Consider the following 136,255-nt stretch of genomic DNA (forward strand, 5'->3'; position numbering starts at 1 on the left):
ATCTTAGTGTGCAAAATAGTTTCTCACACTAAGTATTTTTTGTTTTGGAAATATTTTTGTTTGTTTTTGTTTTTAGATGGAGTTTACTCTCGATGCCCTGGTTGGAGTGCAATGGCGCCATCTCGGCTCACTGCAACCTCCGCCTACCGAGTTCAAGCAATTCTCCTGCCTCAGCCTCCCGAGCAGCTGGGATTACAGGCATGCGTCACCACGCCCGTCTAATTTTGTAATTTTAGTAGAGATGAGGTTTCTCCATGTTGGTCAGGCTGGTCTTGAACTCCCGACCTCAGGTGATCTGCCTGCCTCGGCCGCCCAAACTGCTGGGATTACAGGCGTGAGCCACCGCGCCCGGCTGGAAAAAAGTTATTTTTAATAAAAAATATCAACTTATGTTAGCATTTAATGGGTTTATTATAGTTATTTGTAAAATAATTAATATGTAAACATTTAAAATGTTTATATGCTTTAATTTGTGAGATGGTTAACCACATAACAAAAATGCTTTTTAGGAATCTCAATTTTTTTTTTTTTTTTTTTGCAACAGGGTCTCACTCTGTTGCCCAGGCTGGAGTGCAGTGGTGCGATCATGGCTCACTGCGGCCTCATAGGCTCAAGTTATCCTCCCACCTCAGCCTCCCGAGTGGCTGTGACCACAGGCACTCGGCACTATACCTGGCTAACTTTCGTATTTTTTGTAGAGAAGAGGCTTTGCCATGTTGCCCAGCCCAGGATTGTCTATGAGCTTCCAGGCTCAAGTGATCCTTCCTCCATGACCTCCCAAAGTGCTGGGATTATAGGCGTGAGCCACCACATCAGCCAAACTGAGTAATTTTTAAGAGTGTAAAGGGATAAGATCAAAAAGTTTGAGAACTGCTGTTCTATAGCAAAGTGATAATGTGCATGAAAAGCCTTGGAAATGGAGCTGCCTTAAATTCAGGCTTTCCTCTTTTGAATAATTTGATTTTGTTCTTTTGTTTTTGAGACGGAGTCTCGCTCTGTCCCCCAGGCTGATGTGCAATGGTGCGATCTCGGCTCACTGCAACCTCTGCCTTCCGGGTTCAAGCGATTCTCCCACCTCAGCCTCCCCGATAGCTGGGACTACAGGCACCCGCCACCGCGCCCAGCTACTTTTTTGTATTTTTAGGAGAGACGGGGTTTCACCATGTTGGCCAGGCTGGTCTGGAACTTCTGACCTCAAGTGATCCGCCCACCTCGGCCTCCCAAAGTGCTGGGATTACTTACAGGTGTGAGCCACCGCGCCTGGCCTCCGTTGTCTGTTCTGGAGTTCCAGACCAGCCTGGCCAACATGAAGAAACCTCGTTTCTCCTAAAAATACAAAAATTACCTGAGCGCTGTGGCGGGTGCCTGTAGCCCCAGCTACCGGGGAGGCTGAGGCATAAGAATCACTTGAACTGAGCTGATATCGTGCCACTGCACTCCAGCCTGGGCGACAGAGCGAAACTCTGTCTCAAGAAAAAAAAAAAAAAGAGAAAGAAAGACAGCAAAATGTACAAACAAATGTACATTAAATAGGAGAGAGGTTAAAAAAATAACATATGGCTAAAAAAAACCGCACAAAATTGTAGTATTTATTGTAGTGAAAATGTTCACAATTTATTAAGGTAAAAAATAGGAAAAAATATAAAATAATGAAAGAATAGTCTTTTCAACAAATAATGTTGGAACAACTGGATATCCATATGCAACAGAACAAATCTGGAATCTTACACCATATACAAAAATTAACATAAAATGAGTCAAAGACCTAAATCCGAGGTCATGAAGATTTATATTTTTGTTTTCTTCTAAGAGTTTTATAGTTCTAGTTCTTACACTATAAAACTCATAGAAGAAAACATGAGTATAAATCTTCATGACCTTAGATTAGGCAATGGTTTCTTACATATGACAATAAAAGCACAAGCAACCACAACCAAAAAAACAGAAAGAAAAATTTGGTCTTCATCAAAATTAAAAACTTTTGTGCTTCAAAGGACATTATTAAGAAAGTTATGACAACTCACAGAATGGGAGAAAATATTTACAAATTATATATCTAATAAGGTTCTAGTATATAGAATATATATAGAACTCTTACAACGCAATAATAAAAAGACAACTTAATTTTTTAAATGGGCAAAGGATTTTATTTTATTTTGTTGTTTTGAGATGGATTCTCGCGCTGTCACCCAGGCTGGAATTGTGATAGCGTGATCTCGGCTCACTGAAACCTCCACTTCCCGGGTTCAAGCAATTCTCCTGCCTCAGCCTCCCGAGTAGCTGGGACCACAGGTGCACACCATGGCACCTGGCTAATTTTTTTTTAATTTTTAATTTTTTAATTTTTAATAGAGATGGGTTTTCACTATGTTGCCCAGGTTGGGGAGGATTTTAATAAATGTTTCTCCAAAGAAGATATATAAACAGCCAATAAGCAAATGGAAAGATACTCAATTAGGGAAATGCAGGTCAAAACCACAATGAGGTGTCACTTTACACCCACTAGGATGGCTACAGTAAAAAAAAGAAAAAATAAAAGTGGCCAGGTGCAGTGGCTCAAGCTTGTAATCCCAGCACTTTGGGAGACTAAGGCAGGCAGGCAGATCGTTTGAGACCAGCCTGGGCAACGTGGCAAAACCTTATCTTTACTAAAAATACAAAAAATTAGCCGGGTGTGGTGCCGCGTGCCTGTAGTCTCAGCTACTTGGGAGGCTGAGGTGGGAGGATCACCTGAGCTCGGGAAGTTGAGGCTGCAGTGAGCAGAGGTCGCACCACTGCACTCCAGCCTGAGCAACAGGAGTGAGACCCTATCCCAAAAAAAGAAAAAAAAGTGTTGGCAAGAATGTAGAAATATTAGAACCCTCATATACTGCTGGTGGGAATGTAAAATGATAGAGCCACTGTGAAAAAAATTTGGCAGTCCTCAAAAAGTTAGACATAGAGTTACCATATAACCCAATAATTCCACTGATAGGTATATACTCCAAAGAAATGAAAACATACGTCCATACAAAACTTGTACACAAATGTTCAATGTTCACCATAGCATTATTCATAATAGGAAGTGGAAACAATACAAATGTCCAGCAACTAATGAATGGCTAAATAAAATGTCATATGGTCATGTGATACCATATATTGTATGACCATATCACACTCGAATATGAATATATTCAACCAGTAAAAGAAAAGAAGGCTGGGCGCGGTGGCTCACACTTGTAATCCCAGCACTTTGGGAGGCCGAGGCGGGCGGATCACGAGGTCATGAGATCGAGACGATCCTGGTTAACACGGTGAAACCCCATCTCTACTAAAAAAAATAAATAAATACAAAACATTAGGCCAGGTATGGTGGCTGGCACCTGTAGTCCCAGCTACTCAGGAGGCTGAGGCAGGAGAATGGTGTGAACCTGGGAGGCGGAGGTTGCAGTGAGCTGAGATCGTGCCACTGCACTCCAGCCTTGGTGACAGAGTGAGACTCCGTGTCAAAAAAAAAAAGAGAAGAAAATAGGTACTGATACATGCTACAACATGGACAAACCTTGAAAACTTATATTAAATGAAAGCAGTCAGACGCAAAAGGCCACATATTATATAATTCTATTTATATGAAATGTGCAGAATAAACAAATCCATAGAGCCAGAAAGTAGATTAGTGCTTGCCAGGGACTCGGGGGTGGGGACTGGAGGTGAGGGAGGATGGAAATGACTGGTAATAGGTGCAAAGGTTACTTTTTGGGGTGATGAAAATGACTGGCATGAGAGAGTGATGATGATTACACAGTCTTGTGAATATACTAAAAACCACTAAATTGTACACTTTAAAATGGTGAATTTGGCTGGGCGCAGTGGCTCATGCCTGTAACCCCAGCACTTTGGGAGGTCAAGGTGGGCAGATCACTTGAGGTCAGGAGTTTGAGACCAGCCTGGCCAACATGGTGAAACCCTATCTCTTCTAAAAATACAAAAATTAGCCAGGCGGTGTGGTAGGCACCTGTAATCCCAGCTACTCAGGAGGCTGAGGCAGGAGAATCACCTGAACCCAGGAGATGGAGATTGGAGTGAGCCGAGATGGCACCACTACACTCCAGCCTGGGTGATGGAGCGAGACTCTGTCTTAAAAAAAAAAAGGGGATATTTATATACACACACACACACTTTCTCTCTCTATATATACATATATGTGCATATATATATATATACTGCATCTCTATATATTGAAAAGTATTATATTTATATATGCATACAACAAAGAATAGAGGATGTTAATAGCAATAAGGATTTTTATATGTGTTAGATATTCATGTATGCTCTATAAAGACATATATTGCTTTCTTTTTTTTTTTTTTTTTTTGAGACAGGGTCTCTGTCACCCAGGCTGGAGTGCAGTGACGTGGTCACAGATCACTACAGCCTGGACCTCCTGGACTCAGGTGATCCTCCCACCTCAGCCTTCCAAGTAGCTGGGACCATAGGTGTGCACTACCAAGACCAGCTATTTTTTTTTTTTTTTTTTGTATTTTTTGTAGAGACAGGGTTTTGCCATGTTGCCCAGGCTAGTCTCAAACTCATGGGCTCAAGCAATCTTCCCGAGCCTTGGCTTCCCAAAGTGCTGGAATTACAGGCATGAGCCACCATTTCTGGCCTTTAAATTTTTATTTATTTATTTATTTATTGAGGCGGAGTCTCGCTTCATCGCCCAGGCTGGAGTGCCGTGGCGCGATGCAAGCTCCGCCTCCCGGGTTCAGGCCATTCTGCCTCAGCCTTCGGAGTAGCTGGGACTACATGCGCCCGTCCCCACCCCCGGCTAATTTTTTGTACTTTTTTTTTTTTTTTTTTGAGACGGAGTCTCGCTCTGTAGCCCAGGCTGGAGTGCAGTAGCGCAATCTTGGCTCACTGCAAGCTCCGCCTCCCGGGTTCACGCCATTCTCATGCCTCAGCCTCCCGAGTAGCTGGGACTACAGGCACCCGCCACCACGCCCGGCTAATTTTTTGTATTTTTAGTAGAGACAGGGTTTCACCGTATTAGCCAGGATGGTCTTGATTTCCTGACCACGTGATCCGCCAGCCTCGGCCTCCCAAAGTGCTGAGATGACAGGCATGAGCCACCATGCCTGGTCCCTATATTTTTTAATATAATAGAGATGAGGTCTCACTATGTTGCCCAGACTGGTCTCGAACTCGTGGCCTCAACTGATCATCTCGCCTTGGCCTCCCAAAGTGCTGGGATTACAGGCATAAACCACCGTTCCTGGCCTTTACATTTTTATTTTTTTTAAACATAATAGTGACAAGGTTTCACTATGTTGCCCAGACTGGTCTCGAACTCCTGGCCTCAACTGATCCTCCTGCCTTGGCCTTCCAAAGTGTTGGGAGTATAGGTGTGAGCCACCGTGCCAGGCTTCATGTATGTTTTCTTGACTGAAAAATTGGGCAGGCTGGGCATGCCGGCTTACACCTGTAATCCTAGTACTTTGGGAGGCTGAGGCAGGTGGATCGCTTGGAGGAGTTCGAGACCACCCTGGGCAACACGGTAAAACCCTGTCTCTACTAAAAATACAAAAAAATAGCCAGTGTGGTGCCTTATGACTGTAGTCCCAACTACTTGGGAGGCTGAGGTGGGAGGATTGCTTAAACCTAGGAGGCGGAGGTTACAGTGAGCCTAGATCACACCACTGCACTCCAGCCTAGGTGATACAGTGACACCCTGCCTCAAAATAAATAAATAAATAAATAAAATTAAAAATAAATAAATAAATAAATAAAATAAAAATTAAAAACATAAAAAAAGAACAATTGAGCAATAAAAGTCATTACAGACAAGATGAAAAATGTGCAGACCGTCCACTTAGAGTCACCTTACTGTGACTGAACTGCTCAGGGAATAACCAATTTGGCATCTTGCACCATTCGAGTGGCTAGCTGACATGATATGAGTTTGCTGACGCTGAAGGACGGTGGTCTCAGCTCCCTACCAAGGCTCACTCAGCCCAGTGGCAGATGTTTGGAGGCACAATCCACCCCTGGGAGGAGAAGGAGGGCAGCACAGTTACTATCTCCCTACTTCAGTGGACACAAGGTATAGGGGACAATCAGGGCAGCCAAGCCCTCTCCCAAAGCCCTTGCTTTGAGGGCAGGAGGGCAGGGGAAAGGAGGGGCGAGGGCTTGGGCCTGCTTTTAGGGATTAACTTCTCCTCGTGTGTAACCTTCTCTGGAGTGTCTTGTCTTCTTCCCCTCTACTGTCCTTACATCTTCCCCTCAAAGTCTAAAGTGATAGCCTATAATCCCAGCTACTTGGGAGGCTGAAGCAGGAGGATTGGTTGAGCCCAGGAGTTTGAGGCTGCAGTGGGCTGTGATCATACCATTGTCCTCCAGCCCAGGCCACAGAGTGAATGACCCCGTCTTAAAAATAAATAAATAAATAAATAAATAAATAAAATAAGTAAGAAAAAGTCTAAAGCGACAAGCACAATAGATCAGGGATGTTCCGAGCAAATCTCACTGCAGTTCTTCCTTTCTACTTCCTCCTCAATCAAGTGCCCATGAATAGTTACCCAAAATGCCAAGCTGGGGCTTGTTGCTGCCAGTTTTTTGTCAACTTCCGCTTTTCTCTGTTAGAGTATTTACAGAAGGCCTGTGTGTCAGAAGTCAGCCCTGTGGCAGGAGGCAGAAGCTGGGATGGGTGCCCACAAAGGAAGCCTTATTTTCCAAGGCAGCCAGAGAATCATGGGTCTGAACTTATCCCGTCTTCTCAGATGGAGGACTAAGACCCAGAAAGTGGGAGGAATTTGTCCAAGCTCTCCCAGTGAGCTGATGCCAGAGCCAGGACTAGAACTCAGGTCTCCCAATTCTCAGCACAGTGTGATTTTCCTTGCAGAATGTTGATGCTCAAAGAACAGGAACCCCAGAACCCCAGGGAGGTAAGGAAGAAGAGCACAGCCAGGATCAGAAGAGTGAAGAAACAATGATGTCCCACAGGCAAGGATGCCCACACAGAATGACTCTGGGGGGACTGTCAGTTATTTTGTATGGAAGGCCGAAGGTAGCGGCAGGAGACTTGTTAGGCCTTGCACTGGTGAGGCTGGTGGGGAACAGATGTTCAAGGGCCTGGAAAACTGTGCTGAACAGTTTGGGTTTTCTTTCATAGACCATGGGGGTAAGGTGGGACTTGAAGGCCTTTGATCGGGGGACACATGTGTTTAGATCTGAATTTTAGGAAGGCCCCTCAGGTGGCCAGGTTAGGTGAGGTGAGCAGAGGACTTGGTAGTGGAAGGCTTCTCTTGCTGTGACTGCCTATTTGTATGTCTGACTGGGCGCTGTCTCACTGGCAGGAGGTGGCAGGCCCAGGGATGCTGGACAGTATGTGGTTCACCACTTGGGGTAGCCAAGAGTAGCAAGGGGTGAGGTGGGTTCAACTCACAAACCTGAAGCTCTTGGTAAATACTGCTTACTTTTCAGGTCACAGGGAGTAAGTAGCTGCTCTAGGGGTGAACCCAAGAGTGGTGATTCACTGTCCAAACTACTGGCTGGAGGAGAGCTCGTGGTGGTCATGTACGTGTGTGCATGTGTGTGTGTCTATATTTGAGTGGGGCAAGGGAGGGGATTGGGGACCGGGGGAGACCAGCCTTCTAAACACATGATACAAATACTATGGCTATGACACAACAGGTGTTTGTCAACCTGTTCCAGCTCTTCCCAACTATGGCAGTGGCTATGGCCTAACAGCTGGAGGCAGGAACAGGGCTGTGACAAGAATCAGCAACTGCATAGGGGCCTCATCAATTTCCAGTCCTCCATCCAGAAGAGGACAGGACATGCTCAAGCTGCCCCAAAGAGAAAGGACAAAGGAGAGGAATTCTGAGATGCAAGTCCCTATGAAAGAGGGGACAGAGTTAAATTCCAACAGTCCAACAGACTATGGCTAGAGCCATAGTCTTCTCTTACCTGTACCTTTAACGTTCAGCTTACTATTGGTTCCTTATTATCTCCTGTTAGTGAGGTTCCTTTCAAAAACAATAAAACAAAACAATATTTTCCCGCTCAACTGCTCAACTTTTTGACTTAATTTTTTTTTTTTTTTTTTTTTTTTTTTTTTTTTTTTTTTTTTGAGACGGAGTCTCGCTCTTTTGCCCAGGCCGGACTGCAGTGGCGCTATCTCGGCTCACTGCAAGCTCCGCCTCCCAGGTTCACGCCCTTCTCCTGCCTCAGCCTCCCAAGTAGCTGGGACTACAGGCGCCCGCCACAGCGCCCAGCTAATTTTTTGTATTTTTAGTAGAGACAGGGTTTCACCGTGTTAGCCAGGATGGTCTACGATCTCCTGACCTCATGATCCGCCCGCCTCGGCCTTCCAAAGTGCTGGGATTACAGGCGTGAGCCACCGTGCCCGGCCAACTTTTTGACTTATTTCTTTTCCTCCTTTGCACCATCAAGTATTTGAGCAGTGGACACCCTTGCCTCCATTTCCTCACCCACTATGCCCTCCTCTCCTCCTGCAAACTGGTTTCCCCGCATCACTCTTCTGAAATTCTGCTCCCCAAACATACTCATTCCAGTGAAATTGTCTTCCCCAGAATTCCTTTGGTGTCTGAAAGGACTGGGGAGAAAGGGTAAAAAACTATTAAGATTGGCTGGGCGTGGTGGTTCATGTCTGTAATCCCAGCACTTTGGGAGGCCGAGACAGGTGGATCACCTGAGGTCAGAAGTTCGAGACCAGCCTGGCCAACATGGTGAAACCCCATCTCTACTAAAAATACAAAAAATTAGCCAGGCGTGGTGGTGCGCACCTGTAATCACAGCTACTCAGGAGGCTGAGGCAGGAGAATCGCTTGAACCCAGGAGGCAGAGGTTGCAGTGAGCTGAGATCATGCCACTGCACTACAGCCTGGGAGACAGAGCGAGACTCAGTCTCAACAACAACAACAACAGCAACAACAAAAACTATTAAGATTTAGATTTTGGCCAGGGGCGGTGGCTCACACTTGTAATTCCAGCACTTTGGGAGGCTAAGAAGGGCGGATTGCTTGAGCCCAGGAGTTCAAGACCAGCCTGGGCAAATAGTGAGGCCCTGTTTCTACAAAAAAATACAAAAATTAGCCGGGCATGTTGGCACATGCCTGTAGTCCCAGCTACCCAGGAGGCTGAGATGGGAGGATCAGCTGAGTCGGGGAGGTTGAGGTTGCAGTGAGCCCTGACTGTGCCACTGCACTCCAACATGGATGACAGAGTTAGACCTTGTCTCAAAATAAATTAAATAATTTAGGCCGGGTGTGGTGGCTCACACCTGTAATCCCAGCACTTTGGGAGGCCAAGGTGGGTTGATCACCTGAGGTTGGGAGTTCGAGACCAGCCTGGCCAACATGGTGAAACCGTGTCTCTACTAAAAATACAAAAATTAGCTGGGTGTAGTGGTGGGCACCTGTAATCTCAGCTACTTGGGAGGTTGAGGCAGGAGAATTGTTTGAAGCCAGGAGGCAGAGATTGCAGTGAGCCAAGACTATGCCACTGCACTCCAGTCTGGGCAATAGAGACTTTGTCTCAAAAATAAATAAGTAAATAAATAGTTTAGATTTCAATTAAAAAAATTGTCTTTGATTCAGATTTCATTTGTTTTTAAACTGGTAATATTTAACTTTTGTGTTTATAATGTATATAATATTTAGGATTCTGCTTATATATAGCTTATAAACAAGCATAAGGATTAGCATACATATATAATTTATAAATAAACAAACAAGTTATAAAGACATATGCTAAAGACTTGCTATGGAAGGCCTATACTTTAAGAAAATGTTTGGAGACCACCGATTTTCAGTATGACGCTCAAAGCCTTTGTTAACGGCATTCAATGCTGGTGATAATTTAGCCCTAAGTAATTTTACGGCTTCCTCCACCTCCTCTTCCTCCCTTTACCACAGATCATACTCTTAACTATAATCAGCTACTAGACATCTTCCAAGCGCACCACAACAGCACGATGTAGTTCAGAGTACTTTGCCCACAGTAGCTGCTCAATCAAATCTGTTAAATAACCTCCTTACAGCATTATTGTCACTCCGTCAGCCCTGGACTGTTCCTCCTTGACTTCTCTCAAGGGCACTCTCCTGATTTCTCTCCTGCTGCTTCAACTATTCCTTCTGTCCTCACTGGCTGCCTCTTCCATATACACTTTACAAATATTTACTGAGTCCCTGCTATGTGTCAGGTATGGTGACAGGTACTAGGGTACCCAGTGAATAAGAAAACTAGGTCCTTCAACCCAACGAAATACCCCAAAACTCCATCTCTAGTCCCTTCCCCTCATTTACCTCTGTTCCTATGCAGCTTTGACTTCACCTCAGTCTTATTTCTAGCTACTTGTTGACTATTTCTGTCTGCATATACTTCTATCACCGTGCCTGAATTCATTGCTCCCCCTTTTTACATCTTCCTCTGGCCTCCACACCCAGTTTCAATCTCTGCCATTGCCTAGTTCCTTTCCTTGCATTCCTATTGATACCACTTGCCAGCCTATATTAGAACCTGCTTCTTCCTTGAGGTAGTTTGCCAACTGCTATTCTTGCTTTTCATCTCTCCAAGTAGCAATTCGTCCTATGCCTTGCTGCCTAAATCATTATTTTACAAATTATTGCCAGCTTTGCCCAGTATAAGATGCAGTGGGGAGGAGGTTCAGGAAAGTCTGAGGCCTACTTTTCTTTCTTTTTTCTTTTTTGAGACAGGGTTTTGCTCTGTCGCTCAGGCTGAGTGCATTGGTATGATCACAGGCCACTGCAGCCTCGACCTCCCAGGTGCAGGGCAATCCTCCCACTTTAGCCTCCCAAGTAGCTGGAACTACAGGTGCACACCACCACACTTGTCTAATTTTTCTATTTTTTTTTTTTTTTTTGTAGAGATGAGGTTTCACCATGTTGCCCAGGTTGGTCTCAAACTCCTGAGCTCAAGTGATCTGCCCACCTCGGCCTCCCAGTGTTGGTATTACAGGCATGAGCCACCGCACCTGGCCTAATTTTTGGTATTAAGACCTGCTTTTCATAGGGCATTCAAACTGCTTCACCCAGCGTTTCAGCGATTCTTCAAAGACTATTTGGCTTGGTGTTTGAGGGTTCAAGCTTATATCCACTCTTGCCTTGATTTGGATTTATGCTCATTGTTCCCAGAAGGCATGGTACCCACTTCTGGGTCTTCACTAGGTCCCCCTCCCTCCCCACCTGTCTTGGCCTCTCAGTCCAACTCATTTAATACACATTGCTTTGTTTCCTACCTTTTAATCATCTGTCTTCTCTGCCCAGATTTTGTGGCCAACCCTCAGCCCCCAGAAATGGGCCTTTTGGCTTTTTATAATCGAGTACACTGAAATTTACTGTGTTCTAAGCACTGTTCTGTTTTATATACATGCTTTCATTTTATTTTCACAAGCCCAGAAGGTGTTAATTTTAACATCTTCATTTATAGAGATTAATTTGTCCAAAGCCATGAATAGGAGGCAGAACTCAAATTTGAAAGCAAGTCTAACTCCAGAATTTGGGCTCCTTTCAGTGACTGCTTGCCTAACCCTGCGTGACCACATAATAAGCCTCAACGAATATCTACTGTGGATAATACTCCCCTCCCACAGGAACTTCTCTTTGCCATGAGTGATCTCCCATAGTGCCTGGGGTTTGAACTACCCACTTTGGCACCTACTGGTCTATTGTCTGATACTATTGTTTCTTCTTTCCCTCATCTCAGGCTCTATTTTCTCATACTATTGTTTCTAATGTTGCCTTTGCCTAGCAGTTTTCCTTCTCTCATCAGGTCAGGGATAGTCCTATTGGCTGATGTGGGCGTGAGGGTGCTACGGCCTTCACAGCGGGATTTTCCTCCTCCACTGAAGACAATCAGTGGCGTTCAAATCTAAGACTCCTTTGGGGTGTTTGTTAAAAATACAGCTGATTAGTTTTGGGGTGGGACAGAGGAATCTGCATCTTTAACACTCAGATCATTCTTAGGTTATAGTCAGTGCATCAGTCTACATTCCCGCCTTGTGAAGACTGACCCATTTAGGCAGGATTATTTCCTGGTATAGCGATTCTCTAAACATTGCACACAGGTGAAGAATTGGAAACTGGGCCTCTTTTGTTTCTGGATACACCACTTGGCAGGTGTAATAACATCCTCTGACAGGCTGCTTGCCACAGGTGCATGCTTGACACGTGCGTCTCGTTGGTACCGTCCCCTCCCCCCTTCCCACCCCTGCTGCCCAACCAAGACCCCTCTAGTCCCACCACCACCCGGCAGCTGTTGCCCTCCTCCAAGCCCCCAATCCTCCCCGGCCCACTGCCCTCCCTTCCTTTCCTTTCCCTCCCCCCCCCACCCCTTCCCCAGGCTCCTCCCACTCCAGAATATTTTTTTGTTCCTGGCTAAGTTTATCCTGTGAGGTGGGGGTGGGGGGAACTGGTTAGATGGAGAGGACGCTCTGCCATTTAGAGGTCCTACTGAGTGGGCACACCTTTTCCCCTCGTGAAAACCTTGTTTCTACCAGAGAAATGGGCAGAGGCCTCTCTCTGGAACTTGAACCCCTCTGTCCCTGGAAACATCCCAAAGCAGGCCCAGCCTGCCATGTTCCTTTGTTGGGGCACAGAGGGAATGGAATCTTACCGATAAGGTGAGAAGAGCTTGAGAGAATACCAAGGACGGGCCCACCCTTCTCCCTCCTCCCTCCAAACACCTCAGGCTAAAAGGGGAGGGAAAAAAAAGCACCAACAAAGAGTTTAAGACAGCAATTCCCAGCTTTTTCAAATATGAAGCATTTTTTAACCAATCCGTTTTTTAATTCTTAAATTCTTGACATTACAGAACTAAACTGAAATTTATTAACATTCCACTCTTACATTTCTTATCGACAAACAGAAATAAAATTCATGAGCCAAAAAACCCAAAACAAAACTAAAAACAGGGAAAAGCTTATAAAACTAAATATGGATCCCAGCATTAACAGCTGAACAGAGAATGTGATTTTTAAATTCTTAGCGGATGATAAAGTTGTGTAGAAACTGAACACTTACAAATTATTTAAAACCTGGAATCACTGACCAGAAATTACACAGTTGGATCATGGGAAAACAGCAGAAAGGGGTTATTGAGGGAACCTACACTGTTCTAGCTGCACCCCATGCCCTTCTCAGAGGAAAGCCTGGCATTGATTAGATACTGGGCCAGACTAATACTGGCAGCAGAGCCAGTGATAGTAACCTGCCTACCAGAGGAGCCTTCCACTGGGTTGGCAATTTTGATCTGGGCCCCGGACATCTGGCGGATCTCATTAATGTTGGCGCCTTGGCGCCCGATTATGCAGCCAATTAAGTTATTTGGAATGGTGAGTTCATGGGTGGTTTGAGTAGATGCATCCAAACTTGCCCAATAGCCTTTCACCTCTGGAGAGCTGGAGTCAATTCCGGCGAATCCGGTCCCGCCGTGCATCATGGCAAAGTGAGACTGTTGTCTTGCCACCTGGTTCAGCTTGGCCAGATCGAGCGGAGAAATGGTGTGTTGTCCTTGAATCGAGTAGGCATCTAGAGGTGGTCCCTCCAGGTCATGGGTGGCATGGGGGTAGCCCGCAGCGTCGCTGCACCGATCTTGGCCGCCCGCGCAGATGACTGGGGAGCTGGCCGGCATGGGCTGGTACGGAATGGTCATGACTCTCCCTTGCGGAGACTGGGAGAGCGTCTCCAGCATGACCAGGCAAATCTGCTTGACACACTCGGTGACAGACTGCGGCACGCCAGCGATGGTGATGGCCCGCTCGGTGGAGTTGGGCAGCATATCCCCCGCCACCTGGACCTGCGCCCCCGTACTCTCGCGGATCTCTTTGATCTTACACCCGCCTTTCCCAATCAGGGAGCCGCACTGGGTGGCCGGCACCACCAGCCTCAGGGTGACCGGGGGCCTGCTGGCCGCGGTGCTGTTGGTCATGGAGCTGTTGATATCTTCCTCCAGCTTGTCGATGATCATAGCGAAAGCCTTAAAGATGGCATTAGTGGGGCCGGTCAGAGTGATGATTCTCTCCGGACAATTCCCCTCCGAGATGTTGATCCGCGCGCCACTCTCCTCGCGGATCCTCTTAACCGACTCCCCTTTCTTCCCAATGATGCTTCCTACTTCCTTTCCGTGCATAAGAAGCCGAATGGTGAGAGTCACATTTAGTCCACTTTCAGTCACACCGGCATCCATGGCGAGCGGCGGGCGGCGTTCGGGGGAGTTGGGCTCGTTACGTGGTCAAGTCTTTGGCGGCTGGCGGGGGGAGGGGAGGTGTAGGCCCAAAACTGCCGGCGCGAGGCGAGCGAGGGCCGCGGGAGCGAGCGGGAGCGGGCGGGAGGCCGCAGCGTAGTCGCAGGGGCGGGCGGCGGCGGCGGAGGGGGCGAGCGGGGCCGGGAGCGGCGGGCGGGCGGGTGGGCGAGGGCGCGGCGGTGGCGACTCCGGCGGCAGCCTCGGCGGTCTGGGCGGGGCGGGAAGCCCGCTTTCAACCCCGCGTACCCTCTGACCCCGGAAGTGCTTACTGCGCAGGACCCCTTGAAAAAAAATGAGGACCCGTCTTTTTTAGGTCACAAGATTGCGCCAACCCTCACATGGTCCTTAAAAAAAAAACCTTCTGACACTGCAGTAGTGAAAATGAAGCGCACGATGGGCGGAAGCTGTGGGTCCGGCAAAGTTTTAAAATGATTACGTATTTTATTGACTCTAACGGCACTGGCAGGTGACTGAAAATACTAGTGCTGTGTATGCGGGATAGACATTATTTTCCTGCCCTACATAACGGGCTCGTGCGCGGAACGACACGGGCAGCCCCGGCGGAAACTGCAGGCACAAGCCGGGACGCCGCGGGTTTAAAACGTGCGCGTGAGGTGACCAGGGCGCGTGCGCGAGGGTGTGGGGGGATGGGAGGGACAGCAGCCCTCTTCCGGGGGGGAGGGGCGGCGAGGCGAGGCCTGCGGAGCGGGTGCGCGCGGGCGGGCACGTGGGCCCCTTTCGTCCCCGGCGTCCGGGCGCCCTGCATGGATTCCCCACCCCAGGTCCTGCTCCCCGGCGGCGGCCGGTGGGCAGAAAGACCGAAACCCACTCACGGCCGCCTGCCGAATCGCGGCTCTGCTGTTTGTGGGGCGTGCTAGAAACGTGGTCCTAAAAAGAATGGCGCCATTTACATAATGCTTTGTTTGCGTTTCGCAAGTTTCTTTCGGTTAAAGCCACAGAAACCCCACCTCCTGCCCTTGTGTCGTTTCCACCGCGGCACCCTTTTCCGACATTAGAAACAATAGTGTACGCCTGTGGAGGCCTCGTTTGTTCAGGGGCTGCCGGCCAGGGCTTCAGGACGTTTCTGCGGCTTTCTCCGCGCGGCCTGGGCTCCCGCGGCTGCTTTTCGGGCCCATGGGCGCAGCCACCGCGCCAGGCTCAAGGGGGGCGGCCCCGTCAGGGCCCGCCATCTTGGAAGGCCTTTTCTGCCGGTTCCTCCCGCTGAGGAAGTGTGGCTCAAGACGCTGGCCTACGAGTTGTGATTTCTGCCCTTTTCCCTTCCTCCTTGGGCTAAGCCAGACCAGAAAGGGCCCCGTGCGCAACGTGCTTCACAATCCCTCAGGGAAAGCGGCTAACGTGGCGCTACTCCGCCTCCCCTGTTCCTTACTCTTGGGGCGGCCGCCATGTTTCCTGAACACAAAATGGCGACACGTGGTTAGCATTCTTTGCCAACGAGAAATTGGGGTCGGCCCGAAAGCTCTAGAATGCACCCCCCTTCCTCCCCGGGGCCTTCCCGCTCCGCGAGTTTTATGACTTAAAAAACCCCACAGGCTGGTCTGAAGGTCGGAGGCCTAATTTTAACGCGTTTTCCTCCCCTTAATTTGAAACGGGAACGCGAATAACTGTAAAATGTGGGCACAATATTTAATCTCTCTTCCCTTTTTAAAGCTTAATAGTAGATAATAGGGGGCAGTATCAAGGGATAATTTGGGTCTCCACAGTACCAAAGCATTTAGAAACCTGTTTAATTTAAGGAATGAGATAAATTACTGCTTTTCTAGACTTCCTAGCATGGGCTGTTGTGCTGGAGAGAACGAGAGCTACGAGGAGACTACAATGCCTCTGACTTTTTCATAGGACAGTTGGCCGGTGAATCTTATTAATAGTTTACCACAATTAAGTGTTCACTTTTAGTCTAGAAGGGACAGGCGTTTATTGTGCATTGGCCAGTGCCAGCACATCCGATGCAAGGCATTTCACCGTATTCTATCTTTAATTTTTACTATGGTCCTCTGAGGTAGGTGTTTTTATCTCTCTCTCTCTCTCTCTTTTAAACAGAGGAAGACAAACATAAAGATGAAGTGCTTAATTCAAGGTCACACAATGTCGGGGATGGACCTCCAGATTTCCTTACTGGTGAGCACATTTTCCAGATTTTTCTGTAAATCAGGGTTTTGGAATTTAAATACCATTTAAAACGTTTAGGTGAGCTTGTCATTTAAATGAGCCCTTCAGGTAATCTTTTGTTTTGCAGTCAGCCCCTTTTTGTATCAGGCAGCTCCCAGCTTTTCCTGGTAAGAGCTACACCTGTAACGGGCGGGCGGGCTGAAATGCTGTCTTATGCAGTGTCTGGTGAAGATAGGGAGGGGGAAGTGATTCAGCCTGCCCAGAGGCTCAGGTGTCTGTCGGTCTGGCCTTGTCTGTGGCACATTTAAGCCTACCTGCCTCTGGGGGAGCAAATGGTTTTTTGTATGACTCACTTGCTTCCGTCAGCTCCCCATGGGCTTGACTCTTGCCTCCCCCACCCCAGCACCCCAACCAGGTAAAAATAAATTCGCTCTGGCACCAAGCCTCCATTTCTCTGCAGAGATTGACAGAGCATGACAGAGTGTTAGGTCAGTCTGTGGACTCTTCAGTTCAGTGCAACACGTAGCTAGTGGGCCAAGCAACAAACTGGTGCCTGAGCAGGGCTCTGATTGTGTGTGGATATGAGAGACAAAGAGAAGGGCTTTTTGCCTTTAACTTACGTTACTATCAGATATATTTTCCAAAGTGGTTTCATGTTAGTTTATATAACTACAAACATTTAATAGGTACATAACAGCAACGATGACAGTTACAGCACTAGGTGCTTACTGTGTGCTGGGCATTGTTCTAAGCCTTTTTTATGTATTCAGTGTCTCACATTTTTAAAAAAACCACTGTAAGAAACAAATTTTACATTATGACAAGACATTTATGCACACATATATAACAAAATTTTTGCAAAACAATACTTGTTACTACATGCAGTATATATACTTGGGTAATTTTTATTCTTTATATATAAAAAGGACACATTATAAAGTGATTAAAAACCCATTAATAAGTTGTGACCGCTTATACACATTTAATCCTCACAAAACCTCCTGAAATGGGTGGTGATAGTAGGTCAGTTTTACAGAGGTACAGATTAGTGAAGGAATTTATCCAAGGTCACACAGCCATTAAGTGGTAAAGCAAGGATTTGAATTTAGGCAATCTGAGTCCAGAGACTCCATTCTTAACCACTAAACTGGATGTGGTCTCTGCAGAGTCCTGTCTCATAGGGAGACAGAATAGATGAGGGAATTAAAAATATTACAAAGTGTTAGAAACTCAGGTGACAACAAAAGGACTAAATTGCATATAATCAAGGAATGTTCAAACAAAGCCTTCTTCGGGTCTTGTAAGTCTAACTTATTTCTCTTCCCTAGAGAAAATTTTATCTGTCAGGTCTTTCTTTCCAAGACTACCTACTGAAATATTTCCATAATTTCCTGTTGTGTACTCCTGGGACTTAGTGCACCTCCTCAGTGAAGCCTTCCCTTTCCCAGCTTCCCCAGCTCTTAGCCTCCCTCCTTCCCCCAGAGTCTTAACAGTTTCTCCCTTCGGTAGCCTACGTTTGGACGTTGGTTAAATTGTAATGTGTCTTGGGGTTGGTAACATGTCATACAGACACCTTGGGTGATGCTGTGGTCTGGCAAAGAGGTCATTGGACCTTGGAATCTGAGGCTCTGGGCCCTAGTCCTAGCTCTGCCCCTGTCTAGCTCTGAGACTTCTACAACTCATCTGTCAGGGTTTCAGTTCTCCCTTTTATAAAGCAAGAGATTAAATGATCTCTAAGGGTCCTTCTACTTATGTCCAGGGAGTGATGATATTTGATGACTTCGGTTATTTTTCTTTGGGGGGGCGGGAGGTTTATGTAAATGTTTTCTGCACTTTTGGTAAAATCTCCACTCCCTTCCTCAGACCTGCATTATCTTGTGGATACCTGAGTGAATTCCACACCACCCATTTTATAGATGAAACCACTGAGACATGGAGCAACTGACTGAGTAGTCACTGCCCCACCCCTGCCTGGAGCCTTACACATGACTCGTCTCCTCTCAGTGACCACAGGTTGGTTGAGGGGTTTAACAAGGCTAAGAAGGTGAGTCAGGTTTAGACTTTGGAAGTTGAACCACAGGATTTATGCTACATACAGAGGAATGATTGTTGCTTCCTCTTACGTTAAGTTGGTATGTCACGTAAAACCTTTCAAAGTGCTTTCACGTTACTTGTTTAATCATCACAGACAACTTTGCCAGTAGGGTCCTATGCCCATTTTACAGAAGAGCCATTTTTGGATTAGAGGAGTGAAGTGACTTGCCCAACGTTACACAGCCTGTTAGAAGCTGAGCTGAACCTCTTGACTCTTAGTTATGGATTACCTTTCCATGGCTTTTGATGCTTGTGATATGGACTTTGATGTGTGGGATAGCTTTACCTTAAACTCAAAAGGCTTTCTAGCCAGTTACTATTTTTCTGTCCCCAAACAGCCAATGCATTTACCTTAAGTTCCTAACTCTTGTTTTAGAAAATCTCTTCCCTCTTTTCCCTGATGTTTACATTTATGGGTTTGGAAGGGGTGGGAAGGATTCCTCAATAAGACTCTTATGTTCTCTGGGGGCAGGGACCACATTTATTTTCTCTAACCTACCTGGTTCAGCAAGCATACTATGGTTATTTAATTTTTTTATTTTTAATTTTTATTTATTTTTTGAGAGAAGGTCTTGCTCTGTCACCCATGCTGGAGTGTAGTGGCTCCATCGTAGCTCACTGCCACCTCTATCCCCCAGGCTCAAGCAATCCTCCCACCTCAGCCTCCTCAATAACTGGGACTACAGGTGTGTGCCCACCATGCCGGCTGATTTTTAAATTAAATTAATTTATGTATTTATTTTTGAGACAGAGTTTCGCTCTTGTTGCCCAGGATGGAGTGCAGTGGCGTGATCCTGGCTCACCACAACCACTGCCTCCCAGGTTCAAGCGATTCTCCTGCCTCAGCCTCTTGAGTAGCTGGGATTACAGGCATGTGCTGCCACGCCCGGCTGATTGTGTATTTTTAGTAGAGACGGAGTTTCTCCATGTTGGTCAGGCTGGCCTTGAACTCCTGACCTCAGGTGATCTGCCTGCCCCGGCCTCCCAAAGTTCTGGGATTATAGGTGTGAGCCACCGCACCCGGCCTAATTTTTTTGTTTTTATTTTTAGTAGAGATGAGGTCTTGCTGTGTTGCTCAGGTTGGTTTTGAATTCCTGAGCTCAAGTGATTCTTCTGCCTCAGCCTCCCAAAGTCCTGGGATTTCCGGTGTGAGTCACCATGCCTGGCCTATAGCTATTTAAAGTTGCCGTACTGGCCAAGTACTGTGGATGAGGTGGTGAGGCGAGTAGACCATCTGAGGTCAGGAGTTCGAGACCAGCCTGACCAACATGGCAAAACTGTGTCTGTACTAAAAATACACACACACACACACAAATTAGCTGGGCATGATGGTGCGTGCCTGTAATCCCAGCTACTCGGGAGGCTGAGGTATGTGAATGTGAACCTGGGAGGCAGAGGTTGCAGTGAGCTGAGATGGTGCCACTGTACTCCAGCCTGGGCGACAGAGTGAGACTCTGTCTCAAAAAATAAAAATAAAAAATTGCCCTACTAACGTAGCTTTTTTTTTTTTTTTAAGTGGTTTTTCTCTCTCTCTTAAGATTTATCTTTCTATTTCTCTTTTATTTAAAGTAATAGTAGTCTGGGCACGGTGGTTCACACCTGTAATCCCAGCATTTTGGGAGACTGAGGCAGGAGGATCACTTGAGTCCAGGTGTTGGAGACCTGTCTGGGCAACATGGTGAGACCCTGTCTCTACAAAAAAATAAAAACATTAACTGGGTGTGGTGGCGTGCACCTGTAGTCCCAGCTACTTGCAAGGCTGAGGTGGGAGAATCACTTGAGCCCAGGAGTCAGAGGCTGTATTGAGCCATGATCGCATCACTGCACTCCAGTCCGGACAACAGAGTGAGACCCTATCTAAAAAAAGAAAATAAAAAATAAAGTAAGAGTAAATTGAGAGAGCCTTTCCCCTGTTACTTTCTAGGTTACTACAGTTGGAAATATATCTGTTGAATTTTTTTTTTTTTTTTTTTTTTAAGATGGAGTCTCGCTGTGTCACCAGGATGGAGTGCAGTGGCGCAATCTCCGCTCACTGCAACCTCTGCTTCCCGGGTTCAAGTGATTCTCCTGCCTCAGCCACCCGAGTAGCTGGCACTACAGGCGTGTGCCACCATGCCTGGCTAATTTTTCAGTATTTTTAGTAGCGATGGGGTTTCACTGTGTTAGCCAGGATGGCAAATTTTTTTATTTGGAAAGGAGAGCTTTATTTCTCATAAATAAATGCCAGGCTGGGAAGTGAGCCTCCAGCCAGAAGCCAGAAACAGGCACTTCCAAGCAATGTATCTTACCCATATTGTAGATAGTAACAATTTGACCTCATATGCTGGTGACCCTGCACTGCTGTTAGGAGATCACTTCTTGGTTCTCTGAGAAATGTAAGAAATGTGTTGGGGTTGGTATAGCTGGGTGTGGTGGCTCACACCTGTAATCCCTGCACTTTGGGCGCCAAGGCAGGAGGATTGTTTGAGCCTACGAATTCAAGACCAGCCCGGGCAACATAGGGAGACCCTGTCTCTACCAAAACAGTTAGCCCAGCTGCTGGGCAGGTTGAGGTAAGGAGTTTCAAACTAGCAGACTGTAAAGTGGAGGACAGGGAAGGGTATTCCAGGCAGAGGAAGCAAAGGCCTGAAGTCAAAGAAAGCATAGTCAATTGAGAAGTTGTAGTCATTTCAGAAAGATATGAATGAAGGATGTTTACATTATCCAGTTTTTGGTGACCATTGTTTTGCTACTTCACTAGTGTATATTATTGAGATTTGACTATACTTGCTAGAGCACAGAAAGTTAAAGGCTTTATTTTATAGCAATAATTCTCTTTTAAGGTGAAGACATCAGAAATTATACTTCCTGTCCAGAGATTCTAAGGAGAAAATGTAAATTAAACCTGACCTTTGAGTTAGCAAATGATTGATAACTCTCTGTCCCATAAAAGAAAGAAGGGGTGGCCGGGCACAGTGGCTCACGCCTATAATCCCAGCACTGGGTGGCCGAGGCGGGCGGATCACCTGAGGTCAGGAGTTCGAGACCAGCCTGGCCAACGTGGTGAAACCCCGTCTCTACTAAAAATACAAAAATTAGCTGAGTGTGGTGGCACATGCCTGTAATCCCAGCTACTTGGGTGGCTGAGGTAGGAGAATCGCTTGAACCCGGGAGGCGGAGGTTGCAGTGACCCAAGATCGTGCCACTGCACTTCAGCCCAGGCAACAAGAGTAAAACTGTCTCAAAAAAAACAGAAGGGGCAGGGCACAGCCTACTCCTTTCTCTCTAACTTTTGAATCTTACCATGTTTTGCTTTGTTTTTGAGGAGGGGTATGTATGGAAATTTAGGGTCTTTGTTAAGCTGGTTAGGAGGTTTGAGTTAGAGGGGAGAGAAAGGAGTTCAAGAATGATTGCTACTTTATGCAGAACAAAAAAAATACATTTAAATAACTTGTTTCTCTGATCCCACTTACTAAGCACAAGCAAGACTTAACGGATTTTGTTTCAGAGAGACAGTTACTTCAACCAGACAAAGCATTTGTTCAACATTATTCACTGTGTAATTGTTGTGTCCCGATTAAGAGCATTGATTTTTGCTTTTTGTATTTCTGAGACACAGATATAGCTGAATTAAATAGAAACCTTCTGTGTGTTCATTGGATAGTACTGGGATTTTTATGTGGATTAAAAGAGAAGAAAAGTGTTATGCGTGGAATAGGAAAGAACAGGTTTAGAAAATGTATGTAGAGTCAGTGGTCATTTCTTACCCATTTTTATTCTTGATATCTCAGTAGCATTTGATACTCTGTTGCACCCTAGCTTCACTTGTCTTCGGGATGTCACTCCCTTGATGCTGTTCCTACCTCACTGGTTCCTCCTTCTCAACTTTTTTTTTCTTATTCTTCATCTCCTCACTCTCCATTGGTGGAGTACTCAGAGCAGTCCTTGGATCCCTTCTCTGTCTACACTCTTTTCCTAGGTGCTCTCTTTCAAGACTTTATTTTTTAGAGACAGATTCTCACTCTGTTGTCCAGGCCGGACTGCAGTGGCATGATAATAGTTGACTGTAGCCTTGAATTCCTGGTCTCAAGAAATCCTCCCTCCCCTCCTCAGTAGCTAGTACTACAGGTACCCACCACCATGCCTGGCTAATTTATTATTTTTTTTTGTAGAGACAGGGTCTCACTATGTTGCTGAGGCTGGATTCGATCAAGACTTTAAATGCCGTTATTCCCTGACAATTCATGAGTTTACATTATTAGCTTGAATGTCTTTCCCTGAACTCAAGACTTATATCCAACTATTCACTGGATATCTCCACTTGGGTGTCTAATAATAGTCTGTTGAACTTATTAAAAAACTTCAGAACATCTCCTCTCAAATCTGCATCTCTGGAAGGTCCTCCCCATTTCAGAGTTGCTATTCATCTTTGTATTGAATATATAGAGAGTCTCCCTTAAATCTGTTTTTTCATTCTCTTCATCCAATCTACCAGCAGGTCCTGTCAACTTCACCTTAAAATATATCCAGTATTTAAACACTTCCCACCACCTGCCCTGCAGCTACTGGAATAGCTTTCTAAGTGGTCTTCCTCCTTTTGCTCTTTGCCCCCTCAATCTAATTTTAACAGTGACCAGAATAATCGTTTTAAGTAGATATCAGATCAAGTCACTGCTTTGCTGAAAACTGTCACCTGGGTGCCCAGATTAAAATCCCACCTGGATTAGAAGGTAGTGTCCCTACCATGGTCTATAAGACCATGTAGGATTCACACCACTGTCTCCCAGCTGCTCTGACTTCATTTCCTACCACTTCCCCTTGTGCTGTAGCCACACTGGTCTCTCTTGCAGTTGCTCCAGCATGCCAGGCGTTGGGGCCTTTGTAGTTGCTTTTTCCGCCAGGAACATCATTTTTCCAGATGTCAGTATGGCCTTCTCCCTTATCTCCTCCAGGTTTCTGCTCAACTGTCACTTAATCCGTGAAATATACCTTAACTGCCTTGTTTAAAATTAAAGCTATCTCTCTGCCTTCTGCTTTCTCTGCTTCTCTTCCCTGTTTTATTTTTCTGCATAGCACTTGCTATTTGACATATTGTTTATTCATTCATTGTTCATTATTTAGCAAGTATTTATTGAGTGCTGTCTGCTGGTGCCAGGCATTGTGTTCTAGGGACTCTCTACCATAGTTTATTACATGTCACCACCCACTAGAATGTAAATTTCATGATGGTTAGGACTTTGTTTTGCTCATTGCTATAGCCCCACTGCTAGAACAGTGCCTGTAACATAGGAGCTGAATGAATAAATTTATTTAATTATTATTTTTTTTGAGACAGAGTCTTGCTCTGTCGCCCAGGCTGGAGTGATCTCGGCTCAGTGCAACTTCCGCCTCCCAGGTCTCCTGCCTCAGCCTCCTGAGTAGCTGGGATTACAGGCGTGTGCCACCACGCCTGGCTAATTTTTGTATTTTTAGTAGAGACGGGGTTTCATCATGTTGGACAGGCTGGTCTCAAACTCCTGACCTCATGATCCGCCCCATCTCCGCCTCCCAGAGTGCTGGGATTATAGGTGTGAGCCTCCACGCCCGGCTAATTTATTTAATTTTTATTTTATTTTTTTTGAGACAGAGTTTCGCTCTTGTTGCCCAGGCTGGAGTGCAATGGCGTCGTCTCAGCTCACTGCAACCTCTGCCTCCCGTATTCAAGTGATTCTCCTGCCTCAGCCTCCTGTGTAGCTGGGACAGCAGGCGGACGCCACCACGCCCAGATAATATTTTGTGTTTATATTAGAGGCGGGGTTTCACCACGTTGGCCAGGCTGGTCTCGAACTCCTGACATCGGGTGATCTGCCCACCTCGGCCTCCCAAAGTGCTGGGATTACAGGTGTGAGCCACTGTGCCTGGCTGACAGTTTCTGTTTAAAGTAAATACTATTTATCTCTGCTTTATTTTGAAAAAAAAAAGTTTTATAATAAGTGTATGGGTTTTTTTCCTAATGAGGGTAATAAAGGTTTTATTTTTAAAAACAAAGACTTTAGAATATTGCTTTTTATAGAGTAACATGTTTCCAATAAATATTTACCTTTTTCTCCACCCAGGTACTTATCCTGTATGACATGAAGGAAATGAAATAAAAATACTGCAACCCCACTCCCAGCTACTCAGTGAGGTGGTAGCTAGGTAAGAAAACAACCCTTTCCTTTTAGATGAAATTGGAACTTAGGAGGTAGTAATCTTTGGGAGAGGCTTAAAGGGATTGATAATGATGATAACAAAAATAATAGTAATGGCCAGCTTTGATGAACCGGGCACTGTGCTAAGAACTTTATGTTGGTTGCCATCTTCTGACAACCATATGATTCCGGTACTATGAGAAGTAGAGCCAGTGTAGTAGGAGTGAGGAGCATAGACTCGGGTCGGACCTCCTGCTTTGACACCCAAGTTTTGCCGGTAACTGACTGTGTGGCCTTGAACAAGAAAACTGTGCCTCATTTGTACAGATAGTCCCTGACTTACAGTGGTTTGACTTACAATTTTCAACTTTACGATGATGCAAAAGCCATATATGTTAATTAGAAACTGCACTTGAAATTCTTAATTTTGATACTTTCCTGGCCTACTGACATGTTCTCATGATGTTGGGCTGCAGCAACAAGCTGCAGCTCCCACTCAGCCATGCAGTCATGAAGGCAAACAACCAATACTGCACAGTGTACTGTGTTTAATAAATTACATGAGATATTCAAGTTTATAATAGGCATTGTATTAGATGATTTTGCCAAGCTAGAGGCTAATGTAAGTGTTCTGAGCATATTTAAGATAGTCTAGGCTAAGCTATGATGTTTGGTAGGCTAAGTGTATTAAATATGTTTTTGACTTACGGTATTCGGGATGTAACCTCATCATAAGTCAAGAAACATCTGTATTTGTACAATGAGGATAATGATAATACCTGCCTCCTAAGATGGTGGTGACGGTTAAATGACATCAGCTATGTAAAGTGCTTAGCATAGTGCTTGGCACATAGAAAGTGCTTACCAAATATCAGCTATTATCATAAAAATTAAAATAGTTGTTATTCTCATTTAAAAGATGGATAAACAAAGGCTTAGAGAAATAAGGTAAATAAAGTAATTTGCGTAAGTCACACAGCATATAAATGACGGAACTAGTTTGCACCCAGGCAGTCAAACTCCAGAGCTTTTGCTAACCATTACGCTGCATCACCTTAGTAGGTTGAGAGGAAGACTGGGCAAAAACTGCATCTTGTCAAACTTGAGTGTAGGGGTAAAGGTCAGGCTTGAGTTCTGACTTACCTAACATTCATTGTGATCTTAAGCATCTTAGTGTAGCATGTGCCTTGATTATTCTCTGAATTGATTCTTCCCTAGATCCAAAGACATGAATGATAGGTTAGTTATTTTCTTCTCCTGCTGAGGGATTGGGTGTTCCCTGGACCAGGAAATGGAGCTAAACAAACACCTATGTCTCAGTGCTTTTTGGACCATAAGTAAGAGCTTGTCCGGCCTCTCTTGTTATTATGCTTGTTTATTTTTTCACATGACTGGTAATGATGAGAAGCAGAACAGCATACACATTGAGAATTTTCTTTTTTTTTTTTCTTTCTTTGAGACGGAGTTTCGCTCTTGTTGCCCAGGCTGGAATGCAATGGCGTGATCTCACCTCACCGCAACCTCCGCCTCCCGGGTTCAGGCAATTCTCCTGCCTCAGCCTCCCAAGTAGTAGCTGGGATTATGGGCATGTGACACCAAGCCCGGCTAATTTTGTATTTTTAGTAGAGACGGGGTTTCTCGATGTTCCTCAGGCTGGTCTTGAACTCCCAGCCTCAGGTGATGTGCCTGCCTCAGCCTCCCTAAGTGCTGGGATTACAGGCGTGAGCCACTGTGCCCGGCCACGCGTTGAGAATTTTCTACATGCTATGTACTCTACATGGATTATCTCATTTAATCCTTAAAAATAACTTCATGGTGACTCTTATCCCCGTTTTATAGAGTTGAAGAGAGGTTAGAAAACTTGCTTCAAGTTGCACAGTTAATAAGTAGTAGAGCAGGATTTAAATAAGGCAGTCCATCCTGAGTTTATGCTTGCTTTTTTTTTTTTTTTTTTTTTTGAGATGTTGTCTTGCTCTGACCATTCTGGCTAACACGGTGGAACTGTGTCTCTACTAAAAATACAAAAAAAATCAGCTGGGCATGGTGGCAGGCGCCTGTAGTCCCAGCTACTCGGGAGGCTGAGGCAGGAGAATGGCGTGAACCTGGGAGGCGGAGATTGCAGTGAGCCGAGATCGCGCCACTGCATTCCAGCCTGGGCGACAGAGCGAGACTGTGTTTCAAAAAAAAAAAAAAGAGATGTTATCCTGCTCTGTGGCCAGGCTGGAGTGCAGGGGCGCAATCTTGGCTCACTGCAACCACCTCCATCTCCTGGGTTCAAGCGATTCTCCTGCCTCAGCCTCCCATGTAGCTGGGACTACAGGCGCATGCCAGCATGCCCAGCTAATTTTTCTATTTTTTAGTAGAGACAGGGTTTCACCATGTTGGCCAGGATGCTCGATCTCTTGACCTCGTGATCCGCCTGCCTCGGCCTCCCAAAGTGCTGGGATTACAGGCGTGAGCCGCTGCGCCTGGCCCCGAGTTCATGCTCTTAACCTCTGCACTCTACTGCTTGTAGTCTTTTCTTACCTCTGTTAAGTAGGTAGTATGGACTGTGTGGTATAAGAGTAGTAGGGCCAGCTCTGTTTTTCTCATATGAAAAATGGGAAGATTTTGACCACTGGACTAGGAATAAAGAGGACTGTGATCTTGACTTGACCCTGCCACCAACTTGCCATATTTAGGACTTCACTTTTTTTAGTTTTATGGTCCTTATTCATTAAACAAAGGGGTTGGGGCCAGGCGCGGTGGCTCATGCCTGTAATCCCAGTACTTTGGGAGGTCGAGGTGGGCGGATTACGAGGTCAGGAGCCTGGCCAATATGGTGAAACTCTGTCTCTACTAAAAATACAAAAAAAGGCCAGGTGTGGTGGCGTGTGCCTGTAGTCCCAGCTACTCGGGAGGCTGAGGCAGGAGAATCGCGTGAACCCAGGAGGCAGAGGTTGCAGTGAGCCAAGATTGTGCCACTGCACTCCAGCCTGGGCGACAGAGCAAGACTCTGTCTCCAAAAAAAAAAAAACAAAGCGGTTGCTCTAGACGGCCTCTGAAGTCTCTTTGAACTCTGATGTTCTGTAATTGATCATAGGAAGTAAGAGTAACACCTGCTTAACACCTGCTTAGCTCCTTGAGTTTGGGGCAATGGTATTTGTGATTTCTTTTTTTTTTTTTTGAGACGGAGTTTTGCTCCATCGCCCGGGCTGGAGTGCAGTGGCGAGATCTCGGCTCACTGCAAGCTCCGCCTCCTGGGTTCACGCCATTCTCCTGCCTCACCCTCCCGAGTAGCTGGGACTACAGGCGCCCGCCACCATGCCCGGCTAATTTTTTTCTGTTTTTAGTAGAGATGGGATTTCACCGTGTTAGCCAGGATGGTCTCCATCTCCTGACCTCGTGATCTGCCCATCTCGGCCTCCCAAAGTGCTGGGATTACAGGTGTGAGTCACCACACCCAGCTGTGAGTTCTTAGAGAGTCTGCCTTGTGCAGGGAAGATGCCAGATTCTAGGGCAAGGGATGAGCCGTCTCCCTGAAGAAGGTAGATCTAGGTTCTTTTTTGAGGCTGGTTGCCAAGGGAACCCAGCCTCTGGCCAGCAACAGCCAGGAATGCTTTGGTTGAGGCTTGGGTACACATAATGAAAGCAAGCCGCACATTTAGGTTTCATTCCTTGCCTTTCTCCCATCTCCACCTTTCCTTTTTCTTTCCTTGTTAAGCTGCTAGTTTTAAACACATTCCTGTGTCAGACACTGTTTTAAATACTTAACAAAGTATCGTATCATTTAATCTTCACAGTAATCTTACAAAATAGGTACTCTTATTCTAAACAGAGGCAAGTAGAGTTAAGTAATTTGTCCAGATTTACTCAAGAGAAAGTAGTATCAAGCCCGTACTTTTAGCTACTAAGTTGTACTGCCTGGTTGGATCTTTAAAAAAATAGAAGAGGGACTTCTTAGTTATTTATTAGTGGTTTTTGTTTGTTTTGTTTTTATTTAGAATAAAAACTCTTGGAGCTGAAAAGAGCCTTTGAAGTAATTTAATGCAGTCTCCTTGTCTCCAGCCTGCCATCCAATTACAGGAATATTTTCTATCATTCTCCTGACAAATGATCTTTCAAGTTCTCTTTGAATACCTCCATTAATAGGGGAGCTCATCACTTCTTGAGGACATTGTTGTTGAAAAGCTCTCATCGGTAGAAATGTAATCATAATTTTTTGAGACAGGGTCTTGCTCTGTCACACAGGCTGGAGTACAGTGTTGGATTACAGCTCACTGCAGCCTCAACCTCCCTGGCACAAGCGGTCCTCCCCCTCAGCTTCTCCCTTCTCCCGAGTAGCTGGGACTACAGGCACATGCCATCATGCCTGGCTGTTTTTTTTTGTTTTTTTTTTTTTTAGTTTTTTATAGAGACAAGGTTTCACTATATTGTTCAGACTGGTCTCGAATTCCTGGGGTCAAGTGATCCTTCTGCCTTGACCTCCTGAAGTGCTGGGATTACAGGCATGAGCCACCATGCCCTGCAAAAAATTATTATTTTTTGTTTTTATTTTATTTTATTTCATTTTATTTTTGAGACGAAATCTTGCTCTGTCGCCCAGGACAGAGTGCAGTGGCACAATATTGGCTTACTGCAACCTCTGCCTCCTGAGTTCAAGTGATTCTCCTGCCTCAGCCTCCCCAGTAGCTGGGAGTACAGGCGCTCGCCATCATGCCTGGCTAATTTTTTTATTTTTAGTAGAGACAGGTTTCACCATGTTGGCTAGGCTGGTCTCAAACCCCTGACCTCAAGTGATCCTCCCGCCTCGGCCTCCCAAAGTGCTGGGATTACAGGCGTGAGCCACCGCGCCCGGCCACCTGGCCTTTTTTTATTTTTAAGAGACAGGGTCTTGCTCTGTCACCCAGGCTAGAGTGCAGTGGTGTGATCATAGCTTACTGTAGTCTTGAACTCCTGGGCTCAAGTGATCCCCCTGCCTCAGTCTTCTGAGTAGCTGGGACTACTGTGTGCCACCACACCAGGCTAATTCTAAAAATTTTCTGTAGAGGCTGGGTGCAGTGTCTCACACCTGTAATCCCAGCACTTTGGGAGGCCGAGGTGGGTGGATCACTTGAGGCCAGGAGTTTGAGACCAGACTGGCCAATGTGGCAAAACCCCATCTCTAATAAAAATACAAAAATTAGCTGGGCATGGTGGTTCACATCTGTGATCCTACCTACTCGGGAGGCTGAGGCATGAGAATTACTTGAACCCAGGAGGCAGAGGTAGCAGTGAGCTGAGATCGTGCCACTGCACTCCAGCCTGGGCAATAGAGCGAGACTCTTTCTCATAAAAAAAAAAAAAAGAAAAATTTTTGTGGAGACTGGGTCTCGCTATGTTGCCTGGGTTGGTCTTGGACTCCTGACCTCAATCAGTCCTCCCACATTGGCCTCCCAAAGTGCTGGGATTACAGGCATGAGCCACTGCGCCCTGCTGAAAATTATTTCTTGTTTTGAATTGAAATCTAATTGAGACTTCTCATTAATTTAATTTAATTTTTGTTTTTATTTATTTATATTTGAGACGGAGTCCCACTCTGTCACCTAGGCTGGAGTGCAGTGGCACGATACCGGCTCACTGCAACCTCCACCTCCTGGGTTCAAGTGATTCTTCTGCCTTGGCCTCCTGAGTAGCTGGGATTACAGGTGTGTGCCACTACGCCTGGCTAATTTTTGTATTTTTAGTAGAGATGGGGTTTCACCATGTTGGCCAAGCTGGTCTGGAACTCCTCACCTCAGGTGATCCTCCCACCTCAGCCTCCCAAAGTGCCGGGATTACAGGCGTGAGGCACTGTGCCCGGCCTAATTTTAGACCAGTACCCCGGAACTATACAGAATAAATATAATACATCTTCCACATGCCAACTCATGAACCTTTGAAGACAGTCTTCCTATGTGTAAGACATATTTGCAGTTTATCCTAATACCTAAACTTGCTTTCAGTTCAGATCATTCTGCACAGAAACAATTTCTACTTCTCCCTACTTTGTAAATGCAGCCTGACAAATCTGTGCTTCACTTAGGATTATTTAGTTACAAGGTGAGTATGCTTTCCTTTCCTCCTTGAAGAATGAATGGATGGTGAGCTAAGTCTTTACAATTGTCTATAAGTTTGGAGGGTTTGCAGTCTCCTACTCTTGTAATCATTAGGAGGTCAGGCTGCTGCCCTGCTGCATACGCCATCAGAGCTCACAAAATGGCTGGAAGTTTATCCGGGCACTTGACAAACTGCATTTACTTCATCAGGCCACTAGGTGATGAACAACTCACAAACCCAGACTGCCAGGGACTGTGGTGTACAGGGCAGTTTCTGTTTATACTTGGAAAGGCCATTCGAAGTCATCTGGTCCAAACTCATTAAAAGGTTTTTGTTGGGGAGGGGAAACATGTTTTTTATATAGCTTGTCTTTCCTGGCTTTGTTACAGTTAAATGTTAATTGCCTGGGACATTTCCTTTTTTTTGATACGGAGTCTCACTCTGTCACCCAGGCTGGAGTGCAATGGCACAATCTCGGCTCACTGCGGCCTCCGCCTCCCGGGTTCAAGTGATTCTCCTGCCTCAGCCTCCTACAGGCGTGCGCCACTGTGCCCAGCTAATTTTTGTATTTTGTTTTTTTAGTAGAGACAGGATTTTGCACTGTTAGGCTGGTCTTGACCTACTGACCTCATGATCGCCCGCCTTGACCTCCCAAAGTGGTGGGATTACAGGCGTGAGCCACCACTTCCAGCCAAGTAGGACATTTCTTTGAGTGATTTTCTTAGAAGGGGGGCATGAGTGGTACTTTCAAAGTCTTTTTATGTCCAATTTCTTTTTAACCTTCGTGTATGAATGATATTGTGGTTAGGTTTAGAATTCTTGGAATACTAGTCCTAGTCTCGACAAAGTCTAAGTAGCTTTCCAGTGTTTTGAGTTTCTGGTGATACAGATGAGAAGTCCAGTGGGATTTTTTTTCCTTGTAAATAATAATCTGTTCTCTTGTTCTGGAAGTTTGTGAATTTTTATTTATGCTTAGAGTTTCCTGTGGTATGCTTCTGGTATGTCTTTTTTTTTTTTGAGATGGAGTCTTGCTCATGTCACCCAGTCTGGAGTGCAGTGGCACGATCCCGGCTCACTGCAACTTCTGCCTCCTGGGTTCAAGCGATTCTTCTGCTTCAGCCTCTCGAGTAGCTGGGATTACAGATGCGTGCCACCACGCCTGGCTCATTTTTGTATTTTTAGTAGAGATGAGGTTTCGCCGTGTTGGCCAGGCTGAGGTGTATGCCTTTTAAAAATAACACTTGTTGGCACTTGATGAGCCTTTTAGACTTAAAAACTTAAAGTCTTTTTTCAGTTCAAGGTTGTTTTATTGCTTCCCTTTCTTTTTTTTCCAACCTCCTTACTTTATAGAACTCAGAAAGGTGAAGTGACTTGTCCAAGCTCATATAGCTAGTTACAGATGGACCTCAAGCAAATAACCTGACTCCTTTGATGAACTAGACTTTTGTGTATTGAATATTGCTCCATTGAGAGGGCCATTATGAACAACTTAGAAACTTTTTAGTGAGACAGGAATTTTGCCAAGCCTTTGTGGGGAGATGAAGAAGGAAGAAGAGAGAAAATTCATTATTTGTGGCCCATTTGAAGGGCTATTCGCCAGTTCCCTGGTATCCCAGTTATTGGCGCTACCCCGAAGCTCTAAAATGTAATAAAACCAGGAAGTTGCTTGAACACTTGGAGAATTAGATTTTTAGTAGTCAGGAGTTGGATAAATGTGGTCATGCCCTATTGTAAATATCAAAAACATATAAATGGCATCTGAAGGCTTGGAGACAGACATCATAAACCATGTCTTATCAGTGGTCTGGTTTCTGTTTTGAGTTCCAACCTGGGACGCTTCTGTGGGAACCACCTGTTCCTGGCTCTGTTGATCTTTGGATTTCCCCAGCCCTTCAGTCCCTTTCAGTTTTGAAATGAAACCTACCCCAGAGGGCGAGGTCAGGTTACCAAGAGGACTTTGACAGCTCACCTTGGGTTGTTTTTTTCCCCTAGAGCTGTCTAGTGTGTGACTGTGTGAGGTGTGAGGCTCAGCAGGCTGTGATACAGATTAATTGATGGTGAATCAGCTGTTGGGTAAGGCCTGGGCTGTGTCATTTTTTGGGTAACCAGGAAAACATGACCAAATACATTGTCTTTCATCTATAGAAAGTTGAAACTTAAGGGTACAATCACCGGAAAGCTGCCCATGATCTCTGCCTTTGGTTTACTGACGAAGGAAAGGCTTTTTTTTTTTTTTGAGACAAGAGTTTTGCTCTTGTTGCCCAGGATGGAGTGCAATGGCACAATCTCTGCTCACTGCAACCTCCGCCTCCTGGGTTCAAGTGATTCTCCTGCCTCAACCTCCTGAGTAGCTGGGATTATAGGCATGTGCCATCACAACTGGCTAATTTTGTTATTTTTTTTTTTTTAGTAGAGACGCATTTTCTCCATGTTGGTCAGGCTGGTCTCGAACTCCCGACCTGAGTCAGGTGATCCGCCCGCCTTGGCCTCCCAAAGTGTTGGGATTACAGGCGTGAGCCACTGTGCCTGGCTGAAGGAAAGGCTTTAACTTGCCTTCATCTTTCCTCATGTGTAGATCTTCCTTACCTCCTTTCTATTCACATCTCTAGCTTCCTGCTGCTGCTCTAGCTACTAAACCTTTACATAATGTGCCTTTTGGAATTGGTGCTTTGGAAGTGACTCCTCTAGATACCCCTAGAAACCCCCGTTCTCCAGCCAGACTCACAGAATGCAGCTTGCCGCCTCGTTTTTCTGTAAACCTGGTTTCCATAAGATTGCAGCACTTCACTTGGCATCTTTACAAGTGAAACTAGCTCTTTCTTCAACCCACTCCTTACCACTTCACCCCTGACTTTGCCTGACTGTACTTCAGCCCCATTCCTCAGCACTCCAGAGCTGCCTCCAAATGGCCAGATACTTTCAGATACCTTTTGCTCTTTGAAATTTCTGCTGGCCAGGAGGCCAGCAAGGCCACTTGATCACTGTCCTTGAAGCTGGCATCTATACCCATTTCCCCTGTGTGTGTTGAGATTTTGGTGTCTGATCTCTCCTCCTGGGGCTATAGCCCAGGCTCAGAGATTGGTGACCAGGGCTTGCCTGGAGCCAAGGATTTGGGATAGAGTGTGGACTTAGGGGGCTTGGTGTTAACATTTCAGAGGTAGACAGATGAGAAGCCAGAATATGTGAACCTCAAGGCCAGTGGAGGATGGGAAGGACAGAGAGAATTTAGTATCTGAAGCAAAAGATGACCTTTTTTGTAAGCTCCTCCTTCTGCCCATTCTTTTTGAAAAATTATTTAATTTACAGAGAATATAATAAATGATATCTTTAAAATACCAAAACATCGTAGATCATATTTTGGCTATTCCTGTCTCCCCATTTCAGTTATTTCTGTATTCACTAGAGGTAATGTATTGGTGGTTTGGAATGTACCTGCCATACTTCTTCCTGTGTGTTTACTTACACATGTATGAACCCAGAAAAAATTTAAAGTATTATTTTTTGTTTTATTTAATTCTGTATGCAAGTGATATAACATCTTATGTATCATTCTGGTATTTTCTTCTATGATTTAATAACATGCTTTGACAGTATTCCATGTTAGTACAAACAGGTATATCTCATTCTTTTTGGTGCTGGATAGTATTTCATAGAATGGATATGCTGTATTTTATTTGGCTATTTTTCTATCGAGACATTAAGGTATTTCCAGTTTTTGGGTGATCTCAACCTCTTTGGCAGCTTCAGTTACCATCTACACGTGGATGATTCCCAAATCTCCAGCCCAGATCTCTAGACCAGATTATCCAATTGCTTACAACCCCACTGGGATGTCTTGCAGCCCCCTGCTTTTTCTCACTTGCTCCTTCTCCAGTGCCCAATCATATACATTATAGACAGTATGCAGCGGCTAAAGCCCCAAATCCAGTAATGATTAATCATTCCTTCCTTCCCTTCCCACGTCTGACAACCAGTCACTAGGACTTGTCCTCCCTACCTCCTCAATATTTCTTGAATCTAATCATTTTCCCTCTCCATTGCTACTACCCTGTACCTTAGTTTTTAAATTTATAAAAGAGTACTTGTGAGGATTAAGTGAATTAATATATATAAGATGCTTAGAATAATAGATTGGTACCTACTAATTGCTATGTGAATCTTAGTAGTTATTATCATCATCTTAGTTTATATAATCCATTATCATCACTGCTTCCAGTCTTAATTTTATTCACCCCTACCTCCGTTCCAGTCTCCACACTGCAGCCAGAGTGATCTTCATAAAATGGAAGAATGGGCCAGGTGTGGTGGCTCATGCCTGTAATCCCAGCAATTTGGGAGGCCGAGGTGGGAGGATCGCTTGAGCCCAGGAGTTCAAGGCAACGTAGTGAGACCATGTCTCTACAAAAAATAACAAATAAGCCAAGTGTGGTGCTGGTGAACATCTGTGGTCCCAGATACTTGGGAGGCTGAAGTGGGAGGATCATTTGAGCTTGGGAGGTTGAAGCTGCAATGAACTGTAGTGATGCCACTGCACTCCAGCCTTGGTGACAGAGCGAGACCTTGTCTCAAAAAAAAATAAACTGTAAGAATGATTGCTTAAATGATAATTCTCCTGCTTAAAAAGATGTCAGTGAGGCCGGGCGCAGTGGCTCATGCATATAATCCTAGCACTTTAGGAGGGAGGCCAAGGCAGGTGGATCATCTGAGGTCAGGAGTTGGAGACCAGCCTGGCCAACATGGTGAAACCCCATCTCTATTAAAAATACAAAAATTAGCTGGGCGTGGTGGCAGGTACCTGTAATCCCAGCTACTCGGGAGGCTGAGGTAGGAGAATCACTTGAACCTGGGAGGTGGAGGTTGCAGTGAGCTGAGATTGCGCCATTGTACTCCAGCCTGGGCAACAAGAGCGAAACTCCATCTCAAAAAAAAATGATGTTAGATGTTAGTGATGTTTCCGTTGAACTGCTTTGTGTTTTGGAGACAGAGTCTCTGTCTCCTGGGCTTGAGTGCAGTAGCATGATTTCGGCTCATGCAACCTCTGCCTCCCAGTTTTAAGCGATTGTCCTGCCTCGGCCTCCCAAAGTGCTGGGATTATGGGTGTGCACCACCATGCCCAGCTAATTTTTGTTATTTTTAGTAGAGATGGGGTTTCACCATGTTGGTTAGGCTGGTCTCGACCTCCTGGCCTCAAGTGATCTGCCCACCTCAGCCTCCTGAAATTCTGAGAGTACAGGCGTGAGCCACTGCACCCAGCCTCCATTGAGCTTTTAATGACTTCATTTTATTGAGATACCTGATTGTTCTTTTCTTTCCTTCCTTCCTTCCTTTTCTTTTTCTTTCTTTCTTTTTTTTTTTTTTTTTTTTTTGAGTCAAAAGCCTCGTTCTGTCACCCAGGCTGTAGTGCAGTGGTGTGATCATAACTCAGACTGTACCCCTCTGGGCTCAAGGGATCTTCCTGCCTCGGCCTCCCCAGTAGCTGGGACTAAAGGCATGCGCCACCACACCTGGCTAATTTTTAAAAAAAATTTTTGTAGAAACGAGGTCTCACAGCTGGTCTCTGTGCCACTGCACCCTGCCCCTGCTTTTAAATGCTATCTCTTCAGACAGGTCTTTCCTTGACTATCTAATGATTCTAAAGTATCTACCCATATGCTTTTATTACATCACCTGATTTTAATTCTGTGATCGCACTTATCAATATATGATAATTTTCTGGTTTATTTACATATTTGTTTATAGTCTTCTCCAATTAAAAGAGAACAGGAATATTGTCTTTTTTTTTTTTTTTTTTTTGAGATGGTGTCTTGCACTGTTACCCAGGCTGGAGTGTAGTAGCGCCATCTCGGCTCATTGCAAGCTCCGCCTCCTGGGTTCATGCCATTCTCCTGCCTCAGTCTCCTGAGTAGCTGGGACTACAGGCGCTAATTTTTTGTACTTTTACTAAGAGACGGGGTTTCACCGTGTTAGCCAGGATGATCTCGATCTCCTGACCTCATGATCCACCCGCCTCAACCTCCCAAAGTGCTGGGATTACAGGCGTGAGCCACCCACCGCACCTGGCCTTTTTTTTTTTTTTTTGAGATGGAGTCTGGCTCTGTTGCCCAGGCTGGAGTGCAGTGGTTCGATCTCGGCTTACTGCAATGTCTGTCTCCCGGGTTCAAGCGATTCTTGTGCCTCAGCCTCCTCAGTAGCTGGGATTAGAGGCGGGTGCCACCATGCCTGGCTTAAGTTTTGTATTTTTAGTAGGAACAAGGTTTCACCATGTTAGCCAGGCTGATCTTGAGCTCCTGACCTCGAACGTTCCGCCTGCCTTGGCCTCCCAAAGTGCTGGGATTACAGGTGTGAGCCACTGTGCCTGGCTGATATTGTTTGTTTTATTCATTGTTGTATTCCTAGCACCTAGGACAATGTCTGACACATTATTGACAATACTTGTGAAGTGAATAGTAAAACAACTTTCTTTGTCCTATTAGGCCCTTTTGGCCTCTCCAGCATCATCTGCATCAGTTCCCTATCTTGACCTTCCCATCCTCCACCTCATGACATCTCTTTAGATGTGCTTTCTTGCTGCAAGACCTTTGCATGTGCTCTTCATTGTGCCTAGAACACCCTTCCTCCCATGCTCTGCCACTGCCTGGATATCTCCTATTCATCATCTAAGTTATAGCTTAGTATACGTGTAACTTCACCTGATTAGCCTTGATCCTACAACTCTGCATGCATTGCCATTAATTATCATATGTATTGTAATTATTTTGTTGTCTGTGTCCTTCACTAGACTGTAAGCTTATGTTGTGCTCACCATGAATTCCTAGTCAAAGCTTATCAGCAGTGGCTAGAAGGACTTTTGAGGTGGGGCACTAGGGAGGGGGATAGAGTATTGGGGGCAGCACCTGAGGTCTAGGAAGGTGTACTTTAGGATGTCAGGGTGAGTTTTAAACACTGGCCCTTGGTTCATTGTCGTTCTTCCTATTTCATCCATCTTTGGTAATTCCCTTGTTTGCCTGGATGAACCGTCTAAAATGATTAAGTCATATCCATGAAACCAGGGTAAGCCTGACACAAAACACTTGCTCATGAAGGGAGCATGTGTCCTGAGGATAAAGGTTGAGAATCTGGGTAGGCATATTATTAACTTCAGGTAGCTGAGGGCAGAATAACTGACAGTGGAGTAGAATTCTAAGCAAGGAAGGAAGCAAAAGGCCTGAAGGATAAGATGAGACAAGGCTGAAGCAGGATCATTAAATCATAAACCTGGAGCACCTGGATAGTGAGTAGAGTGTAAGAAGGAACAGGGCAAGCAATTCAGGATTAGAGTCATAAATAATCTTGGGGATTACTTAAATCATCTTTTAGCATTCTTACCTCTTTAGTTTGGAACCAGCTTTTGGATTATAGAGAGGATCAGATAGTTGACATACAAGGATTTGAGTGAGAGTGTATATTACTTTCTCTGTATTTTATGGGCTCTTTACTTTAAAATGAAATCCCCAGAAATCCTACCTTAGCTTTTCCCCCACCTAAATTTCTGCTGCCAAGAGCCTATCCATTCTTTTAAATATGTCAGGTTCAACTCCCTTATCTTTGAAACAAGTTGCATGTACAGAAGCCTGCAGTAGTCCTGGAGCTTCCTTCAGACAGGGTGAAGGGAGTGAGCTCTCTTCAGGCTACCTCCTCCCACTGAACCAGGCATAGGAGCTGGCCTCAGCAGCCTTAGGAGTTCAGGACTCTGTTCAACATGAATCTGTGGAATTTCTCTCTGAATTTTGGGGAGAGAGTATTCTGTAGAATATAGTACGGGACTCTGTCAGTGAGGCATAGCAAAAAGTACTGGAAGACTGGCTGGATGTGCGTGAATGGTGGGATCTGATGGTATGTAGGAGTGGGCATCAAGGTTTCTGACCTGGCTCTTAAATTTTGACAGCGTTAGGGGGCACTGATGTGCCAAGTAGAGAGTCTTGAGGGGTAGCGCTAGTCCCTGGTGTTCTGAATGTTTTTGTATGTAGCTCAGAGCTCTTTTGCAGGCTAATGGGGATTCATGAAGATAGAGTACTTACTGAGGAACGGTGTGTTCTGTTTTGAAGATTGAATGGAGTGGTTATGTGCACAGACTGGGCAGTCTATGGCCTGGTCATCTAGTCTCTGTGAGGTGAGGCACCTGCATTTCCTTCCTAGGGCCATGCTGGGAAAACCAACCTAAGAGAGCTGGAGATCATGACTGTTGTTAGTGATTTCCCCGAGACTGCTAACTGTCTTTGCTTGCTCCTTCTGTTCTCTTAAGTCCCATGGCTGTAATGTCCTGCCTTCTATTTTCTGCTTTGGGACCTTCAAATTCCATAATTCATTCAGACTTCTCTTTCTAGAGACAAGGTCTCGCTATGTTGCCCAAGCTGGAGTGTGGTGGCTGTTCACAGGCGTGATCATAGCACACTACAGCACTGAACTTGAGCTCAAATGACCCTTCTGCCTCAGCCACCCAAGTTGCCAGGATATAGGTGTGCACCATCACACTTAGCTCAGATTGATCTGTCTAGATTACTTAATAATGCCCAGCTTGACTCTGGCTTTACATAGTACTCTAATTATGACATTGACAGCCAGCTTCAAGTAAGGGCCTTTCTTCATTAGCCTTGTTCCTAGAGCTATGGTTTTGAAGCTTTAGTGCATCAGAATTACCCATGAGGGTGAGAGAGGGGGCGCTGGATACTTGTTTAAAATGCAGATTTCCTGGTATCAACTGCTAGATACTCTAATTGAGTAGGTTTGGGGCGGTGACCAGGAATCTGCAGCTTGATCAGCCTCCCAGGTGATTCTGACACCAGTCATCTGGTCTCCAGATCATATATATATGTATTTTTTTTAGATGGAGTTTCGCTCTTGTTGCCCAGGCTGGAGTGCAATGGCACGATCTTGGCTCACTGCAATCTCTGCCTCCCAGGTTCAAGCAGTTCTCCTGCCTCAACCTCCCAAGTAGCTGGGATTACAGGCACCCGCCACTATGCCCAGCTAATTTTTTTTTAAAAATTTTTTGTATTTTTAGTAGAGACGGGGTTTAACTATGTTGGCCAGGCTGGTCTCGAACTCATGACCTCAGGCAATCCACCCACCTCAGCCTCCCACAGTGCTGGGATTACAGGTGTGAGCCACCGTGCTCAGCCAAAGATATCTATGATATCTATTTTCTCCTTTTTTTTTTTTTTGAGACAGAGTTTTGCTCTTGTCGCCCAGGCTGCAGTGCAATGGAGTGATCTCAGCTTACTGCAGCCTCCATCTCCCAGGTTCAAGAGATTCTCCTGCCTCAGCCTCCAGAGTAGCTGGGAATGCAGGCGTCCACCACCACACCCAGCTAAATTTTTTATTTTTATTTTTGTATTTTTAGTAGAGACAGGGTTTCTCTATGTTGGCCAGGCTAGTCTTGAACTCCTGACCTCAGGTGATCCACTTGCCTCCCAAAGTGCTGGGATTACAGGTGTGAGCCACTGCACCCGGTCCTCCAGACCATATTTAGAGAAATTCTGACATAGAGGACTCTGCCACTTCTCTACCCTTAAAGGGGCAGGGAAAAGATTTGAGTTCTTTACTTGGATCCTGCAATATCTGGTCCCTGCATGTTTCTCAACTCTCATCCCAGGCCCCTTCTTCCCTACTGCTGGCACCTTCATCTGCTCACAGTTCGTTGATCCCTTCTCCAGCAGTTTCTGGCCTGAAGGCCTTTGCAGTGCTGTATAGCCTCTGCCTGGAACACTCTTTACTGTGCATAATGCCTCAATTAACTCTCCCTTGGTTTTTTTTTTTTTTTTTTTTGAGACAGAGTCTCACTCTGTCACCCAGGCTAGAGTGCAGTGGCATGATCTCAGCTCACTACAACCTCCGCCTCCCAGGTTCAAGCGATTCTCCTGTCTCAGCTTCTCGAGTAGCTGGGACTACAGGAGTGCGCCACCATGCCCGGCTAATTTTGTATTTTTCATAGAGACGGGGTTTCTCCATGTTAGCCAGGCTGGTCTTGAACTCCTGACCTCAAGTGATTCACCTGCCTCAGCCTCCCAAAGTGCTGGGATTACAGGCATGAGCCACCGCGCCCGGCCTGTCCTTTGCCTTTGATTGTCAAGTAAGCATTATCTCCTTTTGAAGGGCTTTCTGGCCACTCTATATAAAGAAACTGTTAGCACCCCATTTGTTTACATAAGACCACTTAACTGTTTGTCTTTCTCTCCTGGTGGGTTATAAGCTCTGTGAGGGCAGGGAACTTGTTCCTGGTTATGTATCTTCAGTGCCTAGTATGTAGAGGCACTCAATAACTACTTGTTGACTAATCCACATTTTTATTTTCATGTTAGTATCTGTGTTGTTGGATTGTGTGTCTGCACAACTTTTTTTAATTGAGACAGAGTTTCGCTCTTGTTGCCTGGGCTGGAGTGCAGTGGAGCGATCTCGGCTTACTGTAGCCTCTGCCTTGCAGGCAGTTTTCCTGCCTCAGCCTCCCAAGTAGCTGGGATTACAGGCATGTGCCACCACACCTGGTTAATTTTGTATTTTTTTTTAGTAGAGACGGGGTTTCACCGTGGTGGTCAGGCTGGTCTCAAACTCCTGACCTCAGGTGATCCACCTGCCTCGGCCTCCCAAAGTGCTGGGATTACAGGCGTAAGCCACTGTGCCTGGCGACTATGCCCAACTCTTGCCCTTTGTATGTATTGTTGCCTTTGCCAGAAACACCCTTTCTCATGTCAATTTGGCAGATTCCTTCTTGTCCTTTACTACTTCTTTAAGCATTTTTTTTGACTTCTGAGACAGTGCAGGTTCAACAGAGACAGCACTTTGTCCTCTTTAATAGGCTTTTTTTTTTTTTTTGAGTTGGAGTCTCACTCTGTTGCCCAGGCTGGAGCGTGGTGGTGTGATCTCGGCTTACTGCAACCTCCGCCTCCTGAGTTCAAGTAATTCTCATGCCTCAGCCTCCCGAGTAGCTGGAATTACAGATGTGCGCCACCACACCCAGCTAATTTTTGTATTTTTAGTGAACATGGGTTTTACCATGTTGGCCAGGCTGGTCTCAATTTCCTGAGCTCAGGTGATCCGCCTGCTTCAGTCTCTCAAAGTGCTGGGATTACAGGCATTAGCCACCACACCTAGCCTTCTAACAGGCTTTTCAACCATATGTTGTGATTTTACCTGTGTAGGAGATAGATGGTAGCGTCTGTCTTTTACAGTTGACAACCCAGAGGCTCTAAGACAGGTGTCCCCAACCCTAGTCTGTGGCTCATTAGGAACAGGTTGCACAGCAGAAGGTGAGTGAAGTGGTGGGCGAGTGAGCAAAGCTTCATCTGTGTTTTTACAACCATCACTCGCATTACTGCCCAAGCTGTGCCTCCTGTCAGATCAGCGCAGCGTTAGATTCTCATAGGAGTGGGAACTCTATTGTGAACTGAGCAAGTGAGGGATCTAGGTTGCATGCTTCTTATGAGAATCTAATGCCTGATGATCTGTCACTGTCTCCTATTTCATCTAATTGCAGGAAAACAAGCTCAGGGCTCCCACTGATTGTACATTATGGTGAGTTGTATAATTATTTCATTATATATTACAACATAATAATAATAGAAGTAACGTGCACAATAAATGTAATGTACTTGAATCATCCTGAGACCATTCCCTCCCCTTTGTCCATGGAAAAATTGTCTTTCATGAAACGGGTCCCTGATGCCAAAAAGGTTGGGGACGTCTGCTCTAAGAGATTAATTAACTTGGAAATGGCAGAACTGATACTTGAACCCTGATGTATCTAAGGAGCCCTCATTTCTACCTCACTATGCTCCCTCTAAGAAAACCAATCAGTGTGCATACCTATGTAACAAACCTGCATGTTCTGCACATGTAGCCCAGAACTTAAAGTATAATTGAAAAAAAAATTCAATTTACCATAAAAAAAAAGAAAAAACCAATCAGCAGACTGAGAGACACTGAAGTGAAAGAGGTGCTTTTAAAAAAATTAGTTGGTGGGCCGGGCATGGTGGCTCACGCCTGTAATCCCAGCACTTTGGGAGGCCGAGGTGGGCGGATCACGAGGTCAGGAGATCGAGACCATCCTGGCTAACGTGGTGAAAACCCTGTCTCTACTAAAAAAAATACAAAAAATTCGCCGGGCATAGTGGGGGGCGCCTGTAGTCCCAGCTACTCAGGAGGCTGGAGAATGGCGTGAACCCGGGAGGCGGAGCTTGCAGTGAGCCAGGATGGCGCCACTGCACTCCAGCCTGGGCGACAAAGCAAGACTCCGTCTCAAAAAAAAAAAAAAAAAAAAAAAAAGTTGGGTAATAAAACTTAAAAAAAAATTTCTGGCCAGGCGCATAATTTCTGCCTCTAATCCCAGCATTTTGGGAGGCTGAGGCGGGAGGATCACCTGAGGTCAGGAGTTCAAGACCAGCCTGGCCAACATGGTGAAACCCTGTCTCTACTAAAAATACAAAAATTAGCCAGGTGTGCTGGCAGGCGCCTGTAATCCCAGCTACTCAGGAGGCTGAGGCAGGAGAATTGCCTGAACCTGGGAGGTGGAGGTTGCAGTGAGCCGAGATCATACCGTTGCACTCTAGCCTGGGGGACAAGAGCGAGACTTTGTCTCAAAAAAAAAAAAAAAAAAAAAATTTCTTCAGAGTCCAGGCGCGGTGGTTTACACCTGTAATTGTAGCACTTTGGTAGGCTGATGCAGGCTATCACTTGAGGCCAGGAGTTCCAGGCCAGCCTGGCCCACATGGCAAAACACTGTCTCTATAAAAAATACAAAAATTAACTGAGTGCAGTGTCACATGCCTGTAGTCCCAGCTACTTGGGAGGCTGAGGCAGGAGAATCGCATGAACCCGGAGGTGAAGGTTGCTTGAACCCAAGACGTGGAGGTTAACTCCAGCCTGGGTGACAGAGTGAGACTCAGTTTCCTCAGAGTTAAACACGTAAAATGAATAATTTTGACAAGAAATTTATAAAGACAGCAGAGTGTAAAGGGTGACCATAGCATTGAGAAGATGATGTGTATTTCATGTATTTCCTTGATCATATCCATGATTCCTTGTGGTACTGATAAAGGCAACACATACAGCCTGGTAGAAATGAGCTTGGCCAGGAGTGTTGGCTCATGCCTGTAATCCCAGCACTTGGGGAGATTGAGGTGGGCGGATCACGATCAAGACCATCCTGGCCAACATGGTGAAACCCTGTCTCTACTAAAAATACAAAAAATTAGCTGGGCATGGTGGCGTGCGCCTGTAGTCCCAGCTACTCGGGAGGCTGAGGCAGGAGAATCGCTTGAAGCTGGGAGGCAGAGGTTGCAGTGAGCTGAGATTGTGCCACTGCATTTCAGCCTAGCGACAGAGCGAGACTCTGTCTAAAAAAAAAAAAAAAAACAAAAAAATCGTTTTACTGGCTGGGCGCAGTGGCTCATGCCTATAATCCCAGCACTTTGGGAGGCCGAGGTGGGTGAATCACTCGAGGTCAGGAGTTCAAGACCAGCCTGGCTAAAATGATGAAACCCCATCTTTACTAAAACTACAATAATTAGCTGGACGTGGTGGTGCATGCCTGTAATCCCAGCTATTTGGGAGGCTGAAGCAAGAGAATTGCTGGAACCTGGGAGGTGGAGGTTGCAGTGAGCCGAGATCACACCACTGCACTCCAGCCCGGGCAACAGAGCAAGATCCTGTCTCAAAAAAAAAAAAAAAAAAAAGATACATAATGGATGGTTGGTTGCAGGAAAAAGAAAAATGACACAGATAATACATAAACAAGCTGATGTGGAACAATCTCTAAGATCTGTCATTAAGAGAAAACTAAAGAAAAGTGCAAAATTGTATTTATGGTTAGTGTGCCAGTGTTAGCATTTATATGTAAAAAGAGGAGAAACTCTGTATACTTGTTATATACCCATACTGTTTCTGAAAATTTTCTTTTTCTTTCTTTCTTTCTTTTTTTTTTAATAGAGATGGGGTTTCCCTGTGTTGCCCAGGCTGGTCTAGAACACGTGGACTCAAGCAATCCACCTACCTTGGCCTCCCAAAGTGCTGGGATTACAGGCATGAGCCACCATGCCTGGCCTTTTTGTTTTTTAATATCCTTCTCTGTTGCCGAATTTTTTTTTTTCCCATATGAACATTACCTTTTTAAAAGGAGTAGTTGTGAGCTGGGCGCGGTGGCTCATGCCTATAATCCTAGCACTTTGGGAGGCTGAGGCGGGCAGATCACCTGAGGTCAGGAGTTTGAGACCAGCTTGCCTAACATGGCAAAACCCAGTCTCTACTAAAAATACAAAAAAATTAGCTGGGTGAGGTGGCGCATGCCTATAATCCCAGCTACTCGGGAGGCTGAGACGGGAGAATCACTTGAACCCAGGAGGTGAAGGTTGCAGTGACAGGGAGCCGAGATTGTGCCACTGCACTCCAGCCTGTGTGACAGAGCAAGACTCTGTCTAAAAAAAACAAAACAAAAAAAAGCAGTTGTGGTAAAAAAACACACATAAAATTTACCATCTTAACCATTTTTAAGGGTATGAGAAATTGTAAAAAACAAACGTAAAATTTGCCATTTTAACCACTTTTAAGTCTTTACGTTTTGGTAGTCTTAGGTATATTCACATTTTGTGCAACAGATCTCCAGAACTTTTTCATCTTGCAAAACTGAAACTCTGTACCCATTAAACAACAACTCTTCTTGCCCTACCCCTCCTTTCTCTCTGATACCACCATTCTACTTTCTGTTTCTATGAATTTGGATACTTTACTACCTCATATAAATAGAGTCATACAGTATTTTTGTGTGTGTGATGGGCTTATTTTACTTAGCATAATGTGTTAGGGTTCATTCATGCTGTAGCATGTGACAGGATTTCTTTCTGGTTTAAGGTTGAATAATAATCCATTTTATGTATGCATCATAGTTTAGCCATTCATTCATCAATACGTTGCCTTTTTAAAAATTTTAATTTTTAATTTTTTTGTAGAGACAGAGTCTCGCTATGTTGCCCAAGCTGGTCTTGAACTCCTCACCTCGAGCGATCCTCCCGTCTTGGCCTCCCAAGTGTCAGGATTACGGGCATGTGCTATCACACCCAACCTGATACATTGCCTTTATAAATTTTTTTTTCTTTATTCTAAAAACCAGAAAAAACAAAACTGGATACATGTGCAGAACATGCAGGTTTGTTACATAGCTGTACGTGTGCCATGGTGGTTTGCTGCACCTATTGACCTATCCTGTAAGTTCCCTCCCCTCACCCCCACCCTCCAACAGCCCTGATGTGTGTTATTCCCTTCTCTGTGTCCATGTGTTCTCAATGTTCAACTCCCACTTATGAGTGAGAATGTGTGGTGTTTGGTATTATGTTCCTGTGTTAGTTTGCTGAGGATGATGACTTCCAGCTTCATCCATGTCCCTGCAAAGTATATGATCTCATTGCTTTTTATGGCTGCATAGTATTCCATGGTTTATATGTACCATATTTTCTTTATCCAGTCTATCATTAATGGGCGTTTGGGTTGGTTCCATGTCTTTGTTATTGTAAATAGTGCTGTAATAAACATACGTGTGCATGTGTCTTTTTCTTTTTTTTGAGACGGAGTCTTGCTCTGTCGCCCAGTGGCATCAGAGTGCAGTGGCACCATCTCTGCTCACTGCAACCTCCACCTCCCAGGTTCCAGTGATTCTCCTGCCTCAGCCCTCCTGAGTAGCTGGGATTACAGGCGTGCGCCACCACGCCTGGCTAATTTTTGTATTTTTAATAGAGACAGGGTTTCACCACGTTGGCCAGACTGGTCTCAAACTCCTGACCTCAGGTAATCCACCTGTCTCGGCCTCCCAAAGTGCTGGGGTTATAGACGTGAGCCACCTCGCCTGTCCTGAATGTTTTTTAAAAGTACTTTGCTTCACCTTATAAATGTGATCCTGAAAAACTGGGTATAAACATTGTATGTATATATATGTATGTATGTATGTATGATGGATAGTTTGAGGGGTGGTTAAATAATATCTTAGTTAACTTTACAGCAAAAAGGAGACTCTTTTTTGTCTTGTGAATGATCCCCAACTTTATGTCTCAGATGTTTGTATTAGAGATTTTTCTTGAAGCAAAACATACCTCTACTAGGAATGGAACCAAAAAGGGGGAGATGTGGTTATTTGAAATTGCAGGTAGCTGTATATACCAGGACATCCCATCGTTTGTCTTCCTTTACCCACTTCTCCATTTGTTTTACCAGCATCTCTGTTTTCCTGTTCCATGCAGTAGAAATCCTGGAGCCCTCTTATTATTTTTTTATTTTTTATTTTTTTAAATTTTTATTTATTTATTTATTTATTTATTTATTTATTTATTTATTTATTGAGACGGAGTCTTGCTCTGTCGCCCAGGCTGGAGTGCAGTGGCGCGATCTCGGCTCACTGCAAACTCCGCCTCCCGGGTTCACGCAATTCTCTTGCCTCAGCCTCCTGAGTAGCTGGGACTACAGGCGCCTGCCACCGTGCCCGGCTAATTTTTTTTTTTTGTATTTTTAGCAGACACAGGGTTTCACCGTGGTCTTGATCTCCTGACCTTGTGACCCACCCGCCTCGGCCTCCCAAAGTGCTGGGATTACAGGTGTGAGCCACCGCGCCCAGCTATTTTTTATTTTTTGAGACGGAGTCTCACTCTGTCACCCAGGCTGGAGTGCAGTGGCATGATACCGGCTCACTGCAACCTCCGTCTCCTGGGTTCAAGCGATTCTCCTGCCTCAGCCTCCTGACTAGCTGGGATTACAGTAGAGACGGGGTTTCACCATTTTGGCCAGGCTGGTCTTGAACTCCTCACCTTGTGATCCACCCGCCTCAGCCTCCCAAAGTGCTGGGATTATAGGCGTGAGCCACCGCGCCTGGTGAGCCCTCTTATTTTTATAACATGCTTCCTATGTGTTGATTTTGTTTTCCCTATTGGGGTAAATTTTTGAAGGCAGGAGGCATCTCTTATATCCTGTAGTGATGAGCATAATACGAGTTGTTCAATAAATACATATTTGGCAAAGATGAGAGGTGGAGAGAGAAAGAGGTTCCTCTGCTGAAGAAGTGTGATTACTTTTGGTTTTTGTCTACCTCATGTGGTACCCGTTTCTAGCAGGGAGTTTCTTCCATTTGCAGACCAAGTGTGTTGGGGACTTGAGATGCGTACATGAGTGTTTGTGATGTTTCCTGCTGAAAGCACAGGTAAGAGAGCTGAAGCCAGATTGGGGCCTGAAGAATCTGACTTGATAGTTTGTAGACTTCTGCGATAACCCTGAGGAGAGAATTTCAGGTTTCTATCCTCTGCTTAACAACAAGCCTGAATATTTAACTATCAGCAGGGCAGCTGGACCTGAATGTGCTTTAGGCGTCTTAAATTCAGTAGTACATAGTAGGAATGTTTGATAAAAGTGATTTTACTTTTTTTGTCAATAGTGTATGAAAGCACTTAACACAGAGCCTGGCTTATAGTTGGTGTCCAAGAGGTGACAGAGAGTATGTGAGAAATGTTTTGAAGTAGTTGAGTCTTTCCCTGAGTGCCCTGCCTCCACTCATGTGGCTATACCCCCCACCCCAGGCTAAAGATACAGGCACCAACAATGTGGATTTCACCTTTGGGAAGTTTCCAGTTCCTTGTTTGTGGCATTATGCTCAAACAAGAAGTGTAGTCTGCTCTTACATGTCTAAGAGCAGATAGATCTGAACCCTGGCTACCCTCACCCCAGACTGAAAATGTTTGAATCAAACTAACATGTCTGGTCACCCTCGGCAGCTTTCTTCGTAGGGACTTAGTCTCGAGAACCTTAGTGGGGAAATCTGTGAATCTCTGGGGTAAATGGGCAAGGCGGTGGATATGGGGGATTGAGCATGAATTAACTTAGCCAGGATAGCTTATGAGTACAGGCATGGAGGAGAGGACAGGGTAGGGGCCAAAAAGGGCTTGACTCTGTCATTTCTGCTCATAGAAAGATGTAGGCCTTGTGTGCCAAGGGTAGAGCTCTGGCCTCCTGTGGCCTTTCACCTCCATATGATGAGCCAGCCTTGCTCCCAGCTGTCCCTGCAGGGCATCTTGGGTTTTGTAGGGGATGAAAATAGGGAGTCTGAGTCAGGTGGCCTTGCTTCAAATCCTGCAGGTGTGCAGGGAGGAGTTGTGCCTCCCAGGACCTGTTTCCTATGTATTGAAATAAGAGGAATCCCATCCAGATTCTGTGGAGGTTTCCTTCCATCCTTCTTATGTCCCTTTTTCAAACTGTCACTGGCCTGGCTTCTGGGAAGAAGAGAGAAAGGATTAGAGAAATAAAGAACTTGAGGAGGTGTGTAGATTTGCTGTCCTTAAATTCTTTCTGGAGCAAAGTATAGGTATTGGGAGGAGGATCAGTGAATGGGTGCGTGAACAGATACACTGCTTATGCTGTTGCCTGGCACTCAGCCTCGACCCTTACTCAGTATTATTAATCTTGTTAGATGTTGGTCTACTCTCCCAGTTGGAATATGAGCATATATATATGTGTAATTTTATATCAATGGAGTCATATCTTGTTACTGTTTTACCATCTTTTTTCACTTGATTTCACTTGATTGAGGACATTTTCATGTCAATAAATACAGAATAAAGGGCTGAATTATAGTTCAGTGAGTGGATATAATACTGCTATTATTCTCTAATATTTAACCCATTTATTTTATCTGTTATCAGTGGGGTCTTCTTTGACTCCCGTAACAAGATAACAATCCTCCTTTCTTCCCTATCTCTCTTCCCTTCTATATTTTTCTCTATAGCATTTAGCATCATCTGATATATACTTTTCTTATTTATTTGCTTATTGCCTAACTTCCCTCCATTAGAATATAAGCTCCATGAAGACAGGGATTTTTCTTTTAAAGATTGTTTTATTATGCTAGAATCAGGCAGCATCTCATTCTATATCATAGAATGAGTGTTTCTCCCCCTTTTTTTTGGAGACAGGGTCTCGCTCTGTCACCCACACTGGAGTGCAGTGGCATGATCTCATCTCACTGCAACCTTCACCTCCTGGGCTTAAGTGATCCTCTTACCTCAGCCTCTCAAGTAATTGGGACTACAGGCATGTGCTGCTTCACCCAGCTATTTTTAAAAATTTTTTCTAAAGATGGGGTCTCAGTGTGTTGCCCAGTCTGGTCTCGAACTCCTAGGTTCAAGCAATCCTCCCTCCTCAGCCTCCCAAAGTGCTGGGATTACAGGTGTCAACCACCACACCTGGCCCTTTTTTCTTTTATCCATGCTCTATACTTGGTATTGAGAACAGTTCCTGGTACATCAGTGATGCTTAATAAATATTTGTTGAGTGAATTAATTTGTTGGACATTTGGTATACTTATTGGGCTTTTTATTTGCAGTATTTTGATTATTGTGAGCATTCTATGATAAACACTTGGTATATACATCTTTGCATGCTTGTGCACTATCTCTTCAGGATAAATTCCAAGAAATTTGCCAGCTGAGTTAAAGGGTATGCATATTTAAAATGTCAATTCACGGAGCCAAACTACCCTTAAGAATATAACCTTCTATTAGCACATGAGACTGCCTGTTTTCCCATGTTTTTAATAACATTGGGTGCTGTATTTTTTGTCTTCCTCATCTGACAGGTGAGACGTGGTCTTGTAACACAGTGGTTAAGAATGTGACTTTGGAGCCAGCCTGCTAGGGGCTGAATTCTGACTCAGCCATTTACTAACTGTGTGACCTTAGGTAAGTCATTTACCTTCTCTGTCCCTCAGTTTCATCTCGGTAAAGTAGGGATAATGATAGCACCTATTTTATAGGGTTATTGTGAGGAATAAATCCAAGTAAAATGCTTAGAATAGTAACTGAAACATAGCACTCATTAGGAATGCTTTAATTTTCATTTATTTGAATATTAAAGGTTGAATTTTCAGAGGTATTTTGGACCTTTGTATTTTTTCTTTAAATCACTTATTCATGACTTTTGAACTTTTTTTTTTCTTTTAGAGACAGGGTCTTGGTTTGTTGTTTAGGCTGGAATGCAGTGGTGCAATCATAGCTCACTGTAGCCTTGAACTCTTGGGCTCAAGAGATCCTCCTGCCTCAGCCTCGTGAGTAGCTGGGCCTACAGGCGCCTGCTACCACACATGGCTAATTTTTTATTTTTTGTAGAGATGGGTTCTTGCAGCCCAGACTGGTCTTGAGCTTTGGCCTGAAGTGCTCCTCCTGCCTTGGCCTCTCAAAGCATTGGGGTTACAGGTGTGAAGCACTGCACCTTGCCTACACATTTTTTCCGATAATTTTTTTTATTAATTCGTAAGAGTTAACATTGTCGACTATCATATATAATATAGAATTGTTCCCATTTTGTCATTTCCTTTCAACTTTGTCTATGTAGCTTTTTTTCTGTGTGCAAATTTTACATTTTTAGGTAGTCAGAAAATCTCTTCCCTTGTAATTTTTTCTGCTACTAGACCAATGTTTAGAAAAAAGCGTGCTTCCCCACCTCAAAATTATAAAAATAGTTACTTGTTCTTTTTGAGTACTGTGTGTGTTTAAATCTTTAATCTTTAAATTTAAATCTTTGATCCATCTGGTATTTATTTTGATATGAAGAGAGTGGTTGGGATCTGGCTGTATTTCTTTTTTCTTTCTTTTTTTTTTTTTGACGAAGTCTCACTGTTGCCCAGGCTGGAGTGCAATGGCGTGATCTCGGCTCACCACAACCTCTGCTTCCTGGGTTCAAGCGATTCTCCTGCCTCAGCCTCCCGAGTACCTGGGACTACAGGCACTCGCCACCACGCCCGGCTGATTTTTATATTTTTAATAGAGATGGTTTCACTATGTTGGCCAGGCTGGTCTCGAACTCCTCACCTTGTGATCTGCCCACCTCAGCCTCGAAAAGTGCTGGGATTACAGGCGTGAGCCATTGTGCCCAGCCTTGTATTTTTTTCAGTTTGGGTAGCTGTCCCTAATTCATTTGTTAAAGGAGAAGCAAGAGCAAGAACCTTTAATCTGTTCTCCTCTTCCCTAATTTGAAAGTAGCTTGTTATTTTGAATATCACTTTCTCAGAAATAGCACATCTCCATCTCAGAGAATGGATTTAATGTTTGGATACAGCCAAAAGTCGTTTCATTACCAAACCATGGGGTGAATATACCATGTAAAGCAGTTTGGGATCAGAACTCACAGTCTGAATTGTAAGTGATGAGACTGCTGTCTCTCTGCTACAGCTTCTTGGCTGGCTCTGAAGGCTCTTTGAAGGCAGATCCTAACAAGGGTACTGCTTTGAAGGGCCATTGTTCATTTGGAATGATAAAGTCTATGTTGTTCAAAAAACAAATGCTTGTAGCAGGTATTTTTTCACTCCAGACTGAGAATATTGGTGGGATATTGATAAGGGGTACTGAATGGTAATAAACATGTGCTCTAGCTCTGTGCTAATCAGCTTATTTCAGAACTCTAGTTTGATTCAGTTTCTTGCCTCTGACTCAAAATGGAGGGAGAGTGATTTTTACATAACAGAACACACCCACATATCCTTTTGGCAGCAGCTACCTGCCAGAGATGTTGAAGAAGAGTAGCCAACCTTTACACAGCACATATTGTGTGCCAGTCATAGTCCTAAGTATAATACCTTACATGTATAAACTTCTTAAAAGGTTGGTGCTCTGTGCTGAATTGAATAGTATCCCCCAAAATTCATGTTGCCCCAGAACCTATGAAAGTGATCTTACTTGGGGGAGAGGGGAGGGATAGCATTAGGAGATATACCTAATGCTAAATGACGAGTTAATGGGTGCAGCACACCAGCATGGCACATGTATACATATGTAACTAACCTGCACATTGTGCACATGTACCCTAAAACTTAAAGTATAATAATAATAAAATAAAAAAATTAAAAAAAAAAAGAAAGCGATCTTACTTGGAAATAAGGTCTTTGCACATATGATCAAGTTGAGATGAAGTTTTACTGGAAAGTCTTAGTCTAGTGACTGGTGTTGTCATAAGAAGAGAGGGACACAGAGGGAAGATGGCCACATGAAGATGGAGGCAGAGATTGCAGTTATGCTGCTGCAAACTAAGGAATGGCTCTGGCCCTCCAAGGATTGCTGATAACCACCAGAAACTAGAAGAGACAAGGAAGTATTCTTCCCTAGAGCCTTCAGAGGGAGCATGGCCCTACTGACACCTGGATTTCAGACTTGTAGCTTCCTAAACTGCAAGAGAATAAATTTCTGTTGTTTTAAGCCATATAGTTTGTGGTAATTTGTTATGGCAGTCCTAGGTAATTAATGTACACTCTTACCATCTTCATTTTCAGATAAACGAAACTGAGGCCCAGAGAAGTCAAATACTTTGAGATCTCTGTAGGCCCCTACTGTGCTGGCTGTGCATAGATTCCATACCTCCTGCTGTTGCTGTTGTTGGGTCTCCACCTTTACCATGGCCATCACCTCCTGACAGTGCTGGAGCTGAGCTGCTGGAATAACTTGTTTTTCTTTTTTCTTTTTTTTTTTCTTTTAAGACAGAGTTTCGCACTGTCCCCCAGGTTGGAGTGCAGTGGTGCGATCTTGGCTCACTGCAACCTTTGCTTTCTGGGTTCACGCCATTCTCCTGCCTCAGCCTCCCAAGTAGCTGGGACTACAGGTGCCTGCCACCACGCCCGGCTAATTTTTTGTATTTTTAGTAGAGATGGGGTTTCACTGTGTTAGCCAGAATGGTCTCGATCTCCTGACCTCGTGATCTGCTCGCCTCGGCCTCCCAAAATGCTGGGATTACAGGGGTGAGCCACCATGCCTGGCCTCTTTTTTTTTTTTTTTTTGAGATGGAGTCTCGCTCTGTCACCAGGCTGGAGTGCAGTGGCGCGATCTCGCCTCACTGCAACCTCTGCCTCCCGGATTTAAGCAATTCTCCTGCCTCAGCCTCCTGAGTAGCTGGGATTACAGGCACACGCCACCACGCCCAGCTAATTTTTGTGCTTTTAGTAGAGACGGCATTTCACCATGTTGGCCAGGATGGTCTCGATCTCTTGACCTTGTGATCCACCTGCCTTAGCCTCCCAAAGTGCTGGGATTACAGGCATGAGTCACCACGCCTGGCCTATGACTTGTTTTTCTAACACACCAGGCCATAGCCTTTCTTCATGTTTTGCCTGCTTCATACTGTAAATCAGAAACTCCTCTGAGGAGGCTTCTGACTGTAGCCTGACCATCTCACCTGATCTCTTCTCCAATCCCTCTTCCCCTCTCCCCTTTATTTTCCCTTTCCTATTTTTACTTTTTGTGCAGTGTCAGAGAAGTGTAGTGACAATGTTGGGGGAGGATCCCCCAGCTGCCTCTGGCAGTTGGTTTTATACTTCCCACTTTTGGCGTGCTGTACCTTCTAGAATTTCTGTCAGTAGACAATTCAAATCTTGTGTTTTTCTTTGGAGCTTTCAAGATCTTGCACATAGCTTATAGTTACATGGCTGTGAACAGAGAATGGACAGTTTCATGGTGGCATTGGCTGTGAGGGCACTTACATTGATGAATTCAACCCACCACAGTGGCTGTCTCCCCTGTCAAAGTGAGGGGATGAGAGCATTTTCTGAACCAGCTCATCTTCCTTAATAGCTTCTTGCATGCCCCTGGGCTTTTCTGTTGGCATTTAATTGCTGGCTGTGGAATCTTGCCTGTTTTCCAATATAGACCTTTGGCTTTAGATCCTGTTCTTGTTCTTACCCACTCTCACTAGACTGAACTCCAGGAACCACATCTCTTTTGTTTGCTGCTGTATCCCAGGACTGAGCAAAGGCCTGATGCTTACTAACACCTCAAGAAATATTTATCGAATGAAGAAATGAATATTGACCTGGAAAGTTCAAACTTTTCGTTTTCCTTGCTTCTTCCTGAAGTCAGGGGCCAGATTAAGAATTTGTTTAATAGTCTTAAGCAATAGAAAAATTATGATGTCCCTCATACTTTCATCCCTCCGTATGTATTTTAAAAACAGCGTAAATGCAAAACAAGTATAAAGAAACCTAGCAAAATATAAAGAAAATGCAGCAAAATTCTGATTTTTACCTTGGTTACCACTTTCATAAATATAAAGTAACTTAAAATATTTTTTGTTGTTGTTCTTGTTTTGCCAGTTCCCTGAGCACATGCTGTTGAGTAATCCTGCCTGGACGAGTCCTTCCCTCACCCTAGACTTCACCTTCAGTTCCCGTTTATACCACCTGCTGAAGCTGCCAGCCAGCCTTTTCGACCACCCTCCCTCCCCCAGGGGTGTTTGGCTTCTCAGACCCCAGCCTGAGCTAGTGCCCTTGGCTCCCTAGGGTCTTGCCAGGAAAGCAAAGGAGAACATGCATACCGCCAAAGAGTACCTAATAATAAGAACTCCCATCCTGAATTGTGATTTATAGTCAGTATAGCACATGTGTCAGGTGATTATACTTAGGCTGATTTTAGCCTTAATAATCTGCTTCTGTGATCCTGTATGTGGGAAGCCTAGAAATTTCTCTGTGATCCTCCTTCCTGGATCACTAAGAGACAAGTCAAGACATAGGTCCATTCTACCACCTGTATTAATCTGGGCCTTGTTGAGACCATTTAAAGAAAGGTGTGATGCTAGAAGTAAGGTACAGGCCTCCTACACACTGTTTCAAGGCTGTGACCGTAGTCAGATCCTGTTGCTTGAGTCCAAAGAGTTTAAAATAGTGTTGGAAACCTCCTAGGGAAAAAACAAAAAACAAAACACCACATCTTCCTGGGTAAGGAAGTGACATGTGCTGACTAGAGCAGGAGGGGTAGCCAAGGCTCCAAGTTCTATTCTGGACCTGTTGTTGATTTGAGGTGTGACATTCAGCAATCTGAGCTGATGTTCTGTAGCTCTGATTGGTTTCTCATCTTCTGCAGAGAGAGTGAAAGAGGCTGTGCTTGCAGGGGAAAAGGTGAACACTGGTCTCCTGTCCTTTAGGAGAGCCTCACCATTACACGTCCTGCCTGTCATTTGAATTTCCAGGCTTTTTTAGAGTCTCGCTCTATTGCCCAGATTGGAGTGCAGTGGTGTGATCTCGGCTCACTGCAACCTCTGCCTCTGGGTTTAAGCAATTCTCTCACCTCAGCCTCCCAAGTAGCTGGAATTATAGGTGCGTGCCACCATGCCTGGCTAATTTTTGTGTTTTTAGTAGAGACAGGGTTTCACCATGTTGGCCAGGCTAGTCTCGAACTCCTGACCTCAAGTGATCCACCCACCTCGGCCTCCCAACCAGGCTTCTTTTTTAAATGCAGAAACCGCCTGCCCCCAGAGTTAATATGGAAACCCAGTAATGTTGTTTATGTTTTACTTGAATTCGTTTCATCAGAATTGCATTCCTTTTAACAGTGTGATTAGATCAGCTCTTAGAGGGGATGGCAGCTTCAATAGGGTTTAGGAAAGGAAAGGAATATTTGTGTGGGGCACACACCTTGGCTTTGATAGCTTGAGGATACCAGGTACATGATAATTTAGATGGATAACAGAAACTTGTGTCCCTTGAGAGCCAGGCATGTATTAGATGCTTTCATACATTATTTAATTGTAATACAAACCAATAAAGTATTCCCATTTTTTGCACATGGGCAAGCTGAAAGTCAAAGAAGTTATGTAACTTGCCCAAGGTCACACAGCTAATAAAAAGGCTGAGCTAGGATTTATTTCTCCTCAAGTCTGTACAACGCCAAAGCCCATGCTGTTTTCACAGAGCTTTTCTGTCCCTGGTGAGATTTAGGAAAGGAGGGTAGGAGAAAGAAGGGTGATGAGATGCCATCTTTACCCACCTTGCGATTTTGCTTGTTGGGACGTGTTTAGCCAGAACATTCTGTTTATAGAATACTAGATTCTATATATAGAGATGCTGCAGCAACATATGTGGGAAAGATACCAATTGGCTGTAGGTGAGGATTTCAAAAAGCCTTTGTTCTTCATCACAGCGTAGGCCACACGTGTCAAAACACCACTGGTAATTGGTTTACTGCTTAAGTGGCTCTGTCCTATCATCTACATAAAATCTGTTGATGTGGCTCACAACGTCAGGTGTGATGGGGCCAGAGGTGAGGGTGTGGTGTATCCTCACTGCATGTACTGGAGCTGGTGGCACCTGTTGTGTGACTACTGCAGTGAATGATTACTGAGTAAATAAGAGGTGTCTCAGCCAGGCGTGGTGGCTCACGCCTGGAATCCCAGCACTTTGGGAGGCCGAGGTGGGCGGATCACCTGAGGTTGGGAGTTTGAGACCAGCCTGACCAACATGGAGAAACCCCGTCTCTACTAAAAATACAAAATTAGCTGGGCGTGGTGGCTCATGCCTGTGATCCCAGCTACTTGGGAGGCTGTGGCAGGAGAATCGCCTGAATCCGGGAGGCGGTGGTTGCCGTGAGCAGAGATCATGTCATTGCACTCTAGCCTGGGCAACAAGAGTGGAACTCTGTCTCAGAAAAACAAAACAAAACATTAGGTGTCTCTTTTTTTCTTCTCCAAGGGAGACCAGATAGCAGTGGGTGCTGGCACACATCCAGGGATCCTGGCCCCTGGGCTAGCAGAAGAGATGGCTTGAAGGTGTCAGGTGATGGAATAAAAAGAGCTGGTCTGTCAAGTGGTATAATTTCAGGGGACCAAGAATGTGTCCTGCCCCTCAAAAACTTGCCCTAGCTGTTTGCTATTGCTTGGAATCCCACAATTGAAATTTCTTTTTCTTGATTTAAATCTTTGAGACCCTGTTAAAAATGAAGAGACTCCAGGAAGTGTTTTGATTGTGAAACATTTTGGTCATGTTAACTGGAAGTATGAATGAGTTTATAAGATTGATTTCTGAGAACCAGACTGAGGAAGGGATAGAGAGGAGAAGGCACTGTGCCCCTAGTTGCAGGGACAAGAAGGAGACACCAATGAGTTTGAGATAAAGGCCTTGAAGAGAGATGCTGGGTCTCTAAAGAAATACTTGGTTTCCTTCACAGTTTTGTCTGAGAAAAGACAAGCAGCTGAGGGTGCTGGTTATGGAGGCCCATGACCCCAAAAGAGGGTGTGCTGAGTAGATAGTCCACCAGCATGTTCGGATGGAGGCACAATGTTGTCTGGAGAGCAGCTGACAGCTGTAATGTAACCAGGAGTGCTGGACCTTTGGGTCTGCGGTTTACTGTGATGTACTGAGACAAGACTGTCACAGATCTTAGAAGGGGGAGGCACAGCTTCCGAGAAATGACGCAAAATGGTGGCGCAAAAGAGGCCACCAGTGGCAACAAGGGCAGGGCATTTCCTTCGTGGCTGGTGGTCACAGACAACTTCTGGTCTCAATTTCCCAATGAGCTATGCTAAGAACTTTACCAGAAAGCAAAATAAGCCATGCAAAAAGCGATGACAAAGCACTTGGGGTATCCATGCAAAGGTGCAGTTCCCCCTTGTCCACTAATTTTGTGGAGCCAAAAGAGCTGATCCAGAAGCTGCAAAGATAGTCCCTGTGATTAAGACATACAACTTTTTTTTTTTTTTTTTAAATGCGAGACTCTGTTTTACTCTGCCACCCAGGCTGGAGTGCAGTAGAGCAATCTTGGCTCACTGCAACTTCCACCTCCTGGGTTCAAGTGATTCTCCTGCCTTAGCGTCCCAACTAGCTGGGATTACAGGCGCGCACCACCACGCCCAGGTAATTTTTGTATTTTTAGTGGAGATGGGGTTTCACCATGTTGGCCAGGCTGGTCTTGAACTCCTGACCTCAGGTGATAACACCCGCCTCGGCCTCCCAAAGAAGGCATACAGCTTTTTTGGCCTGAGTTCTTCCAAAGAGAGACCCTTCCTAGTTGACTTGGCATCATCTTTCATTCACCAGTGTTCTCTAACTGCCTTTATGATTAGAATTCTCACAGCGTTTTCTCCCCCAAGGGCATATTTTACAGAGGCAACTCAAATCTCAGTGCCTTTCTGAACTCCTTACAATTGGGTTTATAGATGCCTCCACCCTGAGGTTCAATTTCACTGTCCATATTCCTATTGTAAGTCTGGAGCACTTTATTTTTGATCCAGACTTTTGGCTTCACTGAGGCCTCTTGGGTTCTAGCTAATTTTTCTGGACACATTTCCCTAGTGGGCAGCCTAGGAATGGCCTGTCCTCCCTATCCCCCAAAGTTTGGCAAGGTCTGTACCCCCTACCTTAATGGAATCAGCGCTACTTGAGATTTCTGAACATCCTACACCGTTTCCTCTCCCGTCAACCCCTGCAGCCTCATACACGAGGTCTAGTGGAAAGCAGGATCTGCTGATCACTAGGTTATTAGAGCCAGTGTCTCCAGTAGGGAAGAACTCCTGGGCATGTGTTCTATGCCCTGAATGACAGCTCTCTGCCTATCAGTTTCTGCTTTCCCTCCATCTCACCTTTATTTTGGCTTTTACCTAGAAGTACAAGCTTTGTCTTGTTCCTCTGCCTGGACTTCCTAACCCTGTCCAGGACTAAAGCCCTGCTGTCAGTCCCTCACCAGGGACTTTCCACACTTTCCCTGGCCAGGTCACTTATCTGATACTAGGGCCTTTTCTTGCATCTAGGCTTTAGTAGGTAGAGTTCTGTCCATGCACAGATCTCCCTGTGTTGACCACCTTGAACCTCGCCTAGTGCTCTTTGCGCTAATTAGATGCCTTGCTAGTCTGTCCTGCTGCCTTCTGGAACAAGGCTCTTAGATTTGTTGAGCTCTTGCCCTGGATTTCATGTTAGCTGTCCAGCTGCCTCCACCTCAAAAAGAGCTTTTAATATGCATTGTAAAACTCCAAAAGGGAAATAGAATATATAACATTTTTCAAACGTATTTAACTAGAGATCCATTTTTTTTTTCTGAAGGAATATTTATTAAAATCTTACAGAATATGTGTTTGGTGGAATACAGTTTTGGAAAGAGTGAATCTTTATCCCAAAGGAATGGACATCAAATAGAGTAATTCCAGATGAAGATAATGTTACTATTACCTTCATCTGAAATTCCAGATGAAGGTAGTAATCACTGTTTCCTGTGTGTCTGCATAAGGATAGCTCTAATCTGCAGTGGAACTCTAAAATAGGGAGGAAGGAAGGATTCTGCATTCTTTCTTCCACTTTGAATCCTCTTCTTCCCAGTGGAAACAGGAAGTGGTAAATGCAATGGTGCCATCACGGCCATGGTCGTCACTGGCTTCTGGATACAAGATAGGAGGGCTTCTCTGAGACTCTCTTCCCTAGATTGGACCTCTGTCAGAATTTCTCTAGAGTGCTCCTGAGCACCCTTCCTTCTACTCTGGGACTATATTCATCTCAGCATCAGTCTCAAGTTTAATTGCTAGTTCAGGATTTTGACGTTACACATGGGGATCAGTGCCAAATGTGATGTAGCTCATTTTTATGGAATGGGTATGACATAAATTTTCTCCTTTCCCTATTAAATTTCTCTTCTATATCTTGTGGGCAGTCCAGACTATAATTTTTTTTTCAATCCTTGAATGGAGATAAGCTCATGCTCTGTGGGCAGGGCGCTGTTACAGGTGGGTCGCCATTTAAATCTGACTGGGTGGGTGACCACGTACCAGGAATGGAAGTTGGCTTAGCTAGTAACCAAAGAGCAAGCCAGTTACTTCCCCTGCATGCCATTCCCAACCAGCACAGCCGGGGAAAGACCACCTGAAAGAAATCTCTAAGACTTCTGATGAAGAAATTACTAGGTCCTCTTGAGACCCTCATGTATGTGTCTTTATTGTCGTGAGTGAGATCATTAGTTGGCTGATCTCAGTTGGCTTAGCTAATCATAAACTAGATGGAAAGGCTCAGCTTTGACCATGACCTTAGATATGGATGGACCATGTCCTTAGGTATGTTCTTTGAACATCCAGTAAGCAGCATTCTCCATAGACAAGCCCCACCCTTGGGGCCTTAGCCTATGGTATTTGTCCATTTTTGCCACTTTTTCTGAAAGACTATGGTTTTAACTGAAGACCAGGGAGTCAGCTCGCTTATAGGAAAGTGGGAAGAGGGCTTGAAATGGGCATTCAGAGATCTTAAATAGAGCTTGTAGTTTATTTGGTCAGTCTACAAGTATTTGCCACGTTAGTTTAGTTTAGTTTAGTTTAGTTTTGAGTCAGAGTCTCACTCTGTCACCCAGGCTGGAATACAGTGGTGTGATCTCGGCTCACTGAAACCTCTGCCTCCCGGGTTCAAGTGATTCTCCTGCCTCAGCCTCCCGAGTAGCTCAGATTACAGGTGCCTGCCACTGCGCCGGGCTAATTTTTGTACTTTTAGTAAAGACGAAGTTTCACCATCTTGGCCAGGCTGGTCTCGAACTTTTGACCTCGTGATCCACCTGCCTCGGCCTCCCAAAGTGCTGGGATTACAGGCGTGAGCCACCATGCCCAGCCGGTATTTGCTAAGTATTAATTGGCTTATAACTGTGGAAAACTTGTTAACAGCTTTAGGAAGGCTGTTAGGGAAAGTCTTAGGTTGCAGTGAGCTGAGATCAGGCCATTGCACTCCGGCCTGGGTGACAGAGCAAGACTCCATCTCAAAATAAATGAATAAAAATTTAAAAAATAAATAAAGAGACAAAGTCTTGCTCTGTCACTCAGGCTAGAGTGTGGTGGTGTGATCACAGTTCACTGCAGCTTCAAACTTCTGAGCTCAAGCAATCTTCCTGTCTCAGCCTCCCTGAGTAGCTGAGATTACATAGGTGGGTGCCACTATGCCCAACTGTCTCTACTCCCTCTATATACTGTCTCTAGATGATGCCATCTATATTTATTGGTTCAGATACCACTAATACATCAAGTACTTTAATACCATCATCCTCCACCTAGATTTTTCTCTCTTCTGAGTTTCTTACTCATAATAGCCGAACACTATTGGCATTGTAACCTGGATAGCTCTTAAGCATCTTAAACTCAACATGTCTCAAGCCAAATTATATTGTTCATCACACCATTCTCTTTCCCCTTTCCATACCACCACCTCCTCATTTCCTTGATTTAGGAGCATCACTGTCTAGCGTCATTTGTTAACATGCTTTTGCATTACTGTTTTCTATTCCCCCACTGGGAATTTAATAGTCTCCGGTTGTAATGTAAGATATTTAGGATGTGGTTCTTTCTTTTCTTATTCAAGAACAATTAAAGGTTAAGTTGAGATTCAGACTCTAAGTAAAATGGAAGTCCTGGAGAGGAAGCATCTGAGGGCTAGAACCTTGGAAGAAAACTTGAGAGTTGACTAAGGCCACCCTTAGGTGCAGTAGGGGCCAGAAGACCTCTTTAGGAGCATGCAGAATGGAGAAGAGTTGGGGCATATGATCCTCAGTTTGTTTCTTGTGCAAGCAGAGTAATTGGCACCTCCCCTGCTGGCTGTTTCTGTAAATCACTGTGGAACCTCATGTAATCTGGTTTAAATGTCTAAGGATTGAGCATCCTAGTATAACCCATCAGCTAGCTGGAGTCATCCTTCTCCTTAAAGTTTTGGCTCAAAATGTCATTCTTCAACTTACAGCAAGTTGTTCTGATTCCTTCTTCAGATTTCTTCAAATTCCCAGGAGCGCTGATTTTGAGCTCTTGCTTCCATTGAATTTGTTTAGATTATGGATGGTTTACTAGATCAAGTACACTGACCCTGTTTCCATCCACATTGATACAGATGTAGAACTCCCAGCTAAAGCCTTTATATGCGTTGCAGACTTTATCAAAGGTTTGGGATAATAGAGAGAATTCAACATTGCAACAAAGTAAGCAACTTGAATTCTAATACTGGTTATTCCTGTTCCTCAGAGTACTTTTGCCCACCCCTCCACTAGGGATTTGTCATTATTCATATCACCCACATATGTTGGCTTTGTTTTTTTTTTTTTTAAGATGGAGTTTTGCTCTTGTTGCCCCGGCTGGAGTGCAATGGCATGATCTCGGCTCACTGCAACCTTTGCCTCCCAGGTTCAAGTGATTCTCCTACCTCAGCCTCCCAAGTAGCTGGGATTACAGGCATGTGCCACTATGCCTGGCTAATTTTTGTATTTTTGGTAGAGACGGGGTTTCTTCATGTTGGTCAGGCTGGTCTCGAACTCCCAAACCTCAGGTGATCCACCCACCTCGGCTTCCCAAAGTGCTGGGATTACAGGCGTGAGCCACCTCACCCAGCTGGCCTTGGTCTTTTATAATCTTATCTTTCTCTCCTCTGCAAACTCTCCTTAGCATATTACCACTAGAACTCCAAATACTTCTGTCATTCTATTTTGCAAGCAATTTAACTCTCTCAAACTCTTCCTCCTAAAATCACTTCTGGGTTCACTTCTGTGTGTCCAGAGCCTACCAAGGGGGAATAAAGAGCTTCATACGCTTTTTTTTTTCCCTTGAGACATGGTTTTGTTCTGTTGCCAAGGCTGGAGTGAAGTGCTATGATGTGGTCATAGCTCATTGTAACCTCAAACTCTTGGCCTCAGGCAATCCTCCCACCTTAGCCTCCTGAGTAGCTAGCACTTACAGGTGATCACTGCCACACCTGGCTACTTTTTTTTTGTCTTTTAGTGACAGGGTCTTGGTATGTTGCCCAGGCTGGTCTTGAACTTGGTATGTTGCCCCGGCTGGTTGCCCAGGCCACTGGCCTCAAGCAATTCAACTTTCTTGGCCTCCCAAAGTGTTGGGAATACAAGCATGAGCCACTCTGCCCAGCCTTCATGCATTTCTTTAGCTACACAAAGAATAATATGTAGACCCTCTGATGTTTACTTTTCCATTATCTTCCATCTTTTGAAGGTATTTCTTGTTTTGAATAGCACTTACTGCTTATCTGCATAATGGTTTTACATTGAAGGATCTATGGAGGAAAAATAGGAGGATATTCTAGGTAAAAGCAACAATAAAAGCAGCAACCTTCATAAAACCTGTTGTGGACAAATGAAAAACTAGTCCAACTGGGCAGAAGGATTCTTGTCAAGGAGGAGAGCTCACAATAGATTAGAAAATCCAGAAACAGACCTAGGTTTCAGCAGGAAAGGATAGTGTTAGGACAAATGATACAGGACAGCTGGCTGACAAGAAAAAACATTTCTGTCACCATATAGCAAAATTAATTCTAAATGGATTACAAGTTTTTACATAAAAACTAAAGTAATAAATGTACTAGAAGATAATTTTTTTTTGAAGTATGGCACTAAAGGCAGAAACTATAAAGGAAAATATGTGATGAATTAGCTAAAAAAAAGTAACTGCATAAGCAAAAGTAGATGACAAACTGGTTAAAAACAATTTTCAACATATCTCTAATGTACACAGAGCTTTTACACGTTAATAGGAGCAAAAATACCACAAAAAAAAAATGGGCCAAAGTCATAGAAGAATAAATTCAAATGTGACTAACAAAGCATATAGAAAAAGGCTATTTCAGCCAGGCGCAGTGCCTCATGCCTGTAATCCCAACACTTTGGGAGGTTTTTACAAAAATGAATTAGCCAGGAGTGGTGGTGCACACCTGTAGTCCCAGCAGTAGCTCAGGAGGCTGAGGCACGAGAAAGGCCTGAACGCAGGAGGTGGAGGTTGCAGTGAGCTGAGATCACGCCACTGCGCCCCAGCCTGAGTGACAGAGCAAGACTCATGCCTGTAATCCCAGCACTTAGGGAAGTTGAGGCAGGCAGATTGCTTGAGCTCAGGAGTTTGAGAACAGACTAACAAGTCACTGATTATGCCAAGGTGTTTACACCAAAATTGGAAGGTTAGCTATCATGATGGAAATGGGGCTAACTGGAAAGGGGAGCCACTCCTCTAGAAGGGGAAGATGGATTTGTTTCCTGGAGTTGAATTTGAAGAGCTAGAGGTACATCCAAGAGGAAATGTTCCATAGGCTGGAGATTTCCATTTAGAGAAAAAAATTACTTCTAAAGTAGAAGCAATAGGTGGGAGTGGAGACTCCCTAGATTTGGCACCTTTGACAGGCTTGGAGGGGAGGTGGTATTTTGGTTCTTCCCTTCCTGCCAGAAGTCTCCTTGAGAGAGGCTGGAGAGGAGTGTGTGGTCTCAATTAGAACCTGAAGAATAGAGACTGGGGAGAGGTAGGAGTGGGCAGTAATCATAAACAACAGCCACAACAGCATTTAAAAATTACTTTAGGCCAGGCGCAGTGGCTCATACCTGTAATCCCAGCGCTTTGGGAGGCTGAGGTGGGAGGATCCCTGGAGCCTAGGAGTTCGAGGCTGCAGTGAGCCATGATCGTGCCACTGCACTCCAGCCTGGGTGACAGAGTGAGTCCCCGTCTTGGAAAAAAATAAAAATTACTTTAGAAAGTGACACTATAGTGACTTAAGTAACAGAATCCTGTGTGTTTTAGATTATTACTTTTTTTTGTTTTTTGTTTATATGTACACTTCCAATTTTGGTGTAGACAAACACCTTGGCATTATCAGTTACTTGTTACTCTGTTCTCCTCTTCCTGCCTGAGAGACTGTCAAATCAGCACTTATTCTATAAAGTGTCTTTAGATTGATCCATTTCTTTATAATCCCACCCGCCCACGCTAGTTGCTACCTTATTATTTCAGACTTGTATTGCCATTACAGCTTACTGTTTTCTCTAATTTCATTTTCTGCTTCATTCATTTTGCATGCTACAACATAAAACCTGCCCTGATCACTGCTTTTATCACCACTATCTGCTCAAGAGCCTACAATGGCTCTTCATTACCAAGCCCACCAAGGTAAAATAATTTTGTCCGGTTTCAGCCCACCCACCATATTCAAGTAACAGGGTGTCTCTTTTTCTGCCCACCTCTTCCCTGCTCCTAGCTCCAGGCTGCAGCTTTTGCTCTGTCTGCCCCTCCTTGGAAAATTTATCTCTAAGAGACAGGGAGTGGAGAAATGAGAAATGAACTTTGAGGCTGAATATCTGAAAATGCAGAATTAGGATTCAAACTCAGATATTCAGCCTCAAAGTTCATTTCTCATTTCTTTATTGAATTCTGGCTTCATTTCTTTGAAAGTAATACAGTAAAAGCATATTGACTTAGACCAGTGACAGAAGGGCTTGAGTTAGTTAAATGAAAAAAAAAATTTGTGAAGTCATTAGGTTTGTTTATTTTTGGAATTCCATGGTACCTCCACTTGTGTATTTGCTAGCTGATAGAGATCCTGAGAGGAGCTACTTTAATGAGTAGAAAATCAAGAGTCCCTTAAGTCACTTCAGTTTTCCAACTGGCAGTCGTACTTATGGGATTAAATTATTTAACTGACTCATTCAGATAGCATAAACACAAAATGTAATTATCTCGTATGAGGAGTCCAGAATCAACAGGGTCAGTGTTAACAGAAATTTTCTTGCAATTGCTAGACTGGTGTCTGCTAAGAATCCTGCAAGGCATCTTGCGCCTCAGTGCTTGGTGCATTGTGGGCAGTCAGAAAATGATGGTCCAGTAAATGAGTGAGTGAGTGAAGAACTAGTGGAATCTTTTTCCTTGAGGCATGTTGAGCTGTGTGAAACAGTCTTCCCACAGCCTCACACTGTAGTTTTGCTGGGTTGTTTAGGGACAAGTCATATTGCTCAGATTTTATAGTGAGAGGGAGGAAATGGAGGCACCATAGGACTTTTCTGCTCTGTGAGCTGGTAATTCCACAGAGGAGTGTTTTCAGAACTGGTAAGCTGGTATCACTTGAGTCCCAGTCACTGAATCTCTCCTCCTAAAAGATCAGGCTGCTGAGAGTCCCTGGAACAATTGAGGAGGCTCATGGAGGTGGGAGATTTCCTACTGGCAACCTGGATCTCGCCCAGAGAGGGCCCCTACTTTATAGGTCCGCTGTAGGAGGCTCTTCACCTCCCTTCCTTCTCATTGCGTGGATTCTAAATCCGGAACTTCTCTGGCACATCTCTGGTTTTTGCTTACACAGCCTGGCCCTGCCCTCTGGCTGTATGCCATTAGTGATTTTTAGCCCTGCTGGAAGTTACACTCTCTACAAGGGTAAAGCAAACTGGGAGGTGCTGGTTCTGGCTCCAGAGGGACTGGGGTCTGGGGCCTGTCATCTGGTCCTGCCTGTGTTTCCTGGTGAGTATTCTTGGCCGCCTTTTTACCCTTAGCACACCAACTCCAAGCCCATAATTCTGCCTGGGTAAGGATTAGAAGAGACTACCTTCTTCAGAGGGTCTGTGGGGGCAGGAATGTTAGTGCTTTGGAAGAAGCTCCTGACAGCATCCGCCACATCCTGCCTTGGGAGAATTGTTGGTCTCATATAGATGATCTAACAGTTATATTGGAAGTGTCTGTGGGCAGTGATATCATACCACAGAAGGATTTCCCACCGGGTTCTTTTAAGTATTGGACCTGCTTTTCAAAATAAAATCTGATTTTCTTTTTTTTTTTTTTTTTGAGACAAAGTCTCGCTCTGTCGCCCAGGCTCAAGTGCAGTGGCGCGATCCCTGCTTACTGCAATGTCCACCTCCCGGGTTCAAGTGATTCTCCTGCCTCAGCCTCCTGAGTAGCTGGGACTACAGGCATGTGCCACCACGCCTGGCTAATTTTTTGTATTTTTAGTAGAGACGGGGGTTTCACCATGTTGGCCAGGCTAGTCTTGAACTCCTGACCTCAGGTGTTCTGCCCGCCTCGGCCTCCCAAAGTGCTGGGATTATAGGCATGAGCCACTGCGCCCAGCCTGAAATCTGATTTTCAAATGGGTAAATAATGTATGATTATTCGCATGAATATCAGCATGAAAAAATGTTTGAGGGGTTGGGTGCAGTGGCTCACACCTATTATCCCAGTACTTTGGGAGGCTGAGGCAGGAGGATCACTTGAGCCCAGAACTTGGAGATCAGCTCCAGCAACATAGTGAGACCCCTTGTCTATTAAAAAAAAAACAAAACAAACAAAAACGCTTGAGGTTCCCAAGGCAAATTTTCTTATTTCAGAAATGAGCAAACCTAGGAAAGTCCAGCTAGTGTCAAAGCCATGCCCATGATGAGGAGCTGACACTCAGCTTATATGAAAGGAATTGAAGCAGAGGGGAGCAGGCATGCCTGAGAGTAAGTCTCAGTCTTTCCTGGATGAGCATTTCCCAGGGTGTTTTTTGGGTTAGGGAGGAGGCAAATGCATTCCGCCCATAGGAATGCCCTGCTCATTCCCTTCAGACTGGGTAATGCCGACCTCACTGACTTACCTTAGTTCTTCCAGACTGAAACCAAAATGACACAGTATCATGAGTGTCAGTATTTGAGACTTTTCAAGGCATGTTTCAATGAGTGAAAGCCTAAATTATAGGATATGAATGAGTGAATGCAGCTTTATTAGCTTCAATACATAAGGAAAACTAACATTAAGTTAGCAAAATGACAGTGGAGGTTTTTCAGGTGGCCTGATTTAATGAGTTGATTAGACTGATTTATAATTAAAATTAGCCCTTCTATAGCAGGTGCTTATAAAAGTCCATTTATTCATTTTCAAATATTTATTAACTGCAGAGAGTTCTGTGATAACTTGAATTGAGCCTGCTTTTGAGGAACTTTTCAGTATAAAAATAATTTTACTTGTAGATAGAGTGTTAGGATGTGACAGATAGAGACTAATCTGTGGGAATTCAGAGGCAGGAGAGATCGTTTCCAGCTTTTGGGTCTAGAGAGCTAGGTGAGTTTTGTGAAAACAATCTTGTTTTAAAGAACGCTTTAAACAGTTTTGCTTATACTATGGTCAGAGGTAGCATTAATTCAAAGGAGAATCTATTATCATTCATAGTATTAAAAATTATTGGCTGGGTGTGGTGGCTCATGCCTGTAATCCAGCACTTTGGGAGGCCGAGGCGGGTGAATCACCTGAGGTCAGGAGATCGAGACCAGCCTGGCCAACATGGCGAAACCCCATCTCTACTAAAAATACAAAAATTAGCCAGGCATGGTGATGTGTGCCTGTAATCCCAGCTACTTGGAAGGCTGAGGCAGGAGAATAATTTGGAGGCAGGAGAATAATTTGAATCCAGGAGGCGGAGGTTGCAGTGAGCTGAGATTGCGCCAGTGCACTCCAACTTGTGACAGAGCGAGACTGTCTCAAAAAAAAAAAAAAAAACTCATTAATATTATTAAAACTCTGAGTTAATAGCAATACAGTATACTTCTTTTCATTGTGCTTCTTTAATAATCACTAAAACCATTTTCCAAAGAGCAGAACCTTTGGTAAGTAAGAGGAATTCACTCTTTTACTGGATGGTAGCTCTGTAGCTAGTGAATGGGAAGCAAGGATGTGGACCCAGTCAGGGAAGCCGTACTTTCAAGAAGCTTGTCTGTAAAATGAGAAAAGTTAGTGAAAGGAAGACATGGGATGTAGAGAGGGCTATTGATTTACATTTTGAGACCCAAGCATGTCCTTTTGCTGTGGAGAAAGAGCTAGATGAGAGGGAGAAGTTGAAGATAGGAAAAATAAACAAACACTTTGAGGGGCTGAAGTGGAGCATCACTTGAGCCCAGGAATTTGAGAACAGCCTGGGCAACATGATGAGACCCTGTCTCCACAAAAAAATTAAAAAATTAGCCAGGCATGGTGGCATGCACCTGTAGTCCCAGTTACTTGGGAGACTGAGGTGGGAGGATCGCTTGAGCCTGGGAGGTCGAGACTGCAGTGAGCTGTGATCATGCTACTGTACTCCAACCTGGGCCACAGAGTGAGACCTCGTCTCTAAAATAAATAATAATACAAAATAGAAATAAAAATTGTTGAGCAAGGCCCCTGGGGAGAAGGGGTTACTAAATCCTGAGTACTGGCAGAGAGATTAAACTTGAGCTGAACAAGATAGGTCTACCACTGAGATTAACATTACCACCACCTAATCTGTGGGAATTCAGAGGGGGGAGAGATTGTTTCCAGCTTTTGGATCTAGAGAACTAGGTGAGTTTTGTGAAAACAGGATTGTTTTAAAGCATTCTTTAAACAGTTATGCTTATACTGTGGTCAGAAGTAGCATTAATACAAAGGAAAATCTATTATCATTCATAGTATTAAAAATTATTGGCCGGGTGCAATAAACCACCCTTTGTTGCTTTCCTACTTTTTGCCAACACTCTGCTGAACATTTTTTTTTTTTTTTTAAAAGACAAGGTCTCTGTTGCTCAAGCTGGAGTGCAGTAGTGCAATTATAGCTCACTGCAGCCTCCATCTCCTGGGCTCAAGTGATCCTCCTGCTTCAGTCTCCTGAGTAGCTGGGGCTACAGGCATGCACAACCATGCCCAATCAAGTTTTTGTATTTTTTGTAGAGAGAGGGTTTTTCCATGTTGCCCGGGCTAGTCATGAACTCCTGAGCTCAAGCAGTCTGCCCGCCTCAGCCTCCCAAAGTGCTAGGATTACAGGCATGAGCCACTGCACCCGGCCATTTTAAAAATTTTTAGTAGAGATGAAGTCTCACTCCGTCGCCCAGGCTGGAGTGCAGTGGCACAATCTTGGCTCACTGCAATCTCTGCCTCCTGGGTTCAAGCGATTCTCCCACCTCAGCCTCCCGAGTAGCTGGGACTACAGGCGCATGCCACCACACCTGGCCAATTTTTGTTTTTTAGTAGAGACGAGTTTCACCATGTTGGCCAGGCTGGTCTCGAACTCCTGATCTCAGGTGATCCACCTGCCTCGGCCTCCCAAAATGTTGGGATTACAGGCGTGAGCCACTGCGCCCAGCCTGGTCTTGAACTTCTGAGCTCAAAGAATCCTCCCATCTTGGCCTCCTAAAGTGCTGGGATTATAGGTGAGAACCACTGCACTTGGCCAAGCATTTTTTTTAAAGATTTAAATTTATTCATATTTTTTAGAGACAGGGTCTTACTATGTTGCCCAGACTGTCTTCAGAGTCCTGGACTCAAACAATCCTCCTGCCTCGGCCTCCCGCCTCGGCCTCCCAAGTAACTGGGACTACAGACGTGCCATCATGCCAGGCCCTTTTAGGCACTTTTAAATTTCATTTGATGGGGCAAGGGATGTAATTGGGCAGAGGGATTTGGTAAGATTCTGTGAGACAGAAAGTTGGAGTTTTCTTCTTTTGGGCTTTGATTTCTGTGGGCAGAAGTTGAGGTCATCTGCTGGGAGTGGGCAGAGTGGTATGGTTTTTAAAAGCTGCTGTAGGAAGACACCTGAGCTGTGCTGAAGACCCAGCTAACATTGGAGATGATGAATTTTAGAGAAAGTAGCCCTCATGACTTCATGATTGCTTTAGCAGCACAAAGCAACTTGGGATTAAAACAAAGGAGGACATTTGTGTTCAGATAGTAGCTGTGTTTTGTGGGGCAAATGGAAGACATGGAATAAGGGGGTCTAGGGTATTGGTAGGAGAGTGGTTGGCCTCTAGCTGGCTAGAGAAAGAAATGAACCCAGGAGAGGAGTGATAGGTGGCATATGATAGGGAGTGGGGCTGTCAAGGGGCTGGAAATCCCAATGAAGTTGAAGAACAGAAGCTGTAGAAGTAAAAACAAGGAGAGGCGGAAATATAGAAGGCCATGACCAGGCAAAGGGTCTGACTTGAGGTGGAAAGGCATACTGTGCCTCAGAGGCCAAAGTCCTTGATGACCAGAAGGTCTGCAGATGATAGCAGTGAGGAAGAGTGTAGTTGTTTGGCATGAGCCTCAGCAAAGGAAGGATTTTTTGTAGGAATAATGGCTTCAGAGTAGCACCGAGGCTGGGCGTGGTGGCCTACGCCTGTCATCCTAACACTTTGGGAGGCTGAGGTGGGCAGATCACTTGAGGTCAGGAATTCGAGACCAGCTTGGCCAACATGGTGAAACCCTGTCTCTACTAAAAATACATAAATTAGCCGGGCATGATGGCTGGCGCCTATAATCCCAGCTGAGGCAGGCGAATCACTTGAACCCAGGAGGTGGAGGTTGCAGTGAGCCGAGATTGCGCCACTGCACTCCAACCTGAATGACAGAACAAGACTCCATCTCAAAAAAAAAAAAAAAAAAAAAAAAAGTAGCATTGAGGCGAATGTCTGTTTCTCCTCCTTGTGGGGTGTTTTTTTTTTTTGGACAGGGTGTTGCTGTGTCTCCCAGGCTTGGCACAATCTTAGTTCACTGGAGCCCCGAACTCCAGGGCTTCTTCTAGTATTGCTAGGTCCTGAAGAATGATTTCATGGCATGACTTTCATTTTCCAGAAAACAAGTTAAATGAGTATCAAGTTTCAGCTAGAGGGAAGCTGGCTAGGACCACCTTTCAGGCTTGCTTTCTGTACTGCCTGTCTAAATAATGTAGAGTCTTAACGGGGCCTGGTGTGTTCTGGCCAAGTAGGACAAGCTCCACAAAGTCCTGGACCTTCCTTTGCAGGTAACAGGCGCCATGAACTCTTGGGGGAAAAGCCTGTGGCCCTCTTGCAGGCAAAATCCCATTTGGCTGCTAGGATTTTTTAACTGTTCAGGATCAAATTGAGCCTGAGCCAATGCTAATCATCTGTGAGAGGCTGAATGGAAGCTTTTAAAAAGGTTTCTTGCTTAGAACTCTAGGAGTCAATGGACTCTTGAGCCTTTCTGTTCCTTTGAGGTCTGAAATTTATTTTTCTTGAGCTGTGTTCAGTCATCAGCTTCACAGTGACAGCAGAAAATGCCCTAAAAAGTCCACGTAGTTTGAAAGAGTCTGGAAATACTCAGATAATTGTTCACAAAGATGTTTTTGAATTTTCAGTGGTTCAGGATTCTTTCAACATTGTTAGTTCATGACCCCAAACATTTAAAAAGCAACTTCCAAATAACTCAAACAAATACATTAAAATCTTCACAATTGTTTTTGCCCCTTTTTACCTTGATGCATTTTTACCACCACTCTGGCTGTAAAACCAGATGTGAACAGCTCAGAAAATGATTGCCTAACCAGCCATTTCACCACAGGAACCTAAGCAAAAGAGGCTGTTTGGATCAGAGCTTGGGGTGCACTGCTCCTGTCTCTGTACTTCTTTTTTTTTTTTTCCTTTGAGAGGGAGTCTCGCTCTGTCATGAAGGCTGGAGTGCAGTGGTACAAATCTCGGCTCACCGCAACCTCCACCTCCCAGGTTCAAGCAATTCTCCTGCCTTAGCCTCCCAAGTAGCTGGGACTACAGGTGTTCACTGCCACACCCAGCTAATTTTTGTATTTTTAGTAGAGATGGGCTTTTACTATGTTGACCAGGTTGGTCTTGAACTCCTGACCTCAGGTGATCCACCCGCCTCAGGCTCCCAAAGTGCTGGGATTACAGGTATGAGCCACCCCACCTGGCCTTCTCTGTACTTTTAAATAGTTTGTAATGGGTTTTGCTACATAAGAATGAGAAACTTCTATCTGACAAAAGTCATTATAAACAAAGTTAGAAGACAGCCAATAGGTTGGGAGAAAATTTTTGCGATATATATAGTAGACAATATAGGCTAATATCTATAAAGAGTTTATACAAATCTTAGACAAAGACAAACCTTGGTAGAAAATGGGCAAATACAAAGAATAAGAAAAAGACAAACCTTGGTAGAAAATGGGCAAATACAAAGAAGTGCTTACCCTTGAGCACAGAGTTCTCTAGACAAGGATGTTTATTGCAGTGGTAAATATCTACAAGTAGGGGTAGTATGAAATACCATGTGGCTGTTCAAAGATGGAAGCAGGTTTCTGTATCAGTGAAAAAAGTGAGTGAGGAAAAATATGGATAGAATGTTCTCATTTGTTTTTTATTTTTAAATTTAATTTTATTTTTTGAGATGGAATCTTGCTGTCGACAGCCCAGCCTGGAGGACAATGGTGTGATCTCGGCTCAACTTCTGCTTCCTGGGTTCAAGTGATTCTCCAGCCTCAGCCTCCTGAGTAGCTAGAACTACGGGTGTGTGCCACCAAGCCCGGCTAATTTTTGTATTTTTAGTAGAGATGGGGTTTCTCCGTGTTGGCCAGGCTGGTCTCAAACTCGTGACCGCAAGTGATCCACCCACCTTGGCCTCCCAAAGTGCTGGGATTACAGGCCTGAGCCACCGCGCCTGGCTTAAATTTCTTTTTAGAGACAACATCTTGCTTTTTCATTCAGGCTGGAGTACAGTGGTGCCATCATAGCACACTGCAGCCTCCAACTACTGGCTTCAAGCTATCCTCCCATCTCTGCCTCTCAAAGTGTAATCTCACGATTTGGGATTACAGGCATGAGCCACCATGCATGGTCCCCATTGATGGGTACATTGATTGATGGATTGAGACAGGGTCTTCCTCTGTATCCCAGGCTGGAGTGCAGTGGTTCAATCATAGCTCACTGCAGCCTTGATCTCCCAGGCTCAAGTGATCGTCCCGCCTCAGCTTCCTGAGTAGCTGGGACTACAGGCTCACATCATCATGTCTGGCTAATTTATTTTTATTTTTAGTAGAGATGAGGTCACACTATGTTGCTCATGCTGGTTTTGAACTCAATCAATTCTTCTGCCTCAGCATCCCAAAGTGCTGGGTTTACAGACATTAGCTACCTTGTCTGGCACCCATTTATTAAAAAAAAATTATAATTATTTGATTTAGAATGTGTATATTGGGCTGGGCACAGTGGCTTATCCCTGTAATCCCAGCACTTTGGGAGGCTGAGGTGGGTGGATCTTTTGAGCTCAGGAGTTCAAGACCAGCCTGGGCAATAAAGAGAGACTCTGTCTCTACTACTGAGCCAACTGAGGTGGGAGGATAGCTTGATCCTAGCAGGCAGAGGTTGCAGTGAGCTGAGATCATATGACTGCACTCCAGCCTGGGCGACAGAGCCAGACTCTGTCTCAAAAAAAAAAAAAGCATATAACCTATTTTAAATTTTAACTTTTTTTTTTTTTTTTCTTTTTTCGAGATGGAGTTTTGCTCTTGTCGCCCAGGTGGAGTGCAATGGCGCAATCTCAGCTCACTGCAACCTCCGCCTCCCAGGTTCGAGTGATTCTCCTGCCTCAGCCTACCAAGTATCTGGGATTACAGGTGCCTGCCACTATGCCTGGCTAATTTTGTATTTTTAGTAGAGATGGGGTTTCACCATTGTTGGCCAGGCTGGTCTCAAACTCTTGACCTCAAGTGATCCTCCCGCCTCGGCCTCCCAAAGTGCTGGGATTACAGGTGTGAGCCACCGTGCCTGGCCTCTGTTTTAAATTTTATTTGTGGGTGCCTTTAGGTTAAAATTTAAGGCTGTGTTTTTCTTTTTTTTTTTTTTTCGAGACAGAGTCTTGCTCTGTCACCCAGGCTGGAGTGCGATGGTGCAGTCTTGGCTTACTGCAACCTCTGCATCCCAGGTTCAAGTGATTCTCCTGCCTCAGCCTCCCAAGTAGCTGGGATTACAGGCACCCACCACCACCCCTGGCTGATTTTTTGTATTTTTAGTAGAGACAGAGTTTTGCCATGTTGGCCAGACTGGTCTTGGAACTCCTCAGGTGATCCACCCGCCTCTGCCTCCGAAAGTGCTGGGATTACAGGCATGAGCCACCGCACCTGGACAAGGCTGTGTTTTACTAATTATGATCTTAATGAATGAAATGTTAACCTTTGCTTTTCTTTTATGTAAAAGACTTATTCCCCATCCTCGCATCCTCACCTTCCTCTTTTTTTTAGTTTAATCTTATATTATAAATTCTAGCCCTTGGAAAAGATTTAGAGAACTCTCACTACCCTTCTGTTCCCACGGACTAAAAGGATTCCTTTTTTAAAAATCTTAATTTTTATTTTCATTTTTATTTTTTTGAGACATGGTCTTTCTTGTTCTCTCGTCTAGGCTGGATTGCAGTGGTATGCTCACGGCTCACTGCAGCCTCAACCTCCCAGGCTCTTGTGATCCTCTTGCCTCAGCCTCCAGAGTAGCCAGGATTTCAGGTGCACACCACCACGCCCAACTAAGCTAATTTTAAAATCTTCTATAGAGACAAGGTCTCACTGTGTTGCTCTGATTGGTCTCCCAACTCCTGGGCTCAAGCAGTCCTTCTGCCTCAGCTTCCCGAAGAGCTGGGTTTACAGGCGTAAGCCACTGTGCCTAGCCTAAAAGGATTCCTGAGGGAGGCTGCTAGGCCATGATGTCTGCAGTTGCACTTTTTGGTATGATGAATAATGGAATTCAAAGTTTAGGTTTTTTCTTTCCTAGGATTTCCTTACTTTTGGTATGTACAGCCATGCAAGAGCCTCTCTGCCCTGCCTTTGTTGCAGTTGGAGGGGCTGGGGCCTCTGCATAGGAGGCCTTGCTTGCTTCATCTCCTTCAAAAGGGAAGATAAACCTGAGTGGCCCAGGAAGGCAAGGTTTAGAGCTGGCCTCAGTCATTGGAGGAAACCTGTCCCTCGTATTTGTCCTTGCCTCTCTTTTGGAGAGGCCCCTCAGCTGGTTTTAATCTTGGTCTCAGACCCCCATCAACCTAAGTGAGTGGAGTACTTTAAGCTCACTCTAATTCTGCCTATTTCACTGGGATTTGAGGCTTCAAAGCTACAGTCTAGAAACAACAGGGATTCTATCATAAGGTGGCACAGGGACAGCAAGTCCTTTCTCTTTTAAAGATAGACAGTGTTGGCCAGGCGCGGTGGCTCACGTTTATAATCCCAGCACTTTGGGAGGCCGAAGCGGGTGGATCTCTTGAGGTCAGGAGTTCAAGACCAGCCTGGCCAACATGGTGAAATCCCATCTCTACTAAAAATACAAAAATTAGCTGGGTGTGGTGGCGCATGCCTGTAGTCCCAGCTACTCGGGAGGCTGAGGCTGGAGAATCGCTTGAATCTGGGAGGCAGGGGTTGCAGTGAGCTGAGATCACGCCATTGCACTCCAGCCTGGGCAACAAGAGCGAAACTCCGTCTCAAAAAACGTATAAATAAATAAAAGATAGCCAGTGTCTTAGGGACAGAAGCATTGCTTTCCTTTTTTTTTTTTTTTTTTTTTAATGAGATGGAGTCTCGCTGTCGCTCAGGCTGGAGTGCAGTGGCACGATCTCGGCTCACTGCAGGCTCCACCCCCCGGGGTTCACGCCATTCTCCTGCCTCAGCCTCCCGTGTAGCTGGGACTACAGGCGCCCACCACCTTGCCCGGCTAATTTTTTGTATTTTTAGTAGAGACGGGGTTTCACCGTGTTAGCCAGGATGGTCTCGATTTCCTGACCTCGTGATCTGCCCGCCTCGGCCTCCCAAAGTGCTGGGATTACAGGCGTGAGCCACCACGCCCGGCCAGCATTGCTTTCCTTAATCACATTCTCAGTGTCACAAGACTGCCAATGAGTGTATGGGAATTGTTTCAGACTTGTTACATAGGCTTTACTTAGAGCTGGAGAGTTGATATAGAGAGATGTAATAGAAATTTATTTAAAACAAAAAATGGCTGTGGCCAGTTCTTCTTCTAAAGAGAGGTGGCTTAATTCATATTCATAGGGGAAAAAATTATTCCATTCCCTTTACCACTACAGAATGGTAGTGGTGAGTGAAAGTTCAAAACTTCTTTTTGTTCCTCGGTGCTGATCAAGGGTAGAAAGGGTAGAACCTGGAGTGGATGGTTCATACTATGGGTGACTCCAGCTATGGGTCATTGGAAGTCAGAGAAAAGGGAGTGGAGAGCTAAGTTGTTCTGAATAATGTAAGGGGGATTTCTCTCCCACCCCAATACACAAACACAATGTGAGAAGCATTTGAAGAGGATAAAGGGGCCAAGCAGTGTGGTAATAACCCCTCAGTCTTTTCATACCTTCAGGAAAGTCTGATGGGCACAGTGTTTTGAGTGAGTGCATATATGTGTGTGTGTGTGTGTGTTTTCTGTTTGATAAAGCATGGAAAAGGGGGACTGAGTCCTGTATCTGGGACAGCTTAGAGCAGAGGAAGAGATCCGCCTCAGGAGGTGAGAAGTGAGTGAGATAAGAAGTCCAGTAAGAATGGAGTCAGAGCCAAAGGGACTATGAAGAGCATTAGCTCCTGGGATTTGCAGAAATTCTGGGAAGGCCTTTGGACTTCTCATAGAACTTGGGATAGGGAGGTTCAAGGAGTTTTTAAAACATGCCCAAGGACAGGGTGGTTGTAGCTGATATCTGATTGCTGTAGTGCTGTGTAACTCATACAGTGTTTAACAGTGGTCCCCAAGATCCTGCTCTGTGTATGCTTCAGGAACCATCATGTTATTCCTCTCTCTATTCAGACTCCAAAGGGGGACAGCAAACTTCCCAACAAAGGACTTTGTTATACTCTTCCTGCCTTATGAGTTACACAGAACCTGAGGAAGCTAGTTAAAAAAGTCGGAGAGCTGCAGCCTCCTCAGCCACACCATTGCTGAGTAGCGTATATCATTAGGGGTAAAGAGGTTGGGCAAAGTCTTACACAAAGTCTTGGGACTTGAAGACTGCTCTCAGCAAGGACCTAAGCAAAATAAATTTTTTTGAGATAGGATCTCACTCTGTCACCCGGGCTGAAGTGCAGTAGTGCAATCATGGCTTACTGTAGCCTTAACCTCCTGGGCTCAAGCAATCCTCCTGCCTCAGCCTCTTGAGTAGCTGAGACTGCAGGTGCATACCACCATGCCCAGATCATTTTTTTTTTTTTTTTTTTTTTTTTGTAGAGACCAAGTCTCGCCAGGTTGCTTAGGCTGATCTCGAACTTCTGGTGCTCAAGCAGCCCTCCTGTGTTAGCCTCCCAAAATGCTGATATTATAATTGTGAGCCACCACACTTGGTCTTAAGCAAATATTAACTCCAATCACTATCCTAAGCCAAGGTGTCTGAGCAGCTGAGGGAGGACCAGAGTGAATGCAGCTAGTGCCACACTGAACAAAACACTCTTGCTCATTCCTTAGGGAGGAGGACCTGGTTGATAGAAGAATTTATCTCGTAGTCTTAACATCCACTGTAATTCCAAACTTTGAGGACGATAGAGATCAGTGGGCTTTGACTGTCCAGCATGGAGTCTCCATTCTTAGGTAAGAACACTTTGATTTTCCTTTTGGGGACCACATCCTTCCCCACTCTCAGACCAGATTCTGGTGGGATAAGTCCGTTGGAGGACACATGACTGCGGTCAGAGAATAGCAGTTGACGTGGGCATGGTTCCAAATCCAGGCCAATCACGACTCTGGATTTCTGTTGGAACTGTTAAGAAAGTGACCTCATTTCTTTTCCAGGTGAGTTCCCAAGCCTGTAAAATGTAAGCCTTATGCTGCTGAGGGCCATCTTGCCACCCTGAGGGGAACGCTGCCTGAGAATGAAACCAGCATAAGTAAAAGCTGAGCTGTGAGATGGAGCGAGATGAAGGCCACATGACATCTTTGGAGCACCTGGATCTAACTGTGCCTTAAGCTAGTCTAACCCTGAACATTTCATTGACATGGGCCCAGGTTTTCCCTTTTTTTTTGGATGGAGTCTTGCTCTGTCGCCCAGGCTGGAGTGCAGTAGCTCAATCTCGGCTCACTGCAAGCTCCACCTCCCGGGTTCATGCCATTCTCCTGCCTTAGCCTCCCAAGTAGCTGGGACAACAGGCGCCCACCACCACTCCCAGCTAATTTTTTTATTTTTAGTAGAGACGGGGTTTTACCGTGTTAGCCGGGATGGTCTTGATCTCCTGAACTCATGATCCGCCCACCTCAGCCTCCCAAAGTGCTGGGATTACAGGCGTGAGCCACTGCACCCAGCCCTCAGGTTTTCCCTTTTTTTACCCCTCCTTTTGAAAATTTGATTTGTAATTTTGCCACCTGCAGCCAGAAGAGTTTTAACTAATCAGTGCCATAAATTTTATATAGTTCTCCTTGCAAAATGTGGATCAGCCTTTCTCAGCAAATCCTTTGTCTTAAAGTGCTGAATTGTAAGTTTGTCATGAGAATCACATGAGATCATGCATGTGAAGAACCTGGCATTATCCTCCTCATAGAAAAAAACCAGTAAATATTAACTACAGGAAGCAAGGAAGGAGTGGGGTGAGGGGAAGAAGAAGGGGTACTGATTTAAAAGAACCCTGGAGTCCTAAGGATAATCTAGGAACCCTCAGACCCAATCCGATACCCCTATTCTAAATGCTCCTAGTGCCCTGTACCTTTCCCTCATAAGCCTTCATTATCATTGTAATGATATGTTTATGTAATATTTTGATTAATGTCTCTCTCCTTCACTGACCTAGCAGTTCTAGCAGGGCAGTGATTTTGCTGTGTTGCATCCCCAGCACCTAGTCTGGTATGTCGCATTCAGCATACGTTTATTGAATGAATGGCCATGTGGTTATTCGGATCCTCCTTGATTATTGGGGTTAGGATTGTGGCAGAAGTGGCAAAATCAGGGAGAGTAGTCCCTGTCCCCTCTGTATCTTATACACTGCCCACACTCCCAACACACATACACATACAGAGAATTTTGTCTCAATTAGATAATTAACTTCTACTTGGTTGTAAACCAAACCACTGGTTCTTAAACTTTCATTGGATCATTTTATTGAAGAATTAAATAGTGTGGCTCTGGCCTAATGTCTGGAAAGCCTTGCAGAGGAGTGGGTTAGGTCTTTGTGATAAACAGGCAGCCTTCCCTGCTCCTGTGTCTTTATAAAATCTCCTATTTAACTGGAGTAGTCCACCCTCCCTCAGACTCTTATAGGAATATGTTGGAGGCTGTAGGAAGGTGGGAAACCGAGAGGGAAAGGACTGGGCCGCTGGAGACTTCACTCACTCCCTAGCAAGAAACAAAAGCAGTAAAAGGTGGCCCGAGGACAACCTGAAGCTCACTCCTTCAGCACTTTTGGCTGGAGCTCACTTGTTGGAGCCCCACTCAGAGCTCAGCACACCACCCCACCAGCAGCCTCCTCCTCCCAGCTGAGGGTGCATTTCATCCCTTCCCCCAGCCTGCTTTCCCTGAGATAGGGGAGTGTTTCCCAGGGCCCATGTGACTTCCACTGGCAAGTGACGATTACCAATGGTTTACTAGTCAGTGAAACTACCAAAGGCTTTTGTGCTGTAGTAATCCTTTTCCTGTTTAAAACTCTGGGGATTTTCTAATGTTGCCAATAGTTTTTGAAGTCAGCAATTACTGTGTGGATTATGTAATGGCTCGGTATTAAAAATAGAAAAGACTGGAGTTTGCATCTATTTTAATCAAATCTTGAAAACAGAGCAAAGGGAGGGGAAGGGTGGAGAGGGAGAGACCAGAGGAGGAGGGAGAAAAAGAGATCATGTGACTGGATAAGACAGCTCACAATTCACTGTGCCTTTCTCCCACCATTTGTGGCCCAAGGACCTGTACTCCCTCCTCAGCCTCCTCTAGGGAGGGGTCCTTGATGAGAATTCTGAGGACACAAGACCCCTTGTGGATATTTCTTAGCTCAGCCTTGGTGTGCTTACCTGCTTCTGACAAGCAAAGTGGCCAAGTAGGGGAGGGAGTTGAATCTGATGTCCTCCACTAAGTCCAGGACTCTTATTTTGTTTTGTTTTGTTTTTGGGACGGAGTCTTGCTCTGTCACCAGGTTGGAGTGCAGTGGCACAATCTCGGCTCACTGCAACTTCTGCCTCCTGGGTTCAAGTGATTCCCCTGCCTTAGCCTCCTGAGTAGCTGGGACTGCAGGTGCGCACCACCACGCCCGGCTCATTTTTTGTATTTTAGCAGAGATGGGGTTTCACCATGTTGGCCAGAATGGTCTCAATCTCCTGACCTTATGATCCACCCACCTCAGCCTCCCCAAGTGCTAGGATTACAGGTGTGAGCTACCGTGCCCGGCCGAACTCCTGTTTTTGTTTTTGTTTTTTATTGCCAATGTCTTTGCACTCAGCTTGTTTCTCTTGCTGGAATGGTAGTCAGGGTGTCACTTATATGTCTTTATCATCCCAAATTTCTGTCAGTCCCTTGGCCAAAGTTATTCCAAATAAATATTCAATGTAATTACCTGCCACTTCCCTGCCCCAATCCTCTTTCTGCTGGATTGCCACTCCTAAGCCTCAGATATAGAAATTCCAGGGTTACAATGGGTTTGCTCTCGAATGACATCACACCAGTCCCCTACCCCCTACTCTGAGTTGAGGGATATTTGTATTTTAACAGAGAGCCATTGAGTAACTTTAGGGCCTCTCTGGTGGTGGAAGTTTAGGTGCCAGGGTTGATATTTTGGGAAGGAGAATTTATTTTATGTATTTATTTTTTTGGAGACGGAGTCTCTCTGTCGCCCAGGCTGGAGTGCAGTGGCACGGCCTCAGCTCACTGCAACCTCCGCCTCCTGGGTTCAAGTGATTCTCCTGCCTCAGCCTCCCGAGTAGCTGGGACTACAGGCTCATGCCACCACGCCTGGCTATTTTTTGTTGCGTCATCCCATGGTGGAATGTAGAAGGGCAAGAAAGTATACATGTGCAAGGGAGGAGGGGGCCAGACTTATCCTTTTATCAGGAACCCAGTCTTGTGACTATGACATGAATCTATTTATGAGAGCACAGCCCTCATGACCTAATCACCTCTTAAAGATCCTACCTCTCAACACTGATGCATTGGGGATTAAGTTTCCAACACATGAACTTTGGTGGATGCATTCAAACCACAGCACCAGGGTTCCTACTATGTCACCTCCAGAGGCACCCAGAGAGGAAGGTTTTGAGTTAATCACTTCATAATTTATAGCCCTTGAGCCATCAGAGAGCCCATGCAGAAAGCACCCTATTTCCTAGGTCTCAGGTGGCATGGAGGGGTGAGTACTTTGAAGAAGGTGCTTGCTAATTTCCAAAGACTCAACGCAAATAAGTTCAGTGGGGTTCATGGGAGAGAGACCTGAAATGAATCAATCATGGGTAATACTAGAAAGTTGTCTTCTCGTCATTACTTCCATCTATTTCCACACCTACCCCATCACACTCCGTTCTCAGTATCTTCATCTGTATTGGGGTGGAAAAGAGTGCCAACAGCTCAGAATAATACTGGTTCTAGCTCCACCCAGCCTCACCCAATGTGGCCCAACCTAGTGGAATTGCAGTGAAAGGAAGCGAGAGTTCTAATTATGGGTTTTAGGTATCATTTCACTAGATATGTTGGAGGATCTGAGGACCTTCCTTAGGGACCTTTAATTACAGTACCCTGGACTGGGAAGTGCCCATGATGTGGCACCTCTTTCTTACCCTGTAGGGTTTTCTTGACTACATAATAATTGAACATACTTATGGGGGTACATGTGATATTCTGATACATACAATGTATAATGACCAAATCAGGTTAATTAGCATATCCATCACCTCAAACCCTTGTCATTCCTTTGTGTTGGTAACATTCTAAATCTTCTAGTTATTTTGAAACATGACAGATTATTAACTGTAGTCACCCTTGTGTGCTATTGAATACTAGAACTTATTCCTTTTATCTAACTATATGTTTGTAACCATTAACCAACCTCTCATCAGTCTCTCTCCTACCCTTCCTGGCCTGTAGTAACCACCATTTTACTCTCTACTTCCATGAGATCACCTTTTTTGTGCTTGATTTATTTCAGTTAACATAATGGCCTTGGTTTTATCCATGTTACTGCAAATGACAGAATTTCATTCTTTTTTAGGCTGTATTTGTATATATAGCACATTTTAATCCATTCTTCTGTTGATAGACTGTTAGGTTGATTCCACATCTTGGCTATTGTGACTGCTGCTGCAGTAAACATGGGAGTGCAGATATCTCTTTAATATACTGATTTCCTTTCTTTTGTATGTATTATACCTAGCAGTAGGATTGCTGGATCATATGGTAGATATATTTTTAGTTTCTTGAGGAACTTTCATACTACTTTCCACAGTGGCTATACTAACTTACATCCTGCTCCACCCCCCGCTTTTTTTTTTTTTTTTTGAGACACAGGGTGTTGCTCTGTCGCCCAGGCTGAGTGCAGTGGCCAGGATCTTGGCTTACTGCAGCCTGGACCTCCCAGGCTCAAGTGGTCCTCCCACATCAGCCTCCTGCGTAGCTGGGACTACAGGTGCACATCATCACTCCCAGCTAATTTTTTAATTTTTAAATTTTTTGTAGAGGCGGGATCTCACTATGTTGCCCAGCTGGTGTGAAAATCCTGGATGTAAGCAGTCCTCCTGCCTCAGCCTCCCAAAGTGCTGGGATTACAGGCGTGAGTGTCCACACCCAGCCTGCTATAGCTTTGTAGTATGTTTTGAAGTCAGGTAGTGCGATGCCTCTAGTTTTGTTCTTTCTGCTCAGGATTGCTTTGGCTATTTGGGGTCTTTTGTGGTTCCCTAGGAATGTTAGGGTTGTTTTTTCTATTTCTGTGAAGAATGTCGTTGGTATTTTGGTAGAGATTGCATTGAATCTGTAGATTGCTTTGGGTAATATGGGCATTTTAACAGTATAAATTTTTCCAATCTATGAGCATGAGATATCTTTTCATTTTTTGTATCCTCTTAAATTTCTTTCATCATTTGTTTTATAGTTTTTATTGTAGAGATCTTTTACTTTGGTTAAATTTGTACCTAAGTATTTTATTTTATTTTTTTTTGCTATTGTTAGTGGAATTCCTTTCTTGATTTTGTTTTGTGATTCTTTGCTGTTGTATAGAAATGCTACTGATTTTCGTATGTTGGTTTTGTATCCCGCAACTTTACTGAATTTGTTTGTTGACTTCTAACAGTTTTTTGGTGGAGTCTTTTTTTTTTTTTTTTTTTTTTTTTTTTGAGACGGAGTCTCGCTCTGTCGCCCAGGCTGGAGTGTAGTGGTGCAATCTCGGCTCACTGCAAGCTCCGCCTCCCGGGTTCACGCCATTCTCCTGCCTCAGCCTCCGGAGTAGCTGGGACTACAGGTGCCCGCCACTGCGCCCGGCTAATTTTTTGTATTTTTAGTAGAGATGGGGTTTCACCGTGGTCTCGATCTCCTGACCTCGTGATCCGCCCACCTCAGCCTCCCAAAGTGCTGGGATTACAGGCGTGAGCCACCGCGCCCGGCCTTGGTGGAGTCTTTAGGTTTTTACGTTGTTGCAAACAAGAATAATTTGACTTCTTCCTTTCCAATCTGGATGCCCTTTATTTCTTTTTTTTTTTCTGATTGCTCTGGCTAGGACTTCCAGGTCTATGTTAAATAAAGATAGTGAAAGTGAGCATCCTTTTCTCATTCCATATATATATATATATATATATATATATATATTATTATTATTTTGAGATGGAGTTTCACTCTTGTTTTCCAGGCTGGAGTGCCCAAGTGATTCTCCTGCCTCAGCCTCCCAAGTAGCTGGGATTACAGGCGTGCGCCATCATGACTGACTAATTTTTGTATTTTTAGTAGAGACAAGGTTTCACCATGTTAGGCTGGTCTTGAACTCCTGACCTCAGGTAATCCACCCACCTTGGCCTCCCAAAGTGCTGGGATTATAGGCATGAGCCACCGTGCCTGGCTGTTGTTCCATATCTTAGAGGAGGACTGGGAAGTGCCCATGATGTGGCATCTCTTTCTCATCCTTACAGGTTTTTAGTTCTCTGATGCTAGATTCCAATCCATATTCTCACCAGAGGCTGACTTTGGTAAGGAGCACAAACTTCTGGTATGGTCCATATTTTAATTCTTTCAACCCATTGTGTCCATTAATGCATTTGGACATGCCTGGTCAAGTGTCCTGGCCTTTGGTATGGTCACAGCCATTGCAGCATCAGTATCTGTGTATCTGGATAGTCAGGCTACTCCAGACCATTTGTGTCAGCAGAAGCTGGAGTTCACAGAGAGTATCTGCTCTCCAAATCTCACCCCACCTTCCAGGCTTTGAGCAAGGTAGATGGTTTACCAAAGCACCTGCCTGAGGGGCTGCTAAGGGCTAGCATCAGTCCAGGAGTAAATCATTGGCACGATCCACAAAAGAATCCTTTCTACATAAACCCAACTCTCTGTTGTGGCCTCCTTTCCTCCCACCCCGTGGATAGAACCATAAGGAGACATCAGAACTTGACCACAGCAATGTTGGGTACACTGGTCATCTCCATCCTTTTCTTTCCCTTCTTCTCCTCCTCCTCCTTCTCTTTTCTCTTTTTCTCTCTCTTTTTTTCCTTTGGAGATGGAGTCTTGCTGTGTTGCCCAGGCTGGCCTTGAGCTCCTGAGATCAAGTGGTTCTCCTGCCTCAGCCTCCTGAGTAGCTGGAACTACAAGCATGAGCCTCCATCTCCTGCTCCATACTTTTCCTGAAGGAGATCACTCTTTCTATCATTAAAATATTTAATGCATTTCTAATCCCCAACACACACACATTCACATGCATGTGTGTATGCGTGTCATAATGGTGGTGCTTCTAGTGTCTGTCTAGTGTCTGTTGAGATAATACAAGTGGTTATAAGCTGGTATGAAAATAATAACAAATTTAAATATATTTAATTTTTATACATCCAATCACATTGACAAATTTGAGACACAATAGTGTTTATATATGTGGAACATTTATTTGAGCTACAGACAGTGCAAGGTTCAAAAAGTGGATCTTTTGCATTAACTCTAGTACCAGGGCTCAGAGCTATGACATCTGTCACCCTTTACTGCATACCCTTCCCTTCCTAGACCTCTTCTGTGTCCATGAGATCAGACTTAGGAATGAGTTTGGGGAATGGGGCAAGACAGGCTGAGGGTTAGGCCTTAGAACTCCACCTATTTGCTGCAACTCCTCTGTCTGGAAGTTTCAGGAGGTTGGGGTAGGGAGGGGGCGAGATGTGGGGAGAAGTGGTGTGGCACCCGATGACACCAGTCACACCTGGAGCTACAACTGTCTTCCAACAGAAAATAGGGGAGGCAGGGAAAGGAAAGAGGATTGAGAAAGAGGGAGAAGAAGTGAGGAGAGGAGGGAAGGAGGAAGAGGGTTAGTGAGGAGGGGATTGTGGTCAGGGCAACCTTGGGGCTGAGCCAGATTGACAGGGGTGCTGCCCCTTGGGGAGGCAAGTAGGAGATTTCTTGGCATCCTGGCTCAGCCCTGGAGTAATCTGACTCCACAAGGCAATACCAGCCCCTCTCTGTTCTCTCAGCATCTCCTTTCCTTCCAAACCAGACTGACAGGCCCAGGCTGGCAAGAGCCATCTCTTTTGTCACAGAAGACTGCAACTGATGAATGACTTACTAGTTCTGACTGCCTTGACGGATTTGCACTTTATGAGGAGATCCTAGTATATCACTTCTGCTGCCACTATTAAGTATTACCCAAACTATTACTTCTCCTTCTCGTCCAGTCAATTTTGGTAATTTTTATTTTTTTCTCAAAAAAAGTTTTTAAATTATTGGAATAAATTTTTCTTAGTCTTATTATATTTTAAAGCTCGATTTTATCTTCCATTTTTCATGCTAATATTATTTAATACTTTAGCCTTTTTTTTTTTTTTAATAGTGACGGAATTTTGCTATGTTGGCCAGGTTGGTCTTGAACTCTTAGCCTCAAGCAGTCCTCCTGTCCTCGCCTCCCAAAGTGCTAGGATTACAGGTGTGAGCTACTGTGCCTGGCCTCAGCCTTTTTTTATGATCTGTTTTACTAGTGGTCTCTCTTTTCTTTGAGGACCTGTTTTGTCATCTCTATTGTTTGTCTTCTATTTCATTAACTTTTTCTTTCTAATATTTAAAAACTAATTTTGCAATTGAAAAGTAATACAATGGGTCACTTTCACTTACAAACGATTATAAAAAGACCAACAATCCAAAATAATAGAAAAAAGGACTTTTAAAAAAGAAATCTACATGGTTTATAAATGCAAGAAAATACTTTATTAGCAAGTACAACCATGCATCTTTTTTTTTTTCTTTTTTGAGACAGAGTCTTGCTCTGTTGCCCAGGCTGGAGTACAGTGCTGCATTCTTGGCTCACTGCAACCTCTGCCTCCTGGGGTTCAAGTGATTCTTGTGCCTCAGCCTCCCAAGTAGCTGGGATTACAGGTGTGTGCCACCATGCCTGGCCAACAATGCATCTTTTAATGGTGGACCTCTAGGCCTGAGTGGAGAAAAGAGGCAGCTTCAGAGAGGCATCTACTGCAGAGAGAGAGTGCCCAATGGTGGGAACCCTGGGCTACAGCCGGGAGGTCACCCTGCTCTCAGCCCTGTCTTTTATTTACTAGTAATAAGCAAGGCATAGACCTCTCTTCCCTCCCCTGCAAATCGTGACTAATAAAAAATGTCCCCACCTGCTTTGCCTGATTGGCTGTTGTATCACATCAGATTCAGAAGGTGAAGAAGACAAGACACCTGAACTCCTGCTCAGGCCCTCGCCACCATCTTTCTTCTCCCACATGTGGCAGCAGGGAGGGGTTGTCGGTGAAACCAGCCTGTTCTGGCGAGACTACTTATCAGGCCCTGCCCTTAAAGGAAAATTATTTTGAAAACAGAGAGTGGATCTTATTCTCTTTCTAGCTCATTGTGCTTTCTGGCTTATCTCTTCTTTAGTTAAGTTTTGATTTTGATTTTGTTTTTAGGATTTTATGATTCTGTATTCTGTGGAGAAGCATGGGAGGGGAAGGTGTGTTGGAAACTGGGCCTAAAAACCAGGAGGCAGAAATGGATGTCCTGTATCAGCAGTTTTGGTCTTAGGACCCTTTTATACCCTTTTTCCTTCTTCATTTTTTTTTTTTAGCTTTATTGAGTTATAAATGATACACAAAAAATAGTATGCATTTGGTTTATGTGTCTTGATGAGTATACATCTTGGCAAGTTTGAACATGTGCATACACCCATCAGACTATCTCCACAACCAAAATGCTAAACTTATCCATTACCTCCAAAAATTTGCTTGTGTTATTTTTTTTTTAAACAGGGTCTCACTCTGTCACCCAGGCTGGAGTGCAGTGGTACGATCTCAGCTCACTGCAGCCTTGACCTCCTAGGCTCAAATGATGCTCCCACTTCAGCTTCCTAAGTAGCTGGGACTACAGGCATGTGCCACCATGCCCCCACTAACTTTTTTTTTTGTTTTTTGTAGAGTTGAGGTCTCACTATGTTGCCCAGGCTGGTCTCAATATCCCAGACTCAAGTGATCCTCCTGCCTTGGCCTCCCAAAGTGCTGGGATTACAGGCATGAGCCACTGTGCCTGGCCTGCTTGTGTTTGTGTGTGTGTGTGTGTGTGTGTAAGTGTGTGTGTGTGTTTTGGTAAGAACACTTAAAACAACATGTATTAGGCCTGGCATGGTGGCTCATGCCTGTAATCCCAGCACTTTGGGAGGCCAAGGCAGGCGGATCATGAGGTCAGGAGATTGAGACCACCCTGGCTCACACGGTGAAATCCCGTCTCTACTAAAAATACAAAAAAATTAGCCGGGCATGGTGGTGGGCACCTGTAGTCCCAGCTACTCAGGAGGCTGAGGTGGGAGAACGGCATGAACCTGGGAGGTGGAGCTTGCAGTGAGCCGAGATCGCGCCACTGCACTCCAGCCTGGGTGACAGAGCCAGACTCCATCTCAAACAAAACAAAACAAAACAAAACAAAACAAAACAAAACAAAAATGTATTGGCTGGGTGCGGTGGCTCACACCTGTAATCCCAGCACTTTGAGAGGCTGAGGTGGGTGGATCACGAGGTCAAGAGATCGAGACCATCTTGGCTAACATGGTGAAACCCCATCTCTACTAAAAATACACAAAAAAAAATTAGCTGGGTATGGTGGCACACTCCTGTAGTCTCAGCTACTCAGGAGGCTGAGGCAGGAGAATCGCATGAACCCGGGAGGCGGAGGTTGCAGTGAGCCGAGATCGTGCCACCTCACTCCAGCCTGGTGACAGAGTGAGACTCTGTCTCAAAAAAAAAAAAAAAGTATTCTCAACGTATTTTAAAGTGCACAATACCTTATTGTTAACTATAGGTACTATATTGTACAGCAGATATCTAGAATTTATTCATCTTGGCTGGGCGTGGTGGCTCACACCTGTAATCCCAGCACTTTGGGAGGCCAAGGTGGGAAGATCATGAGGTCAGGAGATGGAGACCATCCTGGCTAACACGGTGAAGCCCCGTCTCTACCAAAAATACAAAAAATTAGCTGGGCGTGGCAGTGTGCACCTGTAGTCCCAGCTGCTGGGAAGGCTGAGGCAGGAGAATGTTGTGAACCCGGAAGGTGGAGCTTGCAGTGAGCTGAGATCAGGCCACTGCACTCCAGCCTGGGTGACAGAGCGAGACTGTGTCTCAAAAAAAAAAAAAAAGAATTTATTCATCTTGCATACAGAACAATGGATGAAGAAAATGGTATGTACACACCATGGAATACTATACAACTTTAAAAAAGAAGGAAATCCTGCTATCTGTGACAACATGGATAAACCTAAAGAATACTGTGCCAAGTGAAACAAGCCAGTTACAGAAGGAAAAACACCATGTGATTATACCTGTGTGATGCATATTCCACATACATAAGAATGGAATGGTGACCACCAGGGACTGGGGGAGGGAGCAATGGTGAGCATTTTTCAATGGACATACAGCTTCCATTATATAATTTAAAAATTTAAAAAGCTGTGGTAAAATACACATAAAATTTTTAAGTATACTGTTCGGTAGTATTGAGTACATTTATATTGTGCAACCATCACCGCTCTTTATCTCTAGAATTCTTTTCATCTTGAAAATTGAAACTCTATCCATATGAAATGAAAACTCCCTATTCTCCCCTCCCTCAGCCCCTGATCACCACTAGTACCCTGTGTTCTCCATGCATCTGATTAGGCACCCCAAGTAAGTGGAATCATATAGCACATCTCCCTGTGTGGCTTACGTCACTCTGCACAATGTCTTTTTTGTTTTTTTTTTTGCCCAGGCTGGAGTGCAATGGCATGATCTCAGCTCACTGCAACCTCCGCCTCCCAGGTTCAAATGATTCTCCTGCCTCAGCCTCCCAAGTAGCTGGGATTACAGATGCCTGCCACCACACCGGCTAATTTTTTGTATTTTTGTAGAAACGGGATTTCACCATGTTAGCCAGGCTAGTCTCAAACTCCTGACCTTGGATGATCTGTCCACCTCTGCCTCTCGAAGTGGTGGGATCACAGGCATGAGCCACCGTGCCTGGCCCACAACATCTTAAATGTTTACATTGTAGCATGTTTCAGAACTTCCTCTTTATGGCTGAACAACATTTCATTGTATGTATACACCACATTTTGTCCATCCATTCATCACTGATAGACATTTGGGTTGCTTGTACCTTGCTTGCTATTGTGATAATACTGCAACAAACATGAGTGAATAAATAACCTCTTCAGGACTCTACTTTCAATTCAATTGGATATATAAACAGAGTGGAATTGCTAGATCATATGGTAATTCTATTTTTAATTATTTGAGGAACTGCCATGTTGTTTTCTCCAGCAGCTACACAATTTTGCATTCCCAGTAACTCTACATGAGGGGTTCAATTTCCCCATATCGTTGCGACACTTGTTATTTTTGATTTTTAAAAAATGTGTGTTTTGACAAGTAAAAATTGTATGGATTTATGGTATACAACATGATGTTTTGATATATATATATATACACATTGTGGAATGGCTAAATTAACCTGTTGAACATATGCATTGCCTCATATACTTCCCATTTTTTTGTGATAAGACCACTTAATTTATTCTCTTAGCAATTTTCAAATATACAATATATTGTTACTAACTGTAGTCAGCATGATGTACAGTGGATCTCTTGAACTTGTTCCTTCTGTCTAACAAATTTTGTGTCCTTTGACCAACATCCTTCCAATCTCCCCACCTGCCACCCTCTGGTAACCACCATTTTACTCTCTATTTCTATGAGTTCAACTATTTTATACTCCATATATAAGTGAGGTCATGTGGTACTTGTCTTTCTGTACCTGGCTTATTTCACTTGACATAGTATCCTCCAGGTTCGCTCATGTTGTCACAAATGACAGGATTTCCTTCCTTTTAAAGGATGAATGGCACTCCATTGTGTATATGTACCACATTTTCTTTATCCATTCATCTGCTGATGGACACTTACATTGATTTTATATCTTGGCTATTTTGAATAATGCTGTAATGAATATGGGAGTGTGAATATCTCTTCAACATACTGATTTCATTTCCCTTAGATATATACCCAGTAGTGGTATTGCTGGATCATATGGTAGTTCTACTTTTAAATTTTTGAGGAACCACCATAGTGTTTTCCATAATGGCTGTACTAATTCACATTTGCGTCAGTAATGTGCAAAGGTTTCCTTTTCTCAACATCCTTGCCAATGCTTGTCATCTTTCTTCTTTTTGGTAATAGCCATTCTAACAAGAGTGAGGTGATATGTCATTGTTTTGAATTGCATTTCTCTGGTGATTAGTGCAGTTCAGCACCTTTTCAGATTCCTGTTGGCCATTTGTATGTCGTATTTTGGGAAGTGTCTGTTCAAGTCCTTTGATCATTTTAAAACTCTGGTTATTTGTTTTATTCCTACTGAGTTGTTTGAGTTTCTTATCTACACTTTAGATCATAACAACCCCTTCTCAGATACATGGTTTGCAAATGTATTCTCTCACTCTGTAAGTTTTCTCTTCACTGTATTGTTTCCTTTACTGTGTGGAAGGGTTTCAGTTTGATGTAATCCTATTTTGCTTTTGTTGCCTGAGCTTTTGGAGTCATATCCAAAATTTTTGCCCAGACCAATATCATGAAGCTTTTTCCCTATGCTTTCTTCTAGTAGTGTTACAGTTTCAGGTCTTATGTTTGTCTTTAATCCACTTTTATTTGATTTTTGTATATGGTGTGAAATGAACATCTAATTTCATTCTTCTGTATTTGAATATCCAGTTTTTCCAGCACCATTTATTGAGTAGGCTGTCCTTTCCCCAGTGTATGTTCTTGGGACCTTTGTTGAAAATCAGTTGACTGTAAATACATAGATTTATTTCTGGGTTCTTTATTTTGTTCCTTTAGTCTATGTGTCTGTTTTTTGGTGGTACCATGCTGTTTTGGTTACTACAGCTTTGTAGTATATTTTGGAGACAGACAGTATGATACCTCTAGCCTTGTTCTTTTTGCTGCAGATTGCTTTGGCTATTTGGAGTCTTTTGTGGTTCCATAGGAATTTCAGAGTTGTTTTTTCAATTTTTGTGAAGAATTTTATTAGTATTTTGATAGAGATTGCTTTGAATCTGTAGGTCATTTTGGGTAGTATGAGCATTTTAATATTAATTCTTCCAAACCGTGGACACAGCATATCTTTCCATGTTTTGTGTGTGTCCTCTTCAGTTTCTTTCATCAGTGTTTCAACAGTGTTTTCCATGCACAGATCTTTCATTTCCTTGATTAAATTTATTCCTAAGTATTTTTTATTCATTTATTTTATTTTATTTTATTTATTTATTTATTTTTGAGGTGGAGTCTCACTCTGTAGCCCAAGCTGGAGTGGCGTGATCTCGACTCACTGCAACCTTCACCTCCTGGGCTCAAGTGATTCTCGTGCCTCAGCCTCCTGAGTAGCTGGGACTACAGGTACGCACTATGACACCTGGCTAATTTTTTGTATTTTAGTAGAGATGGGGTTTCACCATGTTGCCCAGTGTGGTCTCAAATTCCTGAGCTCAGGCGATCCTCCCACCTTGGCCTCCCAAAGTGCTGGGATTGCAGGCGCGAGCCACTGTGCCCAGCCTATTCCGAAGTATTTTTAAATAGCTATTGTAAATGAGATTGATTTCTTCATTTTTTTGATAGTTCGTTGTTATTGTATATAAACACTACTGAATTTTGCATGTTGATTTTGTTTCTTTTTTAAAAAAAATACTAACAGACAAGCAAATGCATGTTGATTTTGTATCCTGCAACTTTACTGAATATGTTTATCAGTTCTAACAGTTTTTTGGTGAGTCTTTACTATTGTCTATCTAAAGATCATGTCATCAACAGACAGACAATTTAACTTTTTCCTTTGCGATTTGGACAAATTTTATTTCTTTCTCTTGACTAATTGTTCTGGCTAGGATTTCCAATACTGTTTTCAATAGAAGTGTCTGAAGTAAGCATTCTTGTCTTATTACTAATCTTACGAAAAAAGCTTTCAATTTTCACTATTCAATATGATGTTAGCTGTGGGCTTATCGTACATGACCCTTACTGTGTTGAGGTCCATTCCTTCTGTGCCTAATTTATTGAGAGTTTTTAATCATGAAAGGATGTTTAATTTTGTTGAATACCTTTCTCCATCAATTGAGATGATCAGGCTGGGCGTGGTGGCTCACGCCTGTAATCCCAGCACTTTGGGAGGCTGAGGTGGGTGGATCACAAGGTCAGGAGATGGAGACCATCCTGGCTAACATGGTGAAACCCTGTCTCTACTAAAAATACAAAAAAATTAGCTGGGCGTGGTGGTGGGCACCTGTAGTCCCAGCTACTTGGGAGGCTGAGGCAGGAGAATGGCATGAACCCGGGAGGCGGAGCTTGCAGTGATCTGAGATCACGCCACTGCACTGCAGCCTGGGTGACAGAGCCAGATTCCGTGTAAAAAAAAAAAAAAAATTGAGATGATCATAGGGCTTTTGTCCTTCCTCCTGTTAATGTGGTGTATCATATTTATTGATTTGTGTATGTTGAACCATCCTTGCATCCCAGGAATAAATCCCAATTGATCATAATGGATTATCTTTTTTTTTTTTCTCCCTTGGTGGGGACAGAGTTTCACTCTGCATGTAAAAATCTGCATGTAAGTGGACCTGTGCAGTTCAAACCCGTGTTGTTCAAGGGTCAGCTGTATATTTACAGTTGTTATATTGTCTTGATAAATTGATCCTCTGTCATTATGTAATGATGTTCTTTGTCTTGTTTTACAGTTTTTACTTAGTCTGTTTTATTTAAGTATAGCTACCCCTGCTCTCTTTGGTTTCCATTTGCCTGAAATGTCTTTTTCTAGCCTTTCACTTTCATTCTATGTGTGTTCTTAAATGTGAAGTTAATCTTCATAGGCCACATATAGTTGGGTCTGTTTTTAAATTTTTGATAGTATCCAACCTAATGGGTGTGAGGTGATAATTCTTTGTGGTTTTGATTTACATTTCTCTAATGATTAGTGATGTTGAGCATCTTTACATATGATTGTTGGCCATTTGTGTCCCTTCTTTGGAGACTATTCAAAGTCCTTTACCCATTTTAAAAATGAAGGCATTTGCTCTTTGTTGTTGAGTTGTAGGAATTTTAAAAATATATTCTGGATAGTAAATCCTTTTCAGATATAAGATTTGCAAATGTTTTTTCCCATTCTGTGGGTTGTCTTTTCACTCTTTTTCTTTTTCTTTTTTTTTTTTGAGACAAGGTCTTGCTCTATTATCGCTGGAGTACAATGGCGTGAATGTGGCTCACTGCAGTCTCGACCTTCCTGGCTCAAGGGATGCTCCCACCTCAGCCTCCCAAATAGCTGGGACTATAGACACATGCCACCACATCTGGCTAATTTTTTATTTTTTGTAGAGATGAGATTTCACCATATTACCCAGGCTGTTCTTGAACTCCTAGGCTCAAGTGATCTGTCTGCCTCAGCCTCCCAAAGTGTTAGGATTACAGGTGTGAGCCACTGCACCTGGCTGCCTTTTCACTCCTAATTGTATCCTCTGTTGCACAGAAATTTTTAAGTTTGATGTAGTCCCATATGTCTCCTTTTTTCCCCCCATGCTTTTTACGATTTCTAGCATCTTTTTGTGGGCTTATTGTGCTTGTATGTCTTCTTTGGAGAAATGTCTGTTCAAGTCCTTTGCCCTTTTTTGAATGGGGTTGTTTGGTTTTTCTGTTGTGGAATATTTAAATTTCTCTATGTATCCTCAATGTTGAGCCATACTAGAGATATGCTTTTCAAATATTTTCCCCCATTCTGTGCATCACCTTTTTTACTCTGCTGAAAGTGCTGTTTGATGCAAAAAAGTGTTTAATTTTCATGAGGTCCAATATATCTATTTTTTCTTTTGTTGCCTGTGCCTTGGGTGTTATATTCAAGAAATCATTGACAAATCCAATGATATGCTCTTTTACACTCATAAAAATTATAGACAACCCCAAATAACTTTTATTTAGTGGTTTTAACAGTATTTACCATGTCCGAAATATGATAAACATTAAAATTAGTATTTTGGAAAAATGCCATATTAGAAACTGATGATTTAAAAGTAACAACAATGAATCCATTACATGTGAACATACTATTTTTTTTTTTTTTTTTTTTTTTTTGAGACGGAGTTTCACTCTTTTGCCCAGGCTGGAGTGCAGTGGTGCGATTACAGCTCACTGTAATCTTCGCCTCCCAGGCTCAAGTGATTCTCATGCCTCAGCCTCCTGAGTAGCTGGGATTACAGGTGCTCACCACCACACCCGGCTAGTTTTTGTAGAGATGGGGTTTCACCGTATTGGCCAGGCTGGTCTTGAACTCCAGACTTCAAGTGATCCACCCACCTTGGCCTCCCAAAGTGCTGGGATTACGGGCATGAGCCACTGCACCAGGCCAACATACTTTTTATAAAAACAACTGTCTTCTCTAAAACAACAAAAAAATGTAGATAATAGTAGTATCATTTTATAGTTTTGCAACTCTCTTTAATGTTTGGCTTAATAGAAGATAGTTGGATTCTCGTATCTGTTTTTGTATTCAGTCTGTTGTGTATGTTGTTTTGATTGAAGTAGATGAAGGAAATCCAGCTACATACAGATTTGGAGTTGGAAAAAATAGTATTTTAATAACCTTTTTAGATCATAGTGGATACTCTTCTTTGTTATGTCATCAAAATTAGACAAATGGCAGTTTCTGAAAAATTAGTTGTAATGTGTGTAAAAAATTAGTTGAATCCATATCAGTGAACTCATACTTTTCTATATTAAACATCATTGCCCTATCTTGCACTTTGAATGGGTCTTTTATTCATGCCTGATTTTGTAACATCATGCATTGGTCATTTTGAAAATGATGGTTCAGTGAGTTATGCACATCTTCTAAATGTAGGCACATTTCAGTCTATAATATCAAAAACATATTTGTCAGTGTTACCACTGATTTCATCAGAAAAGTCTTGAGGTGTTAAGTCTTTAGGTATCTACCAGCATGGATACACATTTTCCAAAATTTTAAATCTTCACTTGACAGCTCAAATTTTACAGTTGGCAACAAATACTGTCAGTTGTTTTCTATGAGGTGACAGGTTCACTTCATTCATTTTTGAGAAAATGTTTGCCAGATACCCAAGTCTGAATAATCATAGTTTGTTAGTCATTTTTTTCCTAATAAAAATGATGTTCTATGAAAAAGCAGGTAGTCAACTTGTAATTCAAACAATCAGGTAAGTGCTTCCAGTACTTAGGTATTCAGCAGAAGTGCTTTGTGTACAGAGTATTAATAAGACATGTATTCAAGGGATAAGTTTTAATAAAATTAATAATTATTACTCTATCATGGACATTCTTACATGAAGTTTGCCTTTCTGTTGAACTGCAAGTACATGGGGGTGAAGACTGTGACTCCTGGTGCAGTTTGGTGCCTCTTCATTGACTTAAGGCTCTAGAAGGCACCAAATACTGTTGCTTTTGCATCATCAGTGCAAATGTCCGCAAAGTGAATGCTGCAGAAAAACTCTTGGTATTATTATAAAAATAATGTTGACCTTGGCTGGGCGTGGTGCCTCACGCCTGTAATCCCAGCACTTTGGGAGGCCGAGGTGGGCCGATCATGAGGTTGGGAGATTGAGACCATCCTGGCTAACACGGTAAAACCCTGTCTCTAGTAAAAATACAAAAAATTAGCCGGGCGTGGTTGCAGGCGCCTGTAGTCCCAGCTACTCGGGAGGCTGAGGCAGGAGCATGGCATGAACCCAGGAGGCGGAGCTTGCAGTGAGCCGAGATTGCACTACTGCACTCCACCCTGGGCCACAGAGCGAGACTCATCTCAAAAAAAAGAAAAAAAAATGATATTGATCTCTTGGATCCCCTAGGAAGGGTCTTGGGGACCCAGGAGTCCAGGGATCATAATTTGAGAGCCATGGCCTATATGACCACGGGTACTAATAGCACATGCCTCCAGCACCCTCCATCAACCTCCCTCGGCCTCATTTTCCTCAGTTGTAAAGGGAGGCCTGGGCAGGCTCTGTTTCTTCACACTGTTGGACCCTGTTTGCTAGCCCCCGAAGCTGCTTCTCCCTTAGCGGTGATGCTGCTTTCAGCTCCTGCTTTTCCTCCCTCTCTCATGCCTCCCTTTCTCTCCGTGGCTCCTCTTCCCCTCACTCTTTACAGGTTGGCATTCTTCTTGTTTCGTCTCCTCCTCCTTTCCCTGGATGATCTTATTTCCTCCCTGGTCTTTAACCATCACCTGCAGGCTGACAGCTCCCAAATCTCTCTCTTCAATCCAGATGTCTGTCCCGGGCTCCAGTTTTGTGGTTCCACCTGAGACCTTTCCACCTATATGCTTTACAGGCAAGTCAAAGTCAGCATGTCTAAACTGGTTTCTTCGTCTTCCCCTACACATTGCTTCCTCTTCCAGAATAGGCAGTCTTGGTTAATCCATCATCTGCTCAAATGCTTAAGCCAGAATCCCAGGAGTCCTCCTCCCCTTATCTGGCTCCCTCCCTTCCCTCATCTGCTCACCTGGCCTATCAGTTCTGCCTCCTAAACATTTTCCCAATCTCTCCCTGCTCTCCAGCCCCACCACCACTGCCTCAGCTCAGGCGCTCATCCCTTCTCACCTAAACGATTGCAAGAGTCTTCTCCCTGGCCCCCTGCCCCCTGTTTTCAACCTGTACTCTACAGTTCTGGTTGGAAACCACAAGAATTATCTTCTCACACTTTTTTTTTTTTTAACTTTTAATTTAGGTTCAGAGGTACATGTGCAAGTTTGTTATATAGTTAAACTCGTGTCACAGGGGTTTGTTGTGCAGATTATTTCGTCACTCAGGTACTAAGCCTAGTACCCAAGAGTTATTTTTTTCACTCCTTTCCCTTTTCCCACCCCCCCACCCTCCACCCTCAAGGAGGTCCCAGTGTGTATTGCTCCCCTCTTTGTGTTCATGAGTTCTCATCATTTAGCTCCCACTTGTAAGTGAGAACATGTGGTAGTTGGTTTTCTGTTCCTGCATTAGTTTGCTAAGGATAATGTGTTTTTCATTAAATAAATACATATCGAGTACTTACCATACCAGGCTCTGTGCAGGCTGTGGGAATACAACATAGGACATAACAGATACTGTCCTGACCTCCAGCACTCACAGCATATGAAGGAGGAGAGAAAAGGACAGGGCACAGGTCATTAGGACCCAGTGCAGTGGGGAAAGATGGCAGAGGTGCTTGGGAACCCCTAGAAGTTTTGACTGAGGGCTGAGTCTGAGGGTGTTCAGGGAGCACTTCCTGGAGGAAGCAGCTCTCATGTTCAGACTGCAGCCTGGGTGGGAGTTAACTAAAAGAGATGGGAGTGTTGTGGTGAAAAACTTTACTGGAAAGTTTGATCATTTAATTTCCCTGTTAAATACTTCTCTTGTGAGCTTCACCACTGCCTGCAGGATCAAGTCCAAATTCCTTATCATGAAACACAACCTTTGTGGCCTCGTTGTCTGCCACTCCCCTGTATTCATTGTCATCAGCTTGAACTGCTTTCAGTTCCCCCAAACGCTGCTTGCTCACTCGCTCAGCTCCAGGCCTTTGCACATGCAGTTCCTTGTGCCCTCCACCCTTGCCACGCAAATCCCTACTGCCTATCTATCCAACTGTGAATCACCCCATGTCAGCTGTTCAGGAGACCTTCCTGGCCCCTCCCCTGTAGACTTTGTGGCTCCCTCTCTTGTGCTTCCCACCTGTACACACACCTGGACTCTTGTGCCCTTATCACGTCCTTAGAGCTTTTCCACTTGTGCGTCTCCCTTGCCCCTACTTGCCAGTGTGGGAACTAGACCCCTGTCTAGTTCACATACCCTCATCCCATGAGCATTTTGGGCATCCCCAGGGTGTGTGACTCCCCTGTGCTAGTGGACAAGGTTAGACAATTACCATTACCTTTTCGTCTTTTCCCCTCCTCCAGCTCTGTGACTTCCCTTTGCCCCTACCACACCCCATGTAGCTATCAGTTTTGCTGGACACGGCCACACCCATCAGGCACCCCATACCTGCTGGGAGTCACGGACACTCCTATAGCAGCAGTGCTGTGGGGCTGCTGGTCCCTGCATTGCCTTATAGAGCCGTGGGGCTTCGCCCTACAGATACATCTAAATTACAAATACCAGTCCAGCCCAGAATCAGTTCTTGCTGTTGAACGCAACTGTCTCTGGGTCAGCTTGTTGTGCCTGTTTTCCTTCTTCCCTTAGAAAGAGTTATTTCCTTCAGAACCTTTCTACCCCTCATGAAAATAGGCTTCCCAAAGGTCTGCCCACCAGCCTACTAGACATATGTGGCCTGCATTGTCCCCCTGGAGGCAAAGGATGTGTGGGTATTTATTTATTTAAAATAGTAAGTTATGGCCGGGTGTGGTGGCTCACACCTGTAATCCCAGCACTTTGGGAGGCCAAGGCAGGTGGATCACCTGAGGCCAGGAGTTTGAGACCAGCCTGGCCAACATGGTAAACCCCGCCTCCACTAAAAAACACAAAAATTAGCTGGGCATGGTGGTGCATGCCTGTAATCCCAGCTACTCGGGAGGCTGAGGCAGGAGAATCGCTTGAACCCAGGAGGCGGAGGTTGCAGTGAGCCAAGATCGTGCCACTGCACTCCAGCCTGGGCAACAGAGCAAGACTCCATCTCTAAATAAATAAATAAATAAATAAATAAATAAATAAAAATATAAATAAGACAATAAATTATATAAGCAGTGCTGATACAGCTTCATCATTTAAAAATCGAAACAGTTTGGAAATATATAGACTAGTATATAAATGCTCTTCTTGCACCCCTTCCCCCATCCTAAAGCCTACCATACAGGTAGGCACTGTTAATTATTTGGTGGAAATGTTTACACTTTTTGCTTTGCATTTACACATGTGAGTGGCAGGGATAGTATCTGAGAAATTAATTTTTTTCTCCCCTGAATTTTCCCTTTTTCTGCCCTCACATTTATGGAGCTCATTACCTCCAGAGCAGCTTTTCAGGTTAGAGAACTGAATTAATCTTCAGGCATCTCTGGCTTTTGTGTGCTGAAAGCTTAAGCATTTAGGGCAACTCCAGGATTTGCTGAGTGGCTCATTAAAGGATGAGGATTCTCTTGCACAGACTGAATGCCTTGACTAGAAACGATGGAAGAAGGATTTCCTTGGGAGTGGAAAGGACCCCAACCCTTTTAGCCCTGTCCTCCCCAGGCTGGCTGGGGGCAGGACTACAATCCCAGAATGAGGCAGTCATATGGTAGGGCTAGCCAGGGGTGTCCAGTCTTTTGGCTTCCCTGGGCCACATTGGAAGAAGAAGCATTGTCTGGGCCACACCTAAAATACACTAACACAATAGTTGATGAACTAAAAAAAAAAAAAAAAAAAAAAAAAATCACACAAAAACATCTCATAATGTTTTAAGAAAGTTTACAAATTTGCATTGGGCCACATTCAAAGCTGTCCTGGGCTGCATGCGGCCCACAGGCTGTGGGTTGGACAAGGTTGGACTAGGCCGTGAAGACACAGGCAACCTGATCCAAGGTTCCTGGCTGCCCCAAGAGGCACAGAGCAGCAGAGGCTGCCAGATCTGGCCTCTGCTGACTTCATCGGCAGCCCCATGCCTGGCACTTCTGAATATTCTGGAGAATTCAGACATACCTGAAATTAAGTTTTCTATTGTCAGGATTGAAGCTTACCATAATCAATGAGTTGAGTTATAGACTAATATTTGATTTCTTGCACACCTGGATTTGTGAATGGAGATTCGTTCCTATGGCTTGTATTATATTACTCATATTCTGCCACTTAAAAAAATTAATAAGAAATCTTGAAAAATTTTCCACAGCAGCAGAAATGAATGAATGAGATAGATCTATCTCATTCAAAAGATGAATATTATTATTTAAAAAAAAATAGGCCGGGCACGGTGGCTCATGCCTATAATCCCAGTACTTTGGGAGGCTGAGGTGGGCAGATCACTTGAGGTCAGGAGTTCAAGACCAGCCTGGCCAACATAGTGAAACCCCGTCGCTACTAAAAATGCAAAAATTAGCCAGGCGTGATGGAGCGTACCTGTAGTCCCAGCTACTCGGGAGACTGAGGCACGAGAATTGCATGAACCCAGGAGGCAGAGGTTGCAGTGAGCTGAGATCACACCACTGCACTCCATCCTGGGCGACAAAATGAGACTCTTTGTCACTAAATAAATAAATAAAAATACATACTCATAGTAGGAGACTCAAACAATACCAAAGGAGAAAGCAAAAGTTCCCTGGTCCTCCAGTCCCACTCCCTAGATATAATGAGCTTCTTGAGGGTTCTAGAAACTTTCTATGCAGTTAAAGTCACATAGCTATTTATACATAGCTCTTTTTATATGCAAATAAGCTCAAATGATATATACTTTTCTGCATGTGTATCATCTATATTATAAAATTTAGCACAATTTTTCTATTATATATATTCATATTTATTACTTATTATTAAATAAGCTCTACTTATTTAAGTAGATATAGTTCTTTTTTTTTTTTTGAGGCAGGGTTTCGTTCTTGTTGCCCAGGCCGGAGTGCAATGGTGTGATCTTGGCTTACCGCAACCTGCGCCTCCAGGGTTCAAGCAATTCTGCCTCAGCCTCCCAAGTAGCTGGAATTACAGGCATGCGCCAACACGCCCGGCTCATTTTGTATTTTTTTAAGTAGAAACGGAGTTTCTCCATGTTGGTTAGGCTGGTCTAGGACTCCTGACCTCAGGTGATCCACCCGCCTCAGCCTCCCAAGGTGCTGGGATTACAGGCGTGAGCAACCCGCGTCCGGCTTAAGTAGATAGAGTTCTACTTCATTTCTTTCAATGGCTACCCAGTATTTCACAGAATGGATATGTCACATGTATTTAACCAATGATTGGCATTTAAATTCCCAGATTTTTAGCTAGCATTTATTGACCACAGACTATGTTGTTGGAATATGGTAAGTTACATAATCTTTGTAGCAGCCCAAGAGATAGGTCCTTTTACTGCCTGTATGTCACAATGAAGGAACTCTGTTGCAAAGAGGTCAATAACTTTCCCAAGATCACATACCTGGTAGGTGGTAGATCTGGGACTTGAACCCAGGCAGCCAGGCCCCAACCCAAGGCTGCACTCTGGATTAGTATGCCACAGCCCCTCTGTAGACCCCGAGCACTTGTGCTGGTATAGCCATAAAATACACTCATAGCAATGTACCTGCTAGGTCAAGGGTATGTGCATTTTACACATTAATAGCGCTAAATGATCAGGATGTTATTTTATGTAAAGGGTAATGGGCTTCTTTTTATGACCAAGTACAGATCCCACTTGCTTCCTGAGAACAGAGGGGCTGCTGATGTTCTTGTACCCTGAGGCTCCATGAAGTAAGGGTGTTCTCTCTGCTTTGGCCAGGGCTTCAGCTCTGAATCCTATCTGGCCCTCTCCCCTCTGGGCTGGACTGGGCTCCCATGAGTCTGGGTGTCCTCTTATGCCCTCTAACCGAGGCCAAGGCCACTGGGTGCTGGAGAAGCCTGCCCCTGTACCCTCTTGGTCTCCTAAGTTTGAAGGTACCTCCCAGCTAGAAGCCACCTAGATCCCATTTTCTTTCCATCTGCAAGGGGGAAAATTTACACCCACCTAAGGAAACAGAATTGGCCTCCTTTGCCTCCTCATTTGCAGCTCCTACACCTAACCATAGGGGGCCCCACTGTGGGACCTCCAGGCCTTGGTCCTCCCAGACCTTTGCGGAGGTGGGAGGTAAGATTGTGTGTCCTGGCTTCTCTATGGCTGTGGCTTTTATAGGACTGTATCAGTGGTTCTCAAACAGGGACAGTTTTACCTCCCAGCACAGGACATCTGGCAATGTCTGGAGATATTTTTAGTCGTCACAACTTGGGGTGTATGTGTGTGTGCGCACATGGGCATGTGTATGTGCACATATTCTACTGGCATCTAGTGGGTAGAAAGAGGCCAGGATGCTGCCAAACATCCTACAATGCACAGGACAGCCTGGCCACAAAGAATTATCCAGCTCAAAGTGTCAATAGTGCTGACATTGAGAAACCCTGGGCTATCGAAGGGCAGACAGTGCCCAGCACATGGCTCTCCCCCATGGCTCCTGAGTCTCTATGTAACAGGGGCTGAGGGGTGGGTGGTATCTGGGTTGAAGGGAAGTGGCTTGAAGGTGTATTTACAAAAAGCTTTTTATAAACAATGAGTAGATGCGAATTTCCCTCTCAAAGAACAGGAGAATGGCTGGTGAAGTTTAGGGTGGGTAGTGGGATAGATTGTCATTCTCTACATGCAGTCACAAGCTATGGCGAAATTAAGGATGTTGAAGACACTACAAAGTTTACTAAATATGGCTCAGCTATTCTCAAAGAAAAATGCTTGGAATTAAATGCTTTATTATTAAACCAGATAGAATTTAACTGAGCAAGTTGGACACTCAAGAAGCAAGACAACAAAAAATAAACTGACAAGAAGGAACTGGAGCAAATTAAGATAAAAGAAGTTAATGAATTAGAAAACAAGAAAATCTGTAACTTTAATAAATACATTTAAGACAAATAAAATTGACAATTTGGCATGCATGTCAAGAAGACAACAGAATTAGATAGAAGTGGATGTAGAAGTGGAACAAAAACATTGATAAAAGAAACCACAGGCTGGGTGCACATGGTGGCTCACTCCTATAATCCCAGCACTTTGGGAGGCCAAGGTGGGAAGATTGCCTGAGCCCAGGAGTTCAAGACCAGCCTGGGAAACATAGGGAAACCCCGTCTCCACAAAAAGTTTAAAAATTAGCAGAGTATAGTAGCTTGTGCCTGTAGTCCCAGCTACTCAGGAGGCTGAGGTGGGAGGATTGCTTGAGCCCTGGAGGTCCAGGCTGCAATGAGCTGCGATTGCCACTGCACTCCAGCTTGGGAAACAGAATGAGACCCTGACTCAAAATAATAAGAAACCATAGTGGAACCTCTCTGTGTGAGGGTGGCATGGGCTCGAGGGAGGGCGATGGACACTGCAGCATCTTCATGCATTCATTTAACAGCTATTTGCTGAGCACATACTATGAGCCAGGCACTATTCTAAACCCTGGGGGTACAGCATTTAACAAAATAGACAAAAGGCAGTGGCATTCTGAGCCCCAGTGAGCAGGTAACAACAGACGGGGACCAGTGACATCAATTCACCTGAGGCCCAAGGCTGGTTCAAGTGCCTGGAACCAAGATGTTCGTTGATTGAACAAGAAAATGCTGAGGCTTAGGTGAGGAGATAGAGCAGGAGACGAGAAGAGGTTTAACTTCCTTTCAGAAAGTCTAGGTTCAGAGGGAAGAACAGATTCTACCATATAAGAAAATGAATGTTTCTTAATGACTCAGGTAGTCTATCTTCTTACCAAATACTGATGTGTCTGAAGTAATGTCCTGCCATGAGACCAACTGACTAGCACTCAATTACCCCACTTCTTTTTTTTTTTTTTTTTTTTTTTGAGATGGAGTTTTGCTGTGTTGCCAGGCTGGAGTACAGTGGCACGATCTCAGCTCACTGCAACCTCTGCCTCCTAGGTTCAAGCGATTCCCCTGCCTCAGCCTGCTGAGTAGCTGGGACTACAGGTGCGCACCACCGCACCTGGCTAATTTTTTGTATTTTAGTAGAGACGGGGTTTTACCATGTTGGCCAGGATGGTCTGGATCTCCTGACCTCGTCATCCGCCTGCCTTGGCCTCCCAAAGTGCTGGGATTACAGGCATGAGCCACCGCGCCTGGCCTACCCCACCTCTTAAAAACAAGGACTCCATCTGGAGTTGGTCCCTATTCCTCTTCTGCTTTTCTGTCTCAGACTTTCAGGCTACAGAAAAGAAACCTTTCCTCCAAGAATTGGAGCCTTGGCCAACCCTCACCCTTAGAAGACTCCGTTTGTGGCAGATGGCCCTCCCGTAAGCCAGTGTGGGATTCCTCTCAAACACCCTGTATTAGTCCATTTTGTGCTGCTATTACAGAATACCACAGACTGGGCAATTTATAATGAGCAGAGATTTACTTCCTACAGTACTAGAGGCTAGGAAGTCCAAGATCGAGGGGCTTTGCTGCGTCAGCCCATGGTGGAAGGTGGAAAGGCGAAAAGAGTGGAAGAGAGAAAAGGGAGCCAAATTTGTCCTTTTGTGAGGAACCCACTCCCATGATAATAGCATTCATTCACTCTGCCCCATGGCCTGATCACTTCTCAGTCCCCACATCCCAGCACTTGCATTGGGAATTAAGTTTCCAACACATGCTTTCTGGGAGAAACATTGAAACCACAGCACAACCCTCGTTTTAGGCCTCTGGCAGCCGTCATGGCTGGCTGGGCTCTCTCAACACCCAAGGCCCTTGGTGGGCTGCTTGGAGAAGAGTTTCCAAAGGAATGTTCTGTGGCCAGTAGCTGTCTTCCAGCTCAGCTACAGCCACTTCTTTGGCTTCTGAAGCACCTGGGAAGGGAGCTTGCTCTCATGCCAGGCTGTGTGGAATCTTTCTTCACAGAGAGAGCAAGAGAGTGCTCAGGGGACTCAAAAGATGACATTTTCAAAAGGCTCCCTCTGCTTTTGTTAACAGTGGCAAACACTTGTGTCCTGTTCACCTTGGGCTGGGCAGTGTTCTACGTGCTTAACATCCATTAACAACCACTCTGTGAGGCAGGTCTTCTATGATCATCCCATTTTACAGATGAGGAAGCTGAGGCACAGAGCTGTGAAGTACCTTGGCCAAGGTCCCCATGATGGAAGTCTGGGCTTGGCCTCCATAAAGCCTCTCACATGTGCTCATGGCAAAGACTTCAGGACTTCTCTCCTCCTTCCACTCCTTCAAGAACCTTGTGAGCACCAGACACATTCACACATACACAAGGAGAAAAAGAGGCAGTTGTCTGGCCTCTCGCTGATTCTGACTCCCTCTCCAGAGGATTTAACTCATTTTTCTACAGAGGATTTAATTGAAGTGAGTGCTGATTGCAGAGATTATCGACAACTATAAACATTTACTTTTTGAATTAGAATGAACAAACCGTCTGTCACCCCTGCAGTGGTCTCTAGGGTTCTTTTGGCCTCTGGGCCTATAAACTGAGCTGGTTGGATAGTAGATTTGCTTGGACTTAAGAGCATACTCTATCACTCGGAAGGACGAGGGGGAGCTGGTGAAGCTGACTTTGAACACCAGGGACATAGGGCTATTCTGATCAGCCCCCCAGTTTAAGAAAGGAGGTACTTTCTCAGAAGAGGCCTCCAACAGCAAAGATGTGAAGTTGTAGATGGAGGGGAAGCGCTCCCTTGGATCAAAGCCAACTTTGCACTAGAGGCAGGAAGAAATGCTATGGGCTCATTAATTACAGGATGCCACAGGATTGGCTTTGCCTCTGGGTGTGAGGGCAATAACCTATGCTTTAAACAAGCAGCCCCATCACTCTACAGTAATTAGCAGGACAATAGGCATCTTCATAGAACTAGATTGACAGGTAGCCCACAACATGCAGCCTCAAGCTGGCCTAGAACTGAGCTCTTTCAGATGCCACACCTGTGGGGCCAGCCAGCCCACGAGATCTTGGGCACAGAAGTGACACATTCTTTCTTAGGCTGTTTGCTGTGAACTTGCTATGTAGTAGGCAGTGTGAAGAACACACAAGAAATGTGAGACACAAACCTTACCCAGTCTTACCACAGCAAATTGAGGAGGCAAGATTAAGCTTGAAAAGTTAAAACAGCAGCACAAGAAATAGTATTTATGTCTCATACGAAGGGTATCAATGCTCAGAGCCACAGGGCAGCTCTGGACAGGGAACCCCACCGGGTAGATGGAAAGGTGGGGGTATGGTGGGGTCTGCATTACCTGCGGGGTTTCTGCCAGTGCACACTGCCATGTTTCTTACAAGAGAAGTAGGAAACAGAAAAAGAAAATTAAAAATCATGCTAATATTTGTCAGAGATACACATTGCTATGGTTTTGGTTATATCCTTTAAGATATTTTTTCTGTGCGTATATATTTTATTACATAAATAGGTTCATACTGTACGTCTGTTCTATGACTCGCTTTTTATACTTAGCAATACATTGTGAACATTTTTTCTTGTCAATGAAATTTTTATTGATCGCTTATATTTCACTATGAATTTACCATGATTTAACGAATCCCTTCTTATTGCCACTTTAGGTTATTAACAATTGTGGCCATTATATATAATTCTGACTCTGTGCACATCCTTATTATCATTATTATTATTCTTTTTATGAGATGGAATTTCGCTCTTGCTGCTCAGGCTGGGGTGCAATGGGGAGATCTTGGCTCACTGCAACCTCCATCTCCTGGGCTTAAGTGATTCTCATGCCTCAGCCTCCTGAGTAGCCAGAGTTACAGGTATGTGCCACCATGCCTGGCTAATGTTTTTGTATTTTTAATAGAGACAGGGTGTCACCATGTTGGTCAGGCTGGTCTTGAACTCCTGACCTCAGGTGATCCACCTGCCTCGGCCTTACAAAGTGGTGGGATTATAGGTGTGAACCACCAACCCCAGCCACATCCTTATTTTGATCCCCTTAAGTAGAAGGGGATCTACTGCTTTAGCCTCCCAAGTAGCTGAGATTACAGGCATGCACCACCACATTGGCTAACTTTTGTATTTTTTAGTAGAGACAGGGTTTCACCATGTTGGCCAGGCTTGTCTTGAACTCCTGAGCTCAAGTGATTCATCCTCCTCGGCCTCCCAAAGTGCTGGGATTATAGGCATGGTTTCTGTCTTTATGTCAGTTTCAGAAAGACTTCTGCTACAGAGTTTATATTAATATATTCAAACAAACTATCTCAATACTTTAATGTTTTTTTTTTTTAATTTAAAAAGTTAAATAGAGTAGATCAAGGAGTATGCACACTTTCAAGGATTTGGTACATATTGTCAAATTGCCTTCCAGGAAGGATGTATCAACTTAGGCTCTCGTCACCAATCCTATGAGAGTGCCTCCTTCACTATGTCCTTCCCAACATTGGGGATTAGCATTTTTGAAAATTTTGCAAATTTGATAAGCAAAAACAAATAGTATATCATTGTTGCTTTAGTTTTCCTTTTCTCTTTTTATTACTTGGACTCTTTTACAGGCCAGCCGTTGGTAATTCTTTCTGATGAATTATCTGCTTATGTGCTTTATCTAGTTTTCTTTTCTTTTTCTTTCTTTCTTTCTTTCTTTTTTTTTTTTTTTTTGAGGCAGGGTCTTGCTCTGTTGCCCAGGCTGGAGTGCAGTGGCGTGATCACAGCTCACTGCAGCCTCAACCTCCTGGGCTCAGGTGATCCCCCACCTCAGCTTCCCAAGTAACTGGGACTATAGGCGCATGCCACCATACCCAGCTAGTTTTTGTATTTTAAGTAGAGACAGGGTTTTGCCGTGTTGGCCAGGCTGGTCTCAAGTTCCTGAGCCCAAGCAATCAGCCCACCTTGGCCTCTCAAAGTGTTGGGATTACAGGCGTGAGCCACCGAGCCCAGTCAGTTTTCTGTTTTCTATTGATATATTTCTCCATTTTTCCCACTTCATTTGTGTAGTTTATTATTATTATTTAGTGTGGTATATTATTTTTTTCTTATTTATTTTAAAGATGTATTCAGGCTATTAACTCCTTGTCTGTCATATATTGCGTGTGTGTGTGTGTGTGTGTGGTTTTTTTTTTTTTGGAGATGAGGGTTTCACTATGTTGCCGAGGCTGGCCTCAAACATCTGGCCTCAAGTTATACTCCTGCCTTAGCCTGCCCAGTCGCTGGGATTACAGGTGTGAGCCACCTTGCCCAATTCTCATATATTACAAATATTTTATCCTAGATTATCACTTGTCATTTAGTCTTGTTCATTTTTAAAGCATTCATGAATCTAAAATATCCATGTAATCAAGGTAGTCTGTATAGGCTTTCCAAACCATGAGGCTAGAGGTGGCCATGACTCGAAGCAGGGAGGCCAGCAGGGAGGCGGCCCCTGCCAGAGTGCAGATGTGGCAGGATGAGGCCGAAGGTGGGGCAGGGCTAGAGAGGAGGCAAGCGGGGCCAACTCAAGGCAGATGAGAGAGGGGACCAAGATGTGGTGACCTTGGGTGGGAGAGGGAGGAAGGAGGAGGAGCCCGGGGTGACTCACAGGTGCTGACCTGGAGGAGGGCAGAGTGTGAGCAGGTGGAGGATGAGCCAGGATTGGGACTATAGGAAGGGGAGTGATGGGGGTGGGGTGCAGAGATCGTGACAATTCCCTTTGGGATTGTTGCGTGGAGGCTCCTGGCCGGATAAGTCACTGGTATTTGGATCACTAGGACTGGGCTGGTTTCTGTGTTTTTTTTTTTTTTTTTGAGACAGAGTCTTGCTCTGTCACTCAGGCTGGAGTGCAGTGGCACGATTTCAGCTCACTGAAACCTCTGCCTCTTGTGTTCAAGTGATTATCCTGCCTTAGCCTGCCGAGTAGCCAGGATTACAGGCATGCCCCACCACACCAGCTAGTTTTTGTATTTTTGTAGTAGAGACTAGGTTTCACCATGTTGGCCAGTCTTGTGTTGAACTCCTGAGCTCAAGTGATCTGCCCTCCTTGGCCTCCCAAAATACTGGGATTATAGGCATTGTTTCTGTCTTTATATCAGTTTCAGGAATACTTCTGCTACAGAATTTATATTAATATATTCACACAAACTATCTCAATATTTTAGTGAGTTTTTTTTTTTTTTTAATTTAAATCTTAATCTAGCTGGGCACAGTGGTGTGCACCTGGAGTCCCAGCTACCTGGGAGGCGGAGGCAGGAGGAATGCTCAAGCCTAGGAGCTGAAGGCTGTAGTGCGTTGCGATTGCACCTGTGACTAGCCACTGCACTCCAGCCTGGGCTACGTAGTGAAACCCTGTTTCCAAAAAATAAAATAAATATTAATCTAGATGGAATCTGTAGTATTTTTGTGAATTGTGAAAGTTAAGGAGTTAACTCACTGTCATTGACCTCCACCTGGGGCAGCCCCCAGTCACTGGCCCAAAGACAGTCCTGTGGGCCCTCAGAGTCCCTGTGTTGCTGCTGCTGTTACTGCTATGGCTCTTGGCCTGTGCCCGACTGCCGACTGCCATCAAGCCCTCTGTGTTGGGGTTTCCTGTCAGTCATGCCTGGAGCCCTGCCTCTAGCCAGTGCCCTCTCCCAGCCTGGTTTCTTTCGAGCATTTCCTGCGGGTTAGCTCTGCAGATCTTTTCCTAGCCTGTTCTTACCTGTGTTATTGCCAGAAAGAAATCTTTTTTTTTTTTGAGACGGAGTCTTGCTCTGTCGCCCAGGCTGGAGTGCAGTGGCGCGATCTCTGCTCACTGCAAGATCCGCCTCCCGGGTTCACGCCATTCTCCTGCCTCAGCCTCCTGAGTAGCTGGGACTACAGGCGCCCGCCACCATGCCCGGCTAATTTTTTTTTGTATTTTTAGTAGAGACGGGGTTTCACCGTGGTCTTGATCTGACCTCGTGATCCACCCGCCTCGGCCTCCCAAAGTGCTGGGATTACAGGCGTGAGCCACTGCGCCCGGTGCCAGAAAGAATTCTTCACAGTTGTTGGCATTTTTATGGCCTTTCCCCAGTTTCTTTAGCAGATGCATATTTTTCTCTGTTTCAGATTTGCTAGGTTCTTTTTTTTTTTAAGTGACTTTTTAAAGGATCTTTTCTTATTGGGGAATAACAAACATAAAGTCACAAATCCTAAGCATACATCTCAGTGAATTTTTACATAGGTATTCACTATGTCCCCACTACCCTGATCAAGAGACTTCTTTTAGCATTAAGAAGCTATTGGTGGGAGGTTGGGTGGAGAGGGAAATCATAAATGTGTCCCCACACTGCTTTTTTTTTTTTTCTAGAACTATCAGGAAGTGGTGTGAGGAGGGGAGCCACATATGAATTTCGGCTTTATAAAGGGGTATGGAGAGCACAGCGGTTAGAAGTCAGGCTGGTCATGAGCTGGTCCTGCCCCTCACTAGCCATGAGACTTTCTATGCCTCAGTTTCAACAACTGTAAAATAGGAGTAGAAGACAGCTCCTGTCTCATAGCATTGTCATGAAGATTACATGAGGCAGTGCACGTAAGTGTACAAAAAATGTCAATTGTTGTTTCTCTTGTTATTAATAACGATGAGGAAGAGGCGGCCGTAACCGTGGTTCTTAACTAGGAGTATGTGTCAGAATCACCTGGGGCACTTTTGCAAAAATACACATGCTTGACCTGGCCAGATCAACTGAGTCAGGATCTAGATTTTAAATGCCTCCCCAGGTCATTCTGTTGCTCATCTGTGGTTCAGTGCCACCGGGCTGGAGGTGGCCATGACTGGAAGCAGGGAAGCCAGCAGGCGGCCCCTGCCAGAGAGCAGGTGTGGCAGGAGGAGGACGCAGCTGGGGCAGGGCTGGCGAGGAGGAGAGCAGGGCTGACTTGAGGCAGACAGGAGAGGTGGCCAAGACATGGTGACTTTGCACAGGGGAGGGAGGAAGGAGGAGAAGCCCGGGGTGACTCACAGGTGCTGACTTGGACAAGTGTGGTGGAGGATGAGCCAGGGTAGGGAGTACAGGAAGAGAAGTGGTGGGGGCAGGGCACAGAGATTGTGACAATTCCTTCTGGGCTCCTGGTGAGGATAAGTTAGTATTTAGATCTCTAGGCCTAGGTCGGTACTATGGTTCTGGGAGATGTTGGTGCGGAGGAGATGGATAAAGCCATGGGCTTGGTCATTGAGTAAAATGTAGAGGGCAGAGGAGGGCCAAGTTCACAAGCATCCTCCTCTGCAAAGGACTGCGTCCTTTTTTTTTTTTTTTTTTTTTTTTAATAGACTGGGTCTTGCTCTGTCACCCAGGCTAGAGTGCAGTGGTGCGATCATAGCTCACTGTAGCTTTCAACTTCTGGGCTTAAGCCATCCTCCTGCCTTAACTTCCCAAAGTGTTGGAACTATAGGCGTGAGCCCCACACCCAGCCTCCTTGTGTGTCCACTTCTTATTCTGCCTTACCTAGAAATAGAGAAGAGCTTGTTTCTCATGTAATAACCCCTGCTGAGGACTGTTGGAAAATAAACTGTCCCCTCATCTGAAGATGAATAATAACTTTGGGTCATTTTCTTTCTTCACAGGTCACAGAATTTTCCACACTCCTTGACGGAGGTGCTTAACCCTTATCCATCAGCATTCTCAGACAGCACCTCCAGTTAGGGACAGTATCTGACCGTCCGACATCCCTGCAGCCCCCATGTGTCACACAGACTCAGCCTCAGGTAGATGGTTTCCGTAGATGGTGGCTTTCTTTGGACCCTTGATATCAACCAGTTGCTATTTGGTAAGAACTTAAGTCATTCCAGTGCCTCTCTCAGAAGCATTTGCATTTAGAATTTCAGGTGTCATAGAAGTAATGAAAGACGTTGCATTCCTGAAGGAATGAATAAATTATTCATTTTGTTGTTCTGGAACATCACTGCCCACTAGAATTTACCATGATGATAGTAATGTTCTCTGTGCTGTTCCATGAAGTAGCTACTGGCCACATGTGGCTATTGAACATTTGAGATGTGTCCAGTGTGACTGAGGAACTGGATTTTTTCATTTTAATGAATTAAAATTGAATTTTTTTTTGAGACAAGGTCTTACTGTGTCACCCACACTGGAGTGCAGTGCTGTGATCATGGCTCATTGCAGCTTTGACCTCCTGGGCTCACATAATCCTCCCACCTCAGCCTCCCAAGTAGCTGGGACCACAGGTGTGTGCCATCACACCCAGCTAATTTTTTTTTTTTTTTTGAGAGATGGGGGTCTCCCTATATTGCCCAGGCTGGTCTCAAACTCCTGGGCTCAAGCGATCCTCCCTTGGCATCCCAAAGTGCTGGGATTACAGGGGTGAACCTCGACACCCCACCTTAAAATTGTAATTTAAACTGAAAAAAGGAAAGCAGGCACTATGAAGTTGTATTCTCTGGGTTGGTGAGAGCTAGGGATGTTACGCTGATACCCCACCTGACTGCTCCACTACCAAGTGCTCCCCAAAGGGATTTTGAATAAAGGAGGAGGAGGCCTTGGTTCTTAACTAAGGATGATTCCAACCATCTGCAAAAGCAGGCATCAAGTAGAAGATTACTTGGCTGTTTCCACATCGAAACCAAATGGGCTTTCTTTCTCCCCCCAACCCTGGCCTCAGCCCTCATTCTGCCTGCATGAGAAGGCGGTGTCTAGTACTGCCCCTCCCAGGCCTCTCCAGGCTTCCTTCTTCCTGCTCTTCCCACCTTGGGACCATTGCCCCTGCCCTCCCTTCTGCCCTGTGTCCCTCTTCCTGCTCCCACCACAGCAAGCCCCACCTCCTCCGAGAAGGCTTCCCAGACTCCTCTATCCCTTCCAGGTGAGGCTAGTTCTAGGGCCCTGAACAAATTCCATTTGGCTTCCCAACTGAGGGTAAGTTGGCAGGGATGGGTCTTAGGAAGATCAACTGCAGGATGGATGTGCGTGTAACCACTGTATTTCCGACTTCTTCGACCACTGCTTATGGTGAGAAAGATATCTCCTGTCCCAACCAGGACACACCTCAATGTATGGATACATAGCACTGAAGCAAAAGTTTTTTTTTTTTTGAGGCAGAGTCTTGCTCTGTCACCCAGGCTGGAGTGCAGTGGCGTGATCTTGGCTCACTGTAAGCTCCGCCTCCCGGGTTCACACCATTCTTCTGCCTCAGCCTCCCAAGTAGCTGGGACTACAGGTGCCCGTCACCACGCCTGGCTAATTTTTTTTTTGTATTTTTAGTACAGACGGGGTTTCACTGTGTTAGCCAGGATGGTCTCGATCTCCTGACCTCATGATCCGCCTGCCTCGGCCTCCCAAAGTGCTGGGATTACAGGCGTGAGCCACTGCACCCAGCCGCAGAAGTTTTGTCAAAACAATATTCACCCTGACTACATGTGATGTGCTTGGATATTATTCTGTTTAATTAATTAATTAATTAATTTATTTTTTGAGACGGAGTCTCGCTCTGTCGCCCAGGCCAGAGTAGCAGGGCGCGATCTCGGCTCACTGCAAGCTCCGCCTCCCAGGTTCACACCATTTTCCTGCCTCAGCCTCCTGAGTAGCTGGGACTACAGGTGCCTGCCACCACACCCAGCTAATTTTTTTTTTTGTATTTTTAATAGAGACAGGGTTTCACCGTGTTAGCCAGGATGGTCTTGATCTCCTGACCTCATGATCCGCCCTCCTCGGCCTCCCAAAGTGCTGGGATTACAGGCATAAGCCACCGCACCTGTCCTATTCTGTTTATTTTTTTGAAGAGAAAGGCTGGTTGTGACCCACTAAATTGATTTCATGACCCAGTAGCGAGTCACAACCCACCAGGTGAGCAACATAGAGTGAGATCCTGGCTGCATCTTTGCCCCAGCTGTGACAGCCAGCCCTTCCCAACTCAGAGCAGCTCCAAACACAGCCCAGGCTGCCTGTTACTGTACCGCCCACACGCTGCACCCCGGGTTCCTTGAAGAGCTAGCACATGATGAGCTCATCCAAGTGGTCTCCCTGAGGGGCTCTGCTCTTTCCACAGACTCTCACTGCTCCGTTGGTCATGCTGTAAAATGGCCATGGCCACAGATGCTGTGTCAGGAGGTTGAAGTCTATAGAACACACTAGACACGTAAGAGAAGGATGCCAGGTCAGGGTCAGGGACACAGGCTGCACATCTCACCTCTCTTGATCTCATCCCTCTTAATGGGACCTCTCAGGTCTAGGGGTCTCACCAACGCTGCTCATCTAGCAGGGCCACACATAACAGATAGAAGCAGAGCAAGCCCTGGAACTCCTGCCTGACAGTGACACGATGACAGAAACATCTTACCAGTCAGAGGACCATGAGAAATAGATTCAAGGAGCATTCCACGTGCAAGTGAGTCTTGGCCCCATCTGCCTTTGGATTTTAGCCGTGGACTGGAAGATATTGGAAAGAAGACCCTCAGAAATAGCTTAATCAAAATCCCTGCATCTGAACCAAGTGCCTTATTTCTCTGTGGGCCTCAAGCTTCACTGACATCTGTGGAGCACACTGTCCTAACAGGAGTGCTGTCTGATTTCCCAACGCTCTGCAAAAGAAACAGCCTGGAAGGGTGGAAGGTGGTTTTTAGAGAGAGACTTGTAGATAACAGGAAAGTGAAGGCTGTAAGGAAGGTTGTAATTAAACAGCACATGGAAACACAATCACATTATTGTCCCATTCCATAGGGATAATGATGACCACTTCAGTGGGAAAAGGAGAGGTTTTAAGTCGTTAGGGACTATGGGCCACCTTTTAGGAAGATTTATTTTCAAAGGTTAAAATAGTGTTTTGGCAATTCAAGTTTCATTTTCAGAAAATGTAATTGATGGGAACCTCAGTGACTCTGGATGAATAAGATGCTGTTGAGTGGCTCTGACTTGGGCCGGCTGTGCTTCTCACAGGACCTTGGAGACCAAGGCCACTGTGATCTCAGGTTCAGGAGGCAAGTCCTCTCCACACAGCCCTAGTTGGCCTCACAGCTGAAAATGTCTCCCTTACTGTTGGACTCCTTTGTTCACCCACATGAGTTTGTGAATAAATCCTTTCCAGTCTGAAAGCTTGCTGACACTTGGAGACAGGTGTGGAGAAAGGACTCTGAGCTGGACACTCCCTGGGGATGGCAGGCCTGGTGGGATGGCCTAAATAGCCATGGGACAGGACACAGCAACTCAGATTTGGGCTAGGGGTGCAGTTTGTGGAGCAGTGGCGGAGGGGTAGGCAGGTGTGGGCTTGAGGACAAATTCTGCCCTCTTCGCTACGTGGCCTGAGCCAGGGCAGCCCACTTGCCGAGGCAGGGCCAGGTCTCTGTTTCTTTGGTAGCCTGATTCCTCCCTGCTCCCTGGCCACGTGGTCCCCAGATCTGCTTCTGTGAATCACCCTGAGTGACTGCAGGGGTGCTTCAATCAGTGAGGGGATCTCAAAGAAAAGCCAGGTATTTCTTAGACAAGGATTCTTAGATAAGGATGATTTATTCCTCACCATCTGAGAACGCAACAGTCTAGTAGAAGGCAGTGGGGCCCAGGGCTCTGTCACCTCACCAGGAGGTCTCTGTCTTGACAATAGATTACTACGTAATGCACGTGTAATGCATTGCACATCCTATTGTTGACATTTTGCAAATCTAATTTAATTACAAAATGATGAAACCATTTCTCCCAAAGGGGGAGGATAACATGAAATCACAATAATAACCTAAAATAGCAAAATCAAAGTTCTAGGAAAAGATTTTAGACAAACCACTCTGTGACATGTCCCCAAGGCGAGAATGGAGTAGGGCTTGATCAAAATGGTGGTCTCAAACAAGCTGCCTAAAGGAATTATTATTTCAGTGGGATTAGAATAATGTGAGGGGTAGAGGAAAACCTGCCAGGCATAAGCATTCCACCTAGTGGAAATTAGATTTTGATGATGAAATCACAAATGATTTTAACAGGGAGGAAGGGGGCGGGCAGCAGCCAAGGAGAACAGATGAGTGTAGGTTTTCAATGAACCTGTTGGGTTTTCACACTGCCTGATGCCTTGGCTGTGATATACCACAGGTATGTCAGAATGTCCAGAAGGACCGAAGTCTAGAATTAGCAACGATTGTAAAGGAATCCTGGTCAGCACCAAAGTTGTTTGTTTGCTTTCTTATTGGTCTGTTTGGAGCAAGAGGATGGACAAGGCAGCGACTCCCCTCGGCTAGGTGAAGACGCAGAGTAGAGAGAACAAAAAAGTGCACAATTCCCATTTTGTTTCCAATTCTACCTCCCTTGAGAATAGTCCTCACACTGGCAGAAAAAAAAAGTGGAACAAAGATCATTAAGAGTGAAATGAAGCCCCTAACAGTAGAGAAAATGTAAAATAGAGCTCTCTCAACTCTGTCCTAGAAAACGACCCACTTGTCACATTCCCCATAGGTGGTCACATTCCCCACAGGTGGTCACGTTCCCCACGGGTGGTCATCCAGGTTGGCCAGAGCCCCCAAAGCAGCACTTCTGGAGAGAGGTGGCATGACCAGAGACAAATCCATTTATTAGTCCTAAATTTCAAGACAGAGAAGAGAAACTTGCTGAGCAATGTGTTTTTTCTCTTTTCTTTTTTTTAAATAAAGCCCCGCAGTGGCTCACGCCTGTAATCCCAGCACTTTGGGAGGCCGAGGTGGGCGGATTGCCTGAGGTCGGGAGTTCAAGACCAGCCTGGCCAACATGGTGAAACCCCTCTCTACTAAAAATACAAAATTAGCCAGGTCTGGTGGTGCATACCCTGTAATCCCAGCTACTCGGGAGACTGAGGCAGGAGAATCGCTTGAACCCGGGAGGCGAAGATTGTGGTGAGCCGAGATCAGGCCATTGCACTCCAGCCTGGGCAATGAGAGTGAGACTCCATCTCAAAAAAATAACAAAGCCCCTGAAGGGAGGCTTCTCTGGGCTGCAGGTGACCCAGCCCCCGGAGGAACAATAAATGACTTTGGGGTAACAAAGTCATGACTCAAAGTAGTCTTGTCAGGGTGGAAAAAAGAAGACATTTTACAAGGGAAAATGTAACATTTTATATTTGGGTTCACTAAAATGATTCGTTCAAATACATAGTGGAGGAGCGTGGGGGCCCAAGGGGACTGGTTTTCCATGGGTTCCTTATGGACCAAGAGTGTGAAGATCGGGAGAGCCCCCCACACATGGGAGGCAAGGACCTAGCACAGGGAGGGCCGCAGCCTTTCTCCATCCCTGCTTCTTGGGCCAACTGCCCGTGTGTGGGGTGCAGCTCTCAGATCCCAGCCAAGTAGGAATTCCCCATGCAGGTCACCAAGAGGAAGGGGGTGTGGGGGCAGAGCAGTGGTGACGATGCAGGGGCTGTTAGCCAGAGGAGAGGTGAATTTATATAGCTGAAAAGCCACCAAAGGTGAGAGAGGGACCGTTCTTTATGTCCAGCAGGCCACATTTGAGGAGGCTGGCTGGGGTCCCATCTGAGATGAGTGCTGGTGTGGTGTGGAGTTCCCTGCCAAAGGAGGGTCTACACAGTCTCAAGATGGCCTCTCTGCCAGGGTACACCTCAGAAGGGATCTTAGAGGCTGCGTATGAAGGTGGCCCGAGGGCGCCTAATGTCCCTTCCCGAGAAGTTGATGATTACCATGGATGAGGAGTCAGTAGGAGAGAAAGTGTCCTTGTCCAGGCAGCTGGGAGGAGTGGTTAAAAGGGAGGCCAGGTGTGGTGGCTCACACCTGTAATCCCTGCACTTTGGGAGGCCAAGGCAGGGAGATGGCTTGAGTCCAGGACTTAGAGACCAGCCCGGGCAACATAGTAAGACCTCATCTCCACAAAACATTTTTTAAAAAATTAGCGAAGTGTGGCAGGAGGCTCAGGTGGGAGGATCACATGAGCCCTGGATGTTGAGGCTACAGTAAGCCCTGATTGCACCACTGCACTCCAGCCTGGGCCGCAGAGTGAGACCCTGTCTACATAAATGAACAGGCTGGGCACAGTGGCTCATGCCTGTAATCCAAGCACTTTGGGAGGCTGAGGTGGGAGGATCATTTGAGGTCAGGAGTTCGAGACCAGCCTGGCCAACATGCTGAAACCCTATCTCTAATATAAATACAAATATTAGCCGGGCATGGTGGCGGGGGCCTGTAATCCCAGCTACTCGGGAGGCTGAGGAATGAGAATCGCATGAACCCAGGAGGTGGAGGTTGCAGTGAGCCAAGATCTCGCCATTGTACTCCAGCCTGGACAATAGAGTGAGACTCTGTTTCAAAAAAGTAAAATAAAATAAAATAAAAATACATAAACAAAAATAAAAAGGGCAAACCAAGGCACTGGGGTTCAAGCCCTGCCTCTGTCACTTTGTATGACCTTTGGCAAGGTACTTAAGCTCTCTGTGCCTCAGTGCCTTCATTAAAAATGAGGATCATGGCAACAGGACACACCTGCGAGGATTTCCGTGAGGGTTAACAGAGTTAAATGAAGATTCTTAGCACTGTGGCCACACCCATGGCAAGGGCCATGTGCTGGATAGCTGCTGCAACTGTCATTGTCACCATCATCATCATCACCGCTGATTTAACATGCAGTTACTGAACCCTGTCTATGTGCCAGGGGAGTAGAGACCAGTAGGGTGGGTTCCCGCCTTCAAGAAGTCACAGCCCAGCATAGAAAGCACAGAATTGTCACATGCAGAGATGGGTTAGAAGCAGCACAGGGTGTGGTCACATCACCTGGGTGGGGCCCAGGAAGGCTCCTGGGGTTGGCGGGCCAGGGCCTCTGAAACCATGACGTGGCTCAGAAGCATTTCAGCATCTTGTTTTCCCGTGCTCATCAGACTGTTTACTCTGGGGGCGGCTGTGCACTTAGTGCCCCCTCCACGCCCCAAATGAGCGCCGGGACTGGCCAAGACTGGCAGGGCTGGCTGGGCAGGTCCAAGGGCTCAGGGACCCGCCCCAGGGCCTCCTGGGCACACCTGGGGCCCACAGCCCCCCATTCCTGGGCCTTACGGCCTGAACTCTGAGGCCCCCCATGTACGTGCACCCCCTCTGTGCCAAGCACTGTCCTGTGCTGTGCTGTGGTGTTGTGTCTGATCCTGGGAGATGGGTGGTGTCCGGGTCATTCTCATTTTACAGCTAAGAAAATAGGCTGGGACATTAAATGTCTTATAAAAGGCCCAGCCAGGACTTGGAGCCAAGGTTTCCAATGCCAAAATCAGGTGCCGTTTCCATACCCCACCCTGGGCAAGACCAGAGGTGACTCAGCCGAGAACCCTGCCCTCCAGGAGGAGATGGAGCCAGAAATCTGAAAACTGACCCTCCAGCCCGGGGGAAGTGTGGCGGGGCTGTGAGAGCCCTGCCCTCTGGGCCCTATCCCCTGCCCATGCAGATTCCTGCAAAGTGGCCCCTGCCTGCTCACTCTTCATGGAAGCATCTCCTGGTCAGTGGTTGTTTTAGAGAAGGAAGGCAGTGGTTTAGGAAAAAAAAAATGTTCTTTAGTGGTGGCAGCCTTTTTGTCAAATAAAATTTTATCAGAATACACTCAAAATTGGTAACAGGAGAGCCGTTCTGGGTACAGAGATTGAGGGGAAGCTGTGTGTGACCTCTTGCTTCCTGACCCCTCCCATCCTACTCCAGACTCTTCTACAGAACCCCATGTTGACCCCTGCTTTGAAGTGGCAGAGTTAACACTACTCTTCGTTATAAGCTCTCGTCTGGGGCAACTCAGAAGAACATAAGTTCCATGGGGAAGGTTTTTGTTTGTTTCTAATTGTGGTAAAATATATATAACATAAAATCGACCATTTTAATGATTTTTGAGTGTACAATTCAGTGACATTAAGTATATTTACAATATCATGTAACCATCAACACCATTCATCTTCAGAACTTCTTCATCTTCCCACACTGAAACTCTCTACCCACTAAACACTAACTCCCACTACCCACCAAACATTTCCCTCCCTGCAGCTCCTGCAACCACTGCTCTACTTTCTGTCTCTATGAACTTGACTACTCTAGACACCTCATGTAAGTAGAATCATAGAGTATTTGTCCTTTTATGTCTGGTTCTTTCACTTAGCATAATGTTTTCAAGATTCATCCATGTTGTAGCATGTGTCAGAACTTCATTCCTTTTTACGGCTGAATAATATTCCATTGTATAACTGTACCACATGTTCATCTGTTCAGCCATGCGTGGGCGCTTGGGTTGTTTCTTCCTTTCAGCTATTGCAAACCAATAGTGCTGCTGTGAACATGGGTGCGCAAATATCTGTTTGAATCCCTGCTTTCAGTTCTTTTGGGTCTATACCTAAAGAAGTGGAATTGCTGCATCATATGGTAATTCTATGTTTAACTTCTTGGGGAACCATCATATCATTTTCCACAATGGCTGTATACTACTTTACATAACCACTGGCAATGCACACACATTCCAGTTTCTCCACATTCTCCCCAGTGTGGCAGGGGTTTTAAACCTCTTCATCACAGGTGCACCCCCGGAGACTAGGGCAGTGCCTGGCACATTGTAGGTGCTTGATAAGTATTTGTTGGATGAATGAATGGGAGGCCTTGGCCTCAGAGCAGCTGTACCTGGGAACTCTCCTACCTGAAGGTGGCACCCAGTCAGTAAGTGTCCTACCCACACAGGGTCCCAAGACCTTCCCATTCCAGTCCCTGTTCAGCTCTGAGACAACCATCCTTTATTTGTTATTTATTTATTTATTGAAACAGAGTTTCACTGTGGTACAGGCTGGAGTGCAGTGGCAAGATCATAGCTCACTACAGCCTCGAACTCGTGGGCTCAAGTGATCTTCCCACCTCAGCCTCCCAAGTAGCTGGGACTACAGGCATGCGCTGCCCGGCTAAATTTTTTTTTTTTTTTTTTTTTTGTAGAGATGAGGTCTCACTTTGTTGCCTGCACTGGTCTAGAGCTCCTGGCCTCAAGTGATCCTCCTGCCTTGGCCTCCCAAAGCCCTGGGATTACAGATGTGAGCCACCACCCCGAACTGATTTTTTTTTTAACATGAATGTAAAAGTCCATCCAGGGCAAAGATAAGAGTCAAGAGGCCCAGAGGAATGGGACTGAAGTGTCAGGGGCCAAGGATAGCCCACCATGGGTTTCCTGTGATCCTGGGGCTTGGCTATTTGGACCAGGGATGAGGGATAGGAGAAGGGAGACAGGAGATGCCCAGAAGGATGTAGCCTTGGGGAACATCGAGGCTTCTGTGTCTGGTGCTGTAGTGAAAGAACCAGGAGGGGATGGCGATTGGCCTAGGGGTTTGCTGTGTTTCAGAACTCCTCCTCCCAATGCCTTCCCCTCACTCAGGCCAGACTTCTCACCCATTCCCACCCCTGCATCTTCGTTCCGGCTGTTCCCTGATCCCTTTTCCGGGAGAAGCATTCCTACTCCTCCTTCCTAACCCAAGGTGGCTCATCTCTCAAAGCCCAGAGGAAGGTGCACATCCTCTGCAGGGCTTTCTCCACAGTTCTAAGCCCCCTCTCTGCCAGGCCCCAGACCCCACAAGGCAAGGCTGGGGTGGACAGCATTGCATAGTATGTGTTGCGTACTGTGCGACAGGACGCCTCTTCAGCTCCAGCCAGAGCAGGCTGAGAGTCTGCCCGCTAAGTGACCTCCCAATCCTTTCCCACTCTCCTGGCTCACAGTGAGAGGTGTGCACAGCTGGAACCCCAAATGGTGTCCCAATGGGTGTGATCAAAGCAGACACAGCAAGGTGACACCTGGCCCAGCAGGGCAGCAGTTAGGGCCCCCTAGAAAGGGGTCTCATGGTTCTCTTGTCCCCCACCATCTGGATTAAAGGGTCCCCAGGTCCCGAAGAGGAGCTGGTACTGCTATCAGAACCCAGGGCAGCGCCTGTGGTCTGCTGCATGGACGAGGGTCTGGGAAGTTGTCATCCCACTTCCAGTGTGGGCTCCCTCCTGCTCAGCACTGCTGGGCTGGGGACACAGACCTGAGTTATAGAGCCTTCGTAGGTGTTCCCACGTGGATGTGCTGGTTTGGTAGGCCTTGACCTACCCCAGAGGGCAGCCCCTCATGAGCAGATTCCATTCTGGGCACACTTGTGTCTCTCTGAGAGAGGGGAGTGCTCACTGCTGCCTTCTCAGCTGCTAAGCAGAGGGGTTGCTGGGGAGGACCATTCCCCGTTAGCTAAACCACCCACTGCCATGTGTCCTGGGCCTCATGTAGATAGAGTTGCCCATGCAGGAAGCAGGCTCAGCTATGAATCTACCTGAGGGCAGAGCTTTCTGCACTTGTGTCTTTTGATTGGGATTCATATTAGACGCCTTGCTTACTTGTTCATGGGCAGGCATATATGGATGGGGACATCTGTGTCCCACTCGACGGTCTGACAGGCCCCCTGCTCTGAGTCTCCATAAGTCAAGGATGACTGCTTCCTTCTCTGAGGTATTCCCCCTGTCCCGACAGTGAGTTTTTATTACTGCTTGCCACATAGTCTAAGTTTTAAGTCTGGCCATTCCAAACTTCCCCTCCAAATTTGATGAGCCGTCTTGCCAACTGTGATTGCACAATGCCAAGACAGGTGAGCAGAAACGGTTGTGCTTACGTAGGTGTGTGGTTCTTCGTGATTTCTGCGGCTAACACTGCCATCTGCTTCATGTCCAGGGCTGGGTTCCATGTCTGAGCTCTCCACCACCTCGTCTACAGCAGTCTGTGACCCAAGGTAATAATTGCTTAATTGCTCATGGCTCTCAGGCACCAGAAAGTTGTATTCATCTTTCTATCCTGGACCTGCACAGGAAGTCAGTGCCCCATATGCATTTGTTGAATGGAAGGAATTTTAAACTTCTTGAAGTTTCCCTTTCTTACTAGTTCTGTATCTCAGCCCAGCCCAGAGCTGAGCCCATAACAGGGCTGATGGGTTGGCCAATGGATGGAACTGCTGAAAAGTTTCCTAAGTCTAAGTGGATTTTGATCCCCAAGGACACAAAGAAACCCAAAGGCTTGACTCAACCAAGTATCTGGAGTGACTGTTGGTGAAAGGCCAGGGCCCATCACATGTGAGCCATGATCATGGGGCCATGGGAAGGGGATTTAGTGAGATGGGAAGAATGTGCGTCATGAAACAAGGGAAGGACTTCGCATGAACCAGTGGCGATCAGGTGCCAGGAAATGAGGAGTGTGGCTAACTCAGCAATCTGTCCCTGAGGTCTGATTCCAAAAGAAAGAGAAAAAAGGGAAGGAAGGAAAGAAGGGAAGGAGAGAAGGAAGGAAGGAAGAGAGGGAAGAGCAAAGAAAAGAGCGTAGGTTTGGAAGCCAGATAAAGCTGGACCTGGGCTGGGCGCCGTGGCTCACGCCCGTAATCCCAGCACTTTGGGAGGCCGAGGTGGGCAGATCACAAGATCAGGAGATCGAGACCATCCTGGCTAACACAGTGAAACCCCGTCTCTACTAAAAATACAAAAAATTAGCTGGGCGTGGTGGTGGGTGCCTGTAGTCCCAGCTACTCGGGAGGCTGAGGCAGGAGAATGGCGTGAACCCGGGAGGCAGAGCTTGCAGTGAGCCGAGATTGCGCCACTGCCCTCTAGCCTCGGCGACAGAGCGAGACTCTGACTCAAAAAAAAAAAAAAAGCTGGCCCTGACAGGCGTTTGAGACCAGCCTGTCCAACATGGTGAAAACCCATCTCTACTAAAGATACAAAAAAATTAGCTGGGCGTGGTGCCAGGCGGCTGCAATCCCAGCTACTCGGTAGGCTGAGGCAGGAGAATCGCTTGAACCTGGGAGGTAGAGGTTGCAGGGAGCGGAGATCGCAATATTGCACTCCAGCCTGGGTGACAGAGCAAGACTCTGTCTCAAAAAAAAAAAAAAAAAGCTGGACCTGAATCCCCTTTCTATCTCTTTTAAGTGTGGATCTATAGACATGGTCTCTATCTCTATGTCCTAGTTTCTGCATCTGTAAAACGAGAATTAGATTAGATTAATGTATGTGATGTGTCCCACACTGTTCTCAGCACATGGTAGAACTCAAGTGTATTCATGCTGTAAATAATGGGGATTATTATTACCATAGCTCAGGTTTTGCATGAGGTATCAGTTTGGATTTAATGAACTTAAGCCAAAAAGAGCATTTATTTAAAAACTTCTGGCTGGGTGCGGTGGCTCACACCTGTAATCCCAGCACTTTGGGAGGCTGAGGCAGGTGGATCACCTGAGGTCAGGAATTTGAGACCAGCCTGGCTAACATGGTGAAACCTCGTCTCTACTAAAAATACAAAAATTAGCTGGGTGTGGTGGTGCACCCCTGTAATCCCAGCTACTTGGGAGGCTAAGGCAGGAGAATTGCTTAAACCTGGGAGGTGGAAGTTTCAGTGAGCTGAGATTGCACCACTGCACTCCAGCCTGGGCAACAGAGTGAGACTCTGTCTCAAATAAAAATAAAACCTCCTCGTTCATAGAGTTGAAGAAAGGGTTGAATCCCAAGACCTCAGGAAGGCTGGGAAAGGAGGGACTGGGGTTTCAGGAATAGGAAGACTGCTTCTGGGCAGAGGCAGTGCTAGTCTCCTTGTGTGACCTCCAGATTCAAATCTCTCAGACAGTCTTACTGGCTGGCTTGGATCCTGTGCTGACAGCCCCACCAGGACCATGATGGAACTGGGGGAGAAGTAGTTCCCCCTCAGAAAAGTGAGGTGCTGTCCAGAATAAGGGAAGCAGAAGTTGCTGGACAAGCAGAACTGTTGACCACCGCACATGAGAATCCCTCACCTTCCCACCTCCACACCAGTGCCCGCTTAGGCCCTCCAGGTCAGCCCTCATTCACAGAACTGTGTAATTACTGCTCCCCTACCTTCCCCCATTCCTCAGATTCCTCCACCAATTTTAATTTCAACACACCATCTCCCTGCCTGCCACATCCAGCCCAGCCCAGCTCAGCCTAGCTGGGCCCGAGCAGGAGGTGGCAGCTTTGCCCAAAGGGCTGCCCTGCTCTGAGGCCTCCTGCCTTCTGGTCCCTCCCTGAGAGTCCCAGGCCAAATCCTCACCTGCTCTTCACAGAATTCCCTATGCCCTAGGGAACAGAACTCAGGCCAGTGCTGAAATCCCCATTTGCTTCTTCCTACTTCTGCCTTTTCAAAACCAGCTCTTCTTTTTACTTCGCTCTTGGCCAAATCCTGCAAAAATGTGTTCATGGGGAGGCCACTAGAACTTGAGCATCCAGTACAAGACGCTCCAATGAGAAGAAGACAGAAATACTCAGGGTTCCAGCCAGGCATGGTGGCTCACGCCTGGAATCCCAGCACTTTGGGAGGCCATGGTGGGCGGATTGCCTGAGCTCGGAAGTTCGAGACCGACCTGGCCAACATGGTGAAACCCTGTCTCTACTAAAGATACAAAAATTAGCCGGGCGTGGTGGCACACACCTGTAATCCCAGCTACTCGGGAGGCTGGAGCAGGAGAATCACTTGAATGCTGGAGATGGAGGTTGCAGTGAGCCAAGATCACACCACTGCACTCCAGCCTGGGTGACAGGGCAAGACTCCATCTCAAAAAAATAAATAAATACTCAGGGTTCCAGAGGCCCCCACAGGGTGAGGGGAGGGGCCCATCTGCCAGCCTTGCTAGCCCTTTCTGCTCCAGGGTTCTGATGCAGCGATGCCATCTGCTCAGGGCATCTTAAAGGGCTTCCAGGTCTGAGGGGCCACACTTCAGAGGCCTAAGGTTTTGTGGTGACCAGCTGCAGGCCTGAGAAGGGGGGAAGCAGCCCCCGGGACTGCCCAGCCTGCATGACTCTGTCTTCCCTGCTCTGCTTGACGACTCCTAGTGCCCAGTGTCCTCCTGTCCTCACCCAGGTGCGTCTGTCCCATGAGGCACCACTTGCCGCCAACCTCTCCCTTTATTTTTTCTTTAGTACAGCTGGTACCTCCTGTGCCTCCTCCCCTTTCAGCTACCCATATGGCCAGAAAGCTCTGATCAATTAATTCCCACATAGGTGGTCAATTTAAAAATCTTAGAAAACTTATTTTTTGAGACAGGGTTTTGCTCTGTCACCCAGGCTGGAGTGCAGTGGCAGGATCACAGCTCATTCCAGCTTTGAACTTCTGGGCTTGAGTGATCCTCCCACCTCAGCCTCCCAAGTAGCTGGGTCTACAGGCATGTGCCAAGAGGCCCTGCTATTTTTTTTTTTTTTTTAGTAGGGATGAGGTCTCTCTCTCTCTTGCCCAGGCTGGTCTCGAACTCATGGGCTCAAATGATCCTCTATAGGCATGAGCCACCATGCCTAGCCTTAATAGAAGAGATTTAATCACAGAGCATCCACTTCAAAGGGTAGCTCTGAAGAGTAGATCCTTGTTGTAAGGCCTCCTGAGCATTGCAGCTCTTGTGCCTGATGGATGGAAGGATGGATGGATGGATGGATGGATGGATGGATGGATGGATGGATAGATGAGAGGGAGGGAGAGAGGAAGGAGCCCGTAGGGAGAGATTTGCAGTTAGGATCACTTCCTCAGGGCCCCTTCCATCATGCAGATGGCCACCTGCTCTGCCGACATAGACCTGGCTCTGGGGGTACAGGCAACTGGGCTCTACCAACCTGTGCATCATTTAAAAGTAGAGAAAATAGCCGAGCGCGGTGGCTCATGCCTATAATCCCAGCACTTTGGGAGGCCAAGGCAGGCGGATCACTTGAGGTCATGAGTTCAGGACCAGCCTGGCCAACATGGTGAAACCTCATCTCTACTAAAAATACAAAAAAATTAGCTGAGCATTGTGGCATGTGCCTGTAAACCCAGCTACCCAGGAGGCTGAGGCAGGATAATTGCTCGAACCCGGGAGGCGGAGGTTGCAGTGAGCCGAGATCGCGCTACTGCACTCCAGCCTGGGTAACAGAGTAAGACTCCATCCCAAAACAAACAAACAACAACAACAAAGAAAACCTTTTCTCCTGATTATAAACATATTTCTTTGTGTAAAAATTTATAAATGCATTTAGAAGAAACTATGATTCACTCTAATTATATGATCCATTTGTAACTACTCTTGGTATATGGTACATAGTTTAAAAAATTTTATTGAGCTTAAAGTGTATCTAGTTTTGTGTCCTAATTATTTCACTTAACCTTCTATTGTAAGCATTTTCCACGTCAATAAATATTATAATGTAATACTTTCTGGCCACTTTCTATCATCATTGGATGCAGCATAATTTATTTAATCTACTTACTGTTCTTGGACATATAGATAATTTTCATACTTTTTTGTAATTATCACAAGTGGTGCAATATCCTTGCAAGTAAAGGATGTCCATCTATTTCTCTGATAAGTTTAGATAAAATCTTAGAAGTGAAATTCTGGGTAAAAGAATGTGAGCTTTAAAAAAGACCTTTTATTTTAAAATAATTTTAGGCCAGACGCAGTGGCTCACGCCTGTAATCCCAGCACTCTGGGAGGCCAAGGTGGGCAGATCATCTGAAGTCATGAGTTTGAGACCAGCCTGGCCAAAATGGAGAAACCTCATCTCTACCAAAAATACAAAAATTAGCCGGGCGTGGTGGCAGGTGCCTGTAATCCCAGCTACTCGGGAGTCTGAGGCTGGAAAATCACTTGAATCCAGGAGGGGGAGATTGCAGTGAGCTGAGATCTCTCCATTGTACTCCATCCTGGGCGACAAGAGCGAAACTCTGTCTCAAAATAAATAAGTAAATAAATAAATAAATAAATAAAATAATTTTAGATTTATAGAAAGTTGAAAAGATAGTAGAGAGAGTTCCCATATATCTTTTATCCAGCTTCCTCTAACGTTCCTATCTTACCTAACCAGGGTACATTTGCCAAAACTAATAAACTAGCATTGGTATGATACTGTTAAGTAAACTCCAGATATTTTGGGATTTCATCATTTTTCCATGAATGTCCTTTACTGTTCTGGGATACATTCCAGGATACCATGTTGTATTTAGGGTGTGAATATTTGTTAGACTTCTTAGATAAATATACACATACATACACATTTGTATGTATGTGTGTGTATGTACACTTGAAAATCATATAAATTTATATTCCCACAAATAGCATTGCAGGGAATGAGAAAAAGACTTTGCCAACTTAAAAGAGAAACAGCAATAATAACAATGTGGCTTTAGTGGGCATTAATTCATTGCTAATGAGTTTACGGATTTTTTCATCTGTTTGGTGGCCAGTTGCTTTTCTTTGTTTTTGATTTCTCAATCACCTGCAGGAATTTTTGTCAGTGTTTAGATCTTTAGCTTCCACTCAAGGTGACACACAGCCAGAGTCAGGTGAGCATCTAGAAGCTGTGACTGGTGCTGCATCCTACTAAGTCACTGAAGGGGCCATGGGGGAGGGCAGGCTGCCCACGTGCTCCCTGTACAGACTTGGTTTCTCCCTTGGAAGCCTGCCCAGGGCTGTGGAACCCAGCGACAATGAGGCTCCCTGCTCTCTGGGGCAGGCCAGCGGCAGGGGGAAATCTCATTCTATTTTCTGAGCCCTAGTTTTTTCACCCATTAAATGGGCACAATTTAGGCCTGTTCAGGTACTAGGAGATGATTGTGAAGTCACTGTGTAAAGCATCCTACAAGTGGATGATGGTGTTGTAGAGAGCAATGTGGTGAAGGGGACTGAGCAATGCCTCATATGGAGAGCGTGGAGCTCAGTCCACCAACCCAGGTGGCAGGAAACGCTCCTGAAATCAACTCAGCTCCAACTCTGAGCTCCCATGATGCCTGAGGAGGAGGAAACTTCATCTTGGTCATTTTTAGGCCCCATCCAGTGAGGGTCACCTAAGAATCCAGGAGGTTGCCCAGAAATGTGGACAGGCAAGGGGCCTGTCACTCTCAAGGGCCTCATGAGGCTGAGACTCTGCCCCCAGGCCATTTTGGGGGCCTTTATGCCCAGTTTGAGGGGGGTCCCATGTCCAGGGCTGGCCTCCCCACCTCTGTGTCCTGCCCCTCCCAGAGGGACATAGTACAGGCCTCTGCCCTCTTCCCACTCCCCAGTTCCTCCTCCCCTCTCTGTTCTCATTTTCTCCCAAGACTCTTCCCTCAGAGACTACAAGGAGCCCAGACACTGAAACAAAGAGGCAAAGGAGAGAAGGGCCTGGGGTGGCTTCTGCCTGGTCCTGAAACTCAAACGTCCCTGGCCGGGCGTGGTGGCTCACACCTATAATCCCAGCACTTTGGGAGGCCGAGGTGGGTGGATCATGAGGTCAGGAGATTGAGACCATCCTGGCCAACATGGTGAAACCCCATCTCTACTAAAAATACAAAAATTAGCTGGGTGTGGTGGCATGCACCTGTAGTCCCAGCTACTCAGGAGGCTGAGGCAGAAGAATCGCTTGAATCCAGGAGGTGGAGGTTGCGGTGAGCTGAGATCGCACCACTGCACTCCAGCCTAGTGACAGAATGAGACTTTGTCTCAAAAAAACAAAAACAAACAAAAAACACATCCCCTGCAACAGGGACACCCAAAAGAGGACAGGTCCAAGACCTTCTTGGAATGGGAGGAGGAGGAAAATGCAACCATTGAAACACACATGAGTATCTAAGGAAATAATCTGGCCACACAGAGAAGAAATATGAAGATATGGCCTCTTGTCCAAATGGCACAGACCTGCCGTGTGGCCTCTGACAAGTCACCCATCATCTGGGAGTTTCCTCAGTTGTGCAATGAAGGGGAGGGTTCCATGACCTCTGAGGCAGCCCGGCTCTCCTGTCCACGGGCTGCTACCACTTTGGAGGGCGCGAGGTTTGCTTCCGGTGTTTGGGGCCTTTCCCAGTCACTGCCTCACCAGGACACCCTCACCCGTGTCAGGCTGGGAGAGGGCTTTCTTAACCTTGTCATGCCTTGCTGTGGCCTGTCGTTGGTGTAATCTTTGAGGGCTTTTGTAGCTCTGCGTAATCATCAGGGTGAATGGGAGGTAGCTCTGGGTTTGGCCTAAGGCTGTTATGCGTTATCTCCTTTAATCCGCATAACTGCTTGATGGGCTGGGCCTGTCGTTTTCATTTTGTGAAGGGGAAAATGGGGCCCAAAGTTGTTTTCCTAAGGTGGCCTAGTGGGTGAGGCAGTGCTGGTCCCATTCTCAGACTGAGCTCCCTGGCCCTCCGGGTTGTGTCCCTTCTGTGGGGCAACTATCCAGGGATGAGTGTGTGACCACGCTCAGAACCAGCCTGGGAAAACTTTCCCCAAGGAGACTCCCCTGGAGGCTTGGAGGGGTGGAAAGAGTGTTGGGAGAGTACAGAGCCCCCTGGGGAAGAGGCTTCTCTGGGGGTTGGAGCAAGCCTTTCTCAGAATGCTGGGATCACTTCCTGGCCTTAAGCCCCAAGACTGCCAGCACACCCGCCCTGCAGAGGGTTGTAGCCAGAAACAGGCACCTGGCCAGTTGCATTTGTGCAAAGGAAGCCCATAGGGCCCCAGCCTGCTTCCTTTATGGGCTGGGGCAGGGTAGGGGATGTCTGAGTTTGAATTTAGTGTCTAGGGGATCCATACCCACACTTGTCATTCACCACCCAAGGGCATGGACCCACTTCTGGGGCTCATGACCTAGAGGACAGGCCAGACAGCCTGGAATGACACAACTCAGGGTGACACCAACAGGTCCCACTGGCTACTTTGTCACCTCCTTTTCTTCACTCCCCCCTCTGGAGTTACTAATTTCCACTTTGTGACCCTCCAAAGATGCGTTCCACCCAACTTTCCCATTGAACTAGTGGGGAAATGGTACTTTCTGTATCCAAATCTTAGCTGAAACCAGAATTGGGGTTATATTGACTAAAAGATCATTTGGGGCCACTTCTTTTCATTTGTATTTATTAGGCCCCTCCTAGGTGGTAATGGGCCAGGTGGAGTGAGAGTACAGTAGAAACCCAAGACAAAATTATCCAGGAAGGTCAACCTTCATTTTACAGATGGAGACACGATAGTTCAGAGATGCAGAGGACCTCGCCCAAGGTCACGCAGATACCGGGCCAGTCTTGGGTTTGGAACATGAGGTTCCTGCCTTTCAGCCCCGTGCTCTTTCGACAGCATCTTACACAACTTACAGAATGGTGGGGGAAGCAGGAATCGCACCTGCAAAACAATGACGGAACCCTGAGGGGGCAGGGCTCCCATTGCCGGTGACTTCCCACCCACAGTGGCTGCCAGTGCCTTTATGTTGTTTACTTAAATGTGCTTGTCTGGAGGTTGTCATTTTCTTTTGAGACACTGGGAATTCCCATAATTTTTTTAAAAAGTTCAGTAAAATTGAATTTCTACACTTTCACCCAATTTTTTTTCCTTTTTATTTTTTATTTTTTTACAGAGTCTCGCTCTGTAGCCCAGGCTGGAGTGCAGTGGTGCAACCTCCTCCTCCCGTGTTCAAGTGATTCTCCTGCCTCAGCCTTCCAAGTAGCTGGGACTACAGGTGCGCGCCACCACGCCTGGCTAAGTTTTGTATTTTTAGTAGAGATGGGGTTTCACCATGTTGGCCAGGCTGGTCTCGAACTCCTGACCTCAGGCGATCCACCTGCCGCAGCTTCCCAAAGTGCTGGAATTACAGGCATGAGTCACCTTGCCTGTCCCATTTTTGCCCAATTTGTGTCTCCTCAGTGTATGAGTGTGTGTGTTTTGTCAGGGGCACTCTGTTCCTTTAGGTTGGTCTGATTTGGGACTCTCTCTGTGTGTGTTTTGATGGGGGCACAGTGACAGGAGATGGTGGAAATAAGGCGTGGAGAGGCCGTATTGTGCCATCATACCTTACCAGGACACTCTGTGCCTGGAGGGGGAAAGGGAGGGGGCCAGCCATGCCAGGCTGAGAAAGGGCTTTCTTAACCCACAAGTGTAGAGGCCTTGAAGGCTTATGACTTAGGGTCATTGTCACCCATTCATTCATTCAGTCAAATCTGGAAAGCATTCAAAAAATAATTTTAAAAAATCATCTCTGGGGAAAAGTCTGGTGTCAGGTTCAGAAAGGATTTGTTTCATATCCAGAGCCATGTCTGGGTTGTGTTCTCTGCTATCCAAGAACCCGAGGGCTCTCATTCAGCATCAAGGGCTATGGAAGTGACTCCTGGTAGGTGGCTCCAGCACTGACTCTGGGCCCTCAGGGTCGAGGTTGCGGTCCGCATCGCCTCCTGCCCCAGATCGGATTGGAGGGAGCCAGGTGAGCGTGAGGAGGAGGCAGTGTGGGGCTGGGCCTGGCTTCCAAGGAGAACTACAAGAAGACCAAAATCAGATTGGGATCTCATGGGAGGGCAGCACCGGGTCTGGAACGGAAGCCTTTGCCCACCTGGCCTCTACATGGACCACGTGGCCGGAGGGTTGGGCCTTCCAGGGCCATGCACCTGGGAGGGACAATGCTGGGTGCGGTTGGGTCACATGTCTAACTTGTGTTCCTTTGAAGCTGTGAGTTGGACAGATTTTATCTTGCCTGTTTTGACCCTCTGTGAGCTAACAGCTGGGGGTGGGGTGGGGAAGGGGAGGACGGAGAGCAGTAAGTGTGCTGGTTCTTCTTTTGGTCTGTTTAGCAACTTCCCATGACTTTTGAGCAAGGAACAGGTGTAACCCCTTGCACCCTGAGGTGTGCAGTTGCCTACATATGCCTGTGGCCTCAAGGCCATGTAGAAATCGTCCCTGGTTCAGCCAAAGCAAATTCAAAACCGAAAGCAAATTCACTGACCATGGGGGAAAGAGTAGGAGACATTAAACAAGCAGCTCTGCCTGGCCACTTCACATGGCCATGAGGCCCATCATTCAGCACATCATCTCGGCCCCTACTGCGCGCTGGGCACTGTGAGGAGCTTCTGCCTCCTGCTTCCTTCACGCTCCACTCCTTTCCCCTCCATAGCTCAGCAAGGCCCACATTTTCCCGGTGAAGCCACAGAACCACAGGGAGAAACCCACAGACTTGGCCTCTCTCTCTAGGCGAGTGAAGTTGGTGGCAAAGTCTCTTGGCAAATTCAAATTGTACTTGCTACAGTCTTTTCCTCAAGTAATTCTGGGTGCTTTCCAAACTTACCAGTTCCCTGAAGTACATGGGAGGAGGCAGGGAAGCTTCTCGGGGGAGGAGCAGCAGCGGCAGGGAGGCCGAGGGGCAGCAGTGCGGACAGGGAGTCAGGTGACGTGAAAGGAAAGGTGGGTTGCAGGCTGGGCTCTTGCTGTCTGTGGGCTCCATTCAGAATCCCCCACTTCACCTAGGACACTCTGGCCTCCGTCCAGGCATCACTGCCATGGAAATCCCAGATACAGTCAAGTCCTCTGTTAAACACCTGCCTCCACATCCCCTCCAGATCCTTCTCTGTCCTCAAAAAGAGCTCTGCCCTTCAAGGGAGGGGCTGGGGGCTTTGCAGCTTTCTGTGCCTCTGGCCAAGGCTGATCCTCCTTCCTCCTGCCTGAGAATCCAACCTTAGCCTGGAGCAATCCCAGAGGAATATGGGTGTGGGAGTCTGTCAGGCGTGTGACCCACAGTCGGCTCTGGGACCCCTGCCTCAGGAGCTCTGGAGGACTGTCAGACACAGCTTGTTGCAGGGAAGCTAGTTGACAGAAGATGTAACAGGAATGTGAACATGCCATCAGCCCATGCCCCGACCTCCAGGAACAGCCTAGCCTTACGGTTCTGTGCCCTCCTCAGCCCAGGGACTCTTCACCTACCCAACATTGTCATTACCCAAAACTATTTCACCTCTGCTCTAAACAATTCCAAAATCCCCATCCTCTGATCCCAGCCTTCTTCCTGTCCAGAGTTCTCATCCACAACTCCTGCCACCCGAGGGTGAATGGCGAAGCCCTCCACCAACATGGCAGCCCACAGAGGAGCAGACTGGAGAGAAAGAAAATGAGTTCAGTTTCGCTGATAGATCTGAAAAGTATACATTGGGCAGGGCCATCAGGTTTTGGAGAGCCTTTTGAGGGCCCTGCTCAAGGAAGAGCTGGGCTTGGGGTTCAGATCCAGGTGTGCTCAGATCATACCAGTTCCTATGAGCTGATTGTTAAATCTTCAGGAATTTCATGAACCAATGGTTAAACCCAGCTATTATGAAAAATTAAATTATAAATTAAATTATATAAACTTACAATTAAATGAATTATATTAAGGCAAAAATAATAAATTTTCAAAAACCATCACTTCCTAATAATTTTTTTTTTTTTGAGATGGAGTTTCACTCTTGTTGCTCAGGCTGGAGTGCAATGGCGCGATCTCAGCTCATTGCAACCTCCGCCTCCCAGGTCCAAGGGATTCTCCTGCCTCAGCCTCCTGAGTAGCTGGGAAAACAGGCATGCACCACCATGCCTGGCTAATTTTGTATTGTTATTAGAGACAGGGTTTCTCCTTGTTGGTCAGGCTGGTCTCGAACTCCTGACGTCAGGTGATCTGCCCGCCTCGGTCTCCCAAAGTGTTGGGATTACAGGCATGAGCCACCATGCCTGGCAATAATTTTATATTTTATTATTCTTTATTATTTTAAGATTATGTACATCTATTACGTCTGTGGAAATACTATATAATGTTGTGTTACTGTGCTTTTTCCCCAAGTCTGCATTCAGTGACATCATGTTGGTGGATTGAAATCAGCCACAGTGGGAATATTTACACCACAGAAATGGGCAGCAACCACCACAAATCAGGGCTTTATTCATTATTTGGTTGACTATCTAGACTTAAGAAGGTTATGGAGAAAATGCTAATAATGCACATTAAACTTAAATGTATGTTTTGCCAATGGCCATTGCATTGTGAATGGCACAGAAAAATGAAGGAAATATTCTTCCAGTATTCAAAAACTATTCTCTGCTTCAGTAAAGAAATTGCTAACACCATTGACAAACAAGTAAAGTTCTGGCCAGGTGCAGTGGCTCTTGCCTGTGATCCCAGCACTTTGGGAGGTCCAGGCGGGAGGATTGCTCGAGGCCAGGAGTCCAAGACCAGCCTGGGCAACATAACTAAACCAGTTCTCTACAAAAAATAAAAAAGTTAGCTGGGCGTGGTGTGCACTATCTGAGTCAGGAGGATCTCTTGAGCCCAGGAGTTTGTGGTTACAGTGAGCTATGATCATTCCACTGCACTCCAAGTTCTGGGCAACCCATTCTATAAAAAAAAAAAACAACAAGTGAAGTTCCAACATCTGTCTTTCTGGCTTCACTTTTTTCTTGCTAGTTGGTACAAATAAAAATATCAGTTAACATTGATGTTGGAACTACACTCATTTATCAGTTACAACTGTAGGCTGGCTATAGATTCAGCAGGTTGG

At 45.4% G+C, this 136,255-nt stretch overlaps 1 protein-coding gene and 1 non-coding gene across 3 annotated transcripts; one reads left to right on the top strand and one right to left on the bottom strand.

Annotated features, from left to right (window-relative positions):
* Positions 1–12,784: 12,784 nt before the first annotated feature.
* On the bottom strand, positions 12,785–14,539 carry PCBP1 (poly(rC) binding protein 1). The gene has a single exon (XM_055378045.2). The coding sequence runs from the start codon at positions 14,203–14,205 to the stop codon at positions 13,135–13,137; it is 1,071 nt and encodes a 356-aa protein (XP_055234020.1). The 5' UTR covers positions 14,206–14,539; the 3' UTR covers positions 12,785–13,134.
* Positions 14,540–15,007: 468 nt separating this feature from the next.
* On the top strand, positions 15,008–121,371 carry LOC101142938 (uncharacterized). Of its 2 annotated transcripts, XR_010129952.1 has the most exons (10): positions 15,053–15,893; positions 16,321–16,398; positions 18,253–18,433; positions 24,558–24,639; positions 42,199–42,236; positions 50,320–50,422; positions 78,374–78,496; positions 111,409–111,630; positions 112,660–112,862; positions 121,009–121,371. It is a non-coding gene; the product is annotated as an uncharacterized protein (transcript). The 2 variants fall into 2 exon arrangements; XR_008676934.2 differs by lacking the exons at positions 111,409–111,630; positions 112,660–112,862; positions 121,009–121,371 and adding an exon at positions 78,698–80,630 and having other exon boundaries at positions 15,008–15,696.
* Positions 121,372–136,255: the final 14,884 nt, after the last annotated feature.

The sequence above is a fragment of the Gorilla gorilla genome, chromosome 12 (assembly GCF_029281585.2).
Source record: "Gorilla gorilla gorilla isolate KB3781 chromosome 12, NHGRI_mGorGor1-v2.1_pri, whole genome shotgun sequence".
Taxonomy (NCBI): domain Eukaryota; kingdom Metazoa; phylum Chordata; class Mammalia; order Primates; family Hominidae; genus Gorilla; species Gorilla gorilla.

Excerpts from the sequence above, each read along its gene's own strand:
- PCBP1 (XM_055378045.2), bottom strand. The coding sequence starts at position 14,205 with ATGGATGCCGGTGTGACTGAAAGTGGACTAAATGTGACTCTCACCATT.